General features: G+C 36.3%; 2 protein-coding genes across 7 annotated transcripts; one reads left to right on the top strand and one right to left on the bottom strand.

Moving 5' to 3' along the window:
- Nucleotides 1-6,577: 6,577 nt before the first annotated feature.
- On the bottom strand, nt 6,578-67,888 carry TAF4B (TATA-box binding protein associated factor 4b). 4 transcript variants are annotated; one of them, XM_039328598.1, is made up of 16 exons: nt 67,135-67,888; nt 57,703-57,845; nt 56,650-56,754; nt 54,255-54,410; nt 54,048-54,170; nt 51,519-51,608; nt 48,537-49,217; nt 47,410-47,527; nt 46,334-46,439; nt 39,876-40,045; nt 34,089-34,219; nt 31,712-31,837; nt 30,075-30,131; nt 22,645-22,764; nt 16,312-16,368; nt 14,643-15,041 (listed from the first exon to the last, which is right to left on the bottom strand). In XM_039328598.1, the coding sequence occupies exons 1-15, from the start codon at nt 67,553-67,555 to the stop codon at nt 16,333-16,335; spliced, it is 2,583 nt and encodes an 860-aa protein (XP_039184532.1). In that variant the 5' UTR covers nt 67,556-67,888; the 3' UTR covers nt 14,643-15,041; nt 16,312-16,332. The 4 variants fall into 4 exon arrangements, with proteins under 4 accessions (XP_039184531.1, XP_039184532.1, XP_039184534.1 ...); XM_039328597.1 differs by lacking the exons at nt 14,643-15,041; nt 16,312-16,368 and adding an exon at nt 6,578-8,131; XM_039328600.1 differs by lacking the exons at nt 14,643-15,041; nt 16,312-16,368 and having other exon boundaries at nt 22,644-22,764; nt 30,075-30,115.
- A 20,792-nt stretch (nt 67,889-88,680) lies between these two features.
- Nucleotides 88,681-118,115, top strand: SS18 (SS18 subunit of BAF chromatin remodeling complex). 3 transcript variants are annotated; one of them, XM_039328549.1, is made up of 11 exons: nt 88,681-88,901; nt 93,855-93,931; nt 95,630-95,714; nt 103,399-103,552; nt 107,353-107,574; nt 109,039-109,206; nt 109,683-109,787; nt 111,956-112,048; nt 112,731-112,847; nt 115,301-115,434; nt 116,358-118,115. In XM_039328549.1, the coding sequence occupies exons 1-11, from the start codon at nt 88,833-88,835 to the stop codon at nt 116,382-116,384; spliced, it is 1,251 nt and encodes a 416-aa protein (XP_039184483.1). In that variant the 5' UTR covers nt 88,681-88,832; the 3' UTR covers nt 116,385-118,115. The 3 variants fall into 3 exon arrangements, with proteins under 3 accessions (XP_039184483.1, XP_039184484.1, XP_039184485.1); XM_039328550.1 differs by lacking the exon at nt 111,956-112,048 and having other exon boundaries at nt 88,682-88,901; XM_039328551.1 differs by lacking the exons at nt 109,683-109,787; nt 111,956-112,048 and having other exon boundaries at nt 88,682-88,901.
- Nucleotides 118,116-127,359: the final 9,244 nt, after the last annotated feature.

Here is a 127,359-nt window from a genome sequence, read left to right as displayed (position 1 = left end):
TATGAGAAATACTAATTTTAAAAAATAATAAAAATGACTGCTAAATAGAGTAGCAATTATGTTGACTTTTACAGGTTTACAGGTACAGTGCTTACAAAATTCAGTGACTTTTTAATTACAAAAATAATTTGACTTAGTCAACCTTTGTTATGTAATGATGTCATGGGCTCCAGATTATGGCCCTGAATGCATGTTTCTGAAGTTGGATTTAATATAGTATATTAAGTGATAGCTCATACCATAGTTCATATTCAGCATAAATTATTTTATAGCTAATCACAATTGCCTCCCTGACTATAGCTGGGATCACCAAAGCAATGAGATGGCTTTTTAATCCCAAGAAAATTAGTCTATATTTTGCTACAGCTAAGATAAACAAAGATTAAGTACAAGATTCACAACCTTATGCTTCATGCTTTTCCAGGAAGATTCAAATAGCAAGCACATTAATGGTTAATGCAAAAATAGTAATTTTTGTAAATGTGAATACTATATGCCTCTTTTTTGAAGATGGTCAAGGATTGTCATAGTATTGATCATGATTTTACAAACAACTCAGACTCTGGTGGCTTTCAACTGATTCTGTAGTTCTAAAACAGAGAAACACAATCTGAAGCTCCAGGATTAGATGCAGACATAGTCCCTAGCCCATTCAAAAGCCAGGTGTTGCTATAAAACAGCGGTTCTCAACCTTTTTATACGGTGACCCCCGGTCACGCGCCGTGCATGCGTGGCGCGCCACGCATGCGCGGCGGCGCCCCCATGCACAGCACGCATGCACGGCGCCGCCCCCATGTGCAGCGCGCATGCACGGCGGTGCCCCCTGAGGGGGAAAAATGGCGGATCACGTTGTTTGGCAACCCCCATAAAATGGTCGTTCGACCCCAAATGGGGTCGCAACCCATAGGTTGAGAACCGCTGCTATAAAAAGTTGCACACTCCAGCTCTGCATGGTGAAGTGAAATCCATCCAGTCTACTCAAATTAAATAAGACAATCAGGAAGTTTTGTTGTAATATTGCTTCTGAATGTAGACAGAAAAGCAGCCACTGGTCTGGAAAAAAAAAATCCACTACTGTTAATTCTGTTAAGAGAGTGGAAATGAAATCAAGTGAAAAACATAAGGGATCATCTGTCCTACATAGTCTACTCTAGAAACCTAGCAAAATTGAATTCCACAGAAGATACTTTATGTCTGCCTATAGAGAGCCACTTTGGTCTCATGATTAAGACCTTGAGTTCTATTCCTGCCTTAGCCGTGAAAGCCAGCTGGGTGATCTTAAGCCAGTCACTCTCTCAAGCCAACCGACCTCACAGGATTGTTGTGGGGAAAATAGGAGGACGGAATTGTAGATATGTTTGCTGCCTTGAGTTATTTATAAAAAAATAAAGGTGGGATAGAAATAATAAATAAATTAAAAAATATAGTGTGCATAGAAAGTAAGGTGACATTGACAGAGAAAGGCAAGTTATCAAAGTAACAAAGAAAAAAACAGAAAATATGTAAAAGAGGGCCAGACATAACCTTCCTAATTCATATGAATATAAGAAAGAAAAGAGATGCAGCAAAATCAGACTTGCAAAATTCTGATATTATAACTACCTCAACCTTCCTGTGGAGTTGAATCCATGCTCTGTTCTACCTGGGAGGCTGACAATATATTAGAGCCATTTTGGTTTAGCAGTCAAGGTCTAATTCCATCTTAGGTACAAAACCATCTGGATGACCTTCAGCCAGTCATTTCTCTCAACCGTAGGAAGGGCAATGGCAAACCACTTTCAAAAATCTTGCCCAGAAAATTCATTAACTTGATCAGAAGTCAGAAATATAATTCAATTATACTTGAATATTGACAAAGGTGCAATTCTTTTCTACATAGATCGGCATGATCAGAGACGTTTGTCAAACTAAAAAAAAAAACTGGCAATGTGAAACCAGTTGCAGTACTTTGGTATATTTGTACAACATTACAAATGATGTACAACATCACATCATAAAAAAAAATGCCAGAACTTTCATTGTAATGGCGCAACACCACATTAATCATTTGACCTCCTCGATTCCCCTTTGCAGTTACCTTCTGCCTTTCTGGGTTTTAGAAAATACCCCCAAACAGATTCATCTACTTCTCTGAAACAGGGCAAATGCTTGAAAATTTCACTCCCCTTTGTTGAAAAATAATAAACCTTAAATAATGAAATATGTTAAAATTAATATTAAATTAATTAAATTTAAAATTAAGTAAATCATGTTAAAAGAAAGTTATTTTAAAGCTAAAATTAAAGTTAATTATTTTTATATTAAGTTAATTCATTAACAGAAATTAAAATTAATTAATTTTAAATTAAACAATTGAATTTAAATAATTAAATAATAAATAAGTGCATGGACACCTAACTCCAGATGACTCTGGCAGGTTTACAATTTTGAGAAGCCTGAATCCTATTTCATTCACAAATTCATTCAGATTCATTGAGTAAAATGTGGCCTCTAATTCATTCCAAAATAATCTAAACAAAATACACTTGGTCTCTGTATCACGTACCTCTTTCTAGCACATAGCACATCTAGACGTGAATACCAGATTGTACAAATTATAGAAGAAATTACTTTATTATAATGAGTAACATTTTACTTAGTTTTTTTCAAGTTGCTTACCAGCAACTGGCTATTTGTGTGTACATACAGTATATTTACTTCAATATAATATCTGCCACATCTCCAGATAAGCCAGTAGCATTTTCTTGATTTATCATAGGCCAGAGTATTTTACAGATGGGTAGATCTGTAAAATGACACTCACCATTGGCTTCCCAAACCATTGGTGAGTGTCAATTATCTATCCAGATACAACAGCTGAGCAATGTTAATTCCAGTTAAATTTGCTTGGGGAGGTAGAACCCCCTCAAAGCTTTCTTTGCTTCCAAAGAACCCACAATGCACCAATTAGAAAATGTTTTCACAGAATAATCATTAACTTAGTGATGTTGGTGACCTGAGGGAGAAAGCAAAAGAATTTGGCCAATGGCGAAGTTTCCAGCAGTAGTTAATGAATGTGTAAAAAGTGTTTTGCATATATAGTACCTTTTATCAGAAGATCTTCACTTACTACATTTATTTTGAAGGCCCCAGGCCAGCTCATACATACTTTGTATACAAGTGATACGAAGTCAAGGTAACAGTGGTTTTAAAATTTGATTATTTTTTATATTATATGCAAAATACATTTGCTCTTTTAACTAGATCTATATTTAATTGGATAAAAATGTTTACTGGAGAAGTGGAAGGAAAGACACTAATGGTCAGAGCAGAAGGAATGATAGCAAGCAGAATGGTACTGAAATTTTGGTTGCACTTCAAGCATTTTTGGGGTAAAGAGGATGGCCTAATATATCAGATTGCAAATCAAGAGCAAAGCCTACCATGAATGCTTGAGGGATAAGATAGTCAATCAAGCACTTCATTCTCCAAATCCTTCCTAACCTGGGCCTTAGTTTAAACCGGGGGTGTCCAACCATGCCAGCTTCAAAAGCTACGGACTTGCTGAAATCCACAGGTCTTAAAAAGTTGCCAGAGTTGAACACCCCTGCTTTAAACCTTTTAATCAATCCTGCTTCACACAGATGCCCTATTTGTATCAATGGCTGCAACTAGTCACTTTATAAGCACTTAAATCCTAACATCCTCTGGCAATAGACAATCTGGATGAAGCTTAATTCCCAGATCCAGGTATCTTCCTTTTTTGAGACAAAATCACCAGAGATGAGCAGTTGCCTACATCAGATGATCCACATCTTCTCTTCTAATTCTAATTCTAGCCAATTTACCATTTCTTGACCAATTCATTTCAAGCAACCTGTAACTCTTACAGGCTAAAAAGATGTGCATTTCTCTTGTACTATGAGTTAAAATGCTTCCAGTTTGTCTTCCTTGTAACAATAAAATTTACCCTGGTAATTAAGAAAAACTGGAATATGAATTATATGCTACTTGATAAATGAGATTTCAGATTTGTATGTCATGAGATTAGGGTAGGCATATCATCCGTTATTAGTTCCTAATGATCAGTGAGTGGCAATGGCACAAGCTCAGAAACTTTTATACTAAAACATCTAGGAAACTCTTTTAAAAACCACTTTGGAATGCATAAACAAAGCTATAGAACACAGAAATGCCTTGCAGGCTAACTTAGGATTGTTGGGCAAATCAGAGCATCATTGATTTGAAGAGCACCAGGGTTATACCAGTTGTAGGGGCAGATTCAACAGTTCAAAGCAATCTGCTTTCAAAAATATCCATATTGGCATAATTTTCTTCTTCTTCTAAAACTCACTTTTTCTCATCTGAAGACAATATTAAGAATAAAATAGGCATGTCACTGGTCTAATGGAAGCTAACTATAAGCTACTAAAACGGTTGTCATAACCTTTTAACTGGGCAAAATGGTGCAGCATAGGCCAACCATTTTTGAACCAAGGTAGCTCAAATGGATTAATTTACAGAGCATATCCAAAACCTCGGATCCGTTACTCTGGACGGAAGGAAATTTGAGGAAATTGTGGCTGCTCAACGCCGTGCTTCTGCTGATATGATCACATGATCTTCATATTCAACATTCCATGACAGTTTTCCAGTCATTCTTTTAATCCCTTACTCCTACCCCACCCGGCAGTAGCCATTTACTTACCAGCTAAGAAAGAGGAAAGGAAGAAAAGAGGACAAGGAAGAAGGAACTCTTGCATATTCTTCCCAGGCCATGCTGCTCTCCCACCATCCCTAACCTATGTCCTTCCCAATACACCTTCCCCAAATCCCAAGGCTTCTCTTACGCGCACACACTTCCTGACCAGTGCCATCCCCTATGCATCTTTCCTGATTCATGTGGTACCTTTTGTGCACTCCCACACATTCTTCCTGACACACATCACCCCCCAGGCACCAGTCCTGACCCAAGTGGAACCTCTTGTGCGCTCCCAAGCACTCACGCACCCTTTCTGACTTGTGCCACCCCGTGTATGCTTTACCCCACAACCTGCATATATCCAACCCCCTCACCCTTCTTAACCCATGCTATTCCCCACATGCACCCTACACAATCCACATGGCACGTCTCCATATCCACATGCATCTTTCCCGGCCCACAATCCCTCGCAAACCCACACAGCATCTCTTACACATCCATATACATTTGCTGACCTGCATCTCTGTACATCTAATCCCTCCCTGCCTCCCTCATACAGCAGTTTCTTGCTGGCATCCTCACTTTCTCTCTGCAAACTTTCCACAAGCAACAATAAATGGGAAAACTGGTAGGAATTCAAGTGAGAGAGGGAAGAAAGAAAAAGGGGAAAAAAGATGATTTCCCACAAGGAAAGTCAATGAGGAAGCCAGCAGAAAGTCAAAAGTTGCTTCGGCTCCCACTGCTCTTTTGGTCACCTGCAGTCATTCTGTATCTGTTTAGCTAAGGAAATATCTCGAAACGATGACCCCATGGGGCACAGGTTGTCTAGATAGCCATTAAGCTAGGGTTGAAATTTGGCTCTTGACCTAAACTGCTGTAATAGGCTGGCTCAATTAGCCTATAAAGGCCAGAGAGCAGTTCTGTGATCTGGACAGCTGAACTCATTTAACTTAGCTAATTTCTCTCTTAGACTATCCTTGTCTACCCTAAGCTCTTGTTCCCTCCGTAGCATAGTGATGACTAGCTAGGTTCCATTTCCTGCTTGAGAGAAGACAGGCACAAAATAAGAAAAGTTCTGCTTGCTCAGCATCACTCATTACCACTTCACCATTTCTCTTTACAACAAATCTTCAATCTCTTTGGCTTTCCTTTTCGTTCTAACATAACCAAAGAACTTTCTTGGTTGTTTTCCATTTTCCTTGCAAACTTTAGCTCATTATGAGTTGTAGTCTTTCTGACAGAGTCCTTTAGTTTCTGAAACCTACCATACTGTACCTTCTCCTTTGCTTATGTTCCTCTTCTTGTATTTTCTGCATAAAAAAATGTGTCTTCCAGGGCTAATTTTAAAGGTCAGAACAGGAGCCACAGGCATCTCGAGGTTCATGGGGGGGGGGACAACTGCATGAAATTGTAGTTTTCCTCTTCCTAGAATAAGGTTTGGGGGATTTTCTTATTTTTATGGTAAGATGATACAATCAGGTCAGCTTCCACCAAAGTGTAATTCAGCTGAGAATGTGGAAGTATTGAAGTAACAGGTATAAATTTTAGAGAGCTAAGCTTGTCCAGGTCTGGAAAAGAGAGAACCAAATGTGTGGCACCCATGTTTATTCAATTGGGGAAGTGGGCTAATTTAATGCTTTGACTTAAGCCTTTGCTCATCCTGATTTGATCTGTGAGGAAAGCAACTATATGCTTAAATTGCATGTAGCTCTCAGATATTTGCCCTAAAAGACAAAAAGGCTACATTTAAGGTACAAAATGATGTTCAGTTATGCTACAATTCTAAGTGTTGCTGAGAATATTAGCTGTAATGTCCCAATTGTTAGGATATCATGACTAGATTGTTCTATGAAGTGATGCCATTTTTAGAATTTGATGTAGAAGTTACTCTTAGAATTAATAAAATATTTACTTTAATAAAATATTTAAAATAAATCTGAAACATTTGTCACATAGGCTAAATACACAAAACAGAAAAAATATGCTGCATTTTAAATAAAAAGTTGAGCATTTACTATACAAAACATATTTGCCTTGAACCATCAAAGTGCTATTCTTTCTTATCCAAGAGTGCCCACTTTATAAATATGCACAAAGACACAAACAATTTACTTCATTGGTTTAACTACCTCAGTTCACAATTTTTCAAATAAGGAAACTATTACTTGATTAGAAACTCAATATAACTTCATAGTACTTCTTATCAAGTGTTTCCCCCATCCATGTATTATCCATTTTGTAATATATAGAGAAACTATATAGATTATTCTTATTTAAAATAAAGATTTCAATTTCAAAGGCATCCAGTTGCTGTCTTTCCCACAGGTTCCATTATACACATCCATGTCATATATGGTATTATTTCATGTCCACAATAAAGTAATGTTCATAGGCAAGTGCAAAAGATGATAGCAGGTTGATCTCTATCATCATAATCATGTTCTTGATCTATTCAGGAGGGATTAATATTTAGATTCAACATTATGGCACTCTGGAGAGTTTTGTGCTGTTCTGCAAATGCCCTAACAAAATTTTTCTTCTGCTGCTGTTTGTCAGGTTTTAGAATTTTTGAAGTCACCAGTGCAAGATAAAGTGAGCAGATCCCTGATAATCAGTACATATATTTTCTTCATTCCCATAATGAAAGAGATGAAATCACTTCATAGTCTAAAGAAAGCAATGGGGCATCTTGAACTGTGTAGGTCACTTTAAAAACACACACATAAATGCATATGCAAATGAAGTCATCTTCTGCTGAAAATGGATGGGCCACTGTCCTATGAACCATTCTACAAAATTACTTTGACTTTTCAAGTATTGCTTTCTCCAACTCTTACCACTGTAGTTTGCTTGCAGATCTGTCTGGTAGGACTGGTAACACAAAGAATGCCAGTAGGGATTCTTTTTTTCCCATCTTTCTTTCAAGGCAGAAAATTATAGCCTGCGTACTTTTTGGTTGGCTCCCAGGTGGTTTCTCTAGGACACATAGAAAGGCTGAATCCTGCAGGCTATGCACTAGCAAACTGCTAGTTTGTCATTAAATACATTCATCACGTCATTCTTCACTAACTGCAATGTTAGAAGGCACACGCTTCATGGAATAATATTGCGGATTTATATACCAATACAGTATCTTGCATGGAACTTAACAGGCACCCGAAGCCTTTTCTCTTCCACATGTCCAGGCAGCATGCCTACATTCAACAATGACCTTACAATTTCTTGTAATATATGACTTCAGGATAGTGCAAACAAATTGTTCTTTGGCAATGTATGATAAGCTGAAATGCAGAATTAGATTAGCCACTATTTCAGAAGAGCTTGATATAAGATTAGAGAATGCTTTGTTTCTTTCTCTTGTTCCAGACAAAAGATCAAGTCCCTGAGACAAATTCGGGTTATTCTTGGCCAAAGGTATGATTTTGCAAGACCAGACGATCTGTTGAATCCCTGGAATGAGAGAAAAAGTTAGAAGAAAAGCATTTAAGATGTATAAGTAGGCTTTGCTGAGTCCAAAGAGGCTTTTGCTAAGTTTGACACGTAAGAATCACGACATTTATTTATATTGCTTTATAAATTAATAACAAAAAAGCAACACAAAAAAGTGATAGTGATATATATTCAAATTAAAAAAATGCATAAAAAGTGCTATAACAAAAAATGGAAATATGTGACAACCCTCCCAAAACAAATAATAAAAGTAACATGTCTTTTATAATAAGTTACAATTTTATATATATTAGATTAATGCAATATTCAAGATGTATACAGTGTATTTCTGATACATACACTTTCTCACATAGTATTCATTGTAAAAGACTCTCATATTTCATTATACTTGTCCATACATATGTAGGCAATCTGCCCAATGATGGCAAATGCAATCAGATCTTCAATCAATGGGTTGAAAGATGCCACCAAAACATCACTACCTAGTATCTGTTCTCTACAGTATCTCTTGATACCTGTTCCCACTATGACCCTCTTCCTTATTCACACAACCTATGGAATTTTTCTGCTAAAGCAGCTTGTTGCCTCTATTAATACCCATATCATACCAGTACACAGTGATTAAAAAGGAAGAACATGCTTCCCATTTGCTTTACCAAATTTATTACTTGTATTTGCAAAGGACTTCAAGTTAAGCCACTATCCAGATTTGGCTTGCTCAGAATTACAGCAAATAAAACAGGTAACAGTTTGAGGAAAGTGTCTGACTTTGAATCCTTGCAGCTTCTTTTTCCTCCAAAGCTGGTCAATACTTGTATTACTGCTTCAGTTACAACTGAGTTATATACTTCAATGTATTTGGAATCCATTGAATTTAACAATTATACTTAAAGCTAATGACAGTCTAAACATCTGTTTCTGAAATATATTCAGAAAAGACACCTAGAAAGTTGCTCATTGGAAACAGTAAAGAAGAAAGTTTATTTATTCATTATAAGGCCATCATATTCACAAATTGTGACTTCATAAAGTTTATCAATTTTACAAAAAAAAAACCCCAATAAAACTAAAAAAAGTACAAAGCAAATAATAATTACCATAAACACATAGCCAAAACTGGGTATAATATTCTCACAACACAGTCAATACATTTAACAACCTGGTTAGTATGCCCACTTCTCAAATAATTGCCTATCTTTACTTTCACCATTTCCCTCTCCCTTCATCAGCAGATGCCTATTGTCTTTTCCTAGAAATATAAAACTTGTTTAGTAAATTATTGGCCTTTCAAAGGCCACCAGAATCTTTGTTAGATTGCTTGCAAAGGATTTGTCACTACTTTACAGTGAAAAAATAGTGATCAGTTCAGTTGACTTCAAATGAATATAGTAAACACATTAAGCCTTGACTTTAGCATATTCTATGAAGGTAGAATACATTATTCTACGAAGTTGTATTCTATGAAATATCCCATGAGATTCTGATAAAGTAGATAGTAGAAAGGGAGCTGAATTATGATACTTTTGGTATGAGTAAAATGCTAAAGCTGGCTGAGCAATCATACATGCTAATATCCATTAACTATTCCACATTAAGCCAGAAGGAAGTATTGTCCAGAAGGATCGTGACCAGGTGGAACATTGGCAGAAATCAGCAAAATGTATTTCAGAAAATACAAATGCAAAGTCCTACCCTTGGGTAAGAAAAATCAAAGATGACTACAAGATGTGAGAGATCGTATCAGACAACAATACATGCAAAAAGGTACTGGGTGTTTTGGTCAATCATGTGTTAAATATAAGCCCACAGAATTATGTGGTTGGAAAAAAGGGCAATTTTTAGGCTGCATTGACATATGTAGAACATCATGCTCAAGAGAAATCTTAATTCCTTTTATTTTTTTCTGCATTGGTCAGACTGCATCTAGATAATTGTGTCTGGTTCTGGGCACCACATTTTACAAAGAATACAGTAATAACAAAGTGTAGGAAAGGGTTCAGAGAAAGCAATCAACAATGATTCTGAAATGAAAACATTATAAGAAATATATGGAAACTGAGTCTGAAGAAGCTACATGGATAAGCAGTGAAACATTTTGAACCAACAAGAAGTTCAGTTGCCATAACTCAATTCCAGACAACTCTACTTGGATGACTGAGAATCTTCATCGACATATTTATAAGGAATAATTGGAGGAGTTCAGTATCTTTAGGCTGGAAAAAACTGTGGAGAGAGACACAACAGCAGTAAACAGAGGCTTCATGGTTAGAGATCTCAGGAGTACTGTAGTAGTGGATTTCTGCATAGAACTTGGGGTAAAGCAGATCTCCAAGGCATTCTATATTCTCTGTTTATGCCCACTGTATAGCAGTTATGCCTATCCTTAAAATGTCACTATTTTTTTTTTAAAAAATTACTAACTCAGTTCTCAACAACTATATGTTTATGTAAAATTGATTAAATATTAGGAAAAAATTCCTAACAATGGGACCTGTTTGACAGTGGGGTCAACTACCAAAGTTGATGGCTCCCTTTCATTGAATGTGTTCTGGTAAAGTAGCGGCTCCCAACCTTTTCTATACCCCGTACCCAGAACAATTCTGATATATTCTTACACCTCTTACAAAAGTTCATATACATTATAATTTTGAAAACCCAAGTTTTCGCACTCCCTGGAATATTGTCTCGCAACCCCAGAGGGTGCGAGCACCCCTGGTTGGGAACCTATGGACAGCTATCTGTTTGAGATATTTGTTTGGATTTCTGCAGTGAGTAGAGAGTTGAATTCAATGCCTAAGTGGCCCCTTCCAATTCTTTTCACAGTATCATACTGATGATCTGGAGATGATCTACAAATGTCTATGTTTCAGTAATCTATTAGTAGTTGCTAGTTCTCCACTTCTGCCGTGGGTAGGTCACTTCACCATGGCTCTTACCCCTGTTCTAGAAAAATCTGAGTTGGTCAGCTAATTCTTTTTTTTTAAGTATGTAATGGACACAATATTAATCTTCACATAGTCTGTACCCCATATCAAAAGTAAGCATAGCACTTTTAACATTATATTGCAAATTGCTTCAAGGAAAAATGTTTTGGATAGGAAATGGAGTAAGAAAACACTTTTAACTGAAACATTTTAATGATATGGAACTTAAATTAACTTCAACCTCTGTTTAGAAGCTTGGCTGAAACCATTTAAGTCCAAGCACTTTGAAGTTTGATAAGTGATGTAAAAAGCATGCAGCAATTTAAGTAAAATATAAAAATGGTATAAAAAGCGTATTGTCAGCAATTTAATATAATCTACTTTTGGGGAAAGCGTATTTTCCCCGCTAATATCAGGAAAACAACTGACTGATTTAATCCAAAATAATAAAAAATACTCTTGGTTGAAACTTCCCATTTCTTCAGGAATTTAGAATAGTCATGGAAGGGAGATTAGTGGCATTAGTGAGGGACGCTCCTCCTAGTATGATACAATAGAGTCAGACCTCAACATAAAACAATATTTCAAAGAAAAATAGGGTAAGGAAAAAGAGAAAGAGATCCCTGGAGATTCTCAATCCTCCAAGGGATGTCCTTCTAAACCTAGGAGGAAATAGAAAGATTTACTTCGCTCTGAAGATGTCTTCTTGAGCAGGGGTCCTCAACTTGGCAACTTTAAGACTTGTGGACTTCAACTCCCAGAATTCCTCAGCCAGTCTTAAAGTTGCCAAAGTTGAAGACCCCTGTTCTTGAGCATTCATACAGAAATTCACCCATTTCATTGTGAACAATGGTATATAAGGACTACAATTCCAGGAAAAAATCTTTTTATTGGAAATAATTTTTCAAAAAACTGCAGTCCTTGAAATATTTTGTCAGGTCTTCCCAATCTGGGACTGCCAGATGGTATAGAATCCTATTCCTGTTATCTCCAACAAACTAAATAGGGGTTATAGGAGCTATAATCAAACACATCCTGACGGTAGCATGTTGAACACGACTTATTTGATTAAAATTGGCACACTGTATCTTTATTGTCACAGGATTTTATTACTATTGCTATAACAAATAACTATTTGCTCCTATTTTTTGTCATATTTTAAAACTTTTATAGGTCAGATTAAAAAAAATTACCAAGTTTGGTGGACCTTCAATATAGATACACATGTATAAGTATAGATCAAATTTTGAATTAAAAATGCCATGGATTCAAGCAACATAAACAAACAAAAGATTAAGTAAATTGAAGACTTATGACATGCAGTCATCTTTTTCAACATCGCATAGATACCAAATAAGGTGATGGGGGGAGGAAATGCTGTATAGATATTGTCATCATTCACTCCCATATTGAGATGTACATTTGGCAACTATGCATAACATCATTCAATTATGATGTTCAGGATGATTTTCTGAATTTTACCCCTGGAGATGTTCAGGTTTTTCAAGAAGTGCAAGGATTCAAAAGAAGCCAATTAGAAGGAGAAGCTAACAATTTCCATATATGCTTTAAAATGCTTGCCACTTAATGGTGATTTGACTAAATCATGTGATATTTGGAAGGGGACACGACAAGTCTATGCTCTCTCCACCTTGTTGCTTCTTTCAGTTTTTGAGTTTTGAATAGAGGTATTAGGCAAAATGACAAGATAATGGGCCTTTAAAATGAGAGCTTTGGCTGAAGATTTAGTTTTGATTTGACCTTTTGAAAGGGATTGAATTTTCAATGAAAAAAAAACTGATTTTGGTGCACTAGCAGGTTTAAGATCAATAAACAGAAAACAAAGTTGGTAAAAAAATATAACTATACAGGATCAAAACACTGATGAGGAAATTGGTTTTAAAATTGAGAAAAAGGTTAAATATTTAGTTTTATTGTGTCTAACAAATTATATGTTTTTTCAAAATAATTATATTGAGGTATGGAATGAACAAGAAAGATACGGTGAGATGGAGAAGATTGCCACTATCACTGCTGAGAAGAATTTATGTGATTAAGATGAATGTTTTATCTAGAATACTGTTTTTATGTACACATTTTTATTGAAAATGGAAACAGAATGAACAGGTATGATAAAATGGGCAAAAAAGTTTGGATATAATAGAAAGTTGGAACAATGAGAGAATATGTGGAAGAAATAGTTGCAATTTACATTGACTTAAAATCCTTAAATCTTAAAGATAACTTTTATAAAAAGATATATCACTGATATGACATCAGATAAACTGTCAAGGATGTACTAAGGGAATTTCAATTACTTGTTGGCAATGTAATCAAACCGAGGGCACATTTTTAATCTTTCATGGACATTGGGATCAAGTACATATTCTGATCCAAAATATTTAAAAATGAATGTACAATTGAAACCAGAGGCTTTGCTTTAAGGTTTAATGGAAAAATGAATGGAAACATCTTAATCTTAATGTAGGCAAATATTAATCTTAGGCTAAGAGTTTGATGTATTTTTTAAATTCTTATCTGTGCTAAAGAAAAGCAAAAGTAATTCCTTTTCTCTTTTTTTCTATTTTTTTTTTTGTACCTCTATTTTTTTTCTTGATCTTTTTTCTTTCTTTTTTACTTGTCTATCTTTTAATTTTGTTTTTGAAAATCCATAAAATTATAAAAAATACAATGCTTGCCACTGAAGGTTTTTAAGATCAGTGGCACATTCTCAATGCCCCAAAAAGCATATGGAACTTTGTATATCCCAGGATAGCCCAGGTATTATACAAGCACCACTTTTATGTTATTTGACTCCCTGATTTTTTTCTGTCCCTTTGTAGGCAGTGTGGAATCCCTCTTAACCATACCACAACACAGAAAACTCCATTTGGGGGCCATCTGTGCCTCACTGACTCTGGCAACATGATCAACCACACCCCCTGAAGCCTTTAGATGCAAAAGAAAGAACCAAAGCAGTGCAATCATGGGTGGCAAAATTACTGAGGGTCCCTGCACAGCCTGTGTGGTTTTTAAGATCTTCTCTATCATCTGTGGGACTGTAAAAGAAAAGAGAAAAGACTAGAAGAGATCAACCCTGACTGCTCTTTAGAAGGTCAGATCCTGAAGTTGAAACTCAAATACTTTGGCCACCTAATGAGAAGGAAGGACTCACTGGAAAAGGGCCTAATGCTGGGAAAGATTGAGGGCAATAGAAGAAGGGGACGACAGAGAATGAGATGGCTGGATGGAGTCACTGAACCAGTAGGTGTGAACTTAAATGGACTCCAGAAGATGGTAGAGGACAGGAAGACCTGGAGGAACGTTGTCCATGGGGTCACGATGGGTCGGACACGACTTCGCAATTAACAACAACAACAAGAGAAAATTCCCAACCCAGCCCAATAAGGCACTGCAGTAACAGATGCCAAGCATATACTGCCATAAGAGCTCCTAAGGGCAATCAAATAAGGACCATGAGAACGCCAGGCTGGTATCAACCAAAGAAGTGGTCATTTGCAACTTATTGCAATTAAGCAGCTTCATATTCTATTTCTGAAATTTAACTTATATTTGGAAGACTGACGTACAGTACATTTCTATTTTTGAAAATGCCAAGTACAAATACTCAGTAAAATTCATAGTTGTATTTTACATCAATATGTAGCAATGTTTGTAAGCCACAAAAACCCACAAACGGAGGCTTTAAAGCTTGCTTCTAGTAGGGATGATGTTTAATTTCATAAAAATCTCTTGATAACTTGAGTAGGGTAGAAATTGGTATCATTTAATAATCTTATCTTTCCTCTCATAGATATTTTTTCCTGAAAGTAGTCTGTTATCAAAGTCATAAGCAAACTGCACATTCTCTCAGAGAACCCAATGTTTTGGTCTATACCTTCGTCCTTTCCCTCAAATCCTCATGATTGCCACTTCCATACTCTTCTTCAAAACACCAGGAGAAATCAAAATTTCAAAAATGTTATCTGGATAAATACATAACAAATAATTATTTTATTATCTTATATTATTTAGTACCCGAATCTCCTTACACAATATACATTTTCTAGTATGTTGATATTAGCACCTATAATAAATCATACCTACAAAAGAGTAAGGTTCCAGTAGGGGATTTTGAAATTTTTTTATCTCTTTCTTTTATCTCTTTATAGTTTTTATAAATTATTTATCTTTGCATTTATGAATTCTAATAAAATTATTATAAAAAAATGGCTTCCCATGGTTTCAGTTTGAGTGCATACGACATTATAACAATAATCTATAGTGACTACATTAGAGCTACCTCATTAAACTTTGTAAGAAACTATTTTCTTTATAGCGTTGCTTGAATATCTAATAGTGTGAATTTTAAAATAATAACATTTATGGGGACAAATCATGCTACAATCTGAAAAGTATTTAAATACTGAACTATATTAAACAATTTAGGAATAAATGTGTATATTAAGATCTTTTATCTTCAGTCAAGTTGGAACTGAGTTAAACTGTCAGTTTTAGAAAAAAAAACTGGTATTAATATTCAGCTGTACAACATTCTGCCCCATTTCCTTTTTGATATTTCTACAAATTGGTTCAAGTATAACTAGCAGAATGTTTTACATATTGAGACAAATTACTGCAAATATGGTGACAGTTTATTCTTTACTATGCCTAAGATTCATATATGCCTGTCACTTTCTGTGGCTACATCAGATCTTTAATCTGTACCTGGAGGTAACAAATACTGTACAAAATATGTCATGTTGCCTTAATAGACAATTATTAAACTGAAGTATTTTGACTTTTTGCCAGATCATTTAAGCACTATAATCAAAATTATCAGTCTCTTGACCTTGCAGATGCCATCAACATTTATGTTATCAATATGTTTAGCCCAAAGCTACAATACAATTAGTCATTTAAATTGCAAATATCTTTTACACAAAATACTTAAGCTCCATTTCTGAATAGCAGGAATATTCTGCCAGTGAGTTACGTATCTCAAACCTATGAATTGCAATCTGGAATAGCTCTATTTACTATATTGCCACGGTTTTTATGTCAACAAATGTAGCCTAAACCAAAAACAAAATTTAGCACTTTCCTCCAATAAAAACTACATTAGTTCTTTCAATTACATTCAACTATTATATTTGTTATTTTCTAAAAATTTTAATGAAAAGCATCTCAATTAGATATGAATTATGAGTATGAGGCTCAAGATGCATCTAACACAAAGGGGAAATTCATAGTTACATTATTGAAATGATTCACATGTTAACATTCTTCTTGCTTCCCAGAGAAACAGATTTTCTGCAAAAAAATTAAATTAAATTAATTAAATTAAATTAAATTAAATGCACATTAAATCTGTGCATTCTTTCAGAATAACGAGATTAAAACTGAGTAGATTTCAGACTTTATAGCTCTACTTTTGTTTTTAGTTTTTTTTATAAGACCAGGTTTCCCACCAAGGTCATGCAAAACAATTATCAAAATGAAAGAATTCACATTTTTTTAAAAATTAGTTAATTAATTTATTATACCAACTTCATTAATATTATAAATAACTCAAGGTGGCAAACATACTTAATGTTCCTTCCTTGTCCTATTTTCCCTCCAACAATAACCCTATGAGGTAAGTTGGACTATCATGTGAGTTACTACAGATAATTATATATTGTTATATAATTATAACAATAATATAATTAATAATTCAATGGTAAACTGGCACAAAGGCAAGTAGGCTTATTTTACAGATAAAAACAAAAACAAACTGGAATAGGGAAAAGCAATTAAAAGAAGGTCAACTGAGACTTTCTAAACCTGAAATTTTGTAAACTGCTAGAAATGAAATATCTTATGCAAGATCAACAAATACATCTGCCAGTAGATGCTAATCTATTTTTTCCTCCTCTACTATATATAAAAAAATCGGGACCACAAAAAAGAAAAACTTCTTTCTAGTCCCTGACATATTTTCATCCGGACAACCAATGTAATTTGGCAGAATGTCGCAGTATTATCATCCTCCAATGATGGACTCCCGATCAAGGCTGCACTTATAGGTTTGACAGCTATTGGAGACACAAATGAGATCATTGAATATGAAATGTCAATAACCATCATGATGTTTTATGATTTTCCATGAACTGCACTATTAATAGAAACCAATGCTAAAGTCCAAATTTCATTACTTTTGAAAAATAAAAATAAGTGACAAGATAAACTACTTTTAAAAGGGCATGGTATTGTGCATTATAATCATTTTCAGAAATACAGGAAATAAGATCATTACGCTAGTCTGAAAATATGCTGTTTCCGGCATAACAGACAAAGAGAAAAGGGGAGATTAAAGGATGTAAAATTCAGGTTGCCTCCTGAAAACTCGGGAAGCCTCAGAAAATCGAGGGAGGATTGCACTGGTTTTGGCAATACAAAATTTACATCTACACTATGAAGCAATTACCAACTTTCCTATATATACAGAGCTTTGGCTAATTAAATGTACTTATTTGCTGCATATCTTGCCATGGGGCTACTGAAGGCAGTTTACAATAATGGAAAGTAAGAAAAATGAAAAAAGTGTAAAGAGAAGTAAAATAACAGAACAATAAACAAACAACAACAAAGGAAAACAGTGAGAATAATACATCAATATGATCAATGCTTTTTTTCTATTAAAAAAAAAAGGTGCCAGAACTCACACACATCATACAACCTGCCTTGCCTACCCTATAAGGTTCCATCCAAAAAAGGTGCCGGAACTCTGTTCTGGGCATTCTATGAGAAAAAAAGCCCTGAATATGATAAGCAAAAAGATGGATGGGAGAGAGCGTGAGAGCAGAAGATGCAGTTTGCCATCAATCTAGCAGTTACCTCTACAATGGAATTTCCCCATCTGATTCCCAAGTCAACTGAAAATAAATAATGAAATGCATGCAAGCATGCATACATATATACATACATACCCATGAAATATGTAGATGAATTTTTTAACATATGCTGTGTTAAGTGATAAATATCATCTATTAGATGTAATTCAATAGCAATATTTATAGTATATTTGTTTAGACTAGTAGCGTTTTCAGCTTTCAAGACATCAGAGATACTAGAATAACTGTTTAAATCCTTTAAAACTAAAAAGCCTACTATTCCTATATATGTACGTATGTATGTATGTTATCAATAAATTTGAGATCCATATGCTAAGAAATGAGTGGAATACAAAATTAGAGGTTCCTATATTTTTCAGACAATAGAAGAGTGTCTTAACTTCTATAGCAAGAGTGTCAATGGACCTTAAACTATGACTTTTATAACAAAAATAACACTTAAAATTAATTGCACAACTTTACATTTGTATAGAAGATGTAATAAGGTTAATGCTTCTTTAAAACTCAAGTTTTAAAATATCCTAATCATGAATTCCCAAATTTGCATTAATTCAGCTGCACTAATTTTCATGAGTGGGTTTGGGGAATGTGCAAAAGCCCTATAAGCTGCTACATTTAAACTAGTCAAAGTAAGGTAGTGACATATTATATAAAGCTTCAGACTTTCTTTATTCTTAGCATTTAATTTAATATTTCCTTGAAGCTGAAAAACCCCTATACCAGGAGTAGGCAACCTTGGCTCTTTTATTTATCCCATCCAGTTGCCACCAATATTCATAACATTTCCTGAAATGCTGGAAACTTTTTTCATGTATACCATTCTTTCTCACCATAAGATGCTAAAGCTTATAGTATTCATTGCTTGCCAGGAGTGTGTTTGAGCTGTTCCATGAAAGTATTCATCTTTAGACATATTTAAAAGTGATGCTGCTTTGTTGGAAATGAATATAAGGATTTGTACAGGCATGTGTAACTAAGAATATTTCATAATTATCAAGTAATTTGGAAATCTTGAAGCAGAATGCTTGCATTGCAATCATAACATGAAAGACAAAACATCCTGATATGTAAACAATATTTTGTTCTGTTCAGCAAAGAAAGGATGGCCTTGAAGTAGAATATGGCTTGAGGGTCTATGCACACTAATTGCATGTTTTCAGAAAAGTTGGCTAACTTAAATATGTAGAACTGAATAATTTGAATGCAAGTATGCATTATTTCTAAAACAGATAAATCTCAGGAATAAATTAGTTTCACATACATGTTTCCCAACTCCAGTTACTGATCTTATCAGTAGAGAATAAGGCAATGCTAATTTTCCCAAATTATTCTTTGAATTTTAGCATATATAGTTCAGAATGTAATGAGGCATCTTTTGTTTCTGTCCAGTTGGTCCATGCAGCAGATCTCTTAAATAGCTCTCTGGGCTTGAATGGGAGATATCATTTCTTAGTTAGTACTATATACCGCTCGGACACCTATAAAAAGGTTTGGACCTGAGCCAAAAAAAAAAAAATATCAAAGGATAAAATGGTCTCTTTTTCCAGCAGGAATGGTATAGGGCAAGGGTAAGCAACCTTGGCTCTTTTATGACTCGTGGACTTCAACTCCCAGAATTCCTGAGCCAACTATGCCAATGGCCCTTTAAGACCTCTAGTGATACCATAGAATCCACCCTCCCCACTTTTGTTTTTAAAAAGCATCTTCAGAGAAATACTTGGCAAACCTATTACTAATCCCCTCTCCCACAAGACAAAGCTTCTCCCTCAAAGCTTATGTGTCAAATTTACATTTGAGAAAAACATCCTGTTTTCATTCATAAAACACACATAGGTTCTCTGTATGGCCAAAAATGAAAAGCAAGGCTGCTTAGTCATCCATCTAAAACCCTGAACCCTTAATGCTGCTCTCTTTGTTGTTCTTTGTTTAGAGCCCATTCTAGCAAACTCTAATTTGTCATTTTATTATCTGAAGTGACTTATACATCCCTATACAACTAATGAAATCACTAACTTGCAATTGCTGTATTTCCGAGGCATCTTATAAATATGCAAAGTACACGTACAGTACGCCTAAATGTACTTCTGCTCATGTAGCACAAAATGTTGAATTCTATTGTTCTGATGCATGACTCCATTGCCACAGGCATTTTCATCAATAGTGTTATATAGGATTACACCGGAGGACTTTTAATAAGAAAGGAGTCACATCAGCGACAGCAAGAATATGTCCAAGGGGCACCCATTACTAACCCTCTAGCATTATACAAAAGGAAAAGCTAGAAATAATTACTACCTTGCTCTTATGCAGCCTCTTCCTGCTTAATAGTAAACATAATGGTTTACCTAATGAAAAGTTTAATTGTGATGGGAGGAACCTGGGAAAGCTGCTATACCAAGCTCATGATTTCAAATCTTTCAGCAGTAATTATGAGAGATAAAAGCTCATTCTTTACACATAAAGAAGATAGCTACTAATTTATTAAAATTATACACCCCAGCTCAAAAGGCAACTTAATATTTCCCACTGGTGGGTTAATTTGCTTTTATGGGCTAGCTGGGTTGGTCTTCTGCTTACACGTGTCCTCTGTATGCTTTAGCATTCTGGACATTCTATTTCACAATTTTTCAATATCTTTTTCTAGCAAGCACAACCAACAATTCCTATTCAACATTTTCCTCATCTAAAAGTACCATAAATATCCAATTTTGGGGGGTGGGATGTACTTCAATTTTTAAAATCTGAGATGCTGTTCTGATTTCCATAGATTATTCTCATTCTAGTTAGAATAATTTATGAAGTTTCTATGAACTTACTCACTTATCAAGACAATAAGACTGTTCCTTCTGCATATCTACTTATTTATGATCTTTTTCTCTATTTTTTCCTAGGTTTTCAATCATAGAAGTTCATTATCCTTCCAACCATCTTTCAATTCGACCCTCTCAGTTAACATTCTGCACAATATCCACTGGCTTTCTCTTTCCTCTCAAACTAGATTTTCTTTCTCCTGCTAATTTTTGGGGGTGTTTCTGCAAACCTTGAGGTTACTCCATCTGTTGTTTCATTGCCACTTTTGCTACATAAGCACAATTGTGGTATTGAAATATTGAATTAGATACAGAGAAAGTGGTGATTGCAATTCCTTAACCTTAATGAGTCTTAGCCATAAAACAAAACTATTCAGAAAAAGACTGTAAACCCTAAGAGTCAGGGGTGGCAGCTTGCCCAATTGGTTTCTAAAAAGGAAATAACCTCATCTAGAGATCTACCAAGTCTGAATATTGTATACAACTATTATTCTCAGAAGCTAGGAAAACCACCAAGTGGCAGTGGGTTTCCAGATAATCAAAAACTGGTGAACATAAATTCTAAGTGAAAAAGAATTTAGAGCAAAATAAATACAAATATAAAATTATATTAAATACGGTTAATAGTAGTTTCCTCTGTCATATTACAATTGGTAGTTTCCTCTGTCATATTAAACATTACACTTTAGTGACAACTTTTGAAAGAGTCTTCAGAAGTCCACATTCAAGACTGTGAGGCATATTTTGAACATCTGAAGCTGTGGGAATATATAGACACAGACTCCCTACCCAGAAATATCAAGCAAGCCTTCTGTTCCCTTAGTACGCATATATATGATTAGAAGAACGTAATTTTCTGAACTAAGGCTCAGAATTTAAGTGCTATATTTGTTACATAATGGACTGAAAACAATATATTAGGAGGTATATCCAAACTAAACACATGACAGATGCACCTACAATCATGTGAACTTGGCAATCCTAATCCTCCTTTCACTTGCTTATCTGAGGGCCCCTCAATCAAAAGTATTAAAAATAGTGACAGCAGTTAAATAGGTACTGTGAGAAAACAGTTTTATTTGCTTTGACTGGGATGTTTTTAATAGGTGAAAGCAATTTTTTTCTAGAAAAAATTGTATTTTTAAATCTATGCAAATCTGTTGATATCATTGTATGAACATTTATTTGGAGCACAGCCAAAATTATTAGGAAGATTTACTGCTGAAAAAAATTCTAAGATCATTCCTAGGATGGGCAGATGAGCTTTCAATGGGAATAATGGGTGTTCTTCTACATCACTGGACTTTTCCAACCCTTTTTCACACTGGGAAACCAATAGTGCAACACCCCATAAGAATTTTATAGGAAGATTCTAGGTAAGCATTTTTATAAGCTTTGTTTATATACATTTTCCTTAACAATATGCTTTGCTGCAGGATTACTTCCTTCACAGAGCACCACATAATCAAGTCCAGTTCTCTGGATGCCAAATAGAGAACTGATTATTAAAAAACACTTCCCGTTTTACAATCCTGTAATCTCTTAATTTGGGGTAGAGTTGGGGGTGACTGAATGAAGTTGAGTATTTACTAGCTGGATGCCCTTCCTGACACACTGTGGAGTTCACAGCTGATATTTTTCTTCGTGCCCTTGGAGAGACACATCTGACACTACCTAAGATTGAACTCTCAACCTTCCATGGAGAGGTGAGCGTCTTCACCACTAGACCACACCATTCAGAGAGATGATTCCTATGAAACTGATAAAAAACGCTACTATAAAAGAAGTCCTTAAGCAGATCATACTCTTTACAAAAAGTAGAAACAAGGTTCAGCTGGTGAAGATAATGCAGCAAAGGGGGAAAAACCCATAACGTTACAAACCTCAAGTCCAGAAAAAGAACTAGACGAATCCAGTGGTCTCTTCTTTCTTGGCCCAAGAGCTTCCAGGGCTGCCCGATTAGCCTCCCTTTGCTGCATTTGTGCAAATTCCAATTGTTGCATCTAAGATTAAGAAAAAGTTATGAACAAATAAATCTGGATATAATGAAAGCTTACCCTTGGGCTTTATCAGCTTCCCCCCCCCCCATAGCAGGGAAGTTTTATCAGTCCTAAACATACAAACAAACAAAAAATATTGGGTCAGAATCACATTCAGACTGCACTGTTCACAAGATCCCTCTTTACTATACATTAAGAAATTATTCCAGTAGGATTTTTATCATGTAAGAAATGTGGTGCAAAACTATTAAATGCAGTCAGATAAATCAAGGTATTATTTTAAAATAGATATTTTATGCACCAGGTTTTACAGTAATTTTGGGTTTTGCTACAGATATTTTAGCTTCCTTCTTGCAAAGGGCAACTTTGAAATATAAATATTTACTTATATTCCATTCTGGAGGCTGCTTATAAAAAGCTTAAATAGCTATCCAATCATATATAAATGTACTCTGTCTTGTTGTAAATTATGACAACTTGTATATGTGAGCCACACCTATGTGCCTTTATCTCTTGACAGAATTAATAATGATAAACATCAGTTACTGAGGCATATGGGGGAAGATATGTATTCTTAAACTAAATAAAGCAAGTCCCCACAAAGCTAACTGAGACTTCTAGCTTCATCTTTATATATTCACTCAAAAAAAGACAATCAGGAGCCATAGAGAAAGCATTTCAAAACCATTTCCCTTCTTCGATTTTTCCATCAGCTCCAAGTACAAAGATTTTTTAAAAACCTGTGTAAAGATCAAATTGCCATGAAAACATTGCAGAAATGGTAAAATGGTCTTTGTTGCTCCTGGCCTTTTTAATAATAACATATAGGGTTTTTAAAGTCTAGTCTTGAAGCAATCAAGTAGTTTCTAGGTGACACAATAACCGTTTTAGTTAATCTGACCTGAAGCATAAATAAAGTAGAGGTATATTTTTAAAGCCCTTCCCAATAGTTAGATAGCATATGCAGCCAAGCTACAGTCGTACAAAGGAATTTAAAAAAGGAACTCGGTACAAATATTTATTTTGTACAAATTAAATTTTTCACATTTATAAAATCTCACTCCATCACCTTCACTTCCCTCTACTTTTTGTTCAGATACGTTATCTACCTGTTGCTTAAGATCCATGCAAGTTTAAAATGCCCATAGAAACCACGGTTTATTGCCAGGTGAACTGAAACATGATTTTGTTCACTTCAGGAATGCTTTACCCCAAACCAATGCTTTCCAGATGTATTTGGATTACAACTGACCAAACACTAGGCTGGAAACTGTGGAAGTTGAAATCCTGAACTATTTGCAGAATATTAAGTTAGAGACAGCCACATTAGAATTTAACTGAATATTAAAATGTTCTCTTACATTGTTCTCCAAAGCTTTATCCTGTGCAAGAATATAGAACACCCTACAATGTTCAGTAACACTTGAATGATTCTTTTACATCTAAGGGAATCTTTATTGTTTTTCACTCACAAGCTTAATGTTAGACAAGTAAAATGATTAGTCCATCTGCCCTTTAAACTCAAGGTGTTTACACTATTTCACCTATCACATATTCATCCATTTACCATGTTGAATTAGCAATCATGGCATATGTCAGCACCAATTTTATTAGGCAGAATCCCTAATAACTATACTATAACCTCAAACCCCAATACTGTACTCTTTCAGTGAGGTTTTCCATGGCCAGCTGCTAAACTCTTCCCCTAAACTCAGTTTATCTATCTTTAGTTTTATAACTTTTCTTCTTGTCTTACAAATGTATCTAACAGTATTCTTTGTCCTTCTTCAGCATTCTCTCCTACTGTAGCATGCTTACATCACCTAATATTTTAACTACATTTCTAAATCTAGCCCAATTAAATAGGTAAAATTTCCAAACCACTAAAAAGTAAAACTTTAAAGTAACATTTTACTTATATTAGCATTTATGATTGATACAGATAGATTGAAATAGATATAAAAATAAAAATTGTTTTGATTTTAATTATATTTTTAATTCATATATTTTCAAACATATTTTTAATATTAGTTGTTTGATGGAATGCCTATAATTTCAGACTGTCATTGTCTGCATTCTAAAAAGATTTAAAAGACTGACTTGAGGCTCAAGAAAATAATTGATTATCTATCAAGATGGGGAAAAAAGATGTTTGCAATAGCATAATACAGGAACAAGCATTTTGCAACTTAGAGGAAATAAACAAGTCATATTATGGAAAATAGCAGAGCATCTCCAAAGGCAATATCTTCAAGTAACCTCAGACTCTGAAAAACATAAGAAAGTGAATCCTACGAGGTTGAAGTGTGCTTTTCCCAGTGAAGACAGTGGCTAAACATGAAAGAAACAGAGAGTGACTGTGGTAATAAGAATGTGTAGGAAACTGTTAAGTTATCTGTTGCTACTTAATGGAGACATGAATATAATAAAGGAAAGTATGAAACTGATAGTATTGAACAGGGGAAGAATTTTGCAGATCCTTGGAGACTAGGATATGCATAGGGGCTCAAAGAGAGGCAATAAACATCCACATTATAGAAGTGATCTTTTTAATATCATTTAACACATACATTAACATTTTTACAGTTCACAGCACGAAGGCTTGTTATGCTTTAATGTGTGTTTTGCAAATAAAGTATGGAACCACACAGATTAAGAAAACTGGTTCAAGCAAATGAAAGGCCAGTGCCATCTGATGGAGACTTGAATAAAGGTGCTGCTTGCTATCTTGGAAAAACTATAGCACTTTTCCATCATCCAAAGATGAGCTAAAAATACGTTCATTTTCTCCCAAAGAAGAAGAAATATATAATCATCAACTCCTGATAATTGGTTACTGCTACCATTAAAATGTATTGTCTGGGAAATCTAATTTATACATTTACCTGTCAAAATATGAATTGTAATGAAGAGGCTTTGCTTAATCTGCCTGTCCTATTGATGATGAATACAAGAAAGTACATAGTCTTTCTTGTAATTAACAGCTTTTCCACTCCATAAACACTGGTGATCCAAAGATAAAAAATCTAATATCATAATCATTATGTCAGGTGATGGTAACTAAAATCTACTATCAAAATTTGTAGATTTAGAAATGTAGAAAACTGTCTAATACATAGCAATGTTCAACTGAGTTTATCTAATTCTATGTACAGGTTCCTGAAAAACAAGGCCCCTTAAATTATCTCTAAAAACATTAGCAGCATTGCACATCTTATGTATCCTATTTGATTGGATGCTGATAATTTAGAACAGCCTTTCTAAAGTTTGACATGTTGAAGTCCACCCATTTGAAGAGTATATATCCAGACTCAGAAAGCTGATTCTAAAAGCTTCCATAGAAAACTAGGAGCAGAAAATAGAAGACATTTATTAAGAAGTATTTCTGCAAAAGGATTGTTTATAAGTGCAACAACAAAAACGACCTTTTTTTTCATACAGTAAAATAAAGAAGCTAATGTATTGTATCTAACAATGATGGTCCAATTCTAGAATGTTAGTCTGTTGCTTCCTTAAAATATTGTAATGTCTTATTTGGGTTGGAGGGATTGCCTTTGAATCAGCCTTGACTCCTGGTGACAATACAGAGAATCCATGAAGTGTTCTTGGCAAAAGTTTTGGACAAGGTTTTTTATTGCCCTTTCTCCTCGCACTGAAAATGGCTGACCCGCCCAAAGTCACCTAGTTAGTATTCATGCCTAAGACAAGACTAAAAACATTACATAGAGCTTATTGGCCTTGGCTAAGATTAGTTCATCATCTTAACTACTAGACCAAATATAGGGGACAAAAGCTGATAAAGATGGGGAAGCCTGACAACTCTCTTGTGGCTTTCTGCATTATCAGAAAGCAGCCAAAGTCCATCCATGCCTTCTCATCCTTCTGCATACAACATAAAACAACCAATGTTCTCTTAGCACTGAAATGTTGTATGTCTGCTTTCTATGATGAGCCTGAAATAACTATTTAAAAAGGGTATATCAAGCAACTTATGGTAAAAAAAAATGGCATTCATGATTTATTGGAGAGAAATATATTGGAGAATATATATCCCATACGTTCTTCCAAGTGGCTAAAAAACATAAAACAAACCACAAGAAGGTTTAAACTAAAAGGGCAGAGCAGCAATAAAAGCCAAACATTAACAACTAATGGAAGTAACAGATGGACATGTCAATCTTCCTATTTCCTTTGATACCCAAAATGTTTAAAAGTCCTATGTGACTTCTTGGTCCTGTTTCTCTTAAAATGCATTTCCTCTTTCAATTCCTTTCTTTATGTCAATTTGTACTAGTTTCCTAGAAAATTTGTTCATCTATATGTATTTTTTTAAAGTAACTTTTCCATTATTATACTTGATGACATTAATATTGACATATCTTAGCATTTCTTGGATTAGTTAATCATCCTTCTAATTTGTGACATTTTTTAAAATTCCCTATTGTATTCTAGTGTAGCTTTTAATAAAACTTGTGGGTTCCTTACATGTGCAGGAGTCGTGGTGGCGCAATGGTTAGAATGCAGTATTGCAGGCTAATTCACTACCCATTGCCATGAGTTTGATTCTCACCGGCTCAAGGTCGATTCAGCCTTCCACCCTTCCAAGGTCAGTAAAATGAGGGCCCGGATTGTTGGGGACAATATGCTGACTCTATAAATGGCTTAGAGAGCGCTATGAAGCGGTATATAAATCAAGTTGCTATTGCTAAGTGTTGTTGCTATATGCAACATGTATGAAGTATGAAGTACTTTCACTTTTCTGTAATTATAATGATTTTATTTAAAAAATTCTTACATTTTGAAATGCAAGATGTGCATTTTGAACCTTCTAGGCACCTTTCCAATTACATTAAAGTTAAAGCTCAGTGCTAGTGCAAGTATTACTCCCAGGTGGTTTAGCAATATTTATATCTTGAACTAGATTTTTAAAATTTTCTGGTAATAAAATCATGGTCACTGCTCTTATGTCAGCTTCACGATAATTAACTCTGTCTTAGAGCAATTAATCACATTTATAAACAGTGACTTGATATACAGCCTTCCCCAACCTAGTATCTCCAGACTTACAGAAGTGTCTTTGGACAAAACTGACTCCCTCAGCTAAGAAATGGAAATGAGCATTGTGCCCTCAAGTCAGACATGATTGGACAGGGGAAACCTTTACCTTTATTTCATTCAGCAATTTTATTCTAGAGGGAGAGAGGTGCTACACTCGTGCCCTTTGGTTTATGTGCATTTTACCAACTGCATAAGCAATATCTAACACTACAGGATCATTTTCTTTCTTCAAATATCCCACAATCCTCTTCCGTAAGATGTCATTTTTCAAAAAAAATTAATATAACCTGTCCTGTGCTGAGTTCCCCATTCTAGCCTTTGATCAACGCCCTAGTCCTTATGCCCTGATAGTTACAGATGCTTAGATACAAGTACATTATGCATTGGTACCTCCTCCTCCTGATTTCCTTTATCATGGATTCTGGGCTGTAAACTCATAAAAATAGGGAGATGTATTTTTGTACACAACAGTACATTGATCCAGCCATGCTCATCATACTAGTTTATTATATAAAACAAGGGGTCTCCAAAGCTGGCTGGCTGAGGAATTCTGCGAGTTGAAGTCCACAAGTCTTAAAGTTGCCAAGTTTAGAGATCCCTGACCTAAGTTTACTGCAATAAAACATATGTCAAGTACACTGCCAGGAATATTTTTAAGAGGGACCAATATGAACAAGCATGTAAGGTATTTCAATTATATTGTAACATGCATGTGCTCTATAGTGACACGATCTGACCTGAGAACTCTGGTTTTTTATCCTGAAATGCCCTACATTTCCTTCTAATTCCAGTCTACAGACTTCCAGCAGTTCACACACCACCCCTTTGTTCCAAAAGAAACATAGGAAGCCAAATGCTGCCCCCACAGAATGCTTTGCAGGTCCTAATGGAGACCAATGAGATCCAAAGACCAGGTCACTTTTGTTAAAGTTGGCAATGTGCAGCGGCCCTTTTGACATGAAAGAATGGCATGCACCTTTACTTCTTCACTCCTTCTCATCTAGGAGCCTTTCTTTGCTTTGGCTGGAAACTGATGCATTGATTTTCAGACCATTTTACTGGATTGCTATTTATTTTGCCTCACCTCTTACATTAATCCAAGCAATAAGGGCTTTTAAAGCATCCATAAATAACCGACTGCTGCTACTATTGGCATCTAGAAGCCAACCGTAGCAATGTTAAGCAACAACAAATTTCATAGTTCAAGAGGCACAGTTAAGAAAAAGGTTGTTCAGAAATATCACTCATTTACTACAAAGATCCTTTTAAAAAATGGCCTGGAATCACTCAAGTAACTATAGAAACCAATTTCTTAAGCTCAGTATCACACATCTCCCACCTCAATTGTCTTTATTATTGTTTTCTGTCAGATCCTTAATCAGAAATGTGAACAGGCTTGATTTATTCAGTGGAGGAAAAGAATCTGTAGGTCAAGTTAAAAAAAAAATTCTCACTCACACAGTTTTCAACCTTAGGTATTTTCATTTAATTCTGTTCCCAGTAGCTCTGGGGGCAACTCCAGCGAGATCCAATATTAAGGCTCAATTAAAATAAGCTCCAATTAGTGGAGCTTTTTTCTCTCCGGCTAAAAAAGTCAGGAAATGGATATTGGGAAATGTAAAAAGTCAGCTACTGAGAGGAGGCTGCAGCAGACATAAATGAACTTATTTGTTGATTTCTGCAGTTGCTATGCAGAGGCCTCTGGGAGTAACAGCTTAACCAGTCTAAGCTATAAACTAAAACCCCTGCAGCTAAACATGAACTGTGTGAAACAAGGGCTCCATTCCAGAACAGAAAACTGCTGGGCCCAGAAAATTAAAAGCCAGAGGCGTTTTCCATTTAAAACTAAATCCCAGTACCACCTCCCAGCCAAAGAATTATAAGCAGTATCAGATTTACAAAACGAACAATTACCCTGGAAAAATGTAGGCTATTGTACAGTCCCAGATGCTAAATCTTAAAGTGTCTTTTCTTCCCCCTCCTAATCCCACATTATATTCCTATCCAGCACATTGCTGGAGTTGAGTTTTGCTTAGAAATAGTTATTTGTGAACTATGAAAGTAAAGTGTTAAGAGCTGATAATTTCACTGGCCTCATTTGAAGCGTTGCCCTTGCCTGCAGCAGTTCCTGTCCTTCCCCAAGGCCTCCACAAATGGTATGCACCAGCAAAATAAACCCTGACCTAATTGCCAGGGGAGGCCTGCCAACCTCTCCTCCTAACACGAAGCCAAACCTGGTAACTTGAAAGTCGTACCTCTTTGGCTTTCTGCTTTAAACGCAGTTGCTCTGGATCTTCTTTATTGCAACGGCTCTATTAAAAAAGGAGGGAGAGAGGGAGGGAGGGGGAGGGGGAGAGGGGGGGAGAGAGAGGGGGGGAGGGAGGCAGAAAATGAAATGTAATGGAAGTTACCCAAAATACAAACATTATCTTTAAATATTTAATCAGCTACAGTTTTTTGTTCTGATTGGAAATCTTAGCTCTAGGGGCTTCATGCCGCAAGCCAGACTGCCTTGGTTCTCCCCCACCCCTCTGTGCCCAAACATCCTTTCATCAGGGACTGTTGCCTTGCTTGTAGCCCAGAGGAAGCTTGAACTAAAAATGATGCTAACGTTGTCAGTCAGGTCCAGCGTAGGCATGATGATGTTCATGTCAGGAGCAGACACTTGGGGAGAGAAAAGGAAAAGAAAGGCAGAAGGGAAAAAAGAATGCTCTAAACCCATGTTCTGCTGGAATAATACAGAAGACTCCCTTAGGGGGCCTAATTTTAAACTCCCTTTTTCCAGAATGAGGTAGATTTAAAAATAGAGCCATTTATACGGGTTGTGATAATCGGTTAAAATGTATCTGCCACAAGGTCAATAAAGATGATCAGCCAGCAGATGTTTTCAGTAAGTCTGCAAAGACTGGCTAAAGGCCAGATAGCTGCTGACACCTGTAAAATTGGAATATTTTATGGGAAGGAAGTGAGACCATGATCTTGTGCAGAAGGGAATCTATCCCATTAGCTAAGTGGAAGCTGTTAATTTCAACTCTCGGTACCATGAGTTCCATCCACCATCAAACTTCCATCCAACTCAACACTTCCAGAACTAAGAACAAGTGTTCCACTGGCTATTTTCTTGAAGCTGAACCACAGTTTGCTTTAACAATAACCTACTTCCTGGGATTCCCACCCCCCACTCTATTTACATGCTCTTGCCTCTTTTTAGAGAAGCTAACTTCAGTTTTCTTGTAAGGTAATCTCAACTTATGACCACAATTGAGCCCAAAATTTATGTTGCTAAGTGAGATATTTGTTAAGTGAGTTTTGCTCCATTTTACAACCTTTCTTGCCACAGTTGTTAAGTGGATCATTGCAATGGTTAACTTAGTAACACGGTTGTTAAATGAGTCTGGTATACCTACTGGCTTTGCTTGTCAGGTCGCAAAAGATGATCACATGATCCCAGGATGCTGCAACCGTCATAAATATGAGTCAGTTGCCAAGCATCTGAATTTTGATCATGTCACGTGACCATGGCGATGCTGCAATGGTTGTAAGTGTGAAAAACAATCATAAGTCATTTTTTTCAATAATTTGTAACTTTGAATGGTCACTAAATGAACTGTCATAAGTCGAGAACTACTTGTATAGTTTATCCTTTTCACTAATTAGGAAGTCTTAAGGAGACTGCTCCTCCTTCCAGGAGAACTCCAGAAATTACCCCTACATGGTGACATGTAGGGACCTGCCTGGATATTGGTATTTACTACATAGAACATCCTTCCTGCAGCAAGTTTTAAAAATTATTTTCTTAACATAGAAAGATAAGAAGTAAAATAATTCCAACAAGAAAACAAAGAGAAAAAAAGATCCCCACTGCGATTCCTTGCCTTCTGAATTCTCTCACCTTGGCTGCCCAGAGCAACTGTTCTTTTTCTTCTTCATCTTTCCTCCGTTTCTCAACCTGATCCAATTGCTCAAGAAACTGAAGCTGAGACCGTGTATCATTAGATAAAATGTACTCGTCATTCCCCTTAAAGAAAAAGAGCATAATTTGTTACATGCACAACAAAATTCTGATTTCAACATAAGGATCTATTTAATTATAAAACAACATAGAATACAGTGATTTGTTAATCATAGAAAACAAGAACCTTTTAGAGCAGTGGTTCTCAACCTGTGGGTCACGACCCCATTTGGGGTCGAACGACCATTTCATGGGGGTCGCCAAACAACGCAGTCCGCCATTTTTCCCCTTTTCCTTAGCTGTGCTACTCCCTTTTATTCTATTGGCTTTTGAAAGCCAATAGAATAGACTCTCTTGAATAAAGTCTAATTCTATTGGCTTTCAAAAGCCAATAGGAATTGTCCAGGCTGTCTTTGCCCTGCTGAGCCCTCCAAAAGCCCCAGTCTGCAAACGGTGCTGCAAGTTGTCTGCAAGGAAGGCGAGCTGTCTGGAAGCTTCCACCCCTCCCTGCTGAGCAACTACTAAAAATGTAAGTAAAAGAGGGCCAGGGGTGGGAGGTGGGAGGCCAGCGGGCGCAGGGAGGGTTGCTGGTGCGCATGGAGTGCCTTATCTCCCTTGGGCTGGGCCAGCTGGTGGCCCAGCCGGTGGTCGCCCTGCGCCGTCGCTGCCCCTTGCCAGCTACGCCTCAACCGGCGCAGGGGGCAGCACCCTGCATGCGCAGCACTCCCGGGCAGGGAAAGTCCTCAACTTACGACTGGTTGGGTAGTCCTCGACTTAAGACCAGTTGGGTAGTCCTCGACTTACGACCAGTTGGATAGTCCTCAACTTACAACCGGTTGGGGTCACGGCATTAAAAAGGTTGAGAACCACTGTTTTAGAGATAAAGACCTACATATTTGACAAGTCACTTAGCTAACTGTGTTTCCTTTCTGGAAGCATTTAAAGTGCAAACGCCCTTTGCTCATAATAAATTCAATTTTTTATTCACTTGCATACCCCTTTGTGGCACCTGAATAGAAGTTGTCTTTCATTGCAAGTAGAACCATTCCTGGGAAAATATTTGGCAGAAACTTCAAAGACAGCTCTGCAGTCTCATTGTTCTAACTGCCATATAACTGGGCTCATTGGATTTTTTAATAAAGGAAGTTGCAGTTAATACAAAAAAAATTGTTTTCTGATAAAGTTTACATTACTACTGAATTTTTTTTTCTGAAAAAGCATTCTTGTGATAGCATGCTTCCTGATACTAAAAATTCTCAAACACATGATTTTAAGTGTCTAACTTCAAAATAAGTCGAATGTAAAAAGGCAGAGGTAAACTCTTTAGGAAAAAGTTCTGGAGCTGATAAATTATTAGTGTCTGATTAATGGAGGGAGTTTTTCACTTATGACCACAATGGGGTCCAGAGTTTCAGTTGCTAAGCAAAGCAATTACAACCTTTTTTTTTGCCATGGTTCTTAAGTGAATCACTGCCGTTGTTAAGTAAATCATACTTAACATTAGGTGAATCTAGTTTATCCCATTGACTTTGCTTCTCTGAAGCCAGTTGGGAAAAATGCAAAGGTTGATCACATGACCCCGGAATGATACACACATCATAAAAACATGCCAGTTAGGTGCATGAATTTTGATTACAAGATCATGGGGATGGTACAATGGTAATAAGAGCAGAGACTTTGTAACTTAGAAAGTTACATTGTAACTTAGAATCATTGCTAAATGAATGGCTGTAAGTGGCTGTGTGTACCTTTTTCTATCTATTAAAGGGAAAGGACAGAATAGAGTTTGTCAGAGATTTAAATGAGATTTAAAATTATATGAAGGCTATTTATTTATTTATTTGTTTATTTAAATGCATTGAATCCTATGGATTCTAAAGGTTGCAGGCTGCCTATCTTTATCTTAATCACAAATTCCCAAATAACTGTATGGAATAATACTTAAACAAAAATGAATGTTTTACTTAACCAAAAGGGAAAAAAAATCTGTTTACATATTTAAACTTCCATATGACTATGCTCAATTTCTATATTGCCAGACCTTAATCAAGCAAAACATGCCATCCATAGTGATTACAATGGTTAATGAATTTTTCTCTCCCTACAAATGAAAGCAAAAGAATCAGGAATCTAAGAAGGCTACAAGGCTTTTGGCTCCTTCCCATCTATGAATACAGCTTGTTTTATCAAGATTTCGCACAGTGTATACAATCCAGGTCCTGTGAACATAAATTCTTCAGGATAAATTAAGATGAATCATTCCAGGGTACCATTATTTTAAAAGGACAAATTGAAACTTGGCAATCATTATTTTTACCTTATAGGTCCTTATACGATGTTGAGCAATTAAAGTTAGTTTTTCTAGAAGTCCTCTTAATCTCTCCTGTGTAGCATGGGAGATCAAGTTCAGAACATCAGAATTAACTTCCATAATGTCATGCCTTTTACCTGTTGAGGCAGAAAAAATCCATTACGTATTTTAGTACTAGCTGATAATTGAAATAATTAGCACAGCAGGCATTCTGTTCCCCCTGGAAGTCATACCCATTATGAATAAAGGTTTGGGAGATTGTGATTTTCCTGGTAAAGTCACAACTTCAAAGATCTTAGACATTACATTAATAAAACCTAGCCTACAGCTTCAGAAAATAGACATTGTTTCACTTAGCCTCTAGAATCACTCCTTGCAAGGTCATTTATAGGATAAAGTTAATAGGAATGCAGAAATCAGGCCTTCTGGTTTTGGAAAAGGAGAGAAGCAGTAGCTGTAGAAGTTCGTGCCATATTCTGTTAATTTTAGTAATTAAAAATACAGACATAGTTTTTGTCCTGCTTGACATTGTATTTATTAAATCCTGATGTGTTAATGAACAGAGGTGTCTAGTGCAGTCATATCTATACTATTTGTGCCCCAACTAAAATAACCTATGGCGACTTCCGGTCTTGCGCAGTAGTGCAGCAGCCAAGGGATTTGGGGGCTCCATGCCCTTTGGCTGACTTTCTTCCTGTTAGGGATCCTGAATGGGCCAGAAGCCGCCCTGAAGAGACGGCAAAGAAGGAAGGAAGTCCCGCAGACTATGGAGAGACGGCAGTCGACCCGATCGGTCCAGGAGAAGCCTTCCAGAAACCAACAGGAGAAAGTCTAGCCTAACTTCAGAGTCTAGCCCAAGCTATAAGCAACCAAAGTCAAAAAGCACTGTTTTAAGCTGATTGTAAACAGCGCGTTTGAATCTGAGTAAGATCATTGATTTTCTCTATCTTACTTATTAACTTTCCTGGGAAAAAATATTCCCAAGAAGCAAAAAACCTCCAAATGTGAAGGAGGGGGATTTTTGTCCTAACGGAAGCGGCGAATTAAACCTTTTATGGAGGACCAAAACATACAGAAATGAAATAAATATAAAACCTAAATTTGGATAAGTTTGGAATTGTTGAATGGTTAAGATTCTCATTTTAAAGGCAACTTTCTATTTTGATAATTTGAAAAATAAATTGGTGCTGACATCTAGTGATGGATAAAGACTATTACAGCTATGGCTTTTATACAGGACTTGGCAAAATCTAGAAAAAACTAATCTGTGCTTGTGACCTTCAAAACTATAACAATAGAGAACAGCTATGACAAAAAAGAAAACAATTTGGGTTGCAGACAAAGAGAGGATTATAAACTTCAAGAAACCCTTTTGAACCTTTTTGGATTATAAATATCTACTAAACTGTGACTCTAAAGCTTTTTGCAGAGAAACGAAAATCTTGATTCTTGACCACTATGGAAAATCAGAGACTTGCAGAAAGAACTTACCAAGAAAAAATAAATACCTTTCAAGAGGAGACATATGAGATGCTGCAACTAATTCAAACAACAATGACTTCAAACCACAAAGAAATCCAAAATAACTTTGAAAACATAAACCAATTCATCTCCAATTTAACTTTACAACAAAAAAATCCCAGGAAATAACAATAGAGAAGGAGCAGATAAAACAGATAACTGAACATAAATTCAAGGATAGAGACTCAAAGATGAAACTTAACACAACAAAGAAGTATGATTTAACCCAAGTGGAAAAAAATTTATAAGAAATATTGGTTTTGGAAAAGGCAACTTATACTTTAAGACCACAAGACAAATTTGAGGATAAGAAAAAAGACTAGTCAAAATGGATTGCAGAGACCTCAGGAACATCACTAGAACTGGAGGAACAAAAAATGATACGAGATACAGAGAGAAAAAGAAAGAAAAAGATTTTCAACAAACATGAAAAAGCAAATGCCTCTTACAAAGATATCGTACTTGACTTATTTTTTATATCTATAGTGACACCTACAAGAATATGGAAAGACTCTTTGATTCAGCAGAATATATTGATTAAAGATATTGGGCAAAAGAAAAAGGCCAAAGTGAAAATTAAGAAAATAGATGATGGGACTTATCAGAGAGAATATTTAAAAAAGAAACACCTGTTTGAATATGGTTAAAGTAATAGAAAGATTATGGATATGAATTTTACTTTAAAAAGGAGGAGTCACTCAAATAACATAGTATTCTCTCTTTCTTCTCTTTTCTTATTTCTTTATATGAGTAATATAAAAGAGTTAGAATAGCTTATATATAAGGACATATTTTAAGATATTTAAATTTGATTGATTTTAAGAAAATTACAATGGATTGAAAAAAAATGTTTTGAATAAGGGTTAAAAAACCAGATGACTAGATTTATTAAATGGAATATTTAAAAATTAAATATATTCTTAATTACAGTTAAAAAAAGAATGGAAAAGTTTTGGAAATAAATATGTATTAACTTAGGGAAAACATGGACTTCCAGTAGTATACTATCTTTTTATCCCTCTTTACTCTTGTTCTTTTTTTCTCTTTTTTTAGTCTTATTTATTCCTTAAGTAAGGTGAAAGTTATGGGATGGTTTGCATAAGAAAAAATAGAATCAAATGTCTAAATGTAATTAACTTTGACAAAATCTTAACCAGTAAGAATGTCTTGAATATTGTGGGAAAAACAAATGTAAACAAGAACTGTAAACGGAATCTATGATGAGGCAACCAGAATGACTAGATAGAAAAGAAATATTATATTGATGTGATTATTATTTGCGGAAATATTAGAAAAAAATGGATATTCAATTGTTATCTATTAAAACAATAAGAATTGTATTAACTTAAGGTTGGTAAAAGAGAACATGGGAAGAAGAGAAAATCAAGTAAAGCTATTATGTGGATTATAGATCATAGAAACCAATTGTTAGCGAATGTTTTTTAACTGCAAACCCAGACAACACACTGTTTACTGAATATTAAGGCAACCATGTTAGAAAAATAATAAAATATATTATAAAATAATCTATGGCACCCACCCTTTTTAGAGAATAACTTAAACAGCTCACTCAGTTAAGATCCAAAACCATTCTCTTTCCATTTCTGTCATAACTGCAACTTGTCCAAAGTTTGTTTTTTCTGCACTGCTACTGTCCTCATTCCCCCTACTAATAATCCCTGGAGCTGTTTGTTTCAAGTGAAACTGCCTGACCAATGTTCTAAGAGGAAGCATCATCTCTGTCATGCCCTTAAGTTGCACGCATATTAATTCAGGTCTCTTTGTCTGGTTGACAACTGATCTCCATCAGTGCAGGCTTAGGAAAGTACTGTGAGTACCTGAGCAATTAAATGCTACAGCAGCAAACAACTTCAAAAACACACACATCCAAAGGCATTTTTTTACATCTCTACCTCAGAGGTGTCATATCTGAAAACACCAACTGTAGTGATGTAGAAAAAGCATCTTATTTTATGCCCAGAGTAAAATGTGCTTTTAAAATAGATGCAAACAGCTCCTGGCTTCTAAGGCAAGAAAACAGTTTAGTTGAAAACTAAACAGACACCTTGTCTTGTATATTAAATTATTGGGATGTGTTATCAACCAATACATGCCAGATTTAGAGAGAGAAGTTTTGCCACTGCAAAAAAAGCTTTATTCTAGTAATTCGGATGCTGAGATCCAGTAAGCAAAGAAAGAACTTGGATTTGTTTAAAACATGGATAGCTTAATTTGCACACCCCAGAGTAGGTGTTCTACATCTTACTCCTAAATCTTTTGAAGCAATACTCAAATACAGCATCTCACTTTTCTCAGAATGAAAATATAAATAAGGCTTATTCTCCAAGAAAATATAGGATGCCATGACTGCAGCTAACTGGGCCAAGAAGAGTTCTTTCCATGTTTGTGTAGTATATTGTATTACTGTTATTATTGGAAAATGATTACGTTGAACTACATGTATTCATTGTACTTCTTGTAGATTCACCAGAATTAATTCTTCTAGACATTTAAGGAAAGGAAGGAACAAGCCAATCTATTCCTCGCTCTAGATATCTCTTTGCTCAGTAGGAAAGGCACAACAGTTGTGAGCCGATGTTCATTCAAGTGCCTCAGAAGCAGTATTATTTAGAAAATCAGCACACACTAACTTCTTCCAAATAAAAAGAAACTGGGATCAGGTCATTGACATGCCCATGAAAATTAGGCAAATTAGATCAGAATTGTTGCTCTGAAAAACAGTTCAAATTCGATTTCCAAAACCATTTCTTTACACGCACAAAAGCATCTAAATACTATGGGGACATTACTGCTCACTGTTGCTCACTTGCAGATGTTTCATTACTCAACTAGGTAAACATCAGTGCTAATGAGTGTGGGATTTGTTCCCTATTGATATACATTAGTTTGCTCTGCCAATATTGATGGGGTGCACGTTTCCCCTTGGTAGTTCCTTCATTAAAGATTTTATTTTCTGCTTGGTTTATTGGGTGCTAATCCTTGCTTATATAGATGTTGGTTGCTGGACAAGATGTTTTCTGCTTTTTGTTTCCTTCTTAGCTTTTTTACTGTTCCTGCTGAATGGCTCTTCTCCCCTTGTGAATTTTATTCCTTTGAAGATGATATTAATTGTTGAGTTTTCTCTAGCTGTTCCTTTTTTATTTTAACATCGGATCTATATTTTGATTGTACATGTGGGAGTGCTATAGTTTCCTGACGTTACATTATGGTTTCTGCTATGAGCCCTGAGATCCATAACTGTTCCTCTGATTTGTTTGTATTTGTCCATCAAACTATAAGTAGGCAATAAGGCAGAAGTTGATAAGATCTAGTAGTCTGGATATTTTGACTTTACTGTATTTGGCTAGGTTGGACATGTTGTATAGTATTGCTGCTATGGATTCTTTTGCTAGTTCTGGTCTACGGTGCTAAGAGTGCTATGACGTCAAATAAAATCATAATTTCATCTTCTATTTTTAGATATTAGAATTTATGGCGGCATGTAGGTTCTCTTCTATTGGACCATCTAAATAATCCAAATAGATTCAGATCCTATTTTACAGTTTCAATTTGACATTTTCCAATTTTCAGGAGAGTGTATGAGGAAGACAATGAACAAAGTCTATGGGTTTATTCTATCTGGGCCAAGACAAGCACATATTTTCTAACTGCCATGAATAAATCATACAATACTAATAACTCTGTTAGCCTACGAAGTGGACTTGGCAATCATGAATATTTGTACCAAGGACTTACCTAGTTGATGGGAAAGTCATAAATATTTAAAGTAACCTTTAATGTCTTTTGAGAAAATCATGCATGACAGACATAGGAAACTCAAGTGGTTTAGTATTTGCTTGTAAATGTGTCAATTTCTGACCAAATAAGTGAAAAAGTACAGGTAGATTTTTCTCAATGGTTTGTTTCATATGTTTTCATTCATGATCTTTTCAGAAACACTCTTGCAATTCTGTTCATATGGGTCTCCAGGAAAAGAAAAGAAAAAAGAAACCTAAGACAATGTTGACGCCATGGCCCTAAAAAGTAGCACAAAATAAACTTTTAATACTTTGAGGATAACTTCAAATGTATGCCCTTTATTTCAAGATGAATGTTAAGAATGTTATACAGAAGTTCCATTATATCCATTTTAGTAATGATATGGCCAACAGTTTACTGCTTAGATTGGACACTTTTACTGTGAAAAAAAAATGTGTTTCTTCTTCAAACAAAGAGTTGCAGGTGCCTTAAATTATTCTCCCAACTTCTCACCTTTTTTTAAGATCCTCTTCTGCAATGCCTCTGAAGAAAGGAGGAGCTTCTCTGGACAAGAGCACAAAATAGTACCGATTGCTTCAGAATTGGTTGCCAATATGCACGCATGCTCTTCACTCAAGTTAACACCAGCCATAGAAGCCACATCATTAATGTCATCTTCTTCCCTAAAAGCAAACATATATTTTGGACTGGGTTATGCAAGGAAATAAAACTTCCATTTAATAAATGTGATATTTATCCTTAGAAAAAACTCAATTACTTCACTTATTTGGCATATAGTACTAAAATTTAGCATAAAAACACTAATGGCTTAGTATTGTTTCATTTACATTAAGAAACCAATTTAGGCAGCCAGAGTGTGAAACGTTAAGAAATGAACTGTGGTCAGGCTTTCAAAGACATAGAACCAGGCCAACATACATTTCTTTAGCATAAAAGTCAGCATTTAACATCCAGTTTTTATCCAGAATATCTAATGAAAATCCACAGATAAATACTCTCACACAACAGCCCTTATATTCTTGGATGAACGTCAGCCAGAAGAGGGAAATTGTAGAGGGGAGGAAGATACAAGTTTTTGTATGGAACGTAAGACGGTAAGGTAAGGTAAGCTAAGGTAAGGTAACCTTTATTGTCATTTTTTTACTGTGAGCACACTGACCCATTAAAAATGAAATTCTGTTGCCTGCTCTCAAAAGAAAGTATTTATCTATCCATACACATATATAACACATATATACATATGCTAAATATATATACATACACACACACACACACACACACACACACACACCCTATACACACACACACAAACAAACACACTGTGACTGAATCTAGATGTTCTGCTTCGGATACCACGAAGCCTCCTCCCAGAAGATAACAAGGAAAACAGGTTGTAAGAGGATGTGTAGCATCCCAAACAATCCTGTGGACCCTGCTCAAACATCACTTATATGCTATGTCCTGAATAGAAAGAAGTGAACTACCTATCTCCATCCTCAACACTCTCTGCACTGCCTTCCTGTCTGATGCAGTGATACTTCCAAATTAGACAGTAATGCAATATAACAGGATGGTAAGGACAGGGGAAGGAAGATGTACTCTTCTCATGTGACGCAGAAAATGCAAGTGCTACTGTGCCCCCTTCACCAGTATCTGACTGCTGAATGACCAAGCTAGCCTACTTGTTAGCTGCTCACCCAGAAACTTGCTGCTGCTAACCATTCCACAGGTGAATCATTAATACAGAAGTGTGTGGCTATGCCTGCCTTTTCTGAAATTGACAATGATCTCTTTAATTTTTCTTACGTTTTAAATGAAGTTGTTTTTGTTACACCAGTTCACTAAACTCTCTACTTCCTTATGGTAAGCACCCTCATTGTCATCTTGAATAAGGCCCACTACTGTTGTATCATCCGCATACTTCACAATGTGGTTGTGAGCAAACCTAGCACAACAGTCATGGGTCAACAGGGTGAACAACAGCAGACTTAGGACACAGCCCCGAGGAGAACCTGTGCTCAAGAAAACGGTGTTAGAAATAGTAGTCCTAACTCACACATACTAGAGCCTATCAATAAGAAAATCACGAATTCAGTTGCACAAAGGAGTATTAAAGTCTAAAAGGCCCAGTTTGTCTACTAGATGCTGAGTAATGATCGTATTAAATGCTGAACTGAAGTTGACAAACATCATTGGCACGTGTTTCTTTCCTCTAAGTGCGCCAAGCTCAGATGGAGAACAGAAGAAATAGCATCCTCTGTAGAGCGATTTGGATGGTAAGCAAACTGAAGTGGGTCAAATGCTAGAGGAGGCTGGATACAATAATGTCTTTTATTAGCCCTTAAAACATTTCATAATGATGTATGTAAGTGCAACTGACAGTAATCATTGAGATCCTTCATTGTACACTTTTTTGGCACTGGCAAAACATGATGGGACCATTGGCTGCTGCAGTGAAAGATTAACAAAATCTGTAAGAACATAAGCCAACTTATCTGCACATTCCCTAAGAACACGCCCAGGCATATTATCTGGGCTTGCTGCTTTCCGAATGTTAATTTTCCACAATGTTCTCCGGACAGAGGTAACATCAAAGTTAAGCACTTGCTCATCAGGATGGGGCACAGCTTTTGTCGCAGGGTGCTATCTGATATATTGAATCTTCCAAAAAAATGTGTTCAGCTCATTTAAAATGTCTGTGTTGCCCTTACCACACAATGGAGACACCTTATAGTCTGTAATGGCCTGGATGCCTTGCCACATACGCCTGGCGTTCGTTGGGTTCTGAAAAAAGTTCTGAACTTTCTGACAATGGTCATCTAAATAAATTAAAGAATATACTGCAAATAATATTCCAATATGGCGAGTTAGGAAGAGCTGACAAATCTGTTGAGGAAGACTCATTTTCACTGTGCAGAACGTTTGACAAGTTGTCGAAGAATGATATTCCTTTTGGTACGTAGAAATATTATTGATATCATAAGATTACAAGAGGAGCAGTAGGATTTTCTCTTGTTCAGATTTCTATCCATTAAGCAATAAGAATTAAGATAATGTAGTCTGACTTGGATAATTTCAGTGAACTCTGCTCTGAATCTTATTTTTTTTAAAATCAAAGTTTCATATTTTCCTATTAATCCAGGTAGAAATCAAGAACACTGTATTCTATAATTTTTCAAACAACAGGATCAGATCTGTAAGCAAATGATGCTTGTCAAATTTCTGGTGTATAACTGGAAAAAAGCTTTTTGTAACTCTATAGATTTGGAATATTGTTTAAAAATATCCACTATGATTTTTGCAAGGGGTTAATATGAAAATGGCACATATCTAGGCTAAATGACTTGAAGTATTTAAGATAGGTATAGGAATTAAACTTAAAATGAGCAAAACTTAATCTTCTACTTTACTGCCAATAATTACTAAGCTATTTCTCCTGTATCTCTCCAAATGGAGAGAAAATCCCATAGATTAAGTAGTAATTAAAGAAAAAGAGCTGGAGTAAAGTCATATCCTGACCAAAATTCACACTTCACAGTTAGAAATCAGTAATCTTTTCTCTGGTATTTCCTTATGTGGAATGGTTGGGAGGAAAATATAAAAATACTTAACAAAAGTTATACAAGGACTGTACACACTCTCCTGCTTCACTGAACACCCGCTCTCTTTGGATACTTTATACTGAATTACTTCAAAGAAGATAAAGTGTACTTCAAAGAAATATACACTTCAATCCTTTTATATGAAAAACCATTGGTGCTCCTAATAAAAGTCTACCAAAGGATAGCATTAAGAGATTTCGGGTTTGAATGAGGTATATTTGTCCGCTAAAAAACATGAATGCATATTTTCATCATCTACAATTTTGCAAGCTGTTATGTTGGGGGGGGGCAAATCCTTAGGATTACACAAATGGGAAACAAATTTCCTTCTTCTAAGGCTGAAGATTTGCTTTCAGAAATCTCTCCTTACTACACTTTTAAAAATAATAAGTTTGTATGATATTACGGTAATTGTATTAAAAATGAACACCAACGAATTTGTAGAATATTTATTAAATCATGTAAAAATAACATTAAACCATTAGATATGAAGATAAGTAAATTCTTCATGAAAACCTTTGTTTTTTTAACAAATAAAAAGTAATGAGAAGAATGACATTGCTTTAAATTTTTGCAAATGTGTTCTACATTTGGCAAATAATTTTGATTTTGCAGATCCTAAGGGAGTCTTGAGGGACCCCACAGAGATCCTCAGATCACAATTTAAGAAACATTATTCGAAGGTATTTGTGAACCATTCATCTAGAGTGATATTAAATTAATCCATCTACTACATATTCTCTCCACTTACATTATTGATAACTTATGTTTGTGCCCGCAAGTAACACTGATTTTGATATATTCAATTATTCGAAGTTACTGAAACCCCCTTCTGGATCTCATTTAAATTTGCAGTGGCAAAAACTTCCATGAACTGTTCAAGCAAGTCTTTAGCAACCTCTGCTGTTCAAATAGTGGCTATGCACTTTAAATATTATTTAATTAATCCATTGTTCTAAAAAATAGGGACAGGTGTAATGAGCCAGGCAAAAGATTTATAATCCGAATCTTGATGGAATAATTTAGATTTAATCTTGGAGCAGGCAACAATACTACCAGATTTTAAATAGATACATCCCTATCTCATTCAAAATAGTTAATACATTTGCATTTTTTGTTCTTGGAAGGAACTGACATATGGATTAAACCTCTCAATATTAAGAAACAGTCACAAAAATAAGGCATGTGTTTTTGTTCTCCACTGTGAACATAGCACTGCTCATACAAGAAGAGATTTCAGAGTCTTTTATAAAAAAGAAAATTATCCTTACATACTCAGACTTCTGATACTTTCTTATACAATGAGAATGGAGATTGAAGAAACCAACTGTGTTTTCTTTTTCAGTTGTTTTGTTCAGAAAAGAAAACATGAGGACATGCAAGCACCATCACAAAACTGGTCTGCCCCTCCTCAAGGGAGTCCCCTTTTTCCTTGCTCAAGCAATAGCTCAGTTGCCCCCAACCTTTTGGGCAACAGGGACTGGTTCTGTGGAGTTTTTTTTCCATGGCCTGGAGGGGACATGGTTTCGCATGCTGTCTGCATCCCATGGATGGGGCTTTGCTTTTTTGCGTGGCCCAGTTTCTGACATGCCACGGCCCAGTGCCCGTCCACGGACCGAGGGTTTGGGACCCCTGCAACAGCTGCACAGTTCCAGGAAAATACAGGTAATCCTCACTTACCAACTGCCTTTAGTAGTTTGCAGTTGCAACAGTATAAAAAACCCCCAGCTTTGTAACTAGTCCTCACATTTACAACTATCACAGCATCCGTCAGTCCATGATCACCATTCGGATGTTTCACAATTGGTGCACATTTATAACTACTGTAGTGACCCATAATCATGACATTGTGATTTACGGGCTTTCCAAAAAGCTTGCAACAAGCAGAGTTAATGAAGAATGCGGAAGTAAAACCACAAGTCATGTGATGGCTCACTTAATAACCACATGAGTCACTTAACAACCAAATGGGAAGTGATGTCTATTGTATGATTTTTTTTTTTTGCTTTGCAGCTGAGGCACTTAGCAACAGAATTGCCTGTCCCAGTTGCACTAAGTGACATCTAGTTTTATGCTTTTAAGCTAAAGAGCCAGCAATAGGGTATGACAACCTGTACTTCATCACCGTCTCCTTAACACAAAGATGTATTTTCTTAAAGCTGCAAAGTTATTGGACGCATCCAAAGGACAAAGGTCCCTAAAGGATATAGTGACAGCTGCAACCAGGATGGTCATGTCCTCCCCAAACCATTGCTTATATTTGGGACCCAAACAGAACCACCCCATGACTTTCCTTTCACCAAACAATTAGAGCTTCTTAGCAATCACTGTTAATAAAGATGCATGCTTTAATGAAATCTCTTTTTTTCTTCCATTTAACTGTGCCCGATTCTCAGAGACTGTCTAGACAAGTACCTGCAGTTTCCTTGGCAAGGTTTTTCAGAAGTGGTTTAACCACTGCCTCCTTCCTCGGACTGAAAGAAAGTGACTGGCCCAAGGTCACCCATCTGGCTTTATGCCTAAAGCAAGTCTAGAACTCATGGTCTCCTGGTTTCTAGGCTGATTCCTAAATGAAACAGGCTCTCAAAAATCCCATATATCATTCAGTAAATAATTCCCTTGAAATATATAAAAATGTTTTTGTTCTGCTCTTTACCAGAAAGGTAAGCCTGAGGTAATCTGGCATCAATCAGCTGCAGCACAAACATCTGTAGTATTTATTGACAGACATCATAAAAGGTTGCTCTGCTTCATCTCCAAATTTCTAATCAATTTTTACATTTGATTATATATATATATATATGTGTGTGTGTGTGTGTGTGTGTGTTTTGAATACATTACCATATTAAAAACCAATATGCAATTGATTTTCCTTAAACTTTAATGGCTTAAAACCATTTAACAATTATATTACATAGAAAATATTCTCAGATTTTACCACCAAAGAAAAATATTAATACTTGTGAGTTCTGAAGCTTCATAAACTCGCTTCTTTAACATCTCAGGAAACCCATATGGATATTTTTCATCTGATTTAATACATTTTCAATAGTAAGCAATCAGTTTTGTTTATTGAGTTAACATATATACTAGAGTTATCAGTTAACCAAGTGAAAGCTTGGGCTTTGTGTTTCTGGAATCCAAAGGAGCTGCAAAGTATTATCTAAAACAGCTGCTAGGACAAAAACGTTGAGTCCCTTGAGCCCCCAATCATCAGCTCTAAATCTTTGAAGCAAGGAAGTGAGGACAGTTATCAGAAATCTTAAATATTTACACCCACATGCCCACAGAGTCATCACTCAGGTTTCCCTGTAGCCAAATAAACTTCTGACTTCTTATTTTTTTTACCTGAAGGATGTTGCTCCATTCTCTTTTATTTTATTTCTCTGAACAGGAGATGCTTCAAGCGACACAATTTTGTTTCCTGCCAAGGTAATTTGTTTCACAATGGAGCCTAAAAAAAGATGAACAATCCAGAATAGAAAGCAAAATCCAAAATGACATTCAGCGAATGCACAGAACACTGCAAAGGCTATATCCAATTCTGAAGTAAAAGCTTACATATATGTCAAGGTCAAAAATCCACTGTATTTGTATATAGTTATTCTACTAGGACATGTACAAGAGCAATATTCTTGATAGGCTTCACTAACATATATAAGTCATCTTCAAGTACAGATAATGAAATAATTGTCTGATTAGGAAGCAATTGCTCAAATAAAAATAGTCAATTCTAAATAGCCTGTTCTCTCTAATAGACAAACTGCTGAAATTTTTTTCCTCCGATGTAACTGAATAATTATACTGTTCTTTTTTGATAAAGTATTGTGACAATACGCCTACCCCTGGAATATCACAATACTTTTCTATTAAGGAAAAATATTTCCAACACAGCACATTGCTGCTATGGGCATGCTGAGAGCTGTAGTCCTAAGCATCCCAGCTGTATTATCTACTCTACAAGCACCAAAAGGATTGAACCACAAGAACTTATTAAATTGTATTTTTTTAATCTGCCCTTTAGCAGCCATATCAGAATGTATAACCCCTTTAAGATTTATGAATATTAGTTACCCCCATTCCAGCAACACAAAGCGCAGCAACAGATCATAGCTACAGTACATTTCTGCAACAATTCTGTATATATTATTCAGAAATTGAACATGAGACTAATAGAAACAGCTAGGATGAAAGTGAACCTCCAAAGGATTAATCTTTTAGAGAAACCACAAAATGATTCCTTTCTCAATATGACAACTTCTCAGCTTAAATCCAAACACCATCCCAGCAACACATTTAATTTTAAAAGCCCCAGTCAATCATGATGCCAAAGCATGTTGTAAACCTAGAAGTGTTGACCATTTAGTAAGGGAAAGTCATTGTTTCACCCAATTTTAGAACCACATCTGCAGGAAGAGTTCTACCTTGTATAAAAGCATTCAGTGGTCTTTTTTCACATAACTTGTTCACAATAGGGACAGAAGAACCCTGCTGATGCTTGACCACATTTCTTAAGATGCTTCCAGAGGGCTGTTGGACTGCCTAAGAATGGGGAGGAGAAATATTGTTACAAATATACTCCTTTATAATCAGAAATATAATTAAGGTTGCAATTACACATTAGACTACATTACATTACATAAAGCAGAAATGTGGATACAGATTGCAATAGAAGCATCTGAAGTTGAGTATCTGAATTATGACTCTATTCAGTATTTCTGCAAAAATCTAGGGATTCACATATTGAGAGGCACATTTGTAATTTTAACTATATTCACACAAAATGACTGCTAGGCAATACCCTGCTATGTCCCAAATAATTTCTACAATGGATATGACCAGTCATAAATGTCCATTCGCCAGAAGACAAACCCTATGAAATTGCTTCAAAACCCACTTTATTATTACTTTTTCCAGACAAGAGACATCTAAACTAAGTGCCAGGTTGCCATTCACCATTTTCTACAAAAGATGAAAATTGGCAGGTTGATGCTTTGCAGCATGACTGCTTTTGGATATTCAAAGTTGTTGTTTTTTTTTTTTTTTTTAAAAAAGAGGCAGGATGTGAAAAAGGTGCTTTAATGCTATTTTTTACACCTTACATTACATCAGAACATTGCTCAGTATTTTCTATCTTGAAATGATCAAAGCACCTTCCAATCAAGGCAGTCTATCTCAGCTAAAAGTCAGGAATGGGATTTGAGAGCTTTTACATGCACAGCAGATGCTCTGCCATTGAGCTGATTACCTGGATATTAATCTTGCTGCTTTTAGGGCTTAGATGCCTACTGAAGGCTTGTTATTTCAATATGTATCTGGCATCTGTTAGGTTTTCTTCCTTAGATTTTAAAAGGCTCTTTGGGAGATTTGCCAAAAAAGAATAAAATTGTCTAAACTATAGTAAATTTGTTTCCTGATTAAGTGAAAAAGTTTTAAATGGCAGATTGAAAGCTCTTGTGTATTAAACCAACGCTGTAATGGTTAAAAGTTCCCGTTCTGTAATTCACAATTCAGAACATTGTAGATGAAGTATCAAGCAAAGTTCTCTTACCAACTGTTTTACCTTTACAGGCTGAGAAGTCTGAATTTGTTGGGGAAGGGCAGAATTGGGATGGGCAATCCTTACAGCTGTTGGTACCTCAGTGATAGGCAAGACAGGCTGGAGAGTGTTCATTGATGCAGCTGAGGTTGCTGTGGTAGTCAAGACCAACTTTGCCACTTCAAGTGATGTCATCACAGCTGATGTGGATGATTTCATAGAATTAGTAGTAACAGCAGTTGGAGGTAATGTTGGGTTACAGTCTGGCTTTGTTACCTGAAGAGAAACTGCTCCTGTCTCCCCTGCAGTGGAAGTTGGCTGTATGACCTTCATGGTATTGATTCCTCCAATCAGTTGAGTGGAGAGGATGGACTTGTCATTTTGGTAAGAGAGTGCCCCTGCAGCCAAGGCACAAGCTGGCTCAGCAAGTGGAAGAGATTCAGAACCACTTGTAGTCGTGCAGGGTGCTGAAACGGACATCTGTGGAAAAGACATTTGAAGTGGAGAGCTAGGGACTGATGTTGCGGCTTGAGAAGAGGCTATAGTCACAAAAGTGCTGTCAGCAACTGTGGAAGAAGTTGATGATGCAGTGGGATAAGCAGAAGAAGCTGTTTGAGGGACAGATTGCTGGAGACATTGTTCTATAAAAGTCTCTGTATTAGGCATTAATTGCCGTAAGGCAAGTAAACTTTTCTAGACAAGAAAGATGACAAAAAAAAAAATAAAAATCAGACCAAGTATTTTGCTGTTCCCATTCCACATTATAGTACATTAACATCTCTTTCAGAAGTAAATATTTTCCAAAGTCATCAGTACAATAGCTAAACTGTAAAGGATTATAACAAGCCTGCTTAATCTATGAAGTTTATGTTAAATGATATTCAAAAGTTTGCCAATAATCAAACTATTTGCTTTTGCATCTCTACAGTCATTTGTACATTGTGGCAGAAGTTTTAGGTACCCTGGTTAACATTAACCTTTCTCAAGAAAATGTTTTGTAAGTCTGAGCATTTGCATGTAAACAGAATGAGCGCTGTAGTCTTCAGTAGTCCTTGATTTATAACTACAACTGGAACAAAAGCTTCCATTGCTAATAAAGCATGTAAAATGAGTTATGCCTATTTTACAACCTTCTTGCCACGGTTGTTAAGTGAATTGTTATGCAAATCATATGGTTGTTAAATAAATCCACTTCCCCCATTTACTTTCCTTGCTAGAAGTTGGCTGTGAAGATCTCAGATAGTGATCAGAGGAGCCCAGGTCGTTGCAACTGTTGTAAATACATGCCACATTTTGATCATATGACTTGTGGAGATGCTGCTATGGATGTAAGAGTAAGGACTGGTCCTAAGTCACTTTTTTCAATGCCACTGTAACTTCAAATGGTCACTACACGAGTGGTTGTAAGTCAAGGTCTACCTGTACTTGTATCCAGCATGCCCCAGTTCAACTCTTGCTAGAGAGATGGAAAGAACCTATAATTTCTATAAGTAAACTAGGACTTGTGAAATGCACAGCCGGAGTGCATCTTCTTTTCTGTAGCTTTGTTTTGTATCCTTTCAGTTTGACAAAGCAATGCCCACATGTTCGAGCATTTCTGGTAACACACCCATATTATAGGTTTAGCAAAAGACCTATTTTTATAATAATCTTATTTGCAATAGAAGTATTATTCTTGCAACCCTGAACTTAGGTGGATCTGTGTATTGAGCAGGAGCATGCATCTACCGGTAATCACATTCATTCCCTTTCTATGAAAGTAGGATTTCCAGCTGCATCTACTTCGAAGCAAGTTCAATCACAAGTTTAGAAATCACTTTGAGACTACCACAATCAATGCACAGTGGTCTTCAATTTGATATTTTCAACCAATTCAATTCAATTCTATGCAATATTCCTAAAGATGCACAAATGTTTCTTGGACAGAGATAGTTCTTGGTCTAGAACAGATGATAATAAGAGCAATGACAATGCATTGGGATTGAACTCCAAAAAGCAGTGCAAAGTAGCTTGGACAAAGCTAGTTTTGTTTCATTTCAAACTAATTTTGGACATATCTGAGTTATAGTATCTACATGAAGTCTTGGAACTTCAGGCTGTAGTGTCTTTAATATCTAATATTAATGAGTTGTAATCATCTTTTTACTATAGAATATACTACTAAAGTAATTTGAAGTACATATACATTGTCAGAATTTTTGAAAAAAGCTTTATAAAGTTATCCATATATATTACAAATTCAAAGTAGCATTTAGCTGTTGTTTTCTCAAGCCAAATATTGTTTGCATCTCTCATACATAAGAACAACTGGAGGATAATTGTGTTAGATAAATAGGAGTTTGTGAAAATCATTTGTAATTACATAGAAGCTTCAGTCAAGACTAAGGATTGTTGTCATCTGTGCAGGAAGGTGGAAATGTGATCTTTTTTCTTACATTTACTCAGAAGAGATTAATATCAGTTTTAGAATATACATCTGACAAGGAAAAATGTATGGTGTCAAAAATGTGGTAAACTTTAAGCAGCCTTAAATTTAATAACTTGGCGAAGCATTACATCTTCTCTCCAGATTCATGGACAGAACCATTCATGCTGAAATGCACTCATCTGAAAGGAATATAACTGAAAGGAAATTATTTATAAAGTGGTCTGTCTTTACCTGGCTTTCTTGCAACACATAAGTGAACAGTGTGTGTCCCTTTTAAGTCATTCAGTGACAATTTGGCTTTGGCTTAGCCCAGTGTTTCTCAAACTTGGCCATTTTTAAGATGTGTGGACTTCAACTCCCAGAAGTCCCCATGCCTGTTCTCTTAACCCAGCCATGGTGTAACGGAGCTGTTATGAAAATACCAAGAGGGGAAGGGAGGAATTTCATTAGCAAGGCCTTTCAAAATTTCTTGTCGACAAAAGTGCTTTCAGATGCCCCAACTCCAAATGACATTTTCATCATCATAGTACCTGATATGTGAAACAAGAATATTCATTAAGACATACCTTGAGAAAGGGAACAAGATTTGGCTGGAGTGAAGACTTCAGTTCCACATATAGTTCTTTGGTAAATTCTTCTGGTTCAATTTTAGCTTCCTAGGTAGAAAAAATTGTAGCACAAATGTAAACTGTAGTTCTGTTAGACATGCCTCTAGGTAGGAAACATCAATTCCCTTGCATTCTAGTACTAATTAATTCCATAATGTGCACATTTTCAATACACCTTTTCAATATAATGCCTTTTTTATATTGAAGGTCTTCTCCTTCAAAACAATTTTCACTTTTTAACAATGAACATTGTTATATAAAGAAGAAAATTTTCCTGACTAGTTTAAAGAAACTGGAAAGTTTAAAGAAACTGTAAAAGCACATTTATAAGAAAAGCACCTTGAAAAAAGAAATTTCTTCTAGACTTTCATTTTTGACTAAACAAAAATATACCAGATATGGTACTCTGCAGAGGTTTTCAATTTTACCCTCCATTCGGACCAGTGTGCCTAAGAGTGTAGAAGTATGGGTGCTGTAGTGCTAACCATAGCAAAAATAGCTGGTTGCCTACTACAGTCATGCAGTGCACTTACTATGACTTTAAAATGTAAGAATTACAGGCAGTCCTCACTTTGTGACTATTAAAAATCACTACAGACCCAGTAAAAGCTACTTATAAAAAAAGCTCCTTGGTTCCAGAGTTCCAACAACTGCGCAAACCCCAGAAGTCTCAAGGCCACATTTTGGTACTTGGTAACCAGCTCACCTTTCCAGCCAGTTGCAGAATTCTATGGTAAGATGATGGTGATTTACTATGTTTTTGTTGATTTCCATCCTTTTCAGCCAGTTTCTGGCCAAAATACAACCCACCCATAGGAATACATTGATTTGCTTAATGATCATGGCATTCACTTAATGACCACCACAGATAAAGTGATAAAATTGGGTCTGGTCATGTGGGTGCCTTAATTTATGACCATGGCTTACGATAGAAATTTTGGGTTCTATTATAGTCATAAATTGAGGGCCACCTGTATAGTTTTGCATCCTTGGATCCATTTGCATGATATTAGTTCCTTTTTTTCCTCCCTCTCATACTTAAAATTATACGATGAATTATAACAAGCTGGGGGACTTTGGGTCAATCACTCTCTCGTTTAGCCCAATTCACCCCACCAGTTTATTGTTGTTCCTTCCTTCTCATACCTATTTTCTGCACATTAGGTATGCTTGCCACTTTGACTTTATAAAAATAATAAAGGTGGGCTAAAATATACAAAAAACTGTAACAGAGATTGCTAGAACTAAAAGTTAGTGTTTAATCAGGATCACTATAATGGAATAAAAATGTGAGCACAGGGCTATTATTTCACACAGTGTCTCCATTCTGGAATCGTCTTACAAAATGACACAAAATTATAGCAGAGCCAGGTTTCAAGCTATTATGATAATCCAAGGTTAATGAACATACTTGCAAGTGTAAGAATGAGTTTTCATATTTACGGTAAATTCTTCTCTTTTTATCATGCAGCAAATCTAATGTTGGACATAGCAAATACACTGATTCCTTTTTTCCCAGAAAGCAACACTATTAAGTTTTAATGTAATTTGACTTCCACAAGCAGAAGTAAAATTCAATCACAGAAATGGCAGCTGAAGGCAATCTGTATAGATGCAAAACCACCCCTTCCAATAACCTGTTGTTAGCCTCCCCTCCCTTTATATATAAAATTAGCTCCCCTATAAATATTCACAAAGATAAATACATGACATAACTCTGTAACTTTCACAGCTAGTACCTGTTGAGCAGTATTGGGCTGCAGGGTAAATGACCATTGTCTTTATTTGGGCAGTGACTCAACACTGCCCAAATAAAGAAACTGAGATTTTCTGTGATGAAATAACAACATACTGTATGGCACCATTATATGAATGGTACAAATGATGCAAAGCATATAATTGATTTCATTTGTGTGATAACAGTATGATATACACAACATTAAAATCATGTTTCCAGAAGCTGTGAATGTTCCAACACTGGAAGTTTTTAAGAAAAGATTGGACAACCATTTGTCTGAAATGGTATAGGGTTTCCTGCCTAAGCAGGGGTCAGACTAAAAGACCTCCAAGGTCCCTTCCAACTCTGTTATTCTGTTCTGTTCTGTTCTATTCTATTGTATTCTATTCCTATTCCTATTCCATAATATTCTATTCTCTTCTCCATTCCATTCCATTCCATTCTTTTACTCTACTCTACTCTACTCTACATCATTCTGTTATCACACAAATGAAATCAATTACATGTCTTTATGGCTTGTCCTGGAGGCCATGAAGATGCCAACAGTGTTACATTAAACAGCTCTGCTTGATAATGCAAATGTAAGGACTGTGCAGAAGGCAGGTATATTAAGATGGGCATGAAGTTTGGAAACTCCAACCAAGCATCTTCAAACTGCAACCTTCTGGCACAGGTAAAGTCCCAACGGAAACATTCCTGAGCAAAGGCATTCAGAATCAGGACAAGAGTACTTGCAGATGAACTTTTACCAACAGACTTTGAACCAGATTCTTCACAGTCTGCCCTGTTTGAGATGCTTGAGATCCACTGGATGCCAGTTTTATTAGTGTTGTAAGGAAGTTTTTGCACTTTTTCACATTTTCCAGCATTTCCTGACAAGAAAACAGAAGATTGTGACTTAGATCAAATGGTTATGAAATTACTATTTCTGCACTGCTAGCCTATTTTGTACTTACCGTATAACTGATAGGCTGGGTGGCTCTTGAGTCACCTGTATCAGCAACTGGTTTTGAAGTGAAAGCCAACACAGGAGAGTCAGAAACAGGAGGCTTTGCTGATGATCCAGCAACCTGTGATTTTGCTGTCAAGCCTATATTTGGTGATGCTACAGACTGAAAGACATTCAACATACAAGTTACTTGCAACGTTCCTGGCAGGACCCATGCAGATGTTGCTGCATAACAAAGCTTATTTCCGTGAGAATGAATTTTCCTTTGACTAATGTGTGATCTCTTAAAGAACTATATATTAAATTAGCTACTCAAGAGAGGGTTTACAGGCAATCCTTACAATGGTTTGTTTAGTGACTGTTCAAATTTACAGTGCCACTGAAAAATGTAGCCTATGACTGCTTTTCACACTTATGATCGTTCCTCATGGTCATGTAATCAAAATTCAGATGATTGACAAGTGATTCATATTTATGATGACTGCAGTGTACTGGGGGGTCATGTGATCACCTTTTGTGACCTTCTGACAAACAAAGACAATGGGGAAGCCAGATTCACTTAACAACCATGTTACTAAGTTAACTGCAATGATTCACTTAACTGTGGCAAGAAAGGTTATAAAATGGGGCAAATATCAGTTAACAATTGTCTTGTTTGGCAATGGAAGTTTTAGGCTCAACAGTGGTCATAAATTAAGGACTATTTGTATTGCAAGAGTAACTGAATTATGTTATATTGTTTTTTATTTATAAGGTGATATTTTGTTTTCAACTTTTCTAAATTATTGGATGAGAAAAGGAAGAGAAAGACTAGCATCAGCTTTTCTTTTCTACATTCAAATTTCTTTGCCCTGTCTTTTTTCCTTTGGGCAACGCCTTTTCCAGGATTTCATACAGACACATGCATTATTCAAGCCCAAACAGGAAAATAATTGACGATTGATGTCTCACATCTTGGCCTTTATACGTAAGAGACAGAAGACAGGATTGGCTGCCAAATGACTCCAATTCAGCGTCTTGGTCTTTTCTTACTTTTACATCTTATGGGCACAATAAGGATAGCAATAGCACTTAGACTTCTATACCACTCCATAGTGCTTTACAGCCCTCTCTAAGCGGTTTACAGAGTCAGCATATTGCCCCCAACAACCTGTGTCCTCATTTTACCGAGAGAAGGCTGAGTCAACTTTGAGCTAGTGAGAATTGAACTGCTGAACTGCTAATCGCCGGCAGTCAGCAGAAGTAGCCTGCAGTGCTACATTCTAACCACTACACCATCACAATCATATCACCATAGGGCACGCGTCGGCAACCCATGGCTCTGGAGCCGCATGTGGCTCTTTGAGCCTTCTCCTCGGCTCCCAGTCCTACTCCGTCATTTGCAGTGAGAGAGACTCAGAGAGAGGCACTTGCGCTTCCCTTACCTCTCTTTCTCTCTCTTTCTCTCTCTGTAAAAAATAGAGTGAGAAGGAGAGAGTAAGGGAGAGACGGTGAGAGGAGGGAGGGAGAGAGAGAGAATTCATGCATAGCAGCCTCTATTTCTTTTTAATTAAACTCTTCAATCAAGCCCCCTCCTCCGGCGTGCACGCATGCGCACACGGGTTTTGCGGCTCCCAGTGTTTTCTTTTCTGTGGGAAACGGGTCCAAGTGGCTCTTGAGTGTTAAGGTTGCCGACCCCTGCCGTAGGGTAATCGAGCTAACAAAAGAAACATTTTGCTTTTCTTTTTCAATTCACAAAATTACTAACAATCAACAAGACCATCACTGCAAAGGCATCTGGGATACTGGTTCATATTGAAGGCCTAGTCATGACTTAGTGGCTGATTGTGCTACTGTTCCCTCTCTTCCCAAATTGTAGCCCCTTATTTGATTCAATGCTTGCATAGCATCCGTATCATGCTAAATGCTTACTTTATTATTTTAGAAGGAGGTTGGCTAGCAGTCTGATGGCTTGTAAAAGGACTCCCTCCAGACTGAAAAAAGCAAGGGCCTTCTTACTTCTGGCTTATCAAATTTTTATAGCAAGCAACAAAGAACCGGTTTCATTTTGCTCAAATCAAAGAAAATATAAAAACAGGATACATGACTACTACAAGCACATGTATATGTACAAAAAAATGTTACAAACCTCATTAGCTCTGCGAAGCAGAGAATCTACAAGGTTGATCATCTTATTGCTGCACATGTCACTAGAAACTTAGAATTGCTACTCCCTATGGACAAGTGTTTCAGCAATATTGATCAGAAATAATTTATATATAGGCTGTTTGCGTTAGAGAAAGACATATCTTAATCTGGAACTGCATATTTAAAACCACACTTTTTTCTTTAGGTTTGTGAACCATTGTAATAAAAAACTTAGCAAGAAAACTAAAAACCAGAAAACAGAATGCAAATCATACCTGGATTATAGCAGGCTTCTTAACAGTAGAAGTAACAGAATGAGTTGCCCAAGACAGCGTTTTAACAGGAGCCGTTAGTACTTTAAGTACCTGAGTTCCAGAACTCTTTCAGTAAAGTAAAGAAACAGATTTAATGTAAAAAAAGAAATCACTTTCCAGCTAGTAATCAATGAAAGTTCCTTACTATCTGGAAATAAATTATCTGCTTTGGCATAAAAATGGCATTTCTTCACCCCCCTCCCCCCATATATAGTTTTTTTTTTATTTTTGTGTAAGTTGTAAACTTCTTTGAGTGTTATTACAAATGTTATAGCACTCAGGGTAATGAGAAAGGTAGTGCAGAGTTAAGTTGCATTTATGACTGATTATTCAAATACACATTTATGCTGTCTTACATGCAAGAAAATATTTTTTAAACTGCAAATGTTTATGTGAAAACAGTAACAGTGGCAGTAATAGTGAAAAGATGCTTCTGTTGCACTTTCTTACTTGTAGACAAATTATACTACCAAAAGAAATCCTGTATCAGATTAATTCTAAAGGCCTTGCAATTCCATATGTTCAAAGATGCATTATAGCAGCAAAGGAGCGAGCAACCTTGGGGGGGTGGGCGGGAGGACATATTTTGAATTCTATGAGCACTGTCTCAAACTGGCTGCTATGGAAGCTGTAGGCAGTCACAACACACCAATTTACCACAGTACGAACTGGGGAAATTGATTCCCATCATCTATCCTAACACACCAGTACTTTATCCCACCATTGCTTAATCACATTTGGAGCTGTATGTCAATTTTCAAATAAAGCATTTATTTGAACAGTTACCATCTTTATTCTCTTAGAATATTTATGGCTCCAGTATGAGGTTCTACATTCCTGTAAAGGTCAATAATGACAAAAACTGATACTTGTCATTTTCTTATTTTTAAAGGAATAAATAAAAAGTCAGAATAGGAACATTGGTGGACACTGTTAGAAGTTATACTAATGCCTAAACTTGTACTATCTAATTCTTACAGGCACCAGAAACAGCAAGAACATTTAAAGAATTACCTGTACAGGCTGAATTTTGATTGTAGGTGGAGGTATTGAGCATCTTACACTGGTATTATTTGAGGTCTGACTCTGAGTTTGTAATAATGCTTGTTGAGATATCAACATTAATTGACCAGTATTACTTCTGACCAGAATCGTTCCTAAAAGAGAAAACACTGTCGGATCTCCCACTATTCATCCTTACCAAATAACGGATATATTATTTTGAGCATAGATAAATGCAAACAAGGTGAAAGAAATACCATCCTTTATTGTATTTAGGCCAGAAGTTATGTTAAGGTAGGAAATACTGCAATATTTTAGTACTTCTGTACAATAGTACAACATTTTTCTCTAGGAACCTTTTAAAATTATAGATGACTACACTTTTTGCAGATTTGCAGCTAGTTACAATAAATGTGCCTAATATTTTCACTTCACAAAAAAAAATCCAGCATATTTAAGCAACAAGGAAATTCAGAATTAATTTGCTCACAGTTCTTCACAGTTAGAAAAGTTCCAAGAGCCTTATGTTTTAAGTATGATTAAGCTTGTCAGCTTGGGTTATTTCTAATTTTAATGCAAAATACAGATGGTTCACATATGAATGTTGGCCTTTATTGACACTATAAGAACAGATTAAAACAAGTCATTCTTTGCTATACTCAAAACACACCAGTACATTTACATTAATTTATATTAATAGTTTATTCAATAGTAAAGATCAATTGGGATATTCCAATGGGGAAGATGGTGGAAATGGAATCTTATTTCTTCTATCAAACCTAATTTCACATACTATATGCTAAGTGGAAAAAAAACAGTGCTATTTTAAGAGTATGGTATAGATATAGCCAGGTTATGCTCAAAAATACCCTTAATGATTTGAGCACAATAAGCATTCTATAAAAAAGAAACAATGGGAAAAGACATAGTTAACATATAAGAAGTTTTTAGTACAAGAAGATGTAGAACTTAAGATGAAATCAAGAGAACAATTGACTGCAGGAAGATTTAGTTTTAAATGGTTTTCATGTAAATAATTAAGAGACATTTTATATAAGTAAAAAGTAGATGAGACTGAACATAAAACAGAATTTGAAATTGAAATATGTACAAATGAACAGCATGTTATTGCTAAAATGTATAAACTTTTGCAGAGATATGAAGCAGAAGAACAAGTGATGGAGACACATGATAAAATGGGTTATAATTTTTTATTGTAACATACAAATGAGAGAGAATGTGGATTAAAATACTGAAATTCACATTGCATTGCAATTTAAGGGACTTTTACGAAATGATATGATTTTACATGAGTAGACATTATCAAAGATATATAAAAGTACTTCTAATCACCACTGAAAATGAGTTATGGTAGGGGGGCTTGCAAAAAAAAGCAAAATAATATTGGATTCAAATATATACAATGATTTGTATATATTTTAAAGACCAATATTCAGATGATACCATAACTATTCTTATTGGGGTTTATGGTTAGCCAATTAGGGTAAACGTATTGAAGACCGATTTTGTGTGTAGCAGAACTATTATAAGCACAAACATGGAAAAATGCTGAAATACCCATAACAGAGCAATAGATCATGAAGATGGCATAACACCGCAGTAATGGTGAAAATAATCTGTTTTATCAGTGATAAGACAAGAATTACTTGTATAAAAGACTGGAAACCTCTTCAGAGCTTTATGCTGAAAATGGAAAAGCATGCATTTGATAATTTACAGACTTGCTAATTAAAATAAATTGAGTATGGAAAAAAGAAAAGCAAGCTGTAACTTTAAAGAGGGAGGACACATATTGAATTTGTTTGCTATAAAGAAGATTGAAAATTGCCTCTTAATATCTCTTTTCCTACCTTCACTCTTTTCTACTTTTATCTTTTCTATCTTTTTTCTTTCACTATATATATTTTGAACTTATGTACTTAACGTACTTATGTGAAAATGTTGAATGAAAACTATTAACAAGAAAGAAACTCTGAATAAAAGAATCCAAACCCTATTGCCTACTAGTTATGGTATCATCTGAATATTGGTCTTTAAAATTCTTTGTATCACTGTATATATTTGAATCCAATATTATTTTGCTTTTTTGCAATCAAATGCTTTGATTATAATAAACTTGGAAACAAACTACTCTGCAAATGTGGCATAGTAAGTGTATAAATATATTATACCAGGGTTATAATTCTGTATTAAATGTTAGAAAGATCTTCATAAGGTGTGATGTAAGTATAAGTTTTTCCTATTTGTCTTCTACTGACAAAGGAATGCAAACTTTACGCAAGGTTCAGAAATAACTTTTAATAGTATGTATCAAATTGTAGATTATGTAACACTGCCACCTAATGGTACAAATAAAATATAATATTCAAGTATTTCAAGAGTTTAAGTGTGTTAGCTCTATCCCACAATTTCACTGGAGAAAATTTTGTTTGGTTTACAAATACATATCTACTGTTAGTGTATGTATTATTTTTACAAGATATGTTTTCTTTAAGAAAAATAGGGGTGAAAGAGCAGAAAAAGAGATCATAACAGGATTTAGGGCTTTTAGAGCTTTTAGAGCTTCATAAGCAAGATAGTCCTTCTTTAATGACCATTTGTTCAACAACAATGACCATTCAAATTTAGGATGGCACTGAACAAGATTTATGACTGAGAGTTGTAGTGGCAGCCATTGCAACTTTCCCACAGTGATGTGATCTCAATTTGGACCTGCAGTGTCTCACAGTCCATGATCACCATTTGTGTCCTTCACTGCTGGCTTTCAACAAGTAAAGTCACTGGGGAATCCTGCAGGAAGATGCAAAATGGCATTCATGTGACATCATGCCTAACTACCATTTGCTTAACGAATTGCTCTGCCAGTTGGCCCCTGCTTAGCCTATTCTGTCTTCCCCATCTTTTAACTTTATTTGTATTTTATGGTCTTTTACTCTTATTGTACACATATTGTTGCATTGTTTTATTCTTTTTAACACTGTACGCTATCCAGAGTTACCTTGTGGTTGAGATGGCAGCAAATACATTTAATAAATAAATCAACAGTAAGAACTTGCTGTTGTAAGTTGGCCCAATCAAATGACATTGCATTTTATGACGGCATCGCTTAGTGATGGAGTTGCCGGTCTCAATGACTGTTGTTAAGCACTGACTACCTGTAGCTTCCCATGTCCTGGCTCTTCCATCAAATTTGGGGTCAGAGTGAGGGAAAGACTCTTTGTGTGGCATTTGATCTATTAGAGGGTTTCTCTCCACCAGATGTTTTCTTCTAAGGGACGCACTAGTTTTTATTATATTTTATAAGCTGTCCTATAGGAAATGACCAGGTTGAGCCCGAACAAGGGGTGAAATGCGTCATCAGTCACTAGTCCTTTCACATTCACAAGAGATCTAAATCCAGCCCACCTTGATTTCCTTTATATTTTTAACTTCTCCTAATTTCCTTTGACTGTTAATAGTTCAGATTCTTGTAATGAACTTTTAGCTTACAATAAATCTTTATACACATTTGAACTGCCTGGATCTCCTGATTTCCCTGGTGCTGACATGCCCAAAGCTATGACAGATTCAGGTAGCCTATAGATTTCATAAATAAATATAGTAAATATGAATGCTACTGCTCCTGAGATTGAGGATAAGGTGCCTAGTGGACTGGCTTTACTGACTGATTAGGGAAAGTGGGGAAACAAATATATCTGCTTGTAAGTATAATGTATCAAATCACAAAATAAGCTTCTTGTAAAAAATGCATTAGGGAAAATGCATTAAAACGCATGTCCTAGGAACAGTGTGATGATCTTTTTAATGGATTGCTTTAAAATGAAATGAATATCCAATGGAATAAATAAATGGAATAAAGAGAGAGAGGAAAAATGACCATGTATAAATCAAATTCAACAGATTTGCAAACACATGTTATTCACACTTTCTTTCATGGCTGCAAAGATATATTGCTAAAGTGCTAGGCGTGAATCAAGAGACCCAAGCTTAAGTTCTGACATGATCCCTGGGAAACTTTGAGCCATTCACTCTCTTATTCTAACTTAACTCATCAGTTTGTTAATATAAACTGTATGCAGCTCTCAACTACCACTATACACTCTTTGGAAGTGCACCATATTCCTTTCTTTGGTTATCGAACCTAGAAATAAAGATTGCACCAAGGGCTGCTGGTTATCAAATGGCAGAAAGAATATGCACATTGAGAAACCTGAAGCTAAAGTATTATTTCAGCTAAAAAACATTCCCAAGGCTGTGAAAATAGTACAGTGAAAGGAAAATTTGAGTTACTTAAGTATTTCTGCAGTGGAGACCTTATAATGTGCCTCAATAATAAGGAGAACATTAGTCAGATAAAAATCCAAATTGCACCTATCAGAGACAGAAGAATATAGAATTGAGCAGAGAGGAAGTGAAGAAACCTTGACAGTGTCAGTTTAACCAGTAACAGGTATGTTTCACAAAAAGATCCAAAATAAATATTTTGCACAAGGAACAAGTTGCTCAGCTATCTCCTGTGTGATCAATGCTTATAGGTGAAGAAAAGTAGCACCCAAAATACTGAATTCTAGCAAGAACTTCACATAATCCTATCCTCTGTTGACACTGCTTAACTAGCACAAGCAGAAAATAATAACCAATTCCTCAAAATGATGTGTTCTTACAATACACTGAACAAAAATGGGAGTTCTACAGCTAAGAAAACATTATACTTTCTTATTATGATTGAGCATACTTTTCCATCTCCCTTCTTGTGGTTCTAATTATTTTTATTTGGGAGAGCTTTAACAAAGACTACTTGTGCTGCTACTGATCTGCAGGTTGCTGGTCTAATGACATTGTCATTAATCGGTCCATAACTTTTACTTAACTTTCTATTCATCATGGTTACATTTACACTCTGCTTTCAATTGTTATTACTGGGCAAGTTCACATAGGAAAAAATATGGTATGTCTGCCATTCTAGTCTTCTACCTGGTTCTGATCCCAACTGCTTTGTCTTCCTCTAGGTCAGGGGTAGGCAACCTTGGCTCTTTTATGACTCGTGGACTTCAACTTCCAGAATTCCTGAGCATGGCTCATTCTGGGAGTTGAAGTCCACAAGTCATAAAAGAGCCAACGTTGCCTACCCCTGCTCTAGGTAGAGAGTACAGAGCTAGCCTTGATAGAGAGAAGAAGATCCATTACCAAGGCAACAGAGAAGTATGCCTTAAGGCAGGGGTCTTCAAACTTAGCCCTTTTATGACTTGTGGACTTCAAATCCAAGGATTCCGCAGCCAAGCACGCTGGCTGAGGAATTCTGGGAGTTGAAGTCCACAAGTCATAAAAGAGTCAAATTTGAAGACCTCTGCTTTAAGCCCATACTTAAAAGATTTAAAAACAAGTTAAGTTTTCACTTAATTCACATGAAAATAAAAGAGGAAGGAGGGGAAACACAATCAAATTTGAAATATTCTACTACAGCCATTCTAATAAATATTTTATACCTATACAGCATTGGTTTCTTGATCTATTTGTAGATCAGACATTCCAATTCTGCATTTGAGTTGGCTAGAGCAACTCTATGCAAAGAAAAAGAAGAAGAAAGTAACTACCATGTTCCCCGAAAATAAGATTCTTTTTTTTTTTTTTTGTCTCCAAAAGAGGCACCAAGTTTTATTTTCGTGGGGTGTCTTTTATACTCACCTCCACCACCGACAGCCCCGCCCAGCCAGTCCACTTCTTATGCAGTCAAAGGAGCAGCTCATTTTGCAGCTGTACCCCAGCCTGCATTTTGCAGTCAGGCCTTTCCGGAAGGCCTCTGCAGCTGAGTACAGAACAATGGAATCCATAGGTCTTGCAGAACCGAGCCATGGATTGAATCCATACCTTGGTTCTTGACTGCAATGGTCTTCTAGAAAGGCCTGTGATTGAGAAATGCAGGCCTGGCTGCAGAAGACACCATAGAAGTGGGCTGGTGAGGAGAGGCCTGGCTACAAGGTAAGTGGGTGCGGGACACGTGGGGCAGCTCCACACCCCCACCCAGCTTGATTTTTATGTGTGTGCCTTGCCCCAAAACTAGGGCTTACTTTGGGGATAGGGCTTATATTAAGCCCACCCCCCAAATCAAGCTAGGGCTTATTTTTGGGGTAGGCCTTACTTTCGGGGAAATGAGGTAACAGCAAGATAGAAGAAACTGATTTCAATGGTGTTTGAAGAACTGAATGGCCAGGAGGAACACAGATTATCCTGGGGAAAGTCTATCTGTATGGCCACTACAGACCGTATCACACATAATCACTCAATCAAGACCAGTACTTAGTCTTTCTGAAATATTTGGATAAACAGATTTTATTGATAGAGGAAAATATGTGTTCTGTACTCCCATACATTCAACCCAAAATATGGATCATGTATATAGATGACATCTTTACCATAATAAAAAGGGACTAGAGACCATAAAGAACACGTAAAACCATCAATGACATCTTCAAAGGAATCAAATTCACAAGGGAAGAAGAAAATAACAAGATACTACCCTTCCTAGATATCCTTACTAGCAGAGATTATTATGGCAAGATAGAAACACAAGTCTCTAAAAAAAATTACATTAATGTAGCACACAAATCAACTAAAGCATTCCAGAATGTCCTAAGTAAGCCCAAAGACCCAGCAATCCCAGAAGAAAAAGCAGAAGTCATCTGTTTTTTATGCAGTGAAAGGACTATAATAGCCACCATGTAAGACAAACAAGCAGAAGACTAGCAGAACATATCCATAAACACAAACTAGCAGATATTTTTTTTTAATTTCCCAACATATGGACAGACTTAACCATAGTTTCAACTGGGAGACTGTAACCATCCCAGAGCAAGCCAAGTCTAAAAACACTAGAGCAGTGGTTCTCAACCTTTTTAATGCCGCGACCCCCAACCGGTCGTAAGTTGAGTACTCAACCGGTCGTAAGTCGAGGACTACTCAACTGGTGCAGCACCGTTTGCAGAATGGGACTTTTGGAGGGCTCAGCAGGCAGAGACAGCCTGCACAATTCCTATTGGCTTTTGAAAGCCAATAGAATTAGACTCTGTTCAAGAGAGTCTATTCTATTGGCTTTCAAAAGCCAATAAAATAAAAGGGAGTAGCACAGCTAAGGAAAAGGGGGAAAAATGGCGGACTGCGTTGTTTGGCGACCCCCGTGAAATGGTCGTTCGACCCCAAATGGGGTCCCGACCCAGAGGTTGAGAACCACTGCACTAGAGAATATCAAAAAGTCTGGCACTCTGACAAATCGGCCGCCAATAGGCACACAGACAAACATCTACAACCGTTTAAAAGAGACAATGAACAAAACATCTCCCCACCAGCAATCATCACCCAGATGAGCAGAAATTAACACCAAAATTAACATCAGACCAGCAATCAGGAAGTAAATAATACCCCAATCAAGGACCTGCCAAATAAGCTAACGATAAACAGCCCAACCAAAATGCTACTTCCAGCAATGCTGACAGGGCAAGCCACTATATAAACTGAGAGCAAACCCCACTCCCTACTAGCACTGATGATGTTACCTAGTTTGGGTAATGAAAGGTCTACAATAAACCAAACAAACTCGGAAAGCACCAAGGACACCTCAAAACAGATTTTAATTTTCAAGTATAAAATACTGTTATAACATAGATATATCAATTTATTGCATCAGAACCTACTAAATAATAAGGAATTTTTATTAGAAAATTGTTAATTATTACAATTTTTACATATTTCAATTTACAAATTAGATATTTTGTCAATAAATCAAAAGATCAATTTATACTTTTACACTCTTCTACCAAAAAAGACCAGTATATCAAACCTTTACATTTATCTCACATAGATTACAACAAATTGTAGATAGTCCTTAAAATCATGAGTGAACTATTTATTTGATAATCAGGAAACAACAGTTAAAATAAAGTTTGGGGAAACTGAAAGTTCAGAATTGAGACAGGATGGCATCAAAGCTGTATGGTCAGCTTTTTTAATGTAACACTAAATTTATTCTGAAAAATGCCAGAGTAAAAGAGATAGAAATTGGAATTAAAAATCCTAGGAGAAACTTCAACAATTTCAGATATACTGATAATGCTACTGATTTGGCTAGAAGTGAAAAATTTAATTGAAAGTGAAAGAAGAGTACATGACAGCAATAATTTTAAGCCTTGATTGTGTTAACAGGTAAAAGCAACTGACAGAAGAAATTAACATAGGGACAGACTTTATTTTTCTAAGCTCACAGGGATGTTATATACTGTACTGCCAAAGCTATGATTTTGTAACACATGGCTGTAAAGCTGGACTCTCAGAAAGGGGGGGAAGCCTTTGAATTGCAATGCTGGAAATATGGTTGACATAGAGCAAGAATAAATCATACAAAACTAGATGAAGTTTTACTTCATTTACCAGGTTGCACAATGGAAGGTAATAATGTATTTAACACCTGCTTATTTTGAATAGATAATACAAGGAAAAAACCCTGATATTTGGGAAAAAATAAGTAGCAATAAAAAAAGCCTACAGAAGACCTACATACATACCTTACAAGTTACTTATTGCCTTAAAACTTTGATTTTGCACATGAAAAATATTGTAATACTTACAAATATTTGAAAATGTAATATTTGATAAATATACAGTAAATTTGTGTTTCGTTCAGACTCACCTTAAAACATATCTTATTCTAGATTTAAAAATTTAACTGCTTTTTTTTGTAATTTTACATTAAACATTGGAAAATGACTCTTTCTAAAAGTCTTAAATTCACATCAGGGCTTCCTATTGTTTGGACTTTTGGGAATGAAAGAACATGGTTAGACTATTTTGACATTCACTGAGAACCCTGACTCTTATTTCCAATATTTCACCATATCACGTACATTTCAAAGGTGACCACTGATCAAACAGTAGATAGGTATGTGGATATTTTTTGCTCTGAAGTACAACATTCAGTACTACAATTAGAAAATGTTGAGAACTCTGTAAAACTGAATTGTCCTACATTTGGGGTATTTTTGAAGATATGCAAAAAGAAAGTCTCTGCCCAAGCAGTCCAAGTACAATTGGATAAAAAATTGCAGTTCAGAAGAGAAATATTAAGTATCTGGATACTTTCTTCTCCCCCCCCCATCTCAAAAGGCCTAATATTCCTCAAGAAATCGTGAATACAATTTGGTAAATATGAAATTGGCCACGGAAGAAGTTACAGCTGCATTACTCCACACACGGTTTTATATATCCACACAGGTTTTTTTTTTTTTAATGTTCTCAAAGACAGAGCAAAACTTCGCAGCATCTAGGGTGCTTCAAAATTCACCGTAACTTTGACTCGTATGAAATCAGCCTATAAGGAGATGCAGAAGAGCCATAATTAAGATCAAATCAACGATCCAAAAAGGAGCTGCTTACCTTGAGGGATTTGAAAATTAGCAGGCAACTGTATTGTCGTTTGTGCGGGTTTGAGTCCTCCCGAGAGAGGGGCTGGCTGCCTCCCACCCATGTTGCTAGACTTGGGGAGCTGCTGAGCCGGAGTCGAGGGGGCTAGTTTGATTTCTACGGGAGCAGGCAGTACTCGGGGTTGAGGAGCGAAGGATGGGGCGAAACTAAGGGGAAGCTTAGCGCCCACAGGATTCAGGACAAATCTAGCAGAGCTGCTCGTGGGAATCGCCGGACAGAAGGCGGAGAAAATCGTTCTCTGAGCGGGCAGCACGGCCCGTAGCTGCTGGATCCCGTTAGCCGCGCTCACGGGGGGATCCACAGCATGCTCAGGAGGCCCAGGAGTCATGACCCTCCCCAGGACGGCTTCTGCCGTCACCGGCGGAGTAGTCATGAAGGAGGAAAAAGGCACCGTAGGGCGCAGGACTAGAGCTTGCGGCGCAGTCCAAGCTATTCCACAGCATAGCAGCCGCCAAAGGTACTCGGGAGCTGAGCAAAAGCTCCGCAGTTAGCGGTGCGGCAAAACCAGCAGGAGAGTCCCCAGCTCGCACGCAAAGAACCACACGGTCACGCATCGGCCGCTGCTGCCGACGACCCTTTTCTCCCTCTTCGCAGGCATGCACGTGGGGATGCTCAGGCCGCCAGCCAGAAGGGTACGGGAGGAGGAAACAAGTGGCACGTGCCGCTGCGGGTGGTGCTACGCGGCACCACCCTTCCACAGATTAAATCCCCGCCCCGCCAGAAACTAAGGACGCCTTGTCTCTAATTTATACAGCATCGCAGAGCGCAGGCGTGTACTGTGCACGTCTTTAGCTTTCTAGCAAATGCATCCAATCGTTATATTGGGCGGCCTTCATGGGACGTCACGGAAAGGAAGCGTTTCTCCCCGAAAGGCTGTTCTAGGCGGGAAAGTCGGTGGTAAAGCTTTTACTTTCGCCCGTGTTAATGCTTTTACTTTCGGCTGTGTTATGCTTCAGGGTCCCTTAAAGTTATTTATTGCTCCAGACCTTCGTTTAACTGGTAATAGCAAATTAATCAGGGAAAGCATTGGCAAAGAACTGTTGATTCGCGAGAAAGGGAATTGGGACGTTCATTTCATTCCGTGCTATATCCAAGGATAAATAAACAGGGTCTCCCTTCTCTTAATTTCAGACGTCCTGTTATTGAATGAACTCATGTTCAAATTTTCACAATGCCATGTGCCACAAATCAATAGAAGCTACAGTAGCCATAACGATTTGTCAAAAATATAAGTTAGATGTGCCCTAGGGATTTTTGCCTGCTGAACATCCAAGGGCATTTCTCACATTCCAGGGTCCCCATGAAGAAAGCAATGAAGTCGAGCAATGCCATATGGGTCTTCACAGAATCACACAACTACATAAATGATGTAATCCATAGCATTTACATAACAGTATTACAACACACATTATTGTGCCTTCTAGATTTTAGAAGAAACAAGCTCACCCTGGGCCACAAAGCAGTGCAACTATAAAAGCTTAGTTCAGCCTGCTGGCAACTTTATGGATTGTCCATTGAGTTTTCTTGACAACATTTTTAGAAATGATTTGCCGTTGCTTTCTACAGACAGGCCCAAGGTCAGCCAGCTAGTTGGCTTTGTGCCCAAGGCCATTCTAGAAGTCAGATTTCTCCACTTCTACTTCAGTGCTTCAACTGCTAAGTTAAATGGGCCTTTATATTAATTTTACTTGCTATAAAATTTCAAATTGATCTTTTCTTCCCTAATCTTTTTTTGCATTTTATTATTGTAATACTTACTTGCAAATGTTTTGCATGCTACAAAAGTATGCAAACATTTTGTGTTTCTTTCAGAGGCTTACACAAAAATGTATAAATGTTTCTACACCTAGCTCAGTTGCTAATTTCTTTTTAAAATTATAATATTGCATTATTTGTACTCATATTAACAATTCAACTTATGAAACAATTACACATTTAGTACTGGAAAACTTTCTGAGAAATTTTACTTCTTCAGAAAGGTGTTCATATGTATTTCCATCTTCAGAGATTTTTCTGACTCATAAAAAATAATTTAATATATCTACTAATATAGATTACAACTGGTTTGTACACATTAAAAGTAATAGCAATAGCAAAACTTTGGGACTCAGCTTTTTGATCACTGATGAATGTACTTAACATCTGGAGAGGCTGATAATCTGAAGTGGCTGATAATTTGCAGTGAGTAGACCATGCAAAGAACAAGACACAAATGGGATTTTGAATAGAATAAATATTTTAATGATACAGAGAGCATTTTAAGATTTACTATAGTTTTGGAGGATCTCAAAATAGAAGCAAATCAAGTTTAATATATCAAAGAATTCTGAAAAAATATGTTGCCTACTACAGACATAGACCAAAAGTGACATTTATCATAAACAGATAAGCAAGTAATTTAGAAGTATATTGCATTTCCCAACTTCCTAAAAATTTGTAAATCTTCACCTTGATTATATGCACCTTTGCAAACAAGACATTGGAGTATCTAAAAACAATAGTTGGTCTTTTACAAAAGAAAGCATGATAAAACCATTTTGACACGAAGATCTTATCATTTCCAATATTATATTATATCATACCCATTTCCAAATCAAATAAAAAACAAGTCTCAAAAGTGTACGTTCTTGCTTCCACATCTGAGAAAGCAGTGCTATATATAGACAACACTATATTTGTATGTATAAGGGAGGGGTAGCATATGGGAAAAGGAAAATAAGGCACAAGTATACACTTTAGGATTGTGTAATGCTTCAGGCTTGATTCTAAAAAGGTGTTTCTGAAAGTGTTGGGTTCACAGTGCTAATGTCATTTAACAAGAGACACAGCACTTTTTCAGTTTTTTTTCTTTTTATAGTTGTAAATCTTCACATTTTATTGTTTTAGTATAATGATATCTATATAGTATTAATTAAAAGTATTGATATTGTTAGATAATTTAGTTTTGGATACAAAGGAGAAAAATATTCTGTTATAGTTTATTACAAGCATAAAAATATTTGACTTTATCAAAAGTTGATTATAACAAAAACCTGCAGATTGCATCAAATTTGTTACACAATAAAGGTTTCAATTTGATTAATGTTGTAGCGTTATATAGTCCTGAAATATATTACATATACTCTAAATTTATTTTAAAAATTCCCCTCTATGTGTCTTTCTCAATCTTGGTAACACTACTAGAGGCCTGGGAGTTTGAAGATTCTATGAAGTACTTTAGCTGTCCCTAACATTGCACTCTTCTGGACAGAGAGCTCTGACATTGTTCTTAGGATCTGTTGGGGCCATTCTCCAAGCTTATGGGTTATGACTCTGAGTGCTCCTACCACCACCAGAACCACTTTACTTTACTTTTCTTTCTACAGCCTCTTTAGTTTCTTCTTCAGGCTTCTCATACTTCTTTCTGATGTCACCTGGCCTACAATGACCTGCCTGTCAGGGTGGATCTGGATAGTCCACACTATCTTAGCTTTGTTATTCTTCACAACCTTCTGTGGGATCTCCCATCTGGACTTAGGAGGATCTAGCCCATACAGAATGCCAGTTACTTGGTTCTGTCTTTGTCACAGCCTCTTTAAAGTACACCAAGTCAGTGGGCTCTAAAACTCAAAGAAGCCAATACCACAACAAAGGTCCCTAGACAACACACGTGCACTAGTCTTCACAGTATTCATCGCTCACCAGAACTTTACTCTTCCCCATTGCTACCACACCTCCTATCACTGCTCCTCAAATTAGTACTCTTGTAAGTCCTAATATTGGAGAAAAGTATCTCTTTTTAGATTTTCACCTTAAAACTGAATCTTGAGTTTAAAAAGAACCCTGAAACTTCCTTATATAGTTTTCTTATTAACTTAAATATACAGTACATTAATTAAAAATGTGGTTTGTGCAGAAGATTTAGGCTGCCTATTTGTACAGCTTTAATGTATAAAGAGAAATAACTTCACATATTGTTCTTTGCTATTACAATAAGCATGAAGGTAGTAGTACGATTTAATCATGGTTCATTGAATAAACATTGCTCAGTCTAGGAAATATGTTAAGGTGTAAAACATGGCTTACAAAGCACATTCACTGGGTTTGCATAGCCCCAAACCAAGATGCAAGGAATAGCACTACATTGTTTTAAGCTGAAATGTCACACAGGTTTGTGTACATTTTGTAAAGGTTCTCAATCCATTCATTAACCTTGTTTTCCTCGCACACTAACACTGGAAATATAAGTGCTTTGTGCAAACTGTAAATCAGCTAAATGACCTAGTCAGCTAACCCTGGGGAAGTAACAAAACCAACTAATTGAATCAGTTATATCATGCCAGCTGCTTCCCAAGATAGTCATTCATCCATGAACAAAGGGGAAGGTGCATGAGCAAGTGAGAAAGCATGCATATCTTCATGAGATGCAATCTCAGTTTGCTGCAGATGCCCATACATGTTCATAGAGAAAGCAAGGATGGGCAAGGTTTATGTCACCCAGAGTGACTTTCTTGTGAGATTGGCAGCTATGCAAGTGTGACCGATAAATGAACAATGAAGTTTGCATCAGAACACAAATCACAATTTACATATTTGTGCCTGATATCAAGAACCAATTACAAAAGAATGAGGTTTGTGTTATGATGTTGCAATGCATGTTTTGCCATTTTTGTGTTATCACTATTTGTATTCATTCTTTACCTATCTGAGACAAACTGCTAGAATAACCCTATGAACATTTTAACATCATACATCAATACATTTTTAAATAAAATATTAAGAAGTCTGAGATAATTATGCTGTGGTTGTGTTTACAGAATATGCTAAGTCAGTATGCAGTCTGTTTGGTTTTTCCTTTACATCTTTATTGAAGATGTTATAAAATTATAACATTATTTATTGAAGAAACCACAACTAATTAGATTTGCCTGCTACCCTAAGCAAATGCCAAACAAACCATGTTACCATTTAGCATATTGTTTGTACAAGTCTTGTATCAGTCTTTCCCAATGTGCTGTCTCCATAATTTAATAAATATGTTTGCTAAGAATTATAGGAGTTCTAATATATTTGGAAGGCACTAGACTGGTATAAATATCAGAAAGAACTCTTACAGTTATTATTGTTATATTATTTACTATTAGTGAATTCAGAATGATTTATTCCCAGTTAAATATGTAAAAGATTACAACTTTAATTAGCAATTGCATTTATGCCCATACAAAATATTCGTCTTCTATCCATTTTTTTCCAAAGTCTATTATATCAGAATGAAAAATTTTTGAAATCCAATACAAAAAAGATAATATACAGTATTTTTGGATTACTGAGGTGAGTGGAATACTCATCAATGATCATATGGTCCTAAAATTAATTTTTAGACAATTTAATTTTAAAAAATAAATTGGTAAAATCCCATAAGATTATTAAATTTTATAAGATGTTGGTGTTTCTATCTAAAGCTTTGAATTTTGAAACAGAAATACTGAAACATCACTAGATTTCAAGCACAAACACCAAAATCTCACACAATTTGATGATCTTCTGAACTTTTGGACATTTAGAAATATATATTATTATTAATTGTTGTTGTTGTTGTGTTGATGTGGTATCCCCCTGAGATTACTTGTTGTATTCTTTCAGACTGAGAATCATTTATGGAGAGCAGAGAAAATGCAAGTCACTTGAAAGAAGGAAAGGAGTTACTGTGTTTTCACTGCAATAATTTATGTCAAAAGAGGATCACATTTGTCTTACCCTGTTCATACCAACTCTAGAAACAGACACTTGTTTGGAAATGCACCATATCCAAGTTTATTTACACTACATAGTATATTCCTAAGAAAACATGCTTGTTCCACATGTACACATATCTAAATGACTGTTTCAAACTTAATTTTGTCTGCTTTACTCTTTAGAAATATGTGTGATTTAGTTTTCAGAGTGAATAGACTGTCAGGCAGCCTAGCTATAAGTTGCCTCTTCATTAGCTGCTACAGCAACTAAAGTGGCAAGCAGAGCTGTATAGTAGTTCAAAGCTGTAGGAAAATTAATTTCTCTCTTGATGCCTAGACAATTATCATATCAAATGAGAATATTAGAAGTGTTGTTTATTCACTGAAAATGTTGTTATTGCCATTCTTACTGCCTCTCAAAAAGTGCTCTTTTCTTGATTAAGGCCTTTTTCTCCAGTTCTGCAAGGGTTTGCAGTTAAACCAGCCATCTGATTAGATACGCATCTCAACTGATATCTTAGGAGAACTATAATTTTGGCAAAGGTACATGCAGTAGAAGTAAACAATCAAACCCTTATCAGAATAGGTGTAATCTCACATTAAGTATCTTTTGTGTCTTTATTGTTATGGTCCTTGAGGTAATGAATTGGACTTTATGAAGCACTCTTGATTATTTGAATTTAAGAGCCCTGCTTTATAGCTAATCTTTTTGGAAATAACTGACCTAGCCTTTTACTAGCAGTCCCGAACTTTTTGCTTCATCTCCTTGGTCCAGGAGTGATCCGAAATTCAACTACATCTAGGCAATTTAGAACAGAATAGAAACTATATTGATTTAGTCATTTGACCATATCAGAAGTATAAAACCAGTACAAATATATAGGTAGATCCAAAAAAAACAATAGAACATGTTCATAATAAATCATCATCCATATTGTCCTCTTCAAAATGGTCTTTAATATAAAGAGTGAGGTCTTACTAGTGTTATACAGATTCATTCACCACAAAAATTAAGACTGTTTTTCATGGGTGTGCCAGTATGTTTTAGTTTTTAAACAAGAATGTAAGTAGGCATCCCTTCCTGCAGAGTAAAGTTTACAGTCAAAAAAAAATATGCCCAATGTCTTCAACGGCTACTGCTCCACAAATACACAATCTTTCTTCAAATGGAACTCCATGGCACTTCCTGTATCTTATCATGGAGTCTAGTTGTTCAAAATGAGCTCCGGAAAAAGCTCTTCTAAGATGTTGAGGTATATACATTGTTAATACTTTTCTAACTGGGAGGCTAATCTGTATTCAGCCAGCCACTTCAAGGATTTAACATGTTTAAGTGCTGCAATATCGTGTTGGGCATTCACACCAATGACTTTTTGTTTAAGAGTTTTCTAGGTCTACAGATCTGGATTTGCCCAAGAAATGTGGAGAATCCACATTGTGAGATGGCGTTTGGAAGCTGGGTGGCCTAGCATGCATGTTATGCAACTGCTCTTTGAAGCACAGCTTGGGTAATCTGTTGAGTCTAGGCAATTTTTAAAGGCCGTGAGTAGAAATCAGGGACTAACAATTACATAAGAATTGAAGACATACTAGCCATAGTGGATTTGCTTAGAAGAGTTCTGTTGGATTATATTATATATCTTCGTTATATACAACTGTATTCATTTATCTGGGAATTAATATTTCGGAGGGGGGGTTGCAGTTAAATAACATTGTGTTGTTCTTGTGCAGGCTTTGCCATAATCTTGTCCTCAGATGTTTTCTATATAATAAAGTTGGTTGCCAAGGGATTATTTTAAGTATCTGCCATCTTCTTCCTAATGAAAGAGCAGAAACCTCTTTGAATTATATATAAATACAATATTTCCCACCAACTTCAGATATCCTATAAAATAACTGCTCAGTTATTATGTCCAGTTGATAATGTTTAACCTGTTTAGTCCCACTGATCTGAAATTTAGTAGCAATTTGCTTTCTATGTGTAGTGCTCAAGAACTACAAATTCACTTGCAATAATATAAATCCCTTTATCTGAGCTACTGAAGAAAATCGATTACAATATAATTGTTTGTATTTCTTTTCTCCACTGCTATGGTACATCAAAATCTTTCATAATGAGAAAAAAAATAAGATGTACAGGGTTTTTTTTTGTAGCTCTGGGGACACAGTGAGCATGTTACAATTGCTACCTGATTACTGGAAGTGAAATTGGATTCAAACAGTGGGTACACAGAAGTGTAAATAAACCATATTAGCAATATGAGAGTTGCTTTCTCAGCTTGTGTAAGAAATAAGCTATTTGCAGTTATAATTTATGGTTTTTATTGAATATAAAAGCTATAATAATAATAAATAACTGCTCTTTTGGAAACATGCATAGAAAACATGCACATGAATATGCAAATCACATAGTCATTTTTTTTCTGTTATGAATCCTGTTTAGTTTCTTCTGAAAAGACTGAAGATTTATGATATCCATTCAACTCTGAAGATGTAGGTTCCGTCTGCTCCATCAGCTGTTTTCCTGCTGCTGCTTTGCCAGACCTGACCTTGGACCCAAACTTTTCTGGTCTGTCCTTGGTGAAAAACAGCCAGGGAATTTGCTCTCTATGAATCTCAAAATTAGAGAAGAGATAATTGGGTGACTGCATAACAAAACTCAATTAGCTGGTACATAAAAATGTTTTGCTCGACAATATATATTGTTGTCTTTTTTCTTTTTTCTTTTGCTATGTATGTTATAGCTATACCTCTAAAATAAGCTTTGGCTGTATCCCATACATTTTGTAATGTTGTATCTTCTTTTTTATTTTCTTAAAAAAAAAGAATATATATTGTTAAGGGAAGAATTTAAAAAACTAGAATTAGAACTACAAATAAATCCACAAAACAAATACTAAAAAGACAAATGGAAATAATAAAACATCTTTATTCATTTTGGTTGTTGGGGTTTTTTTGTGTGTTTTCTTGCTTTGAAATGTTTTTAACAATATGTAAACTGTCCAAAATCTCTATGAATCAGGAAGCAGATACATTTAATATGTTGTTATTATTAATTCATTTGTGAGTTATGATAGAAATGTAGTACAGTACCTGTGTTGCAAATTCTCAAATCTTGAGCTCATTGTGATCAAACTTAATGAGTTTTGTTTAGTTTTAGCCAGAAAAGAATAGGGTATCTTATATATCATTTACCATACTAAATCATGGCTTGCTAAAGATTACTGAATAATCATCATCAGGTAGGATTGCATATTATAGTAAATTTTAAGCTATGATTTACAAACCAATGGTTAAGTTCTATCAACACTGTAAACTAAAACAACATTATGGCTTTAGTACTGTGAATTAAACCATCAAGCAAATAGCTGTAATGGTCGTATTATAGGCTGAGTTGACACTGACAAGGTCTCTCTAACACAGTGGTTCTCAACCTTTCTAATGCCGTGACCCCATAATACAGTTCCCCATGTTGTGGTGACCCCCAAGTGGGTGTGGCCACCAATAAGAGGGAGTAGGACAGCTAGGGAAAGGGGAAAAAATGGCGGACAGCGTGGTTTGGCGACCCCCGTGAAATGGTCATTTGACCCCAAATGGGGTCCCGACCCACAGGTTGAGAACCACTGCTCTAACAAGAGTCTTTTGTATATTTCCAACAACTTGATGACAAACAAAAAAAATTAGATAAAGATTTTGTTTTCTTTCAAGAAGACAGAGTATGGGAAAAACATGACTTTAAATTCTCAGTGGCAAGTATTTATTAGAAACGCACAAGATACTCCTAAAAACTTAAGGGGAAAAAAAATCTTATAACCCTAGAGCCGTGGTGACGAACCTATGGCACGCGTACCACAAGTGGCACTCAAGAGACCTCTCTGTGGGTACGTGCGCCGTAACCCCAGTCCTAGGCTTTCAGCTGAGTTTTATAAAACCTTTTTGCTTTAGGCCTCCGCCACCGTGAGCAAAAAAAAGGGTTCAATCAATCAATCAATTTCAACTTCTTGCAGGAAAAAAAGATCTCACAAAGCTGGAATTGATTGAACTTTTTAGTCCCACCCAATCTGCCCTTACCACCACAGCCATGCCCACCCAATGGAACATGCCCACCCGCCATCAGATGATACATAAGTGGATTTTGGGTTGCAGTTTGGGTAGTCGGTCTCTAAAAGGTTCGCCATCACTGCCCTAGAGATAGAACCTTTACAGTTTGCTTCCAGACTGTGAGAGAAATAATGTATCACAATAAAAAGCTGAAGGCAGATGCCTCAACAATATATTATTGTGATTGAAGCTTTGTCAAGTCTTCTGTGATGCTTTATCCTTTGATAATTATTCTTCTGTTTTTAACATGGCACACCATCACAGCAAAATTGTTTTGAATTGGGCAGCTTATAAATTCAATATACTAAAGTTCTAGTTTAACATTAGATTGTAGGAAAATTACATAAAGCCAATTAATTAACTGATTCTGAAGCATGAATACCTTTGAATATATTTCTATGGGTCTGTCCTGGATTTCTCATAAGATAATATACTGATGGAAAAATAGTGGGTTAGATCCAATCTCTCTCTCTCTCTCTCCCTCCCTCCCTCCCTCCCTCCCTCTCTTTTAAAAAAAGAGACATAAATCCAAAATAAGAAAAAGAAAGACAGTTTATGGAAAACCCAACCAGTGAAACAATAAATTTAGAAGTGACATATCTGGTTTATGAAAAATTGCAAAAAGATTTCCCTCTTACTTTTATTCCTTATTGCAGTATTTAAAAATGGGAAACGAACACTTTCTTAAATCCATTAAATGAAAATATGAGCCAAACTCTTGTGATACTGAAAATTTCTATTAGTGAGATCATACATTGCACTAAACTATCATATGGCTTGCTTCATTTTCATTTGGCAAAACTGGAACTTATCCATTGTGAGACTATATTTCAGATATTAAATCTGTTTTGAGTTGTTGTTTTTGCTTCATGTGAATGCATATACTCCACATCTCTATCCTATCAAGCATGGCTCTTTAAATACAGTTGATATTTTTGCAATGCCATAATATGTTGTTTCATATCAGAGCAGTTCTCATTTCCAGTTAAACCAAGAGGAATTTAAATTCTGGTTTCAGTTCCTATTACTGATATCTGAAAATATTATTCTTCCAGACTGTGTCATGCATACAAGCCAAAAAAAAAAAAAAAAAGGAATGCAATAGAGAAACTAAGCAGAACAACCACTAATCAGCCAGAATGTTTTCATATTGCTTGTTAACAGCATAGTTAATATCAACAAACCATGGTTAAATATTAAAACTCTGGCTTTATTCATTGGGCAGAGGCTGATTTGAATGTGCAATGAAAAAAAAACATTTTAAGCTACCTTTGAATTATTGGTTCAGAAGGATGACATAAATGTTTTAATTATCTTAAATAAATGCAATAGGAAACCAGCCATCAAAAGTAAATAATTAAATAGGAATAGAAATAAACATCACCTGTATGGAATTGATATAAATTATTCTAACTAGCAACAGAGCTTTTCAACTGAAAATTCATGAAGTGCACAAGGTGTCCCCTAGCATCTGGTGGTACAACATTATGTGACTTCTGTTATCATTGTCTCTAGACTGACAATGCTGTGAGCTATAGTAATTGATGCTAATTTATAATATACTGTAAGAAGCCCCATATTGAGAACATTACGGATATGAAAGAGTTCTGGGAAAGCATATGAAAACATAATTTTGTGCATTATTTAGGGAGAAATTACCATTATAATTTCCACAGTGTGACAATCAGTTTTGTTAGCATACAATTCTGCAGAATAGATTTTACAATTAATATTTCAGGGAAAACATAGCACAGCTATCGTGATTGCTTCTGTGCATCTGCCACAGAGGGAAAGATATATTCATGGCATTAAAGTTAAATAGAAAAATATGGCCCATACATGGATTTTTAGAGGGAGGGGGAGAGCCATGCCTTCACTTGAAGCACGTTAGGAATGCTGAATGCCATCAGGTTCTATGCAAATATACTTGTCTTTTTAACATTGCCTTTCTTCTTCTTCTTCATAACTTGAAAGCAAGTCAGCTATTGATTTATGCCAGGATATAAGAAACTATGGCTTCTGCTCTATATGTGATCTCAAAATCATTTTGGTAACAAAGATGGCATGCTTCAGGCCTATTTATTAAAGAATATAATTTTATGAAATCCAAACGTGACTTCCCTATCTCTTCTCTCTGAAACAGTAATCCACCTCTGTCCCATCTCTGCAATCCATATCACCTTAACCTGCCTGTCAAGTTTGCTCTGAAGATCAGGCTCTTTCCAAAGTCACCAGACTAGAATGACACATATATACCTATCAGTGAGGCTGAGCTGGGTTATAAATTGTGATTTTCTTCCTCGAGGTGGCCATCCTATTCCAATTTACAAAACTTATTGCTTTTAGTCTTTATTAACCACCCAGAGTTGTGTAAGAGCAAGCAGCCACAAAAATTGATACCATTGACATTCATTGTCAGGGTATTGTGACCTTGTTTTTTTCTTGTACGCCATCCAGAATTGAATTTATGTGAGGTGGGCACCAATAGAAATAGTTAAATAAATAAATGGTCACTCAGCTCTATTGTCTTGTGAGCCTTCCTGTGGAAGTCTTAGCCTGACAATATACTGATGGCAAAAAGAAAGAATAATACATATTGGCATAATAATTATGGAAGAATATAAATGTGATTAATAAATAAGACTGTTTAGAAAAAAGGCAAGCCAGTATTACTAGCTTTTCAGTCTTGAGGGATTAGGCAAGAAAGATAATTTTATTTATCGGTACATTTGTTCATATGTGAGATTCCCTTCAAAAAGTAAAGTCAGATTCTTGACTAGGGTTGTGCCACTCGCTCCCATTAGTGTGGGCTGCTTAACATGACATGTATTTTTTATTCCAAAAATATCTATTTGTAAACTAACATGACACAAAGCAGAATATCAAAATTTAATATTGCTGTGACTGCCTTTTGCTTCATTATTACCTTCTCAGAAAATCTCTGAGGCATGCATATCTTTGCAAATGTGCACTGTTGCTTGGTAGTTTATTTTTTATATTAGGATATTGAGGCTCATATTTCAAGTGCTGCTCTTTAAATATTCCAACCAATATCCAGTGCAAATCATAAATATCAAATCTGAAAAATCCAGCCATGACAAAACAAACCCATAAAAGGAATAAAGTCATGGCAACTTTCCTTGTTGATATCCCTTATATACAATAAAATATAGTAAAAAGGAAAGCTGTAATGCATGTCTCCCCCCCCCCCGCAACTGTTTTTCTAAATAAGAAGACATTCATAACCTCTTATGCCAGTGACAATACAATCTAAGGAAAATTGGGCTGGTTTGAACACATTAAAATCTTTTGTATTGTACATAAATTCAAATTCTAATTATACTTCCTTAAAAATAAAGGACCATTGAAAATTGCAATGCTTAGGGAAAGGTAATCCCCAGGGATTTCAAAGGATGTTTCTATCTTTCTTTGGAAGACTCCCAGTTTGTGTAATTATTAAAAATAATTCAGTCTTTTTAAAAAAGATGGTATGTGTGGGGAGGAATTGTGTGCATTTCAAGTTGCAAGCTCCTGCTTGGGCTTTTGAGACAATGCTGAAATAGAAATAGTAAGTATAGTCACCTCTTAATTTAACATTTAATATGTGTATTGGATGTGTTCATTAAAGCCAAATGCCTGTTAATGACAGATAGAATTTGTTGAGTCCAAAAACAGGACTCAAGCTGCAGCTGAGGGCTAGATGCAGCACAAATTGAGGCATTTGTATGCCATGACTGCAATCAAAGGCAACTCAGTGTCAGGGCCATGAGACTACTCTGCACACACATGGCAAAGCTGCCTGCTAAAGGCAATCTTCACAGCTGAGAGGCCAGGTAGTAGCTTAAGATCAGACTCTAGGAAACACTGGAGCCTCTAAAACTGGCATTTTCTCACTTGAAACATGTAAACAAAATCCAGTTTTTAACAGAGGCTATCAGCACCAGTATATTCACTCCACCTTTACTCCACCTCCAGAGAGGTGTGACACATCATGTCTCCATGAACAAGGTGTTATATGGCTTCCAACCACTTTCATGGAGGGGAAGGGGAATTGGAAAGGGAAAAATATCTGATTTTCTCTATATGGCTATCCCAATATTTAATACTGAATTGCGTCTTCTTGTCCATTTTTATAATAGATTGGTTTTAATCCATTTTTATATGATCCTGTTGTGCTTGGCCTATATCCATAAAACGATCCAATCTGCAGGATCCTTATTTTGCACCTTCTCAGATCTTGCAATTTGCATGGCATTTATGACTTCCTTTTCTTTGGGTTCCTCCCACCCCTTTGTGTACTAACATTTGTAGTATTTGTTTCATTTTTACTCATCAACATATCACAATATCTAAAATATTCCTTCCAAGAGTTTCTTGGTTCAGTTTCCATCCAAATCATTTCATCAGTTTTAATTCTACTCACTCTGATGGGAGTTACTTCACTCTTCTAGAGTTTGTTGCCCTTCTAAAACCATTTATTTCTATTAAAATGTCTCTATTTTTTCAGTGTATTTTAATCTTAAGTGTTACTTGCTTTCATTGATTCCATTCTTTGCATCTATCTTTTTCTCTTTATACCTACAATAAATCCATTTTCTTCTATTTGCAGCACCAATTCTCTTCTATGCATAGTTTTTCTTCCATAGCCTTTCACTCTAACCATTCTACCAACCATCCTTTTTTTCATACCTCTGGTTAGCATAACTGCACTGTACTGTAATCTGTATTCTTTTCACACTTGTTTGAAGAAGTTTCTGTATTCTCTTTTTTTAATGCCTATTTTCCACTAACCCCACTGGGAGATCATCTTCAAAATACTTTTTATACAGGACTTCTACTTTTTCTTCCTGAAGTTCCTTTAACTTCTTTTCTGAAGTTCCTTTCCTTCTTCCATCACCATTTTTTTTCCCAAGACCCACTTAATTACCATTTTTCACCAGACCCACAACATAATCATGGATATGGGTAAAATCCTTCCCCATGTTGTCAGCTTAGGATAGCAGTTCTACCTAAAACCAACCCTGAGGATTCCACCTCCATTGTAAGAGTTGTGTACACATGACACACTTACATATCTCTATCCAAATATGGAATGATGGCAAGTTCAGGTTCAGAACAAAGAAATAAATTACTTATTGAATGACTATACTTTGATTATAAATAGAGATATGGAGAAAAAAAATTCAAACCTGAAACAAACCATTGGATTCCAGAGGTTCTGCCAAACTGTTTCCAGTTAGGCTTGGTTAACTGAAGCACAGAACCCTCTGGTTTTCTGGAATAACATAGTCAATATAAATGGGCAAGTAGGGCAAGGCTGGTGCCCTCTTTCTTCAGTTATCAAAGGACTAGTATTCATTTGTAATACACATCTTTATCCCTCCCAAATTTCTGCCTGGAAAAGCTAATTTTGAAAGGCATTCTCAGCATGCATATCCATAACCATTTACATCTCAACAAAGTTTTTTGCTCTTAATAAATGCACACACCAACCCTATTTTGCAGGTAATTATTTTGGGGAAAAAACCCTCTATCTATCTGATAAGATATACTGTACAACTGTTATAAAATGATGTTTTCTTACCTGATAAAACATTTCTCTACTTAATTTATTGTGGTTCATATAAACGAACTTTAAATTGTTACTAAGCTCCCAATATAAAAAGAACATTTTCTTTATTAAGCCAACACTATCCCATTTAAAGTCAGCCAGTATGATACTGTATAGTGGTTAAGACACCAGACTAGAAAGTGAGAGACTGTGAGTTCTAGTCCTGACAGTCAATCTCTCTCAGCTATAGGAAGAAGGCAAAGGCAAGAAAACTGCAGGGCCTGGTCCAGGTGGTCACCAAGAATTAATACCAATTCAAAGGCATCCAAAACAGCAGCAAAAACACCCACATAGAACTTAATGGTTTGTTACCAGTCAACTTATTATAGATATGATTAGAGGAATTTGAGGAGGCACACTTCCTTTTTGTCACCATCAGCTGCAGCTATTACTCTTCCAGCATTTGCCTCTCCATTTTTCTGAATTTCTTTCATATTTATCACCACCTTCGCCCCTTATAACTCCAGACTACCAACCCAGTGAGGAGAGCACAACAGACCTCTGCTAATTAATTTAGAAAGAAGAGGAGCATGCTCATACAATTGTGCTGTAACAGTGTTATGAAATGACCAGACTAGTTATCTCTTATTGCATGTAGAGAATAAAAAGAGCTGCTTTAGCATGATTCTGTTTTAATAATATTCTGAATTGGTATCAGTGGGTATCTTTATCTTAAGATGCAGCTGTCTCTCTTTTCCTCATTGCAATGTCCAGAAAATAATGAGGATTTTTGTGGCTTAGAATCATAAAGTTGAAAGGGACCTTTTAGGCCATTGAGCCCAATTCCCTGCTCAGTGCAGGAATCCAAATTAAAGCATCCCAGGCAGATGGTTATATCCTTCATTTAAAGATGTGCAACAAAGGGAAGTCTACTCCCTTTCTGATCAGAGTTCTTACGTTAGGAAGTTTCAGAATCTGCTTGCTATAATTTATATTCATTTCCCTGCATCCTGCATTGTAGAATGAAGAAATATGTGTTGACCTTTTTATATGCAACTTTCCAGATTTTTAAAGAGTGTTTTGTATCTCTCTTTAGTTATCTTTTCTCAAATACTCTGTGCCTGTGTTCTCTCTATATACAATTTAGTTTCTAGTCTTCTTACCATTTGCACTGCCTTTCTCCTAACCTATTACAAGTTACAATGAAGCCTTCAAATGTGGTCCCAAGTACTACTCAGTACACACACTCAACTGACACACTGATCAGGCAATAGCGGATACAGCAATCGTCATAAATACAAGCCAGTTGCCAAGTACCTGCATTTTGATCAGGGGACTGTGGGGATGCTGAGATGGTTGCAAGTCTGAGGACTGGTTGTAATTCTGCTGTAGCAAAATTAAAAGAGGAGGTGTTTCATACCTTTCTACCCGAAGACTGGAAATAGAGAATTTAACAAATTTGTGGCTTTGATGAGAAGATACCTTTTGAAACCAATGAATTTATAGATTAGAAAAGACTTTACTGGAAAAGATATAACTATAACTCTGTTCTCCCTTTCTGCAGGACTTAGCATGTTGCCCTATCATGTCAAGGTGTGTGCCTTCTTCCTCGGAGCTATAGCTGCTCTGATGTCTTCTCAGATTTTTGTTTACCAATATTTTAATTTGAGAGATGCCCAAACAGTGATGACTGAAAATACCTGGAAAGAGTTCTGAAATCAGATTCTCTCCTTTCCTATTCCAGGATGGAAGTGATCACTAATGGCTGAAAGGAGGCAATAGCAAAGCCAGAGGACAAAACCGTGGCATTTCTGAGAACACTTACATCTTACAAAATTTAATTTTGCAGGAACTAGACATACAGAGTCAGGATAGGGACTGGCAATAGGTCAATACATTTTATACTAGGATTGTTTGAGTGATGCATGTCATTAAGTCACTTAGAACTACATAGATTTTTCCATGAATTGGAGAAAGTTTTGTCCAAGATAATTTGATGTTGACTTAAAATTGAATAGAGGTTTAAGAGCTGCCTCCTACAAATATACTGTCTTGAGCATAATAGAGACCGCAAACAGAAGAAATCCTACAAAAAAAAAAAAAAAAAGATTTATAAGCTTACAAACATAACGGCCACTGGAGAAGCTGAAGGAACCAGTCAGCCAGATCTAGACCAGTGGTTCTCAACCTTTTTAATGCCGCGACCCCCAACCGGTTGTAAGTCGAGGATTCAACTGGTGCAGCACTGTTTGCAGAATGGGACTTTTGGCGGGCTCAGCAGGGCAGAGACAGCCTGGACAATTCCTATTGGCTTTTGAAAGCCAATAGAATTAGACTCTATTCAAGAGAGTCTATTCTATTGGCTTTTGAAAGCCAATAGAATAAAAGGGAGTAGCACAGCTAAGGAAAAGGGAAAAAAAATGGTGGACTGCGTTTTTTCGCGATCCCTGTGAAATGATCGTTCGACCCCAAATGGGATCCCGACCCACAGTAAAGTCTTTTCCCAGTAAAGTCTTTTCTAATCTATAAATTCATTGGTTTCAAAAGGTATCTTCTCATCAAAGCCACAAATTTGTTAAATTGATCTAGACTGATTGGCAAATTTTCCCATTCCAGACAGCTTCACATATTGCACTATATTTAAAGATTTGTACTGTAGTGTATTAAACAAAGCCAACTGCTTGTGCATTTTAACAGTTGGAACTTTGAACAAAGCTAATTCTAATATTAACAAAGCATTCAACCAATCATGGCATAGCACAATCATAATCCAAATTATGCTAAGCCGTAGTTTATTTGTTTTTAGCTTGATGTTGTGCCTGTAAGGTTTGTAAACCACAATTTACCATGTTGCATACACAGTAACTAATGTTTATTTCCTACAAGCAGGCAAGCATACAGTACCACATTATGTTATGTATGGATTTTGAATCAGTTGTACCATTTAGTTTTGATTTAAAAAAACCAGTATGCTGTTATAGCAGAGCTTCCCAACCTTTTCTATACCCCGCACCCCTAGAATGCTTCTGATATATTCTCGCACCCTTTACAAAAGTAATACCTGATTATGCATGTACACTCTAATTTTGAAACTTCTAAACCAGCGGTTCTCAACCTGTGGGTTGGGACCCCATTTGGGGTCGAACGACCATTTCACGGGGGTCGCCAAACAACGCAGTCCGCCATTTTTTCCCCTTTTCCTTAGCTGTGCTACTCCCTTTTATTCTATTGGCTTTTGAAAGCCAATAGAATAGACTCTCTTGAATAGAGTCTAATTCTATTGGCTTTCAAAAGCCAATAGGAATTGTCCAGGCTGTCTCTGCCCTGCTGAGCCCGCCAAAAGTCCCATTCTGCAAACGGTGCTGCAAGTTGTCTGCAGCGAAGGCAAACTGTCTGGAAGTTTCCACCCCTCCCTGCTGAGCAACTACTAAAAATGTAAGTAAAAGAGGGCCAGGGGTGGGAGGTGGGAGGCCGGCGGGTGCAGGGAGAGTTGCTGGCGTACGTGGGGCCTGGCGGGTGCCTTACCTCCCTTGGGCTGGGCCAGCTGGTGGCCCAGCCGGTGATCGGCCTGCGCCGTCTCTGCCGCTTGCCACCTACGCTTTGGTCGGCGCAGGGGACGGCACCATGCATGCGCGGTGCTCCCGGGCAGGGAAAGTCCTCGACTTATGACCGGTTGGGTAGTCCTCGACTTACGACCGGTTGGGGTCGCGGCATTAAAAAGGTTGAGAACCACTGTTCTAAACCCAAGTTTTCGTACCCTCTGGAATATCGTCTCACATACCCAGAGGGTGCGAGCACCCCCAGTTGGGAACCCCTGTGTTATAGCTTCCCAGACTTTTATCACTTTCAGACGTGTGGCAATTACCACTTACCAATTTTTTTGTTTTTGTAATGCTGAATGTCTCTTTCTCTCTATATAAAAAAAAACACTGCTTGTTATTAATGGGCAAATAGTTGATTGCTTTCTGTCTTCCATTAAAGACTAGGTGGCAAATAATTAGGGGCCTTGTTAATTATTCACTTACCTTATTTTTATCATTATAGAATAGTACGGATAATTTTAATACTAATTTACCCAATATATATTAGTCCATTCCACTATAGAAAGGCATGAATCAAATTGAGAATTAGATACAAACTACTTTAAGATACCAAAAAAAGAGGAGGTTTGGGTTTATCAGATTTGAGATTGTACTCTGATGCCTGCTTGATGAAAGAGGGGATGTATCATTAAAATGATGTATCATTTGTATTTACTATTAAATTGTCAAAGATGTATAAAGAAATTTCAAATGTTGTAAATGTAAATGCAAAGAAGAAACTTGTTACCATTTTTTTTGATGGACTTGTGATACATAGTCCTTGGCTTAGGACCACAATTGAGCCTGGAATTTATGTTGTTAAGTGAGAAATTTGTTAAGTGAGTTTTGCCCCATTTTATGACTTTTCTTGCCACATTTTTAAGTGAATTATTGTAGTTGTTAAGTTAGTAACATAGTTGTTAAGTAAATCAGGTTTCCCCATTGACTTTGCTTGTCAGAAGGTCACAAAAGGGGATCACACGCTCCTGAGACACAGCAACCATCCTAAATATGAACCAATTGTCAAGCATCCGAATATAAAGCTTGTGACCACAGGGATGCTGAAATGGTCATAAGTGTGAAAAATGGTCATAAGTCACTCTTTTCAGTGCCACTGTAACTTTGAATGGTCACTAAATGAACTGTTGCAAGTCAAGGATTACCTGTACTGAAGTAAATTTCATATTTTAATCTGGAAGATTCTCAAAATGAATATAAAAATCAAACCAGAGACTTTTAAGATTTAATGGACAAAGAACTTGAAAAAAAAATCTGGAACTTTGTTGTTATACATGTTGACATGTTGTTATACAGCAACAAGAATGCTGCACAAAAAATGGAAAGAAATTCTAATTCGCACAATGGAAGAATGGAAAAACTGATAGAATTAGCAGAGATGGCCAAATTAACTCTTGTAATCAAAAGAATACATCCAAATATGTCTGTATTCTGGATTTTGTGCTTGAGATAGAAAAAAATGAAATTTTGATTTTGGTTTTGCTGATTAGAATATATTAAGCATGTAAAAGTAAAAAGTTGAGGCTTGATATTATTTTATTCTCCTGTGCTGAAGAGTTGGAAGTCAATGCATTCTTTTTTTCCATTTATCCTACATTTCTCTCTTCCCCCTTTTCCTTCTGTTTCCCCATTATTTTCATTTGTATTTTATATTCTGATAAGTTTAATAAAAAGGTATGGATCATTAAGACCTTGAAATACACTGATATAGTCAATCTAAAGCCTTCTGTTGGCACTTTAATACACAGTACATTCAGTAAATTAAGGTATGTAATTAAATTTTCATTTTTCAAAATTCAGTTTTGTTTCTTGTAATTGGATTCTATGTTAGACAGCTACTCCTAAGTAGCCACTTCCTAATAAGTTTTACGTAAAATAGTAATGTACCAAACAAATTTGATAATTCTTGCTGTTCAAATGCAAAACTTAGCTGTTTTTGGTCCAGACTGACTGATAACAGAACGAGAGAAAAGCTTTATTTGTTCTTTTGGCAAGTTTTTATAAAACTAGGATTTTACCAACTACTTTAACTAGTTATGGTGTATTTAAGTCTCGATCTACCAAAGTACGTAACAAAAAATATTATTTACAGAAAGATGTCAGCCAAGATTTCAACTAAAAAAACATTGCTTTGGTACTTGAGTACGAAACTTTTTTTCATTCTGCTCCTCGTGATCTAAAAGGGTGAGAGTGACTCACTCACTCCCAGAGCAGAATGGACTGAACCAACGTTGAGAAAAGCGGGGAACAAACATGAGGCTACAATGAACATCTCTTCCTCGCCGCCCCCTATCTTTTCTGCCAAGCTGTAACATTTGTTGTAGCTCTAGAGCTCGGAGAAAGTCGGGTAATAGGAATGTACTATTATCGTAGGGGAGACCGTGCTCATTTTAACATTCTCAGAAATGCTTTGGCTCATGAAAAAATAATCATTAAAAAAAAAAAGATTTGTCAAAGCGTTGAATTAAATACCAGGCTGCCCTATTCCATCTGGTGAACATAGCAGTCCCTCCCACCCACTCCCCTCCCCGCTTTTTAAGGCAGGAAATGGCTCGACCCGACGGGTAACTGCTTCCTCCTTCAAGTGGCCTGTCTTTTCTAGAGATTTTCTTGGCTGCCGCTGTGTGAGAGGCACCGAGGAGGGAGTCACCGCGCGCGCTAAGGTGTCTTCAAGTGGGACCCAAGATGTCGGTGGCGTTTGCAGCCCCCCGGCAGCGGGGCAAAGGCGAGATAACGCCGGCTGCCATCCAGAAGGTGGGCGGTAGGGCCTAGCCTGGGGAAATCGAGTGCTTCGCCCCGTGTAGAAGAGAGGTGGGGGGTGGGAGAGAGAGAGTCGGGATTCTGCCTCGTCCTTCCCTGCGCGTGGGCTGAGCCGGAGATGGGTTGCATGCCGCCGCTCGCGACCTGGCAATGATATCGGATGCAGTCTTCATTCTTGCTCTCTCTCTCTCTCTCTCTCTCTCCTCACTGTCGCCTTTCAGGGCGTTTCGAGGCTTTGGGTCATGACTCTGGAACGAAGTGTGCTGAAAACAAGAATTTGGGCCTGTGTTTTCATGACACGATAGACCAAGTCTTCATTGTGGTCTAACTAACCTGTTGTGCGACCCCTGCTTGTGTATTAAGCTTGCAGTTCAAATTTAAAATGAGGTTAGATAAAAACCTTGGTTTGATTACAACAACTATCATATTAAATCAACAAGAGCTCCAGTCAGCTCACTATCCTCGGAGGTCCCTTACAAGAGCGACTGTGAGTCTTGTAAGGGACCTCCGAGGATAGTAAGCTGACTGGAACTCTTATTGATTTAATATGATAGTTGTTGTAATAATAATATAGTTTATTTTGGTCTTGCTATGAATAAGAATAGTTCATATAACTGCATCTTGAAGAGTTGAAGAAACCTGGCATAAAGTCAATATTCTTAGCTTCTTCTAGTTGTATTGTAGTTCAGTTGTTTTTAATGGCTGGGTGGATTTTGGAAGTTTGCATACAACCTCATATTGGTGGAAGGCTGATAACAAAGTGTAGAAAAAGATTTTAGTGAGACAGGCTATGGTTTCACAGAATTGCATGTTTCTAGTTCATTTTCAGAATTCAGTGGTTGTGATCCATAAATCATGAATTTGGGTTTATTTTGTTGGGAATTAGCTAGTTGGTTACTGAATAAACCAAGGTGGAACAAGCCATAACCAGTGTACTTCGTAAACATAACCACATATCTAAAACAAAAAATAGAAATAAATTAAAAGAGATCAAATGTAGTACAAAAGAAGTGCAGGTAATGTTTTGGGTTGTTGATGGGAGCATTCCTGATATATATGACAGCATGCTAGTGTTAACTTGCCAATTACTAGTGAAAAAAGTAATGAGAATAACAGCCAGCATCATACTCATTCATATATCTTCGGACTCTAAAATACCTGTGAGGGAGCTAGTGCTTGTAAGTAGGGGATTTTAAGGCCAGCCAAGGTCAGTTAGGTGCTACACCTGCTGAGCCATATTATTAAAGTTTAATTAAATAGGTAAGTTAAGATTAGTTTTAAACCTTTGGGATTCAAGAGCTACACTACTTTCATCTGAAGATATATTGAAAAATTTTTGTTGCAAGTTAAGCAGGATAGTCACCATAACATAAACCAAATATATATATATATATATATATATATATATATATATATATATATATATATATATATATATATATATATATATATATATATATATATATATATATATGATGGAAGATAGGGAACAGGCAATAATGTGTGTATTTTTGTTTCTCTTTGAATATTGTCTATAGGACAAAAAGATGTAATTAAAAAGTGAGCATGTGATTTATGCTAAGTGCTGTGAAAAATATGTTAATAGAGTTTGTCCAGTTCTGTGATTTAAAACTGCTGTTGAGAAATGTTTCTGTAGTTGTAGGACTAGAAAAACTGCTCTGGGAATCTGGTTATTATAGCTGCTCATACTATATGTAGCCTTAACGAAAAATGTGAAATTCTTGTTGGTGCATGTTACAACATAAAGGAAGGCTTAGATCACTGACACTGTTCACAAACTATAGCAACTAAAACAAGCTAAAAAATATGAGGTCTTGGATCAGTCATTGATCTCTGCTCAGATTACTTCAAATTCATATAGTCACCTGTCTCACAAAAAGTGATTCTGGGTTGCATAAAACAATCAGCAATCAAAACAACAAATATAAAAATATATAAAATATAAAACTCCACACTAAAAGGTAAATATCATAAAAACCAATATACAAAATCTAGGCAAAGCAAGGATAAGAATGGCCAGCTCAGCAATGAAGCCATTGAAGCATTGTCTCCAGTTCCCTGGGTGCTCTGGGCCTGATAATACAACCAGAAATATCAAAGGGATAGCGCTAATCTAATATTGGGGGGAAGAATGTTCATCAGGTGGGTGTCATGGCAGCGAGGGCATTTTTCCTGGAACCCACCTGGCTGATGGCACACACAGTATGCTTTCTCTGCCAGATTTAAAGGGAGGGCTGATATAACTGGGGTGAGGCTATCCCTCAGTCCAGTCCCATGGCATGAAGAGCTTTAAAGGTTAAAACCAGCACCTTGAATTGGACCTGAAAGTAAACTGGCAATCAGTGCAGTTCACAGAAGTGTAACATGCACTGTTCTAGGAGCAGTTATAACTGTCCTGCTGTTGCCTTCTGTGCCAGCTGAACCTTCTGGATACTCTTCAAGGACAACCTCATGCAGAGCACATTGCAGTGGTTCAGTTTGGAGTGATTCTAAACTTGCCAATCCAAGAAATAGGCACAAGTGGTGCAAAATACAAAGTTATCCAAAGCTCTTCTAGTCATGACTGCTACCTGTTCATTGGTTGTGAGTCTTGTGTCAACTCCCAGATTGCATACTGGGTCTATGTGGGGCAGTGCAATCCCATCCAGAAGCAAAGATGGCATAGTCCTGGAAACGGTTGGGCCCAAAAGCCAGAACCACTGATTCTTGTCAGGATTCAGCTGAAGCCTGTTGTTCCTCATCTAGACTTCACAGCCTCCAAACACTTAATTTACCAGGAGTAGAAATATATAATTAGGTATCATCAGCATGCTGTCATCAACACATGATGACAGATGGGCTCACTTAGCAGTCTTGTGTAGATGCTGAACAGAAGGGAGAAAATACCAAACCCTTTGGTATCCCACATAATAGGGGATGAGGGAAGGACCTCACCTTCCCAGTCATCACAGAGTGAAACCGACCTGAAAGAAAAGAGGTGAACTAGAACACCATGCTGTCCACCCCCATCTTCTAAGCTGATTCAGAAGGATATTATACTTCCTTCCTTACCTATAACATTAGACTATAATTTCAATCTAAAAGTTAAATTAAAATCAATGTGAAACATTGAGGGTTCAAAAAAGAAATATTGATGCCAAGTAATTGGTTTGATTTCCATTAAATCAAATAAAATACAAAAGTACCTTGCATGAACCAAGAAATTTTAATTCACTCGTGAACTCTTTTAGCTACTTCCAATAAAAATTAAAAGATGCTTTAAATAACTAAAGCAGCGGTTCTCAACCTGTGGGTCGCAACCCCATTTGGAGTCGAACGACCATTTCACGGGGGTCTCCAAACAACGTGATCCGCCATTTTTTTTTGTCAGCCAGCACGGGGCGGCGCCACGCATGCGTGCTGTGCAGGGGCGGCGCATGGGGGCGGCATCGCGCATGCGGGCCGTGCATGCGGGCAGCTCCGCGCATGCGTGCCGCGCAGGGGGCGGTACATGGGGCGGTGCCGCGCATGCGTGCCGTGCAGGGGGCGGCACCACACATGCGTGCCGCGCATGCGCGCTGCCTGCTTATGTCTGGGGTCGCCGTATAAAAAGGTTGAGAACCACTGAACTAAAGTAATATCATTTAGTAAATATATTAAAACCAATCTGTTCTGTCTGTTGCAACTGATACCCCTTTGAAGAACTTAGGATTTTTCTTCCTGAAACCTAGCCATGAAATGTGCTTCACCAAATGAAACAAAAGATATTTATTTAAGAGTAGCAAAGGAGGGTAATATAAGATGATTATTGTCAATATTATTGTCAGTAATATTATTACTATCCTTAAGTGAAGTTTTTTGTGCTCTAATTTTGTATGACTGACTCATCCTATTCTGATATTCTTAATTTTTCTTCCCAAAGCTAAATGTGCCTACTTTGAAAGAAACGTCGTTTTTTTATACAAAATAATTGATTAGATGTGTGAGAGACTGTGGTATGATGAAATAGTTTTCATTGTTAAAAAAATCTAGAAAGGCTATTCCTTGGTTTTTGTATTTTTCTATTAACTAGAAGAAAAACTGTAGTCCTATAAGAATTGGGAGGAATAACTTATAACTAAGGGAGTCTTTTTTTTATGTAGTTTTATTATGTTTGGTTGCATCGTCAGCCAGATATTCTGAATTTGGCATTTTTAGTGAGACCTATCTGTTTGATGACATTAAAGGTTTGTAAACTGTTCCAAATAAAACTGCCTCTTGCAATTGACCATAGTGATTTTGTCAATGCCAATGCTTTCTTTTGCCACAGTGGCCCTATTCTATTTGCGAATCTTTATATTGTGTGATTTTTCTCCAGTTTCTTCTCTTCTGCTCTGCGCCATCTACTGTCCAAACCTTTTTGGCTTTATTATCAACAATTATTAAATCTGTAGTGTTAACAATTATTGTTTATTGCATTTGTATGCCATCCGACCCCTATCAACTCTGGGTGGGCTCTTATGCAACCGAAGTTCTGATTTTATGTTTTTGTGTGACAGAACATCATTCAGGATTGTACTGTATGCAAAGGTGTATAAGTACAACAAAGGAACAGAGCAAGAGTTCATCCCTGCTATTTCCTTCTTACATTCTGATCACTTCAGTTTTTGGCAAAAAGTAATACTGCAGAGTATATGATTGTGTCAGAATGGGAAAAATGACAAATTGTAACTTCAGCTTGGCTACAATTTTGTCACAATTAACTGTAGAAAGTAATCAGTCTTTTGCCAAACTTTCAGAAATAGTGCATGGCTTAAAATGCAGTTGTTAAGCAACATGGTGGCAAACTAAAGTTACTACTGCTTTTTTCAGCTTCGTCTTGTCATCTGTATTTAAGGTAAAACAGATAGGTTAGAGCTCAGTCAGTACTAGTTTATCTCATTCTAAAAATCTATTCTGTTATTTCAGATGTTGGATGAAAATAATCACCTGATTCAGTGTATAATGGACTACCAGAATAAAGGCAAAACTTTGGAATGCTCTCAGTAAGTTAATGTTAACTTCAGTATACCAGCCTGGACTCCTAGTGGTTATACGAATATGTCCACACACTTTTCATGGCAACAGCACAGAAGTAGTTTGCCATTATTTTCCTTGAGTATTTTTTTTTATAAATTTCTCTAGTTTACTATCACAGCAATCTTTTTCAAGTTTTAAAAAGCTTGGGAGAGAGTTTTTTCTGCTGTATAAGAAGGGTTGACCAAACTATAGGTAGTTCCTGTTTAATGACTACAGTTGGGACTGCAGTCCTGGTTGTTGAGTGAAGCGATCATTCAGCAAGACATTCAGCACTCCTTGTTGCAGTTGTTATGTGATATCACAGATTAAGTGAACAGAGTCCCTTTCTGTGCCTGCAAAGTTATAGAGAGTCATTATTAAAAGCCAAAGTGGGTTTGTCAAAAACACCATGCCAGACAAATCTTATTGCATTCTTGGGCAAGGTGACAAAATTAGTGGACCAGAGGAATGCTGTGGATATAATTTACTTGGACTTCAGTAAGGCATTTGATAAAGTAGACCACAACCTATTACTTGATAAGATAGAAAAATGTGGGTTAGACAGCATCACCACCAGATGGATTCATAGCTGGCTGACTGGCTGTTTTAAAAAGAATACGGATGAAGAGGTTTCATTATATTCCTTTTCAAATTTGGCTTTTCATAATGGTTGCATACCGGTACTTCCAAGTAGTGTGAATTTCAACTCTCAGAAGTCTCATCAACTTCCATATGTTTGGGATTTCTGGGATTGAAGTTAGGATGAGCTTATTACGAAGGAGCTCATTGGGAAAAGGCTACCTAATAGGTTCTCATTACAGTAGTCCTTGACTTAACAACAGTTCAATTAGTGATCGTTCGAAGTTACAACGGCACTGAAAAAAGTGACTTATGACCATTTTTCACACTTAATGACCATTGCAGCATTCCATGATCATGGAATTTACATTTGTATACTTGATAGCTGGTTCATATTTATGACAATTGCAGTGTTCCAGGGTCATGCGATCCCCTTTTTGAGACCTTCTGACAAGCAAAGTCAATGGGGAAGCAAGATACACGTAACCATATTACTAATTTAACAACTGCAGTGATTCACTTAACAAATGTGGCAAGAAAAGTCGTAAAATGGGACAAAATTCATTTATCAAATTTCTCACTTAACAACATAGATTCTCAGTTCAATTGTCGTAAGTTGAGAACTATGTGTATTGAAAATCAACATAATATTAAGCCAAAATGTCTTTTGTTTACGGCTTGGATGAGAAAACCCAAACTGGTTTACAAGCCATGAATTTTTGCCACTATGATATACTCACATACTATATACTTGGTTTATTCCCTCCAACATTTGTCCTATGGTTTAGGTATGTTTGTCAGCCATACTTCTCAATCTTTTGAACAAAAAGATATTATAATTGACCTCAAGGCTGGTAGTGAGTGATTTAAATGTGAAAGACCGTACTTTGAAATAAGCTGTACCATTAATAATAGCAAAAATGATCTATTACCCTGCAATTTACCTTATTGATAATAATTCTTGAAATATCATTTTATCATTGCAGTACTTTTTTCCAATTATACAGTTGAAAATTATAGAAGTATACAAATATTACAACTTATATGTTAGTGGAAAATAATCATGGGATTTTTTTTTTAATTTTTATTTTTTTGTTTACAATTAGGTACCAGCACTTGTTGCATACAAATTTGGTCTACTTAGCCACAATAGCAGACTCCAATCAAAATATGCAGTCTATGTTGCCACCAGTAAGTACCATGCAAAAACAATTGCATTCTCTGAGAAACAAAGATATATTGCATAGAAAAGTGCTATAATGCACATATGGTTTAATATGTATAACTCTTTGAGTATTGTATTTTACAACTATAACTTTTTAAATTTAGAATTGTATTATTAAACCTCATGCATATTTAGATATATATCTTTGAGCATTATATCCATCTTCGTTTTAGGTCCGTATCATTTTTTTCATTTGGAATTTTTTAATTCCAGGTTACCTCATGAACATTCAAATAGTTCTTATTCAGTTATTTTATGATTCAATCAGAACTTTTGTTTTTATTAAAATATTTTTATGGTCGTATCTTAAAATCCTAAATTCAAACATTTTGAATGTTTGGAATTACTTAATGATTACCTTCTATGAGAAACATTTTATGTGGAAGTTTGTGAACATTATTTTAATAAAATGTACTGAGATATTTCCAAAGGTATATAAAACTAGTTCAGTGTAGAGAAATTGTGTTAGAAAACAGAATTACAGAAAGTGTCACTCTGCTAATTCAAAGAAATATATAACTTATATTGTAATGCAATGTTTGAACCCAATTTATATGAGAGCAATCCTTTTTAACATTATCTCTGGATAGATTTCTACTGTCTATATCTCTGGGCTGTGATCACAATGAAATATAAAGACTAGTGTCCTTTCTGTCAAGTCCATTTTGAACAATAACCAAAGTTTTGCAGTTTAAATATGTTTTACCGTTTAAGGCTGCTTTAGAGCAGAGTAGAATGAATTCATCTGTATTACAGGATTTTTCCATTTTTGTTTTGGGGCAGTTGCAGAATGCTGTGGTTTTGAAGAACATTGTCAAAATTCATTGCCATGGTCTGATGACTCTCAAGTTGCTATTTGACTAGCTAGTGCCATCCCCACATAATGGGAAAAAAGTGGCTATTTGATTGCCTGCCTCATTTGGGTTTCAGAGGGCATTTGGAGCTTTTCCTGAGGATCTGGTAAGGTCAGATATCATCATATGCAGATGATTCATCCCGATCTCAGAGAGACCAAGTGTTGTTAAATGTCATGACCTAGTGCATGGGTTGGCAACCTGCGGCTCCGGAGCTCTTTGGGCCTTCTCCTGTGGCTCCGGAGCTTCCTCCGCCATTTGCAGAGAGAGAGAGAGAGAGAGAAAGACAGAGAGGCACTTGTGCTTCCCTTCTCTCTCTCTCTCTCTCATGTGGACTTGCCCCCTCGTGGGGCTCCTGATTGGCCCTGTGCCCAGGCGCCTGCTGGAGCCTCCACTGAGCAGGCCAGCCCTCCCGCAAGCTGTGGCCCCAGGAAAGGGGTCTGCCCTGTTTAGGCTCAGCGTTGCTCTGTCTCCCAAGCCCTGACGGCACACGGCTCGCTTTGAACAGGAATGGCCCCCCGAAGTCCCGCGCTTCCCCTGAAGCCCACTGGGAGATGGGAGGGGAGGCGACGGCAGCTGCTCTCTCAAGGGACCTCTAGCCAGCCCGGTGGATCTGCTGGGGCTGGCAATTCCCGTCTGAGAAAGGGAGATAGACAACGAGTGCCGGATCCCCCGCGGGGGAAGCTTGCTCCGTCCTTCCTTTCAGGTGCTGTTTCTGAAAAGAGGGGGATACCCAACTGGAGCAGGAGAACCCCTCCCCAGCCCATCCCCACACCTGCCGGGGTTCCACGACTTCCTGGGGAGCCTGGCTTGGGGCTGGGGGGAGAGGAAGCCGGGCGCTGTAGAGCCCCAGAGCCGGAGGGAAGAAGGGCCGCCTGGAAGGATTGGCGCATGTTGGCCGGGGGGAATTCCTCTCCTTGGGGAAGGGGGCCCTGGGAGCCCGACTACCCCCACGGCCCGGTGCTAGGCTTTCGCCCCCCCCCCCCGAGTATCCTGCAGGCTGGTTTGCAGGGGAGAGTGTGGTGGGGTCTCCAGATGGGCAGGGCAGGGAATTGGGTCTGGGCTGGGTCTTCTGTAAGACCTTGGGATGAGTGTCCCAGAAAGCTGCAGTGCCTCCAAGTCCGTTGGTTTACCAGCGAGCCACCGCCTTCTCCTCGTCACCTGCCCTTGCTGCATCTCCTGTGGAGTCGCGTTTGCGTCTCTGTGTCTCTCTCTGCCACTCAAAGCCATCCTGCAGCTCGATCCTTGAAGCAGTTTCAAGGCCTCTTCATTGCCAAGCATCCCCATGGAAGTCAGTGGAGGTCCGCGGCGACTCGAAAGGCCAAGGGACCCACCTGGCTGAGATTGGACAAAAGATCAGGCAAGGTCCCGTTCAAACCATTGCTACTTTGGCCAGGAGAGACCCACATTAATCAATCCTCCTGCTCATTGATCTGTGTTGATGCCAAAGCCGAGGAGGCTCGCCGGTAAAACCAACGGACTCAGAAGCGCCATGGCTGGCCTTTTGAGTCGCCATGAACCTCCATTGAGTTCCATGGGGACGCTTGGCAATGAAGGGGCTGATTGAAATTGCTTCAATGATCGAGTTGCAGGATGGCTTTGAGTGGGAGAGAGAGACACAGAGAGACGCAAACACATCTCCACAGGAGATGCAGCAAGGGCAGGAGACGAGGAGTCAGCTATGTCTGTGCACAACCCCTGAAAGCTTTCTTCCTCTCCCTGATCTTGCCTTTCTTGCTCTTGCTGGGTTTTCTCAACCTCCAACCTGTTTTATTTTAATCCCACCACCGCCTCCCTCTTTTGCAAAGTTGACATTCCGGGGACTCGGAGCTCGCTTCGCTTTTGGAGTCACTTGGTGAAGTTTGAAGGAGAGGCCACCTGCTCCCACCTCTCACGGAGCAGAACTGCTGCTTCCTCGCCCTCCCAGTGAAAGAACCCCAGAGTGAGCCAGAAGCCTCAACTCCAGTCTCCCACAGCAGGCTGAGATAGGCAAGTCCGAGCGGCCGTTTGCTGCCACCTCGGAAGATTTGCTTCATCAGCTCCTTCTCCCTGTCGGCCTCCTTCTCCGTTCCCTGGGAAAGAAGAAAGTCCCAGAGAGGGAGAGCGTGGGGAGGGGAGGAGAAGCCAGGACGGCAGAGCCATCCATACCAGAGCTGGATGGGGGGGGGGGGCAGGGCCAGTGCATGTCTCGCCTTAAGCTCCACTCTTCAATCAAGCCTTTTGTTTTGCGCGTGCATGTGCACACACATTTTGCATCTCCCAGGTTTTTTGTGTGTGAGGGAAACGGGTCCTTTCACTGTTTTTTCACTGTTTCAGGTTGCCAACCCCTGACCTAATGCCTGGAAGACTCAGACTCAGTCCTGAGTAGGCCAAGTAGCTTTATTTGTTTGAACCTCTGGTTCCAGAAACCTTCCATCTTTGGTTTTTAATAGGTTGCAATTCCCCATGTGAACCTAGTACACATTCTAGAATTCTTGGAATTTCGGATTCGCAGCTACTACCCTAACAGGTGGCAGCTGTACCCAACTAAACCTTTGTGCAGGTTCTTCTTTTGTCAGTAGTGCCTGTTCTTACTTTTATTTCTAATAGTCTTAATCTTGGTTTACCACTGGTCTTTTTTTAATTTTTGAAACTTCAACCAAGTTTCTTTTATATGGTGTCCTACAGTAGGGCAATCATTCTCTTAGCCTGTCATTTGTATTTCCACTTTTGGTACTTTGTATTGTCAGATTTTTTTTTTTCTCCATTTTCATTAACATTTTTGGACATAGGCTAATCCTTACAAGCAGACATTATTACTGACCGTGTTGATACTGTAGTTACTAATTTCAGGCTCCATTTTTCAAGTATCTCCTTTACACTTTCAGTATTATAATGTTTCATATTATTTTTTAAATCCCAGTGTTAGTTGTCATTCAGAACCAGCTTACATTTTTTCCCTTCTGCTTAGAATCTTTACTCTCTTTAGTTTCTAAAATCAGACTATCATTTTCTAAATGATTATACTGCTCCAGAATGTTGTAAAAGAGCTTCTGATAGCTGAGAAGCAAGTTCTGATAGCAAGGCTGCATAGAGAAGGATTATTGAACTGTAGATTGCAGTATTCTAGGCCTGTTTTCATTCCATATCACTTCAGTGGATCTTCCTGCCATTTTATGATCAGATCAATAGGGCATTCTTAAGCATAAAGATTGAGGGTGAGAGAGAGTGACTAAACAATCTGTCAAGGGGACTCCTGCTCAGAGAGTCACTCAGAGGTCAAATCCTTATGATGAACTGCTTGACCCTAGTTTTGATGGTTCCCGTATACACTGACATTGCCCATTAATTGGCTAGAACTGAGAGAGGTATGCTTGCCGCTAAATGTGTCTGGGAAGCAGGCAGACCACGTTGCTATAAAGGCCTATATCAGCTACTAGGAAAATACTAAATTGAAGGTTTCCCAGAGAAATGTGTCATGCCTGATCATTTGGTTAGAAATACATCTGGCCTCCTGGGCTAAGCTAATAAAATCTATTACAGAGACAGCAGTAACTGCACTCCCATGTTTTTACAAAAATTTCAGAAGGATAGATGACCTTGGTAGCATCATTGTATACTTTATTAGAGACTCTGTGGCTCTCATAACAGAGATTCTGTTGGAAAACATTGCAGTGTACAGGTTAGTGGAGATTACTTTCTTTTAGGAAACATAACAAGGTAGATAAATTTCCTCAAAAGCAGTCTTTGGGTGCTCTGTATGGTAGAGAATACTGCCCTCACCCTTATGCCAGGATATTGCTATTATGTACTCCTTTCTTGTCAATGTCATCTTCAGCAATCAGATATACTACCGTGTTTCCCTGAAAATAAGACCGGGTCTTATTATTATTATTTTACCTCCAAAAGAGGCACCAGGTCTTATTTTTTGGGGGGGGGTGTCTTTTATACTCACCTCCACCACCGACAGCCCCGCCCAGCAGTCCACTTCTGGGGCTGAAGGAGCAGCTGCATTCCGGCCTGCATTTTGCATTCAGGCTTTTCCAGAAGGCCTATGCAGCCGAGTACTGGGCTATGGATTCAATCCATAGCTTGGTCCTCGGCTGCAAAGGTCTTGCAGAACCCAGCTATGGATTGAATCCATAGCTCGGTTCTTGGCAGCACAGGCCTTCTGAAAAGGCTCGTGACTGAGAAATGCAGGCCTGGCTCCAGAAGATGCTGCAGAAGAAGTGGGCTGGTGAAGAGAGGCCTGGCTGCAAGATAAGTGGGTGTGGGACGTGTGGGGCAGATCCACACCTTCACTCCCATCTGAGCTTGATTTTTTAGGTGTGTGTCTCACCTCAAAACTAGGGCTTATTTTTGTGGTAGGGCTTATATTATGCCCAAATAAGCTAGGGCCTATTTTCGGGGTGGGCCTTACTTTTGGGAAACATGGTAGCAATCATATATTTTTGTTAACAGAAGATGGATTCGACCATCAAAGAACTATAATAGTAAACATGGGGTCCCCCCCCCCGGTTGTTTTTACTGGACCGAATTCTTGTGGAAAACGAAAGGACTTTTACCAATTCCAAAGGGTGTAACAGAGAGGTTTATTTGCACAAGGTTCAGAAGCCGGTTAACAACAGCAAATTCTGAACAAACTACAATTTTTATACTTTCCATTTCTAAGGAACAAAGGGAGCACACATGGACTCTACATTGTGTATCATTCAGTTAGTTTCTCACATGTTAGGTTCATTTCTCATGGGAATACAATGAAGACAGTTTTACTTTATACAGTGTTTCTCAATGTGCATTAGGTCAGTCACGTATTGTTAACACAGCTTTTGCTAACACAGCTTTCTTCCAGGAATTATGCAGACACATCATTTTACTTGAATAATGATTTTTCATCATCATCATTATTATTCTACTTTCTTCTTCATTTTATTCTATGTTATTCTACTTTATTCCACTTTACTGTGGTAATTACTTGAAAATGCTTTGTAAAGTACTATTTTTTGGCAAAGAATAAAGATCTTGATAGGTTGGTTCTTAGCTGAATAAAATACAGGTAACTGGAGAGTTTTTCCTTCCAGATATAAAAGTCTAAGCCTTACATTCTTATTAGAAGAGGTGAAATTAACCCTTTTCTTCTGGTCCATCTTCCAATGATCAGAATGGTATTTCATAGTAAGTGGTAATTTTTCAGATTATCAGGAATGTTTATTGTGCAAGAGTAGGACCTGCATTTTTGAAAGAGTGATGAATTGAACTTAAACATTAGTAAGGTTTGCCAAACAAAGGTTGAAAGCTATTATACTATTTAATATTCAAGTGTGAACATAGTATTTTTAACATTAAAAAATGGTAATTGCTTACTTTTACCTAGTATTTACATTTTCTGTGTAAGATGAAGTTTAATGCCTTCTGAAGCCCCAATTCTAAGTTAATTATTTTTGTAAAACAGGCAGTTATTTCAACTCAAAGATATTTGAGTTTTGATGAAGAGATCTTGAACTCTTTCCAATACTTTCTTATTAAAATAGATCAAGATGAATTTTGATTAAACAGTAATATATAATGAGTATAAAAGGAAGAAGAAAACTAAACTAAGGTTTAGACTTATTGTAATTGTTTGAATTTACTGTAATGTAGCAGTAAATTTTGTAATGATGTCAGTCTTCTACCTCTAGTGGTGTACTTTTAATTATAGTAGTTAATTGATGTAATAAATTCTCATTTTTAATACTAATAAGATATTAGATCAGCTATTGATAACCTATAAGGTAGTATGAATGTGACATTTTATCATTTACAAATATATCACTTCAGAAATCATCCTCTCTTATTTAACAACTTTATTTATGCTTCTTAACTGTAAAGTCTTTCCTCTCAGATGGGAGAGATATTTATGGAAAGTTGGTTTGGGCTTTGGAAGTTTATCACCAGGTGAAGTTCTTAACCAAATTTTTAATTCCTAAAATTTATCTCTCTATATTAAACTCTTGTAGAATAGAATTTACTGTATCTGACAGGTTTTGTTTGATTGTGTAAGCTTTCAGAGTTACTCAACTTTTCTCTTGTTACTTCTTTAATCTGATACCAAGAAAGGCTGTTGCCAGGGATTTGATGCTGGATCTGAAACAACTGGTAGTAGTGAGCTTGTAATAAAACAGAAGCTGACTAGAAGTATTCTTTTTTATGTATGGTTCAGTGGCATAGTGTCGGACTATCCGATAGACCATCTGTCTGTGGTAGTTTTTTCCTATCCTGCAGAAGTAGACAGAGTTGGCATGTAGTAGTATCATCTGACACGAGCCAGGAAGAGAGTCTTTGTCACAGCACCTGCCTTCTGGAACATCTCCCTCCCTCTCCCCTTCCCCCCAAGATTTGTATAGTTCCTAACCTGCCCTTATTCAGTCTTTAAGATCATGGTGTTTTCTTCCGGTCTTGGGCTTAGGGTAGGTGAATGTGTATGCTAAGTAGTATGCTTTTTATCCAGATGGCATCATTCATTCGTTCTTTATTGTATGCAACCAGAGTCATTATGGAGTCAGGTGGCTCTATAAATTTGATAAATAAAAAGATCAGTCTTTGATCCCTTGCAGCATATTTAATAAAAATGAGACACAATGATTGAAGCTTATCAGTTAAATAATCATTGAGTGAATTGTCATTCAGAAACATAGCACTGTTCTTCAAAGCCATATAAAACAGAATAGAAGATTAAGTAGGTTAAAAAAACAAGGACTATGATATAGTTGTAGATATGTATATGAAGACACGCTGTATATTTGTTGTATAACCTGCTTTTTTATTAAATTATTTTCAGCCACCCACACAGAATATGCCAGTAGGTCCTGGAGGAATGAATCAGAGTGGCCCTCCCCCACCTCCACGTTCTCACAATATGAGTTCAGATGGTATGGTAGGTGGGGGCCCTCCCACTCCACACATGCAAAACCAGATGAACGGCCAGATGCCTGGTAAGTTTTTTTTCTAGAGATATTAACACCAGGTTGCTCAGCAACTGAAACAACATGTGTGCTCAAGGGATTGAAGATTGTTGATGACAAAAGTACTTTGAATGCTCTTGAGTACAAGTTCTCTTAGAGTTGTTAGCTACAGAGTTACGTGACCTGTATTCTATGTTTATCAGACTGCCCCTGGGCATTCCTTTGAACAGAACCAGCTAAATTTAGTGTGTCTGAAACCATACAGTATAGCTTCATTAGAAGGTTTGCCAAAGAAAAGATACTGACTTATGGATGAATGCATTCTCATTGGAATAAATTATTTAAAATAATTACTGTTAAATTAGTTTGATAAATGAAATGAACTTAGTAAATTTTTGATTATCTTTCTAAGTTATATTTCTGCTAATCTTCTGCATGACAAAACAGATGGAAATGATGAGCTATTCCTTGTGGAGTTCACATGAAAAATATCTTAGAAGAATTATTTCAGACCTTAAAACAGCTTTTTAACAGAATAAAAAGGTATAAGCTATTGGTGTTTTTTCATAGCAGTCTATATTTAACTATACCTATAGACAAATTTACTTTTTAAGCATACATTTTCCAACAAGGTAGAATCTTTCTTTGTTGAAAGACAGTTTCTTAGGATATTTATTAAAATGCTGTAGTATTGGGTTTGTTTTTTGTTTTTTTAGTTTCTTCTAAAATTGTTCTTTTATCATATTTGTTCTAGTTGTTTCATATCACCATGCTTTTAATTCTGTTTTATTTCCTTAAGCGGGAAAAGTTGCCATCAGAATCCATATAAAATTCCAACAGCAAATTAAATGCCTAGGCTGTAAATCTAAGCATAGCTTCACAAGAATTAATTCTCAGTCATAGTGAGTCTTCTGAGTAAACTGGCTTAACATTTCTTGTAATATGGAAAAATTAATTCATATTCATGTCCAGCTAATAAGCCCTAGATTTCTGTCAGTTATCATTTTTTTCAACCCAAAAAGGAATATTTTAGTCTCAACATAGGAAGCATTTTAAAATATATGTACATCCAATTTAGAACACATGCACAGAAAAATAGGGTTCCTGTAACTTTAATCTTTGTGCAGCCAAGAAACAGATGTAGAAGCAAGAAAAGCTGTGTGTTTGTCATGTCAACCAAGCAGCTAATTTAAGTTATTCTGTATAGTCATTTATATAGTTATAGTTGCTTAGTTTTTACCAATTATAAGTTTTACCAATTATAAGATGACATGCATAGTATAAAAATGTATCTGAAATCATACCTTCGAAACTTTAAGATATTTTTGCATTGCTTTCTGTTATTCTTGTTTGCTTGCAATATTATCACTTTGTAAAGGATGCAATCCAAGAAAAACCTAGTGAATTATTGATTATCATATTTATTTTTTGTTAAATTTCTAGTCCTAGATTGATTGAATGGTACTTTTAATTGTCAGGCAGAAAGACAGGTAGTCTTCGGCAGTTATGATGATGATGAAAAAGTAACTTAGCAACGAATTTACAGGTCTGTAAAGCAAAGGAAAACTGAAGTAAGGTCATAAATAGATTTTGTGACAGTTTGCCTAACAACGAAGTTGTCAGTCCCAGTTGCGATTGCTAAATGAGGACTACCTGTAGTAGTTAAGTGAAGTTTTACCCTAAAAAAGGAAATATTCCAAAATGTGTTCAGGTAATATTCTAATTTCTTGAATATTATTGAACAATGTACTCATTATTCCCATTCGTTCTTCCTATCACTGTATTAAGATTAACAAGTAAGGGGAGCTGTGTCATCCAGAACAAAGGCTTGCTCTCAGAACAAACTAGGGATAGAAACTATGGTTTGTTTTCTGATTTTTCTGACTTGTTCATTAACTTAAATTAATTCCAATTTGCCATATTCTCTGAACCCTACTTTGATTTCATTCAAGTTAGCTCTTAAAAAATTAGTATAGAAATAAAGGTAATCCTAATTGAGACTAGAATTTTCATCACTAAGCTGAATGGTCATTAGATGAAACATGACATGACGCATCACTTAGTGAAAGTAGTTTTGGTAGTCCTGGTTGCATTTGTTAGACCACAACCATGCTATCGTTAGTTGAGGACCTTCCGCTTCTTCAACCCCCCAGCTGCCTGTTTTGCCTCTTTCTATCCTTTTGACTGCCCTGCACTTTGCAAATACTCTTGTTACCACCAGCTAACCACCTCCATCTTCTTTCTTCGGCTGCTGCTGAGGTGTGCCTAGCAGAGGGCCTCACAAACGGCCAGAAGCTACCTTGGCTGTGTGCACCTTCTCAGTAGTCAAAGAAGACAAAGAAGGTCAGCTGGAGGCAGCGATGGAGTTGAAAGCAGCGAAATAGATAGAAATGTTGGGGGGGGGGGCAAAATAGGCTAGTGGTGGTGGGGAATTGAGACACATGCTGTGAAAATAAATGCATTCAGGCTGACAAGCACCAAAATTTTGATCACATGATCATTGTAACTTCTAATGGTCACTGAACAAAAGGTTAGGTGAGGACCATCTGTATCACTAATTTGCACTTCAAAATAAAATGGCCTCACCAGCATAACTTCCATTTATATTTCTTCCAGAAACAGACTTGTTAAACTAGTTGTTTCTGACTTAAACAACTCTGTTTTGAGTTTGATGAATTCAAAATGGGGTCATTTTGAGCTTGAAATGCTTCCAAAATGGTTGAAGTAATCAATTTCAGATTTAACACAGAATATTTGAACTCAGATCATGTTTGAGATACATATAGCAGTGCATATATGAAAACATAGTATTGGACATTAAAGTTTCAGGGTAAACAGCCAAATATTTTTCAGGTATTTTGTCATAATTCTTTGCCAGTTGTCATGTGTATGAAGTGTACAAGTTTCAAACCCTGGAAGACAATAGGATATGAGTCATGGTATATAATTTTGTTCAATTTTATTTGATCAACTCTTGCTGTTAAAACAGCAAAGTATTAACTAAAGACTATTTTTTTGTTTCCTAACCTGATTAGGAGATTGGGATGTTCATATTGTACCAGGCTAATAGTATAGTGCAGTGGTGGCGAACCTATGGCACGGGTGCCATAGGCGGCACTCAGAATCCTCTCTGTGGGCACGCGCGCCATCACCCCAGTCCTAGGCCTTCAGCTGGGTTTTATAAAACCTTTTCGCTTTAGGCCTCCGCTGCCATGTGAAGAAAAAAACAAAAAGTTCAATCAGTCAGTTTCAACTTCTCGCGGGAAAAAAAAGCTCTTGCAAAGTTGAAATTGATTGATTGAACTTTTTAGTCCCACCCAGTCTGCTGCGCCCATCCAATTGGCCACGGCCACCCAATTGGCCACACCCAGCCAATGGGCCACACCCACCCGGCACTTGACGATGCATAAGTGGGTTTTGGGATGCAGTTTGGGCACTCAGTCTCTAAAAGGTTCGCCATCACTGGTATAGTGCATAGAGAGTAAAAATGATAACATTCAATATAAAAATAGTTAGCTGTATATTTATGACCTATAGTTAAATTATCTGTACCTATTATTGCAGCTGCAGTCTAGTTCACTTTCTCTGAGCAGTTTTCTGAGGAGTTTTAAAACTTCAAAATAGATATACTATCCATTCTGTAAATTTACTACTTTTTAGAATGGACCTAGTTTGAAAGGAGAACCTATTACTATTGTATTACTATTGTAAATAACAGGCGTTGGGTTGAAAATTTATTATGATTATTCATGACATTTTTGAAGTATGAAATATTTTTTAGTTTTTATTACTTATTTTAAAGATACTTTTCATTTTTTTGTTTTTTAAAGGGCCTAACCATATGCCCATACAGGGACCTGGACCAAGCCAGCTTAGCATGACAAACAACTCCATGAGCATACCTTCAAATAATCATGGATCAATGGCAGCTTATAATCATTCAGTGCCATCTTCACAAAGTATACCTGGACAGAGTCAGATGACAATAAGCCAAGGACAACCTATGGCCAGCTATGGTCCCAGACCAAATATAAACATGGCACCAAATCAAGGTAAAGAAATAGATTGTTGGCCTTCCACTAAAAGTAGAATTATCACAAGAGGTAATGCTTTAACATTATTAAATTATTAAAAATATTTCTAAAATGATTGTTTATTTGCACTAATTTTACTCACTGAATGTTAATAGATTTTATAGTCAAGAAAAAAATAGGATGATTCTTAATTTTTTTCTATGATTTCTGTTATAAAATTTATCAATAACTTTTACTTATTAATGCCCCAAAAGGCTAGCATGTCCTTTGCAAGAGTTTCTGAGTGCTCAGAAAAAGTCTACATCTGCTTGTCAGAGGTTTTACTAGTGGTTATGACAAAGATGGCCTTCTCTCAGGTTACTTCCTATCTTTGAGCAATCATTCCTTCTATGATATCTTTTCTGATTCCCCAGAGTTTTATTTTGATGTTAGTGGCTTTCACTGTCATGATTGTAAGCTTCTAAGAGTGTTTCTATGTATGCTATGTAAAGCAAAGATACAAATATTAATAGATATACACTATATAGAATTTATTTTTTGACAACAGTCCCTTGTACATGTTATATAACAAAATTTTAAAAGTTTCTTTTTTCTCACTTTTACCCCCCCCCACTTAATTCTGCAAACAATTGTAAATATGGCAAGTAAAGAAATGAGAGAACTTGAAGTCTTATGTCCATTTTTTTGCACTCATTTGAATTTTTTATGAAATACGATTACAATTATAAAAAATATGAGGGCTTTGAATTAAGTCATAGAGTGATACAGCCATTATACAACATAAATTGGATATTATGTTTGATACAACAAATTTTCAAAAGGTTTCTTCCAAAACAGTTATGCTTAATGGGATAATACTTATATTTGGTCCAAAGGAGACTGAAATAGTGATTAGTTTAGGTAAATAAAAAGTTGTGAAAAGCAGAGTGAACAACTGGGGTATTAGTTACTAAGAATTTAGAAACTACTCAAGCATTGAGATCAAAATTCAGTGATTCTATGAATATTATATGTCATAATACTTTTCTTTGTCATAAGATAAGAACAAAAATTTCAGGATTTTTAACTTAATCTATACAGAGTAAAGAAAATTGTTCATGTCATATATTTTGAATGTGCTTGCAAAAATGCATTTATTAAATAAGAGGTTATAAAAGCAAAATAAACCAGATAGTTTTATGTGACTTTCATAGCCTCGTGTTTCACAACAAAAACAAAACATGGATTTTGTAAATATGTGTGTATGTATTTCTGTGTGTATGAGGGTAGCTTGGGACACATAAAAATGGCTCATTGTTTATTACTAAGAGAAAATATACCCGTGATTATAGATTGCTAAATTATGTGCATTTTTCATGCAGAGAATCTTATGGCATATTTTCAAGACTGATAAAACATAATAAATTTGGGTGCTATTGATAGAAATTAATATTTCAGAATTGAAAAAAAAATTAAACATTGCTGTGTTTCTTCTCATTGTAGGTCCCATGATGCACCAGCAGCCGCCATCTCAACAGTATAATATGCCCCAGGGAGCAGGACAGCATTATCAGGGACAACAGCCACCAATGGGAATGATGAGCCAAGTTAATCAAGGAAATCACATGATGGGACAGAGGCAGATTCCTCCATACAGACCTCCACAGCAAGGTAAGATTTAAAAGTTGAACATTGTTTTTACTCGGTTCATTCAGTTTCTCTTAGTTGTTGCAGGCATAGAAACCCCCTTTGTCTCATCACTTTGAGGCAAATTTTGCTTGCTATAAGCATGCTGACATCTAGCCATTGTCAAATGTGTCATATATTAGATTCCCCTCCAAATAAATTTGAGACTAAACTAATCACCACATTGCCAATAAATGTTGAAATCTGTATTTCTGTCACAGAGGGCAGCTTAAATATATATTGTCTATATGTTTTTTGAAATGTAAATTCACATTTAGTATATCATGCGCTCAAGGTGCTCTCTACAATACGTACATGTATTAAACACAAAGCATTAAGTAAACTTTCTGAAACACAGTGCTATGGGTGGGGGAAGTCTGTAGGTGAGACATTGAGAAATTAGTGAGCGTGTTAACAGAAAAAATAAATTATTTACATATTGACTGGTTGTGGTTTTTCAGGCCCACCACAGCAGTACTCAGGCCAGGAAGACTATTATGGGGACCAATACAGTCATGGTGGACAGGGTCCTCCAGAAGGCATGAACCAGCAATATTACCCTGATGGTAATCTCTCATAATGTTAACTTTCCCATTTTATATACCTGCCCATTATTAGTGATACATACATAAAACCACGGTTGAGCAAAATTTTAGTTGTTAATCACTAGAATACTTGTATTTATTAACATTTTCAAGTTCCATAGTTTTTATACCCAAAGGATAATATTAATTTATTGCTTTCTCAAAATATTTGTAGTTTAATTCAAATACCACAATACATATTTTTATAATAAGTCCCTCATTTTGCTAGAGAGTCAAGTTCTTTTCCACACAGATGGTGGTTATGTAATGTGTCTGTTTATAATAGTACTTCGCGTATAGAAAGTTGTTTTAAAGTAAGATTTAACAGAAACGTGTCTGCTAAAATAGATTTCATCCTAAAATCCTTAAAGGAGAAATTCTCTTTCAAAAGTATATTTTTTCTGCATATTTTTTTTAAAAAAGGAAAATTATCCCAAATTTATTTATTTATAACATGTTTAACCCCACTTTTCATTCAGAAACTTGAAGTAGCATACAAAGCACTTCTTCCTGTTTTGTAAATCTCTAGATTGGCCTAAACTACATAATAAAATTCTGTAGCTGAGTCTTGTTCATTATCTAGATTTCCAAATCCAAATTCAACACTTTAATCCAGTAAACCACATTGTTTTGAAATGTATTACACTAAAAAGCATTACAAAGCAGTTAGAAATCTGATTCTTTGTATATCCTGATGATATACTAATGAGAGTTTTTGCTTAAGAATTCAAAATTTTAAATTATATGTTTAAATAGTATGATTAATTACAAACTGAATAGATGTGGGTTGCAGTTGTAAGAGATAGAATGACACTTTTATGTATGGTATTAAAATTCATGGTGGATAGTAGACTATTTTTTCAATGTAATTGAATGTAGTGGGTTCTGTCTGACTGTTTATGTATAAAGTAAAATGTAGTAGCATAATTTTAATCAACTGAAGATGTTACATAAATAATTGTAAAAAGTATCCTAAGCTTTATTTGCAGCTAGGTAAGTTGAGGCAAGGTTGTTTGACTGGTGTCATCTCAGAGGTCACAAAAGGTTTTGTCAAGGTCTATTTCCAAAAGTAAGAAGACATTGGGCTGTTGAAGATAGGATTGGGGATTTTAAAAGATAAAATGGCTACTTTAAGCATCTGCATCAGTTAAGGCAGCCATTTTTATTCACAAAGCCCTTGAAGTATAAATTAAGTCCCAAGTTTACAGAGCCATTCAGTCTGGGAGTGTTTGGGGGCTATAAAAAAAACATTGGCAAGCTATAGGTACTCTCTGGGGCATAAATTTTGCACTTGCAAACTCTGTTATATTTGAAATATGTGCAACACATAATGTATGAGTATAAAATATTGTTTATAAATAATCTTTTCTTTGAGAAGCTTGTTGAGAAGATACACTATAAAACAAAAACAATTTGCCATATAGCTGAATTAAATTTGTAATGCCCGTCACAAAAAATTAAAAACAAAATACTTTAGCATAGGCTTTCAAGAAATGTCTTTTTTTTTCAAAACCATTGTTGTTTTCAATAGTGCAAATGAACTAGATTCTTACAGGAAAGTATCTGATTTGAATGAAAATGTCAAGCAGATTCTATTGGTAGATGACTGTATGGTATAGGATAGCCTCATTTTTCTTTTTTCTTTTTTAATTAGATTTTAGTTAATGTATTAGTATTTTAATAAATGTGTCCTGTAAATCATAAAAGTTATTTAAAAGTTTATTGAACATTATATATTATAGTTCACATTGCTTTTAATAGCATACATTTTTGAATTGAAGATAAGTAGAACAGGTGTTCAACAAAGTATGATAATTGAATTCTTTGTTCATTGTAATTAAATAGTTCTTTACATGTGTACAGCATAAATTATTTCATAAAAAACATTTTTTACCCTTTTACCAGAAGCTGTAAGACTATTCCTTGCTGTAATGTTACTAAAACTACTTCATTAGCTGATTTTTTTTTCCTTTTGTCACATGTTCATTCAGTAAGAAAGGAAATCCTATTGGTGAATCCTTCTAATTTAATTTGAAGGTTTTTTTATGTATTTCCAGCTGACACTGATTTTTCAGTAAAATGAAATATTCATAGGATTTTCACTCAGAGGCCATTAACGTTTCTTCCTGTCTCTTGTCGAATTGATGTAGGTCATAGTGATTACGGTTATCAGCAACCGTCGTATCCTGAACAAGGCTACGATAGGCCTTATGAGGATTCCTCCCAACATTACTACGAAGGAGGTATCTATATACCTTCACACACACATGCGCACATACATTCCTTTTCCTCTCCCCTTACACAAAAGAGCAAACATTTCTTCCACAACATTAACTTGTTTCTGCCCATGCAAAGCTCTTGTAGTCTTTTAGTTGCTGGCTGTTAAGAATTGCAGGGAACCAGTTTCTTGCAAACTTCTAAACTTACAATTTTAAATTTGTTATTCTAACAGCAGTAAAATTATTATAACACTATTAGTTGATTTTTCAATAATATTTTTATTTGAACATAAACTCATTGGTCCAGTTTATATTTTGTGTGTATGTACACATACAAATATAGTGCCACTAGGAAACAGCTTGCTGATTTGTGTAGCTAGTTTGTGCTCTGTAGCTGTCTTTAATTTTGTCTTTTTTTGTTTGTTTGTTTGTTTAGCATAGTCATGGCCTTATCAAGTCATGACATCACGTTCCAGTAAAAGTAACACTCGTTTGGCAGAGATGTGAAAATACTGCAGTTTAGCCTTGCAAATTTGGCTTTAACTGCAGCTTGGCTGAATATCTTCTGTTTTGGTTTGTTTTCTTTGTTTTTGATATAAAACTGCATTTTCATTTTGTTTTTCGTGGTGTTTGCTGTGCATTTTAAAAAACACACACATGCAGAAGAAACAGCATTTAACTGTTTTTGCTTCATTTCCTATTTCAGGTAATGCTCAGTATAGCCAGCAGCAAGATGCATATCAAGCCCCACCTCAACAACCAGGCTATCAACAGCAACAATACCCAGGTCAGCAGGGTTATCCTGGACAACAGCAAGGTTATGGTAAGTAAGAGGATACACTTGTATAGGGAATCTTGAATATCAAGGAAGGCTTTGGTCAACATTTGTTTATACTCTTAGTTCCCTGTGTTAATGAAAGAGATACACAAACACATGAAAGATACACAAACACATGCAGTAGTAGCAGTGGTTGGTAGTCATTGTTTAGTTAGATTCCATAGTTTTGTTTTGGTCCTTTAAATGTCAATTTACCAGTAACTTATATATTTGTAAAATAATAAAACAATTCTGCATGTATACAAAATAGAATTCTAAAGAGGAATTTTAAAAACAAAAATAAAAAAGGGTTCCCTTGAGTTGATAGAAATGTGAAACTCCAGAGGAGAAAATGGGGAGATTGGATTTTTTCCCCTATTTTCTTCTATCTTTTTTATGGCCTCTGAGTGAAAACCCTATGAATATTTCATTTTACTGAAAAATCAGTGTCAGCTGGAAATACATAAAATCTGTTGTTTCTTTTAGAACAATAAATGCAACAAACAAGATATCCTTATACAGTGGTACTTTGGTACTCAGCTGCTTTGAAACTTATCAAATTTGTTGCAAAAGTTTGGTCCCGATATTCATCGTTTGTTTGGTACTCAGTGCACAAGCAAGGACTTGTTGTTGTTGGCTGCCTTGTGACTCACTACATTATTCCTTATGGGAAAAATTAGTTCGATTCTCATCATTTTGGGTAGTCATCATGCCTCCCAGAACCAATTAACAATGAGTACCAAGATATCACTGTATAACTATCGTAATTTCCTCAAATGTTTTATAATAAATTGCAATAGGATTTTAATAGCATATCAGAACAGTACAGTTTCTCTACACAGAAGAGAAGAAGTTCACTATAGTTCTAAAATGAAAGAACAAGATTCATTCAATGAATTTTCTAATTACATTGTATTCTTACTTTTAAAAAATACCAAAAAAGGCATTGTAAGAATAATAAACCAGGTTATATACATGTAGTCTTATTTATCAACCACTCTTTCAGTGACTATTTAAAGTTGCAAAGGCTCTGAACAAGTGGTACTTACAATTGTTTCTTGAACTGCTGAAGGGCCTGAATCATGATCACAGTTCCCTCGTGGCCATGTGATCATGATTCAGGTGCTTGGCAAAACTTGCACTTTATGAAGGTTGCAATGTCATGTGATCACCATTTGCAACCTTTCTGACAGGAAAGGTTGTAAATGGTAAGTCACACCCCTTCAAACACACCCAGTCTTCTTGCATTCATACCGTTCATCCGTTAGCCTTCCTTTGTTCACACAATTCACCCCCAGCGTTCTGCACTTGTGCAACCACCCCCCAGCCTTCCTTTACTCACAGTGTGCCATCCACATCCCTGGCCTTCCTAGTCTGCACTGGCCCTCCCGAAGTTTTCTCTAGCATCCCCCAATTCCTACATGATTTGTTTCAGCTCTCCCAGGTCCTCCCCAGGCTTCCGCCCTCAGCAGCATCTCACATTTCTTACTTGGGGTTCCCTCCACTTCCCACTTAATGAATTGGGTGTGCATTGGGATTAAAGGAACAACTGGGATTGTCCTCACCAAGCAATATGGTCACATAATGTCATGCTCTATCACCACATCATTTAGTGATGGCACTCGCAGTCCTAATTGCCATTGTAACTCGCTGACTACCTATATCCTTTAGTATCCTTTAATGTATGTTTTTAAAATTCCAAAGTCAACTTAGATCCAGAAGGGGTGATATCAGAATGGTTATTGCATATATTAAAACTTTGAGAGCGGGCAACTAAATTTCATTTTTGATGTGTGCCATTGTGCCCACAGTAAAAAAAAATGACAATAAAAGTTACTGTATCTTATCTAAAGGAAAAATGGAGGATATTTTCCCCGCAAGACTTCAAAATTTCTAGAAAGTTTATAAGCGTCCGTATTTGTATAATGTACATTTCTATCTGCAGGTTATAATCATAATAATGATGATGATGATGATGATGTTGGAAGGGACCTTGGAGGTCCAACCCTCTGCTCAGTCTTTGGCTTAAAACCACTACTTGGGACCAGAATTTCTGTCACTAAGCTGTACAGTTGTTAAATGAGTCATGCCTAATTTTACAACCTTTTTTGCCACAATTGTTAAACGAATCATGTAGTCATTAAACAAATCTAACTTCTCCACCATTGACATTGCTTGTCAGAAGTCATGATTATGTGGCCCTGGGACACTGCAACTATTGTAAATACGTGCCAATTGCACAGAAAGTTTGATTATGTGACTGTGGGAATGCTGTGATCATAAGTGCAAGGACCAGTTGTCAATTTCTTCAGCACTATCATAGCTTAAAATGGTTGTTAAATGAATGGTTGTAAATTGAGGACTACCTATAACTAAATTCAAAATCTAGAGAAATAAAAATATAAAAAGTTTTGTTTTTAATGCCTGAATTGCAGCAATTTCTGTATCAAACATTGTAGGTCCTTCCCAAAGTGCTCCAGGCCCTCAATATTCCAATTATCCTCAAGGACAAGGTCAGCAGTATGGAGGATATAGACCTACGCAGCCTGGTCCTCCCCAGCCTCCACAACAAAGGCCTTATGGATATGACCAGGTACAGTTCTTGGAGTGGTGTTGAAGCATCCACAGCTTCTCAAAGTTTCATTCCTGTGGGGGATCATGGGTCCCACCATTCTCTAAACTTGTCCATTTGAATTACCTTGGTTCAATAATTATTGCCCTGTACCTTCCAATTTTGCCCAATTTTAGGTTACGAACAGACAGTAAGAATATTAGTAGTATATAGATTGATGCTTAAAAAAAAATCCTGTACCAAGAGAGTATTGTGTTGGTAATAATGGGTTGTATATAATGGTGGCACATCTAATACTTTATATAAGTGAGCCAATGCTCACAATTTCATCCTAGAACTTACAACAGTGTTTCCCAAACTTGACAATTTTAAGGCATGTGGACTTCAACTCCCAGAATTCCACAGCCAGCATTGCTGGCTGTGGAATTCTGGGAATTGAAGTCCTCATGCCTTAAAATTGTCAAGTTTGGGAAACACTAACTTACAATATCAGTTTCCTAAATATTATTTATGCTTATTCTACTTGAGGACAGAGATAAAAATCTATTTTTGAAGAGAATTATACTTACATACTCAAATTAAAAAGCAGACACAAAGAAGAAATGCAGTTTGTATTTAAAATGTTTTATAAAAAGCTGTTTTGGAAACCATATTTTGCTTTTGGGGGTAATTTTTAATATTCATTTTTTATATTCAAGGCAAGATATTTTAAAGAAATTTCCATGATCCAAAGAATAAAACAATGAAATTATGGAATTGTTTTTGAATAGTTCCATTGAAATCAAATACCAATATATTGCTGAAAGTATAATTCCAGTATCTTTTTTCACATGTGAAATAAGAAATAATGCTATTTTAAAAGATATCAGTGCTAAGAATGTATGTGTTTTACTTTTAGATTTTTGCCCTTTACTTACAATCTTCCTTTTTCAATTTATTTATAGGGGCAGTATGGAAATTACCAGCAGTGAAAACATAATTTAATAAGCAGTACCCGTTAGCACCCTCATGGTCTCTTCGGCATTGTCAACATCTTTTGAAGAAAATCTTCAATTGCATCTAATTTTAGAAAGAAAATGACAACCTTGCCTTGTTAATAAATGGCTGTATTGGAGTATGTTGCCTATCTAGGTTAGCTTTTCTCAGCTAATTATAAACAAAAGCAATTGTCCTTATGGAAAAAAAATACATCTGTACTCTAGATGGCAATATTGGACAGAAAATACACTCACAAACAATTTGCAGTGAGCTTATAACTGTATATCAAAGAGTTACAGACTGAAGTATGTGAGCAGTACTGTATGTTTATGAAGGTTAAGGGAATTTAGTATTTTTCAGAGATTCTTTTGTAAGAGTGAGGGAAAATTTTTACAGCAGCAATATTTTATATATTATTTTTTTTCATGTGGAATATGCAAGGCAGTACACTACAGGCTGGCAAAGTCAGAAACCCAAATAAATGAGAAATACAAACTGCGAGATGATGAATTTGTGGGTGTGTATGCTGGCCACAGTGTTGGATGAGAAGGCAACCATGTATTTGGCAGATCCTGATAAGAAGACTGCGTATCCCAACTACTGAAATGATGGAATTATCATGAAACCTAAAGCACTGTCTACTATAAAGTAATTTTAAAACACTTGGTGGAAAACTGTCAAATGGTTGTACCAGTGGCAGTTTACTTTACCTTTTCCTCCAGTAACTCAAAACGATATGAATTTTTAATGGCCTTGTAATGGTTTCAAATAAATGAGCTGTGATCTTTTTTTGATTGCAGTAACAATGACTTTGAAAAAGTGTTATTTAGCCTGATTTAAATTTACAAAGTATTTATAAACAAATTATAGATAGGTTGACATGTATTTTATTTCACAAGTATATTTAACTTGTAGTACAATAATTACTATGTAACAAAGATAGCATAGCAGCTTTTGTAAAACTTGTCTAAACTTTCTCATTCAAGAGTGAATATCTTTTAAGAGAAAATACAATTGTGTTTATGTCAATGTTTGTATTGGTTATTATGAGACCAAAAGTAAATTTTAATGTGTTTTTTTTTAATATCAGTTCCCTTGTAAGCTATAAATTCTGACCAATACCACATTAAAGAAATTTGCTATTTAGATCAGACAGATTCAGCAGGGAATACAAAATTCTTTAAGAGTCTCCTACTGTATTTGAGGTGCATTACTGAATTCTGCGTTGCAGAAGCATACATACATTCAGACAGATATTTGAAAAGTTGCTAATAAAATCAGTCATGTATTGGTATATTTTGATAGGAAAATAGCAGGAAGTACCTGAATTAAGACATAAAAATACATTCTTCCATAATTCTAAATAGAGAGTATTTTTATGTCAATTAAAATCAAGTTTTGAACTGAAAATATGAGATTGATACGAATAACATGCTTTTAGATTCAGTGCCAATTTTCCACCACTGTGTACTTCATTGCTATTTAAAATTGTATTGCATCAACTCTTAACAGAAGAATAAATTATTTGTGATTTAATATCCTAATTGCTCTTTTAAATTTACTATTTAAATTTATAATGAATTTCTATTTTATTTTTAGTGCTTTGTATAGGATAACTAAATTATATTTTTATTCTAGAATTTTATCACAATTGTCTCTGGGAATCATGATCTGTGAAGCTATAATCAAGGTGACTGAAGTAGATAAATGAGTTGAGACAAAAATGTGTTGAATTCAATATGTTATAGTTATGGCTTGTTTAGAATATGCTTAACTGATATTAGGAAATAATTTCTTTCTAGACCATCTTTTGTTGTCTTAAAATTGCAGTTTTAATAAGCAGAATTTCCTCTGGGTTTTCTCTTCCAGGGAATAATGCATTTTCAAGATTTAATTGTTTTATAAACAGTCGTATTTTCTTAAAAGTGTTCAATTGGTGACAAACATGATCTTATTCTAATAGATTAAAATAAGTTAAGAGATAGCTCCATTTTATCTTATGTTTTAATTTAATTTGAAACCTAAACAAAGTGTAATATTAACTATGTGTGATGCAAGTGGTATCCCCCTATAAATGGAAATTCAGCATCAAAATCTTACCTAAATTAAGTCATTCTAGTTAGAAGCAATCAGAAATAGGAAATAATGCAAGAGACAAAATGACAGTCTAATTGTTTTCCTAGACAAAAAAAAATATATTCTTATTTCTTAAGAATAAGAAAGGAAAATGTATGCTTAGGATTCAGAGCATTATAGCAATTAATGCCATGTGTGTATGCATCCATGCACATATGTATGTTCTTGGACAAAACAAATATTCTTGAAGGTTTAAATCACTTGATCATTATTACAAAACTAATTCTTGGAATTAATGCAGAAATTACTACATTATTATATTAAGGAATAATAGTCATTTCAAACAAATTTTGGTTTTCGCACCAGTAAGTTGATGGCTACAGAAAAAGTCCATGCCAAGTAAAACAAATCCAATTAGTCCGTTTTTGGTATATGAGAATAATGCACAAATGGTTTTGTTTCCAAAGAAAATTACTATTTTCTTGACTATTAGATTCTGGACATTTTAATCTTAAGCACAAATTCATTTATGAATTCAGCATATTCATGACATAGATCCAACTCACATTCTTTAGTCTATAATGTAGAGCATTTGACCTATTCCTTTGTTCTGGGTTCAGAAAAAATATTCTGACAATTAACATCTTTTTACCTTTTGGTGAAAATTGGCCCTTGGTCTTTTTTAATTTTTCCTATTTTTCCAATTACAATGTAATATTTGTTTTCATGAAGAGAAATCCAAATACACTAATATTGGAAATGTCCATTTTTGTGCATTACATTTTGGATCAGCAGTCTATCTCAGACAGTATAGCAAATGTTTAATCCAGTTGGGTTTTCTCATTCCCTAGATATACTCTACAATTTCTTAGCATGGTGTTTTGCATAACAAAATTCTTAATTTGAATAGAAACACTTGCACCTATAGCATTTTCTTGTATGGAGGTAGTATGGGGAAATTGCCTGTTTTAAATGAACACCAAAGCAACTGGAGATAACTGGAGTTGCTTAGATGCATCTTCATCAGCACACAACCTACAGTGATTAGGTGATGCAGACTGGAAAGAGTATGGAGAAGAGCAATAAAGATGAGTGTGGGCTGGAGGCTGAAATAGGAATGGCTGCAGGAACTGGGTATATCTAGTCTAACAAAAAGAAGGACTAGGGATGACATGATAGCAATCTTCCAATATTTAAGAGGCTGTCAAAAAGGAGAGGGACAACCATTTTCCAAAGCACCTGAGGGCAAGACAAGTAACAAATGGAAACTTATCAAAGAGAAATCCTACCTAGAACTGAAAAATAATAATCAGTGGACCAGCTTGCCTTCAGAAGTCCTGAGTGCTCCAACACTGGAAGTTGGTGGCTAAGAAGAGTGGATGGTCGTTTGTCCAGAATGATATAAGGATTCCTACTTGGGTAGAGGCTGGACTCGAAGACTCCAAGATCCCTTCTATATTTTGATCAACTGAACCTGCCAGTATGTTCTATAAACAATAGCACTTATTGTATCTGCATACTTACTCCTTTCACACCATTGCGTTCACATGCTAAAGAATGATAGTTGTCTGGTTTCCATTATCTGTCTCCAGAATTGCAGTGCTAGCTTTTATTTCAATGAACAATTTTACGGCAGCTCTGCTTTCAATCATGAATGGGCTATTTCTAAAATAAGAATAAAATGAATTTAGCCACCACAGTATGACAGACAGACATCATCTTAACTCATAATTTATTTTATGTTATTTTAGCTTGACCTTTTGTCAGAATTTTGCCTTTAAGTTTAGGAATATTTGAGCTTGGAAAACTTGAAACAAGTCTATCTAAACTTCAGGTGGGACATGTCTGCTAACAAGAGAATCGTTTGGTATTCTATACAAAATAATTACATGGGTTATATATAATGATAAATAATTGCTGCTTTATTGGGCTATGGAGTTCTTTTTGTTTTATTTATGTTGTACTACCAGTCTGCTTAATATTTCAAAGAATTAAGCAAGAATGATTAACAGCCCTAGCAAGTACATTCTGTATTTTAACTGGTGTGAGACAAGAGAAAGCAGGGAAGGCATAACAAAGGGCCAAATACAGAAATCACAAGTGGACAGTGTAGATAACTAATGCTCATTCCAAAGCTATCAATATAATTACAAAAGTATAATTCAAAGCATCCTGCTTTCCTGGTTTGCTCAAAAAAAAGTAAGCTAGATGTGCAATTACTATACTTGCACATTTATCTGTAATTTAAATCTATATAGACAGTAACGCCAGATTCCATGATATTTATACATACATGATACAGTGATAAATGATAAGAGGGCAAGGAGGGGTCTTCTGGATTTTGTATTTTTCAAAACTGTCAACTTTGTGGTCTGTGTGTATGTATATGTGCGTGCATAGATTTACTATAGTGACATTGCTCTCTTGAATTTAATGTGACTCACTTCTGATGAAACAAAGTCTTATAGTAAGTTTTCTATGGCAAAGGGGAAAAAAAGAAAAGCACTGACTTCTCAATTTTTTACTGCAGCAGAATAAAATAACATTACAACCTGAACTTTTTACTTTTACATCTTCCCACTATTTTCATTTTTATTTGTGTTTTACACTTTGATATGTTTAATAAAAATGTTTTTAAAAGTTTTCTATGGCACATGTGTCCAGGTCTAAACATTCTGAGGATGCTTATGATATTTCTTCTTCATTTTATAAGAAACAGTAACTTTATATTGCTAAAAGCTTTAGAGCAGACATGTCAAACACAAGGCCTGGGGGCCGGATGCGGCCCGCGAAGTGGTTTCATGTGGCCCGTGAAGCCATCCTGGAAACAGTGAGGGAACGGCCCCCACTGCCTTGGTCCTGGCTCAGGCCGGCCGGCCGGGAGCCAATATACAATTTTCTGGTGGCCATTTATGCTGAAACGCATTCAGTCTTCCTCTGACTTTGCCCTGGTACCCATCATGAACAACCTGGCTAAGGAGAACAAGCACAGCAGCAGCAGCCTTGAGGAGGAGGTAAGGGCAGCTGGGCGTCCCCTTGGGGAAGTAGGGCTGGGCTTGGTGCCACGGGTGCTCGAGGGCCAGGCTAGGCATTTGACCTCTGCTGCCCAGGGCTCCAGACAGCCCGCACCACCATCCAGCCCCCCCTCGCATGGATGAGAGGAACAGTGAGCTCCTCCAGTGGACCATGCCTTGGCACTTGCCCTGGTCCCACCCCCTTCTGCCAGAGGCTCTCAGATCTGTCCCACTCCTGCCCAGCCCCCCACAGGCACCATTGACAAACAATGTAGAGCTGGCCATGCCCACCCAGTAAGCCACACCTACTCCATCCACACCCACCCAGTAGGCTGCACCCACCCTGGCCACACCCACCTGGCCCCCCAAGGGCAACTGCAATGCTGATGCGGCCCTCAATAAAATTGAGCTTGACACCCCTGCTTTAGAGTCTGCATTTTTAGACCTTTTGAAATATATTCTTTTTCAATGTGCAGATTTTTTAAAGAAAAAAAGTACCACTCAACCCTTATGAAGTAGATTCGGTAAAATACATTTTAATGAAAAGCACTGAAATTAAGTCCTAATTTCAGAGCATACCATGACTCTTTACCTTTTGAAAGAAATAAAAAATCTTACCATAATCTACATTTTTTTCCATATTTCCTTTGTCACCACCTCCACAACAGGTGCCTATTTTAATCCAAACAAGCTGGTACTTAGTCTTCACTCCTACATAAACACAATCATTTTGCAAACATGTTCTAATATTAATTATCCCCTTGGCACCAAAAGTTAGGATTTCTTGATGCAGCCCACTAATGTAAAATGCATTAGTGCAGTTGTTAGCTTCAAGAATTCAGATTCACATTCTCTAAATAGTGATGGGGGGAGTAAGCTGTACTACTAACTACTGTGATGTACGTGCTTTTTCTTGGGAGGGGGAGATTTCAACCACTCATTTTGATACAATTAACATTTGTTTTGGAATTAAATGACCATCAAAATTATACTTAAATAATATTCATATAATTCATATAACTTTGGTTTGTTTCTACATGAAACTTTACCATTGGAAAACTGATAGGTGCACAGTCTAAAAACTTAAAGTAGAAATTCTGTTTTGCAGACGGTACTATCCCCTCCCTGCCCCCATTTCAACTATTTCACCCTACCATTTAAAACCAAGTTTTCAATGGATATTTATTGACTTGGGCTAGATTGATTGTATCTGTATTTCTTCTTTAAGAGGTTATTTTTATTCTCACAGCAACCCAACAGGTAGGCCAGGCTAAGAGTAATTAATCCAAAATCATCCCAGGAACTTCATGGCTGACTGGGGATTTCATCTGAAATCTCCCTAGTTTTGCTCTGTAACATTATATTACATTTTTGGGACAGGTGGGAAGCGTAATCATGACATTTTTGTAATGTTTATTTGTAATTTCTGGCATTGTTAAATAAATAATAGAAATTGATTCTATGGAAAATGAAACAAATTATACAACACCTAAAATGTATAAAATCAATGGGAAGAATTTTCAAGAATTCATTCTTAAGACATTTTCTTTTCCTGCAAAAGATAACAGTATTGATAAGTTATTTAACTGATTGTTAGATAATACAAATACTTGTTTACTATAATATTATTATTTATTCTGTTAGTTTCATTATCTTTATGCGCCATACAACTTCCATTTAACAATTACTCTTTTTTTGCCTTCCTCATTTAAAAATTGTTTAGAGATTCTTTATAACATAAGTGATTCATCAGTCAATACTAAGGATGTGACCAAAGGATCAGAGAAGGGTTTTTTTTTTTTTTGAGATCCAGATCCAGTAATGACATATTCAAAGATTCTCAAAAGAATAAAAGAAATTGGTAATTTTGTCTGCAATGTAACAAACTAAATCATGCTTTTTTTCTTTTCCTAGATACATTTTAAAGGCTCTCCAAGTAAGGATATGGTGTTTTGATGCCTTAATGTGAGTAGTCAAATACAATATTAAGAAAAATATTAAGAAAATGGTCTAAGTATTTTTCTTGACAGGAGATTTTATGTAGAATGAGAGTTGAACAATATTCAGTTAATAGGTAGAAAAAGCTTCTACATATATAAAATTAACCTAAAGAGTTGATTTTTTTTTTCCCCAAGCCAACCTGTATGTTTTATTTTTAGGCTGATCAGGCACAGGAGAGGGAGCAGATAGTGCCAAAGCTCAGATTAGAAATGAAAGCAAACCCAGAAAAGCTTTGAAAATCAGTAGGTGCTCAGTTTCTACTGTGCTGAGTGTCATAGAAATACCTAAAGGCACCATCTTCAAGCTTGGAAGAGCAGAATGAAGCAGTTAAAACCTTGGGCTCTGCCTATTCCCTCCATCCTTCTTTCATTTTTGTAGGAAGATAATCTTTGAGTTCAGTTCCATAGTTTCCGCCTTTACTTTTTTTGTATAAGCAATGCCAACGTTGGCAACACTTTGTATTGATCTGATGGACAGAATAGAGCAACCAGCTTTACAGATGTGACAACTCTGTTCTGAGATAGAAAGCCCAATGCCAGATAAACAGCTATTTATTTAAAAGTTTTATATAGCCATTCTTCTTATGTGTCATAACTCTGAGTGGCTTACAAACAATGATCTGACCTGGTAGGAAAAAAGTTTAGCCTTCTCTTTTAGCTTTCATTAAAAAAACAACCTTAAAACCTGGTTATGCTAATTGGTATGGAATCCTGAAAGAGAAACTGCTGGCTGGAGGTGGTTAATACTAACCACCTAGCTTGTTTTAATTTTTGTATTTTGAATCCATTTTTATATTTATAATTGTTGAATGTTTGTTTTATCTTGATGTATGCCACTCAGAGTCACCTGGTCTGCAAGAAGGACAGCAAACAAATTTGAAAAATAAAAAATAATAAAATTCCAATATTGCACAGGTCATGTGTTCTTCCTTATACTTGCTGATGACTCGCCCTACAAGAACAGATACTTTACTGAATTACAAGTAGCAGTCAATTTACTTGAACATAAATCTAATTAACTGTATATGGCTATAAAATCAACCCTGATTCAATTTGAATTGGACGGTCAGAAATCAAAGTTTATATTTCAAAATTTGATGGCAACCTGATTCAGTTCAGGCCTCTCTGAGTTTCAAAATTGAATCTGGAAAGAAAAATTGAATAGGGACATTGATTAAACCTAGATTGCTCTTCATGGGATGGTAGACTTTGCTGTCTCTGATCACAAGTTTCTTGAAGTCATATTGCTGGTTGGCAAGTATAGCTGTTCTGGGAAACTCTCATCTTGGATGCTAAACTATGAGAATACATTGGCTAAGTTTGGACTCTTCTCAGCATGAGTAGAAAGAATGAACCCTGATGTATTTTTTTGGGAAGGCATGGTTTTGCTATAGCAATGTTCTAAAATGCATTGATTTGACGATGGAATAACTTGCAAAAATGCAGTATACTTTGCTCTCCTCTCTGAAACATACCAAATATCCTTCAAACCATGTTCTTGAATTTACCAAATTAGTCTTCCCTGGCAAACTATATCTGTTTGAAATATTTTAGTAGTAGTAGTAGTAATAATAATAATAATAAAAATTGGAAGGGACCTTGGAGGTCATCTAGTCCAACCACTTGCTCAGGCAGGAAACCCTATACCATTTCAGACAAATGGCTGTCCAGTCTCTTCTTAAAAACTTCCAGTGTTGGAGCATTCACCGCTTCTGGAGGCAGGTTGTTCCACTGGTTAATTGTTCTAACTTTCAGGAAGTTTCTCTTTAGTTCTAGGTTGCTTCTCTCCTTGATTAGTTTCCATCCATTGCTTCTTGTCCTGCCTTCAGGTGCTTTGGAGAATAGCTTGACTCCCTCTTCTTTGTGGCCACCCCTGAGATATTGAAACACTGCTATCATGTCACACCTATTCTTCTATTCATTAAACTAGACATATCCAATTCCAGCAACCGTTCCTTATATGTTTTAGCTTCCAGTCCCCTAATCAATTATTAACCAATTATTAGCCAATTATTAATCAATTATTAATAATTAACCAAGCTATGCCTGGAACAGCATGATCTGAAAAAAGGTTTGGTGGGAGCTGTAATTCTTTGAAGACCTCCAGAGTTTTCTATTCCTGAATTGACAAATTGCTCACACCTCTACTTTGTTCCCTGATTAAATAGATTTCTAGATGAGGGATGTGGCTTGTTGGCTATAATTTGCATTGATTGAGGGGCCAAAAGCAGAATGGCACAGAGAGATACAATGTCATGGAGATAGGAAATCTACAGAGAAGTTTTACCACTCATCCATATTTTTAAAGCTGTGAAAATTTGAGTCAGTACCTGGCATCCGCTCGTTTCCAAAGGCTTAAATGTGCCTCAAACTTACAGAATTTTAAAGTAAGAATAACTTTGAAGCCATATTTAAAGTGTTGAGAGTTACAGTGAAATCCAGTTGTGTTAACAGGAGCATCATAAAATATTATATATATTAACATGAGAATTAGCAAAATTGGGGCTTATGAGTGGGTGGATTAATTAATTTGAGAACTAAAAATGAATTGATCCTCAAACAATGTTAGCCTTGCTCAGATAGAAATTTTAATTGACCAGTTGGCTCAAGTCAATATCATAAAACACATCAAGCCACTCAACCTACCCTCAAAGCCTTTTTCATATAAAGAACCTAAATTGCAATATTTCTATCATCTGTAAATACTCCAAAAACCAAAATACTTTGGAAGGCTGCAAAATGCTTGGAGCTGTTCAATTGTTTTAAGGCATGCCTCCATTTTGATGTATAAATCTACTTCAGAGAAGTAATTGTTGGAGGTGTGAATTTAGTGGCATTGACTATTCAGAATTTCATGAAATACAGGCCACCAGGGTGCAGTGAGGTACAGAGAGAGTTAAGGATTTAATCTATGTCCCTTCTACCTGCTTTTTTGTCTAAAACATTGCATATTTCAGTTCATTTCCTTCTGCCTTTATTCCAAGGTGCCCAGATAAAGCCCATGCTGTTTGACTATATTCCTGGTAGGATGTAGTTAGCTAGATGCTAGGCTTCTACACTGTAGAAGTAGGCAATCTTTTAAATAAATATCCCATTATAGTAATAAAATTGGCTTTATTAATCATTGTTCACATTCTCAGGAATGTTCACACAGAGAGAAAGAATGGGTCTGCTTCCAACAATTCAATCAAAGCTTCATCAAACTAAAAAATTCATCAGAAGCTCTGTGGAGCCCTAAAATTTATGTTTTGCTTATAAGAAGGAAGTAGGGTTTGCAAATGGTTTGAAAGTTCTGGAATGTATGGGAACAGAAACAAGACACTTCTATCTGAATCACTGAAGCCGCTGCATTTTTTTTACAAGCTCTCATAGCTACTTTGCTTTACATTTTTAACAAATTGAAAAACACCTCTTTCAAAGGATATGTATAACCCTAAAAGCCAAAAGGCTAAACTTAATTAATGCCATTTCAAAAGAATGCATGGCATGCAATAACAATTGCACAATTGTACAATGGTGGTAGGGACAAATGCTAAACCACTGTTTCTTTAGGTACGATTGCTAACAAGCCATAACTGGCTGGATTCTTATTTATTAATGAACTATGTTTTATGAACTACAATGAGTTATTAAATCTTAATATAAATTGTTTGGTTAGGCTTAAGGCTTTTGGGATGATTTGTAAATCTATATTTATGGCTTAATGTGTTATGTAAACAAAATGAATTGGGTTTATTTGACAAGTCATGATTAAACAAACCATAGAACAGTGATGGACCAACTAGGTTTATATATAAGAAAGATATTGACAGAACCTAAGGGATACCCAAGTCAACAAAAGCCCAGAATCCATATTCAGCTGAGTTAGCCAGGAAGAT

The sequence above is a fragment of the Crotalus tigris genome, unplaced genomic scaffold (assembly GCF_016545835.1).
Source record: "Crotalus tigris isolate CLP2741 ecotype Arizona unplaced genomic scaffold, ASM1654583v1 scf7180000024382.2542628, whole genome shotgun sequence".
Lineage (NCBI taxonomy): Eukaryota > Metazoa > Chordata > Lepidosauria > Squamata > Viperidae > Crotalus > Crotalus tigris.
Note: the sequence above shows the minus strand (reverse complement) of the source record. Positions and strands in the feature narration are given on the sequence as shown.

Bases quoted from the DNA above. Each gene is read 5' to 3' on its own strand.
- SS18 (XM_039328549.1), top strand. From the start codon at position 88,833: ATGTCGGTGGCGTTTGCAGCCCCCCGGCAGCGGGGCAAAGGCGAGATA. The intron at 107,575-109,038 runs GTAAAGAAATAG...TTCTCATTGTAG, and splicing joins AAACATGGCACCAAATCAAG to GTCCCATGATGCACCAGCAG. The intron at 115,435-116,357 runs GTACAGTTCTTG...ATTTATTTATAG, and splicing joins GGCCTTATGGATATGACCAG to GGGCAGTATGGAAATTACCA.
- TAF4B (XM_039328597.1), bottom strand. From the start codon at position 67,555: ATGACTACTCCGCCGGTGACGGCAGAAGCCGTCCTGGGGAGGGTCATG. The intron at 46,440-47,409 runs GTAGAACTCTTC...ATCTTTTTTTAG, and splicing joins ACTGAATGCTTTTATACAAG to GCTCCATTGTGAAACAAATT. The intron at 22,765-30,074 runs GTACGACTTTCA...TCTTAATCTTAG, and splicing joins TAAAGCAGAAAGCCAAAGAG to ATGCAACAATTGGAATTTGC.